This window comes from Emydura macquarii, unplaced genomic scaffold (assembly GCF_026122565.2).
Source record: "Emydura macquarii macquarii isolate MOO-44397 ecotype Brisbane River unplaced genomic scaffold, CSIRO-AGI_Emac_v2 contig_75, whole genome shotgun sequence".
NCBI classification, from domain to species: domain Eukaryota; kingdom Metazoa; phylum Chordata; order Testudines; family Chelidae; genus Emydura; species Emydura macquarii.
The window spans coordinates 4,218,493-4,326,527 of NW_027130212.1; the positions used below are offsets into that span (position 1 = coordinate 4,218,493).

Consider the following 108,035-nt stretch of genomic DNA (forward strand, 5'->3'; position numbering starts at 1 on the left):
AGGGAACTAATTAGGATCCTAGGTAGACTAGCTCATTCAAATTCTCTATCATTCTGGCCCATATTCCTAAATGAAAGAAGAGTGACTCCATATCAATTTTATACATTTTATTAAAGTTATAGACAAGCAAAATTAAAATCAAGAAACACAACCTTAACCTTCCATTAACAATAAAAAAACAAAATAAAATAAATAGACCAATAGAAATGAAATCAAGTTCATATCAATTAGTAGCAATATTGGATTGGGATCAAGTCAATTACATCCTCAGAATTAATAAAACAAATAATCAATGCTTAATTTATGAATCCTAAAAGGGAATCCAAGGAGGTAGCTGTATGTTTGGTCACGAACCCCAACTAACAAATTTCAACCCACACATATAAATATATTCATTGGAATTGATTTAATGGTTTGATATCTATTGTCTGAGTACAGTCTCAAGGCTAACTACAGAACTTCCTCCTTAGATTTCCTTTAATGTGCTGGTGGGTATTTTTCTTCCCTTCCTTAACATAGATCACACTGCAGACCTTGGTAATAATTTCCAAAACGAAAAAGTTCAACTGTTGTACTTAACAGCTTATCTATGGCAGTCTACAGCTGACAGTTTGACCTTAAGTTGACAGTTTTAAGTTTAACTTCTTGGGAGACACACACTATGGAACATTCTTCACTTTTATAAGGCACTGTTTTAGGACTATATATAAACCAGGGGAACATTCCTTCTTCCATCTTCCTCAGGTGGACTTCACTTGGTGCTCATATACTCAAGCCTGCACACATTCACACTTTCACATCTAAAAGATACCCCATCTTGGAGCAGAAAGTTAATGTAAAGTTTATTTTAGTACAAACTTTAATCAAAATAGATCTGCATTCTCATAAGCTCTATTTCTCTCACAGGGTCTTTTAGTCCTGGATTCTTCCCCTCCAACTCAATGATCCAAGTGACTCATTCTATCCAGTTACCTGAAGATAATTTGTTGTTCTCTACCTATTTTATTATTAAATACCAAAATTTGATTCAAATATTGATTATGATTAATGTTGTTGATTTATTATCAGTGTGGAAAACATCTTGATAAATTTTCTCTTCTGCAGGACTATTTGATACATATATTAAAGGGATTCAATCAACTTAAAAATCACAGTTCCCTAGGAAAACAAGTTAAAATGTAGTTATAAATTCACAATATTACCTGTATGGCTCAGGGGCAGGTGCAGTACCTGAAACTAATTTTAATTCTATAATTGATCAGATTCCAGGTAATGGTCTCCTGAAGTACAATACACTGTGTATTTTTCTCTCCACTTATTGTTGCTTATTGAGAATATCTATATTTGAATTCAAGTGGAATTTTCAAAACTGCTTAGTGTTGGCTTAGCTATTTTAATTAAAGTCAATGGTAAAACTCTCACTAACTTCAGCAGGAGCAGAATAAGGTCAATGGGGAAGCCTTTGAACACTCCCCTTGAAATATGTTTCTGTTTCCAAAACTATAATGTTTAGTCCTTTTTCTCATTCTCTTTCTGCTCCAGTTTTGATGGCTGCGTACACTAGACTTGTGATCACTGAAGGCAGTATGGGCTGGAGGAATGAGCCCTGGTTTAGCATTTCTGAGTTCTAATTTTGACTCTGCCACTAACTGTGGTTTCAGATAAGGTACTTCATCTTTCTATCTCAGTCTTCGGGGAAAAATAATTATTATTCAACCATAACACAGGAGCATAGTGAGGGTTAATTATTTTATAAATCAGTGCTTTGAACATATAAATCCTCAGAACAGTCCACTCCTTAGAAGATAGTGGTCTAATAAATACTCTAACAAAATAAAAAGCACTAAAGCAAAAAGTTGAACTAGTACACGTTTAATGAACGTTTAATGACTAGAGCACTGAACTGTATGTACTGTTCCTTTACTGTACTAGAAAAATTAGCTTGTCACATATTTATTATCTATTGTATTCATGTGTAAAATATTAAGCAAATGGCATAAAGAAGAATTAACTAGGAGCCATTTACCAGTAACTCTTTCATTTTACAATGAAATGTTCATTGGAAAGTGATATAGTGGTCACAGTAAAACTGTTCTCTTTTTACATTTAAATAAACTCTTCTTTTTGTTAAAATACATTTCTTTTTCAGTCAAATCAGAAATTGATTTTTCACTAACTACCATTTATATTTTAAATGCTGAAATATTTCTGTTCTTTCTTCTCATCATTAGTTCTTAGTTTAAATACCTTCCCATATGCTTTTCTAGTGAATAATGTAAGCAGTGACTGACTGTAAAATAAGTGTTGAAAAGAATAGAGGTTAGACCCCCTAAGGTTATAGAACACATTTACCCTGTCTAAGAGGTTGCCTATATCCTTTGTATGATATAAAATGTTTAACAGTGAAAGTTACTAAGGAATATAATTGAGATAAAATAATATCCTAATGAATAATGAATATAATTTCCTAATGCTGTATGACTGTTCCTATAATTTAGATCTGCACATTTTATGTTAGTAAGTGCCAGTTCTTTAATGGTTTTATAGAACACAGTAAAATACAATTTACATTAATACATTAACTTCCATCATCAGCATCTGAAGGCACTTAACAATTCATAAAACATTTCTGCTTGTGTGTCAATATAATTAAATCTTATATCTAATGGAATAGATAAGGGCCATAATTTTATGTAAGAGGAAATAAAATCTGCACAAAGTCCAAAAATGATCCTCTTAAAAGGCAAAAGTTCAAGTGACAGTAAACATTTAATCAATATAATTGCCTCAGTGACAGTTTACAATGTGTAGGCTTTGCCTGTAGTATACAGATATTCAAGTCAGCTTTCTGAAATTATACCATGCATATTGGAGATGAGGAAGACTATTATTGAATAGAATTGGCAGGGACATTTTTGATTAAATGTGTTTTTGTCAGAAAAAATTCTTATTTGTCTAAATTGAAAGTTTTTGCAGGAAAAGGCTGGTTTCAACGAAACTTAAATCAGAAAGGTTTCTCAAGTCCAAGATGGAATTTCTAGTCAAAAGCAGAGAGAAGGAGGAAAGAGAGCCCACCCCAATGGGACCTCATGTGAGCTGGTACTTGATCTTCAGTTTCCTATGTCCTAACTAAGTGACCTAACCACTAGGATATTGACCACTCTAGGATAGGTCTTTCTCAATCTCTCCTATTGGAGCTGTTCCATTTTATATAAATAATTAAATATTCAGTGGGTCAGGGAAAGACTGAATCTATAATCTGATTGTGTCATTCACTTAGGATATGGAAGATTAAAGTTACTGCCCCAGGCAAAACAGGGTGCTTGAAGCTCTATATCTTCCATCCAAGGTGAATGCCCTTACTACTAGGCTATTGGATATTTTGGTCTCTCATTTTCTCTCGGTCATTTTTTTTTTCATTAAATATTTTGTAAGGTCTGTGATTCATCCCGGAACAAAATGGGGACAATTTTGAAATTTTGAAAATGTTCAAAGGATAGGAAAACAGTTTCCTGGCCAGCTCTGTTATTGATCTTCTGATTTAAAAAAAGAAACATATCCACATTATGGACACAGTCCTGCAAATATTCGATAGTTTGACCACAAAGGGGTTTTAGGAAGGCACCTTTGTCAGGAACCTAGCTTTTTGGTTCTGAACTAATTATCCAAATGATAATGTGCCTAGAAGACAAGAAACTTCTGGTGAAAATACATAGTCTGGTACCCTTTCTTTATTTATAGAATGTCTTCTATTTTGTGCTAAATTTTTACTTATATAATCAAATTATTTTCTTTTAACTTTCACTGTCCCTCTATTCTCTTCTAATATTCTGGCTTACTTTCATTTAGTTCCATGTGGTGCACAAAGAGATTCTCCATTCTTTGTTCTGGCTGACATAAATTGAACATAGTAACTGGGTAATGAGGGATGCTTTGCTTATTCTGGAGTGGGCTAGAATCAGCCCAACCTCCCAACATAAAGCATCTTCAGGGTTGCAGTACATTGCGTTCAGTTTCCTATGGTTCAGTGGGATCATTCCAGAAGCCAGGAATAACTGGAGAACGGCAGTACTTCAGCCATGTCTCCTTTCCCCAGCCATGCCATACATGATCTAGGCAAACTCAATGCAAATGAAGTATGCTTTACAAACCAATCTTCTTGTATGGCCCAGTCATAGCAGCATGGCTGCCCCATATCACCCATTTCGGTCAAGCATGGCTCTCCTTGCTTCAGTTTTCCTTCCCAAGATTGGTCTCCTTAGCTCCGCAGACCCTGGTCTATGCTGGAGACATGGCTTAGTCCTCTGGTCAAATCACAACAAACATAACCTCTTCCAAGTACCAAGAGTCCAAATTAAAAAGTACCAAACAAACAAAAAGGTCCCTCTGTCCTTCAGGGCTTCTCTTCAGCCCAGCTTCTGAGCTGTGTTTCCAGCCCCTTTCTAAGCTTTGTGCCTCATGTCATTCCTAGCTCTTGTGTAGAGTCCTGGGTCCTCAGGGTCATTCCCCTAAATTACCCTTTTCCTTTCAGACCCTGGTTCAGGGTTTACCACAGCACCCGGCTCATTTTCAAAGAGACATGATATACATCAGGAATGTATGATTAAATCTGCTCCATAATTCTATAGTAAAATACCCCAATATTATTCTAATAGTTGGTTAAGTTAAAGGGTAACTTTGGAGATGCTTTTACATATTAACAAATACAATAAGGGCTGTCTTTATGCACTATTCACTTTTTACTTTGAAACATTTTAAAAGTGCAAATATATAATATGAATCCTATGAGACCTTTTCATTACCTCTCTGTCTAGCTCTTCTTATTGACTGGCTTCTTTCCTCCAGTCTCTGATATCAAAATCAATCTGAAATAACCACTTGTTCACAGTAGATTTTACTCATGGAACAACAACCTGTTTTCATGTTAAGATATTGAATCGGTTTTCTGTCTAACATTTCTGTTTTTTCTATAGGTAAGGAGAAATCTCTTTGCAAATCAAGTTCTGAACTAAGAAATTTTAACTTCAATAAAGGCCCCAGTCATTTTCCCCAGATTTTTTTTTATTCCCTGTTTTAACCACTTCATAGTGGTCCTGTGCTTCTTCTGGCAAATCTGTTACTGCTGAGAGTTTTCTAGCAAGATCAAAATGTTGTTATTTATTATTTGTATTTCAGAAATGTCTAGGAGCCCCAGTCATGGACCAATACCCTTTTGTGTTAGGTGTTGTACAAACATAACAAAAATATTGTCTGTACCCAAACAGCTTACAAATTTAAATCAAAAGCAGGAGGAAACACTCACTAACTGAAATGCTCACAAATATTCTTCTAAAGATTCCCTTTCATCTTTTTGTATCTTTTTTAATAAGTTGAAGCAAATTACACAATAACTATGAAGGTTTATTGCAGAGGTTTTTAGTTGTTTTGATTTCAGTAGTGGTCAGAGATCTGAGTCAAGATTGCAATTGTGCTACTGCTGTACAAAAGGAAACACAGCCCATTATGAGCTAAGTCCCTAGTTCAGTGAAGTATTTAAGCACATGCTTAACTTAGGAGTAAGGGACTTAGGAGATTCTAAAAGATAAGCAAGTGTTTATGTGCCTTCCTGACTTTGGCCTCCACTCTCAGGTTCTAGTCCTGACATCGGATCTGCTCAGGCAGACCCAGTGACATCAGTGGGACTCTGCCAGGCTCTGGGGTATCTCCCACCCAGATGTGACTGAATGCTCAAGGCCTAAATGACAATTCATCTAAAAATTAAATAATCCCATAAGGTATATACAGGTAAACACTGTACATCTAATTCATAATGACTTGTGTACACTCAGGAGTGGAGAAGGTTGCTTCTGTAGTCCTCACCCATAGGCTTCAATGGAACTTTTGCCTGGGTAAAGTCTGAGTAAGGACTACAGGATTGGGCTCAGGAAATATATCTGATTTACTAAGTAGCAAATAGCTTTAAACCCTTCATTTAAAATGTCTGGATGAAAACACACTCTCCTTTTCAATAGCTGAGACCTAATGTAGGAGGCAGGTTATCCCACATCAGTCTACAGCTGGGTTTTTACATCTTCCTCAGAAGCATCTGGTGCTGGCCACTGTCCAGGGAGAAGCTAGTGAGCTACATGGATGTTGGGTTTGATCCAGTCTGGTAAGGCCTATATTGCTATGCAATATCATCATAACAGGAAAAAACCTCTTCCTGTTTTAATGTTCGATTTGCTAACACCCTTTTTCTGTGTAGATAAATGTATTCATATAGGCTGCTTTAAATGTACAGTAGGTATCAATAGGTATTTAGTAATAAGGAGGGGGGAAAGCATCAATGGTGGGCTAAACCTTTGCAATTCTTTCCAATCCCATATATTTGGTAAAGGTGAAATAGATGCAAATTAGGCCAACCTTACTGCAAGCTGCTTAACACCCAAATGCACATCTGTTAAAATGCTATTCAGCGAACAAAAGTTGTTATAATTTCTCTTTGTTTTTCATGTTGTAGATCCATAATGCATCACTACTAGAATCTGACTTCCTATTCTGATGAGATATACCAGTATATAGTGCCCTAATTATTTCAATAGCCCTTGTGATGAATGCTGGGGCAGAGATCCTGTCTATGGGATTAAGATAAATTGACTTTTATCCAGTAGTCAGCAACATTTTCTCTCTCTATATATATATCATATATATGCACCCTCAACAACTTCTGAACAAAAATTCTTTTTCCACTTTTTGTATTTCTCTACTTTGTTGTTAGTGCTTGAAGTATTCATAATTTGAAATCAAAATGTTTAAGATTTCAGGTGTGATTTAGGATGAAAATTGTGATGGGAAATGGAAAAGGGAAATGGGATAAAATGAAAGACTATATATAAAGAGAGAGAAAATATAGGAAGTTTTATTAAAGCTGCAAAACCATCCAAAATATTCTTTACATTATGATTTGAATAGGTGGAAGTCCAGTGCATGGTTTTTATGCAGCATTTATTAATAGTCCACTCTGCCTGTTCCAAGCTGACATCTTGTACATGAGTGGAATTTATATTACATATCAAAGGTTGGTACCTTTTCAGAACCAAGGATTGTGGAAACACATTAACTTTTCCCTTACCTATCATTATTAATTGTAATTAAACTTTGGAAGAGGTTCAGTGTAGGTTTGGTTTGGGCTTTGGTGAAAAATTCCAATGGACTTTTGTTTTATCCCATCTCCCTTTTCTATTTCTCATCACAATGTTCATCCTAAGTCACACCTGAAATCTTAAACATTCTAATGTCAAATTATGATTACTTCAAGCACTAACAACAAAGTAGAGAAATACAAAGAGTGGAAAAAGTATTTTCATCCAGAAGTTGTTGGGGGTGCAACTAACACAAAAATAACCTCGACCTTGATTTATTTAAATCAACTTTGATAGATATTTTCATGGTTGACAGAAGTAGAACATTGCCACTGGGCACAAGAAAACAATCTGAGGCAGGTAGAAGAAGGATTGGGGATGGTTTAAAAGAAGGATGACTTATGGAACTGTGACCCTCACATGTGTTTTTTTGTTCACAGAAGTGGATAAGGATAGTGACCTGTTAAATCTCCTGTCTGATTTCAGCCACATCAAAGGGAAATGGAGGGTAAATCTGGTAGTTTCTGCATTGCAAAGAAACCGATCATCTCTCTTTTCTACTAAATAAACTGAAACGATCATTCCCATTCCCCAAAGGAAGTGCAGTAGAATAAAGTATATTCATTTGTATGCAATAAAGCTATAAAACCATTGAGGGGTTCTCATGAAACAGTAAACCACAAGAGTAAAGGCTTTCAAATAGCACAGTTGCAATTTCTTTCAACTTTCTTTTTATTAAATAAGCTAAGGGACATGATTCATCCCCTTGTGCCTGCACATAACTCTCATTAGCACTAATTGGAATTACACATTCCAAAGAGAATATAATCCTAAATAGGGAGTTTTCTTTTAAAATAGAAAATAAACTTTCAAAGTAGAACAGCCATAATGAAAGAATGTTGAAATCCACACAATTTAAAATGAAAAAAATATTTTAGTAGAACAATGTAGTGTCCTCTCTTGGGGCTACATCTGGCTGAGGGTGCATTTTTCTGCAATCTCTTTTACCATACCCTAACCTCTGTCACCCGCTGATCACATAAACTAAGATTTTTTCAAAATAAATATAATCTCCAACAGTCTTAATCAAGGTGACAATTAAGAAGAGTTGCTAATCCCAGGAAGATGCACAGGAAGGATAAACTTTAACTGTAGGATATGCTTTAAAAGACTGGCTTCCATTTGTGTACATGCACCAGGACTTAGCAAGCACCTGAATGCATGCTTCCAAAATGTCTGCACCTGTGGTCTACTTTCACTAGAAGAACACTTGCATACATGAAAGTTTTAATATATGGGTGAAATCTCCAATGGGAAGAAATTTCTAAATGAGATTTTTGCCAATGGCTTTAGTGGGGCCAGATTTCACAGTATGTCTTCAAAAACAATTGGTCCAAATCGGTTTTGATGATGCAGATTGCAACAGGTGTTAGACTACTGAAAATGCCCTAACAGGCATTTGAACCAGCTATGTATAGATGCATGAATGTGCATGTGTTATTTTGTGCAGTACATATTGAGAGACATTTTCAAAAGTGTATTTCTATAAAGTGTTTTCACTAGGACATTTCTTGATAAGTGTTTGACTGTATTATTACTACTATACAGCTAACGTCTCATTAAAGTGTTATCTTTCTTTTAAATCCATCCTGAAAACTATTTTCCTAAACTCCATGGCTAGTCTTATGTGATATTTTGCCTGAGTCAGTTTTTTTGGGGGAATGAAAATTGTCTTTCCCCATGTTATCAGCCTGATGTGAAAACCAGACTGTAATGCTTTGCCAGTCACTTAACAGTTTGCAATAACCCTATAAGTGAGTTAAATGGAAACCTACGACCAGACTGCTCTGAGGTAAGATGCTACATTAAATTGTAGAGAGATCAATTCCACTTGCTTTTCATTGCTATATGCTGAAAAGGACTGCTTTGCAATCAAGGTGTGAAGTGTATAATCCATTGTAAGATATTGCCTTTGTTTTTTACTCTCGTGACTTTTGTCTACATTAGACTCAGATGGTAATGTTAGCCCATTAAACATTGAATAAAATTGCTGGTTTTGGAATTTCCCTGCTATCAATATCTTTAAACACTTGGTGACAATATGAAATTCAATTCATGTACTCACAGCAGGTATGTTTGATTTAAATGCAAGAAAGCCATCATTTGTTTGTTTATTGCAACTGTTGGGTATTAATTATTATTGCTATTTATTTATTTATATTTCAAATAATAAAAAGACTCCTAAGGCAGTAGGCATCTCAATACATCATTAATAATACAATAAAATCCTAGCAGCATTAATAGGAACTCAGGCACCTATAAACTTTCTGTTCTACCCATTCATTGTTGTGGAAATGGGAAGCATACCTTTGGCCCTCTCCAAAAGCCCTATCCAACAGTTTTTGTTTTGTTTTGCAATGTGTCCAGAAGGTCAGCAAATTTAGGCTATTTAGGACCAAGTGGGGGATAAAGTTTGAGTCCTGAAGCCCTCAAATAGAATGCCACTGCATCTCTTTTGTAACAAGGGGGGATCCTGCTCACAAGGTCCTGCTGATGGCAGCTGTGGCAGTATGGCTCAGGGATAGAGGCAATCCTTAAGGTAAGCCAGTTCCAGGTCATCTTTGGCTTCATAGGTCACAACCAACACCTTAAACCCCACCTAGAGACCAATGGACAGCTAGAGCAGATCCAAGAGCACTGGTGTCATATGCTTCGAATGTCAGGCTTCATTCAGTAAGTGAACCATTGTATATAGCAATGGCTTCAGTTATCAAATGGTTTAAAGTGTAGCTCCATGCAGAACGCATTGCAGTAGTCTAATCATAAGGCAAAAAAAGCATGGATAACAGAGGTAAGGTCAACATTCAAAAGGCAGGATCACAATATCCTAGCCAGAGGCAGATAGAAAAGAGCTAACTGGATCACTGCTTTAATGTGGTCATCAAACAGCAGTGGGGATCTAAAAATCAGCCCTAAAGTCTGAACCCTAGTAACTAATGGCAAACACTCTGTCTCACTTACAAAACGATAATTCCTCCACCATTTCCACCTGCTTCCCCCAACCCACCATCACTATATCAGGCCTGCTTTACACTGCAGAGTTAGGTCAACATAAGGCAGCTCATGTCAACCTAACACTTTAAGTGTCTACACTCAAATGTAGCTCCCACCGAAGTAACTCACCCACTATACCGACTTCATAACTCCACCTCTGCAAGAGGCCTAATGCTTAGGTAGATGTACTTAGGTCAACACAGTGTCAGTGTAGACCTGTGTTGGCTTATGTTGACTGTTGCTGCCTTTCAGAAGTGGTCCCACAATGCCACACACACAGTTAAATCAGTGCAGGTACTCCTGGTGAGAATATGCATCGCTGATACAAGGAGCATAGTGTGGACATGCAAACCAATTTAATTACTGCAGCGGCTGTACATTGACGTAACTCAGGTCATCTTAATTTTGTAGTGTAGGCTTGCCCAAGACTTTTCTGGATTGAACTTTAGCCAGCTTGCTGTCATCCAAGTCATAGTCTCAGCAAAACCCTGGCAGAGGTGCTGACCTGTATTTTCTGAGTTGGACAACATAGGCTACTTCTACACTATGAGCTAGAGATGTGATTTCTCTGCTCACATATACGTAGTTACCTTATCTGCATTGAGCTAGTGTGAATATAAATATGTATAGGCGCAGTAGCACAAGTAGCAGCAATGGAGTCACAGCTAAGTTGTGCTGAGTTAAACCTGCCTGAAACAGGTTGGTATGTATTTGGCATGACTCAGCCGTGCCTCCACTGCCAATTCCCATGCTACTGGGGCTATACTGCTATTTATACTCTTGTTGGGTCAATGACAGATAGCATGAATGTGTGTATATGTGAGAGGAATCACACACCTGGCTTCTAGTGTAGACATAGCCATAGAGACATACCATCGGCTGTCATCAGCTTACTGAAATCCCATACCTCCTTACTAGCTCTCTGTCCCAGCTTCAGTACGCTGGGCATTGAAGTTGCTGCAGAACAGAGAAGTCAGTCAACGTGTTCCTAGTGGGGATTACTTGCACTTGGTGATAATTGCTAGGCTACTCAGACAACTGGCTTAGTAACTTAGTGGATATATATTTGGGAGCAACAGGAAGGCATGGGAATGAGCTGGGGGGAGGAGAGAAGGTTGTGTGCAAGTCTCTTCTTGCTGTATATCTGAGTCATGCTCTGTTTTACTTGGGAACTGAAGAATAAACGTACACATGGTGAAAGGAAAACAGCCTTCTTCTGTTTGTGACTGAAAGACCATGGAATCAAGCTAGGCTGTGCTACTCTTTTGGGTAGCTGAAGGAGTGACCCGTGATACCCTCCTAATGGCCCCATATACACATTGAACAAAGAGAGAATAGAATGACACCCTGTGGCGCTCTACATATGAGAGTCCTCCCCCCCCCCCCCCCCCCCGGAAGTGTGGACAGTTATACTGGTATAACTTATTTTCATATGGAAAAGGTAATGTTGTTTTAAGGCTTTATGGTCAATAATTTCTAAGGTAAAATTACCTTTTTTTAAATAGTTGTTAAGTGAAAGTGTGACATTGGACTTCCTATTTCATTTCAGGAAACAGAATATTGCTGTGGCAGTGCAGTGAAATCTCCTGGAGAAGAAATTTTATACACAGAGTTCTATAAATATTTTATTAACTAGTTAACTTCTATACTCTTGTGCACCTCTAAAATCTCAAATCAAGCAGTTCTTTACTACCTATGCAAAGTGTACTTCTGTTCCTTCTGAAAAAAAGAATTATTTGAGTTTTGCCAATTAAATGATTATTTACTATACTAATTTTATACTTAAAATGCATTTTGCATGGACTGGTACAATGTATTTACAATGCCACATCAGAATGTTACTTTATTTCATCCTCAATCCTGCAATGAGATCCACAGGGTAGATCCAGCTGCAGGATTGGGACCTTAGTCTGTTATTCAGCATCAGGTAATGGCCCTGGAGGAGGTAGGGGACAAAAAAAAAAAAGCACCTTTAATTCATCTAAGGTTTGTTCCAAAGCCCACTGAATTCAGCTATAGTCTTTCCGTTGAATTTTAAAAGCCTTTGGATCCAGGCCTTAGTCAAATTGTGCGCAACGCAGCACATGGAAAAAACTCCTTCTTGGCCCTTATTCAGCTTTTACCCTGAAACATTAGATTTCATTACCCTATCATTATTTTAGATTGCATAGCTACAAATATTGTTAATGTTCATAAGTGTATGTATAAATCTAGAGAATTCCATGTTGACTCTTCTTTGCATTAAAATTATACAGGATTTATATATATTGAATTTTAATTTACTGTAACTAATGGATTATGAGAGAGGAGGCTGAATGATGATTTTATTTCAAACTCTGGCCCAAATTCTTTCCTTCATGTCCAAAGAGAGTGTTTTCCAAAGCTGTAAGCCTGATAAGCAGACAATTTCAGATGACTGTGAGAAGCTTAAAAGTAAAGCTGGTTGAAATATTTTTAATGCAAAATTTTGTCAAGAATAGCTTTAAAAAAAGAAGTCTGGTTTTAAAGGAAACCAGAAAACAAAAAAGTGGAGGGTTTTTTTGGTTTGGTTGGGTTTTTTTTTTTTAACTTCCTTTTCAGTGAAGAAAGGGGTAAGGGAAGTAGAAAGACGGCAAAAACTGGAAAACCAAAAGTTGAAAATATCAAAATCAATTTTTTTTTTCCAAAAAATTCAAATACATAAAAAATAGTTTATTTTCAAAACCTACAGAATGACAATGATCTTAAAGTTTTAAACAGTTTTTTCTACCAATTATATTTAACAGCTCTACTTAGAAGGAATTATGAAAGTAACATGGACAGAGAAGCAATGGATTTTGCTGGCAATGGCTGTCTGTCTGCAGACCTGTTCAAAAAGACAATAGAAGATACTACTACTACTATCTAAACAAAGGTGAATTGAGTTGGATAAAATTAGAAGTACTTTTAAAACTTCATCTGTTCTTCAAAAGGAACCATTTTTGAGATTTGAAAACATTCAATTTCTTTTTCTATATTAAATTTTTACTCCTTCTAAATAGAACTAACCCAACTAGAAACTGGAAATATCATAAATTTATTTTAAAAGATTCTTCCTGTATGATTTTTACTTCATTTTTCAGGCCAAAGTAGTTCAGATAATGTGGAGAAGATAAAAAGCTCTACATCATTGCAGACCAGTGCATAGTCACAAGAGTCTTAGCCAGCACACCCATCTGCGGGACAGTAGGCATCCAAACTTCTGTGCACTTATTCAAGATATAAAACAATTTGATGTCCACACTATCAGTAAAGGTCAGTTTGTGGCAGATTGCCTTCCTTAAATGTTGATGGTCACACTGCTGTTTGCCTTCTGCCTGTATGACTGCTCCATTAGACGTCACAATAAAAAATTATTTTGAATGAAAACAAGTGTTATTGAAACTCTTGTCTAAAACATGATTATCAAAAACCAAGTAGAGTTGGACCTTGCAAAGGGAATTAATACCAATAGTAAAAGGTTCTATAGCCATATAAACAGGAAGAAAACAAAGAAAGAAGTGGGATTGTTAAGCACTGAGGATGGGGTGGAGGTTAAGCATAATCTAGGCATGGCCCAATATCTAAACAAATACTTAGACTCAGTTTTTAGTTAGGCTAATTAATAGTTTAGGGATAGTGGCAGGGGGGTTAATGGGACTCAGAATCATAGAATCATAGAATATTAGAGTTGGAAGGGACCTCAGGAGGTCATCTAGTCCAACCCCCTGCTCAAAGCAGGACTAACTTCAGCTATATCATCCCAGCCAGGGCTTTGTCAAGCCTCAGCTTAAAAACCTCTAAAGATGGAGATTCCACCACCTCTCTAGGTAACCCATTCCAGTGCTTCACCACCCTCCTAGTGAAAAACTTTTTCCTAATGTCCAACCTAGACCTTCCGCCCTGCAACTTGAGACCGTTGCTCCTTGTTCTGTCATCCGCCACCACCGAGAACAGCCTAGCCCCATCCTCCCTGGAACCCCCTTTCAGGTAGTTAAAGGCCGCTATCAAATCCCCCCTCAATCTTCTCTTTTGCAGACTAAACAAGCCCAGTTCCCTCAGCCTCTCCTCATAAGTCCTGTGCTCCAGCCCCCTAATCATTTTTGTTGCCCTCCGCTGTACTCTCTCCAACTTGTCCACATCTTTTTTGTAGTGGGGGGCCCAAAACTGGACACAATATTCTAAATGCGGCCTCACCAATGCCGAATGGAGGGGAATAATCACTTCCCGTGACCTGCTGGCAATGTCCCTCCTAATGCAGCCCAATATGCTATTAGGATTCTTGACAACCAGGTCACACCGCTGACTCATATCCAGCTTTTTATCCACTGTTACCCCCAGGTCCTTTTCTGCAGAGCTGCTGCCTAGCTCGTCGGTCCCCAGTCTATAGTCTATAGAATATGGAGGTAGAAATGACCACATCTGAGGTAGAAGCCAAACTCGAACTGCTTAATGGGACTAAACAGGGATCCTGAAGGGTATTAAAGGAACTGTCGTGTGAAATTGCAAGCCCATTAGCAAGGATTTTTAATGAATCTGTAAACTCAGGGGTTGTACTGTATGACTGGAGAATTGCAAACATAGTTCCTATTTTTAAGGAAGGGAAAAAAGTGATCCGGGTAATTACAGGCCTGTTAGTTTGACCTCAGTAGTATGCAAGGTGTTGGAAAAAATTTTGAAAGAGAAAGTAGTTCTGCACATCGAGGTTAACGGTAATTGGGACAAAATACAACATGGTTTTACAAAAGGTATATCGTGCCAGACCAACCTGATCTCCTTTTTTGAGAAAATAACAGATTTTTTAGACAAAGGGAATGCAGTGGATCTAATTTACCTGGATTTCAGTAAGGCATTTGACACGGTTCCACATGGGGAATTATTAGTTAAATTGGAAAAGGTGGGGATTAATATGAAAATTGGAAGGTGGATAAGGAACTCGATAAAGGGGAGACTACAATCGGTCATACTGAAAGGTGAACTGTCAGGCTGGAAGAAGGTTACAGTGGAGCCCCTCAGGGATCGGTCTTGGGACCAATCTTATTTAACCTTTTTATTATTGACCTTAACAAAAAAAGTGGGAATATGCTAATAAAATTTGCAGATGACACAAAGTTGGAAGGTATTACTAGTACAGAGAAAGACTGGGATATCATACAAGAAGATCTGGATGACTTTGCAAACTGGAGTAATAGAAATAGGATGAAACTTAATAGTGGAAAGTGCAAGGTCATGGACTTAGGGACTAAAAACAAGAACTTTTGCTATAAGCTGGGGATGCATCCGCTGGGAGTGACAGAGGAAGAGAAGGACCTGGGCATATTGGTTGATCACAGGATGACTATGAGCCACCAATCTGATGTGGCTGTGAAAAACTCTAATGCAGTCCTAGGATGCATCAGGCAAGGTATTTCCAGTAGAGATAGGGAGGTGTTAGTACCATTATACAAGGTGTTGGTCAGACCTCATCAGGAATATTATGTGCACTTCTGGTCTCTCATGTTTAGGAAAGATTAATTGAAACTGGAACAGAGAAGAGCTACTAGGATGATCTGTGGAATGGAAAACCTGCCTTATGAGTGGAGACTCAAAGAGCTTGGCTTGTTTAACCTAATCAAAAGAAGGCTGAGGAGACATATGATTGCTCTCTATAAATACATCAGAGAGATAAATACCAGGGAGGTAGAGGAATTATTTAAGTTCAGCACCAGTGTGGACACAAGAACTAATGGATATAAACTGGCCATCAGGAAGTTTAGACTTGAAATTAAACAAAGGTTTCTAACCATCGGGGAGTGAAGTTCTGGAACAGCTTTGCACGGGAAGCAGTGGGGATAAGAAACCTAGCTGGCTTCAAGACTGAGCTTGATAAGTTTATGGAGGGGATAGTATGATTGGACAGCCTGAGTTGGCAATTGGCTGATCTTTGACTACTAGCAGTAAATATGCCCAATGGTCTGTGATGGGACGTTAGATTGGGTGGGTTGTGAGTTACTATAGAGAATTCTTTCTGGGTCTCTGGCTGGTGAGTCTTGCCCACATGCTCAGGATTTAACTGATCACCATATTTGGGGTTGGGAAGGAATTTTCCCCCACAGCAGATTGGCATCTGCCCTGTGGGTTTTTTTTTTGCCTTCCTCTGCAGCATGGGGCACAGGTCACTTTCATGTGGATTCTCTGTACCTTGAAGTATTTAAATCATTATCTGAGGACTTCAATAACTCAGTCTTATGTTAGGGTCTATTACAGGAGTAGGTGGGTGAAGTTCTGTGGCCTGTGTTGTACAGGAGGTCAGACTAGATGATCATAATGGTCCCTTCTGACCCCATAGTCTATGAGTCTATGAACAGCACTGTTGGAACAAAACTTGGAGTAGACTCAGGAGTATATATAATTTACAGTGATGCTACTGCCATGAATTCATAGCAGCAGTGCATATAAAATAAGTAGTTGGACAGTGAGTGGTTGTATGAGTTGCTTCCTACATTGTTAAAATATATAGAGAGCAAAATGTCAAATAAGGACAAATGCTAATCTCATTTTCTCTGGCATGGATCTGAAGTAATTCCACAAAAGTCAATAGAGTTACTCTGGAATTGCACTTTGTGACTGAAAGCAGAATTTGGCCTATAAACACATAACTTAGTCTCTTGGTTCCAAAGCCTTCATAAAATGTTGGTAAAATGTCTCTGTTTGCTAAGATAATTTCCATTATAGCTAAAATAATATGATAGTGCCATGTTTCTTTAACTCTCAAACAATGGGAGATTCATCATTTATTTTAGGTAACGTGTATGGAGGAGACAGCTGTATGTTGTGAGTATTCAAATGTATTCTTTGGAAATATTTTTTTCTGTTGATAACAGCTGACCTTTCACACAGCGGTCCATGACATTAGGTACAAGTTCTTTAATATCTGCTGAATTGTATCATAATGGCCTCCACAAATTGAACTAATGGAAAGAATGTTTGCAGTATTAGCAATGAGGTAACACAGTTTGGGTAACTAATTACTATTATTAATAATAATTAATTAATAATTACTTATTAATTTGTTTGTATAATCATGGCACCTAGAAGTCTTCATCATAGGATAGAACACCATTGTGCTAGGCACTGTATGAACATAGAACAAAAAGACAGTCCCAGTTCCAGATAGTACATTTCATTATAGCCTACTGAGATATTGATTCATTATAGGCTGTACTGAAATGGAAAGGATAAGAACAATCTTTCAAATCAACAATGAAATTCACTCAGAACTGCAAGATTGAGTTTTCACTGTGAATATTTAAAAGGTTCCTTATATATCTTTATTTTCATTTACAGTAGGTGCACATGATTAATTTTTATCTTGTGTTTTATTTACTTTTTCTCAGAAAGATAGATGCACACGGTAATCTGTTCCTTAGAAACAGCACTGGGTATACAAATGAACATTCTCCAGGGGTCTTCTGGTATCTTAATTTTGGGATGGGTTCTTTTCAAATTGAAGTAAGAGAAGACTGCTATATGGATCATGGCCCAAAAGTTCTGGGATGTAGCTTTTTCTCTGCTGATAGGGTAGATCAGTGAAGAAAAAAGAAAAGATCACTAAAACCTGATGATATAAAAAATGGCCAATCAGAAGGTTAGGGAGGCTTCTTAACAATCAGAAATAGATACTGAGTGTGAATTCATCTGCTTATTTTCAGTTACATTTTACCCAGACTCAAGACATTGCCATCTCAAAAGCCCTAATTCAGGAAAGCATCCCTAGTCAGGAAAGGGGTTAAAGCACAAGATTAAATATAAGCATGTGCTTTCCTGAATAGGGATGGACTAGAGCAGTGTTTCTCAACAACGGGTCCATGGACCAGCACTGGTTCCTGAGATCTCCCTGACACAGTATAGGAAGCCGGTCCCTGGTACCAAAAAGCTTGAGAAACACTAGACTAGAGCGCTGCTTAAGTGTTTTCTTGAATTGGGGCCTGAGTGGGATAAGAAGATTTCAAATTCAGACACTTGTATAGATGTCACTGTGATCCCCCAGCCAAATTTTGCTCAGACACCCTCTGAAATCTTTACTGAGTTTGTGATGAGTATTTAAAAAAGAGCGAGTGACAAAAACACTCATTGAAAATAGATCTCACATATGTTCTCAAAGTACATGACATTATGTCTGCTACCCACAGCTTAAATTGTAGTAGTTATGCTATTATGCAGGAGTGAGGATCAAGTATTAAGCTAAGCAAATATTTTGTTCAACCAAAAATATATACTTCAATAGTCTTGCAAAATGTATGCTCTTAGGAACTTATTTGCGCTTAGTGTTCTACATTTAATGATTTAAAGTAGATTGATTTATTTGTATCCTCAAATGTGTCTGACAAGAAGATGAATGATTAATGGATCATTTTTGCACTTTTGACATCTGCTGAATTTTCTCTTAAACAGTTTGACAAATATTACTTGTAGAAAAGTAAGCATTACTATTAGGAGGAGAACCAAACTTGTTTCTTTTAAAAAAAAAAAAATAATGAAGGGCATTGTTCACTTCAGAAAGAACACTCCTCATTTTGATTATTTAATGCCTGCGTTCGTGTTGTTAGTTCATAGACCACATTTTTCTCATATTATATGTATTCTCCTTTAACTTTAATGCTTCTGAACAAAATTTTTAAAATCTATTATTTGTATTTCTTTGTTTCTTTTACAAAGTCTTTCATACTTCTCTAGTAATTCTCTCATTTCTTCATAAGAGTTACAAATTCATTACCCTGGCCTTTGAGGCTTTCATCACTAACCCTAAAATGTTCTCTTTCTTTAATTTCTTTACCAAACAACTTGACTATTGATCCTCAGTCTCCTTTTGATTAATTTCATTTTCATCTGGATTCTCTGCATTTTTATTCTTCAGATAATGGTCCGTTCCCAGGAGTATTGCTTGTTAGAACTGGGTGAAAATTCGTACAGAATATTTCATTGATTTTTTTTTAATCTATTTTTTTCTATTGGTGAATTGTCTATGAACAACTGGGTAAATCACATTGCTTTCCAGTTGACCAGAGTTCCTGAGTGCTTCTGAAGATCCCACACTTGTTGTTTATTTCAGATACTGAGTCTCTTGTTTTTATGCTTTATAGAATAGAAATAATTTTCAGAATAAAATTCTGGGAATAGTAAGTGGGCAAATACTTAGATTCATGTGTGTGTCTAATTGTCATAATTTGCTTCACATAATCCCCAACCCAAAAGCAAACACTTGAAATTATGCAACAGTTGTCATAAACCATCAATTCCATTTAATTCAGATACATTTCATACTATACATCTATTATTTCTATAATCTTTATGGTTGCAAAAATGGCAAATGTCTTACATTCTTTCATAGACATTTTAATTTGCCTATTTCACTCTGAAAAATTTGCCCATTGTGTTCATATTTGACTATTCATCTCCAATTAACTCAATATAAACCATTGTTCTTCTACATTATGCTACTTTCGGTAAGCACATATTCTTTGAGAACCTTGTAAACTGTATATAGAAAGTGATTTAAATTTATAATTTATGACTCCTTTTTTCTCATGTACAGACTTAAACTCAAAGGATAAGTGTAAAAAGTAACCAGCAAAATAATAATATTATAATATTGAAACAATTAAATTATACGTTGGCATGAAGAAAGGATAAATATCCTTGGTGAAATCTTAGCCCAATTGAAGTCAATGAGATTTTGGCCATTGATTCAGCAGGGCCAGGATTTCACACCTTGAATGCAAATTTAATAGCATCTGGTTTCTTGTACACAATTAAAAAGTTAAAAATAATACAATAATTTTAAAGTTAGCTAAATATTAGTATTCAGAATATTCCAATGTTGTTATGATGAACTATAATGTATGCATTAACCTGAAATGGTGTAACTAGTCAGTCTCATAATTCTTTACTAGTATTCTCATCTTCAGTCTCAAGAAACTACACATGTTCATCACACTAACTCAGTGGATCCTTCTGAGTAGGGACTGAGTATCTTGTGATGTTATCCTTCTGAAATAGGTTAAAACCAATGATTTTAACATTCCAATTATGTGAGGTTTCTGAAATGCCTCCTAATAAATGAGCAATTCCAGTTCCTCTTGTTTGCAACCAGGGCTCCTAGCATTAGTGAATAGACAATTCAGGAATTTCTTCTCTTCCTGTCCTTTGGTTCCTTGATTAGTTTTCTTCTCAACATCTCAATTTTCAGCTGAGTGCTCAGATCTCCCCTCTTTTTACCCTCTCTTTTTGCTATAAATTTAACGGCCTCCACTTTTGAAAATCACAACCTTGATGATGAGCAATCAATTTATTTTATAAATAAATAAAATATAATATATTTGTTGAATTTGATGTAAAGAACACTATGGTGAGCAGAGCTGGAGAGAAGTTTTGGAAAGAAAAATTTTAGTTGAAAATTAGCCCTTTTTTAAAATTGGAAAATGTATGAACAGATTTTTCAGAAACATTTTAGCCACCTTCTTTCTTTTTTTCAGGATTTGTTTTTGTTATCCTTCCCCTTTCTTCTTTCTGCACACCGTAATGAAAAAGTGGACAAAAGGAAAACAGGAGAGAGTAAAAGGTGAGGGGGCAAGGGAAAAATTGGGGGAAAAACAAAAAAACAAAAACAAAAAAAATTCAAAGCCCAAATTTGTGTGGTAAAAACTTTGCCAAAAAATATTTAATTACAAAAATTCTTTCCTTTTCAAATCTTCTGGAACAAAAATAATTTGATGTTTTTTCTTTTAATTTTCATGTTTTTCCCCATTTTTGACCAGCTGTAATAATGAGGCATTGAGATTTGAGACAGTACAGAGACACTTTTAACTAAAAAATTTGGAGTTATATGTTTCTGTCTTATTTCCCCACCTACTTCTCTTTCTGTGTGGTCAAATTCTCTTTGAAGGATTGATTCTTTTAAAGGAATCAAATTGTGTGGTATCAAACAAAATAAGACTGGCTAATTTCATATTGTTGTCAGACGGGATGGTGGTTGTTAAGCACTGCAAATGTAAAGAATGTTTTCAAAGTTTACTGAATATATGTACACTAACTTAATGATTGGGGGAGAGGCAGAAATTGTTATAATTTTCATTGAATTATTTGACCATTATAGAGATTATAATGAGATTCTTCTCAGGCAAGTTTTGCATGAGTAACTCCTTTGACCTCAGTTTGGTTACCCCTAGTTGAGGAGTATTTAAGAAGTAGCATAGCTACTAGACCACATACAAATCCCACTAGGAATCTTCTATGGAATATTTAATTTTTATTTTCTACTGTAACCTCAATGATAATAAAAATAAATATTTAAAAAAGAAACCTGATGCTTGTGGGTTTTTCGTATTCTCCCATTTTGCTTAAGCAATTGGTTGAGAGCAATGTTGCAAACAAGTCTCAGGACAAAGTATCTCATCCTTTATAGTACTCAGCACCTATAGCCTATTATCAAAGGCAGAAGATCCAGAGGGCAATGAAAGCTACTTAGTAACCATTTTCATCCAGCTTCTCCTATTAAATCATGTGCATTTTGTGTTTTTTCCAGATCTGTAAATGTAGAGCTCAGTTTTCAAACAGGGGTCTAGAATAGGCTTTCCAAAGAGCTGAGGCCTAGTAGATTGATCAAAGACTTGGAAGGTATACAGGACTCAGGAAACTGGTCCTATTTACTGGATCTTATACAAATGTAATCTGAGCACCACTGATGTTGTTAGCTCCTCTTGACCTTTCTCTTTTGCCTGCTTTTTTTGCCATTAACATTATCAATGGAGATAAGAGTCTGATTCCTTCTTATTTTTGTCTTATCTGACCTTTCCCTTTGCTATAATTTATCTCGAACAAAGAGAACTTTGGGCTCATATTTATTTTTTATCCACCAGTCCATGATTCATACCTTTTTCGCCTACTGTTTTTCATGCACCATGTGTCATTTTGTCATTCACCTTGGCTTTATCTTTTGATTTCTTCCATGACCCACATGTTCCCTCCCATTATTCATGTCAATAAATACAGCACACAGAAACAAATATATTTCTTTTTAAATACACAAACCCATGATTGGAAATATTTGGGGTTAAATTCTAATAGCCTTACTTACAATGAGAAGCATTTAGCTCCATAAGTAGTCCTATTGAAGTCAGTGGAATTCATCATAGAGTAAGGGGCTATTCCATTTGAGGAAGGGTCTCTGAATGTGGCCCTTTTTTGAGACGCATCTAACCAGTACTGTATGTGTTGGGACAGAGGTTTGGAATGAGTGCTGAAGAAAATGAATAATGAATAGAAACTGACCAGAGCTGGACAATGGGTGGGTAGGTGTAATGTAAGCTTTTATACACAGCTCTGGCAATCAGCCCAGAGTTGCAACATCCTGCTGTCTTCCATTGAGCATAGAGAGTTAAGGATGCTACTTTTTTATTGCTCTTCTTCATAACTGGTGGAAATGTAATATGCTTACAGTTTTTTTATGTGCATATTTTTTCACCTGAGTTGTCTAAGACTTAGAGCTGCTTATGACAGTAGTGTGTTTTTAATTATTTCACTGATATAGATCAATTCACATTGAGACAGATTAGTTCCCAGCAATCCATTTGGATCATTTCAGTTCCTATTTCAGAACCCTCTTCAGAAACTGTATTATGTCTTCAGAAGTTTTACACTATATTTTTTATCATAAGGTTATTGAAAGCCAGAATTCAATTAAATTGTGAATGCACAAAACATTGTACAGCACAGATAATGGCTTATTTGATAGAAATCTGAATATACTCTAACCCCATTCTTTACAGCTTCCACATTCTCTTCCTTATAAAGTAAAAGGTATTCATTACTTCATTGCCTTCAGTTACCCATTAAAGTATAATTTTGTGTATTACACACTCCATCTGTTCAACCATTGCCCCTAAAAAGCCCACTACTCTTTGACAACCTTGTATGTGAACATTTTAAGATACTATATTAAAGCATATTCCCCTTGGGTATCCCCATGAGTGGGTTTTTCCAGTGCCCGTTATGGCAAGGGAAGCCTATTCTGCCCCTCCACAGGTCCTGCACCCTTTTCGGCTATGCTGGTGGTTTGTCTGGGTGGGAGCGGGGGGCCCGGTCCCGCCCTCTACCCCAGGCTCCACCCAGGGACCCTGTGAGGAGTAGCCTCACACTGCTTATTCCATGAGAGCTACTATCTGCCCTGGGTTGCCTGTCCTTGGCCCCACTGCTCATGGTCTGCTTCTTGGAACTGGGGCAAGGGTTCCCCCTCACCATGGGTCTCTCTCTGTCCCTGTTATCCTCCCCTGTTTGGGTGAGGTCACCCCACTTCAACTCCATTACTCAGTTGTCTGGGCTGCCAAGTCCTCCTTCAGGCCTCTGTGCCTATGACCTTTGGCCCTGCCCAGACAGGCTTCTCCTTAACTCAGGTACCTTTTGTGTTGTGGTAGCAACTACAAACGCTTCAAGCACAGAGCTGCAGTAGCAGCTACTGCTCTTAATTCCCTTTCAGCTGCCCCTATCTGCCTGACAGGGAGGCTTTTAACTGCTGGGGCAAGCTCCTTAATTGGCCTCAGCTGGCCTAATTGCCCTGGAGTAACCCCAGCTGAAGAACAAAATTTGTTGATCCTGGGGCTAATATATATATCCTCCAACACTCTTCTATAGCCATCAAGTCTAGCCCTGTCACACCATGGATCTCCCAACATAAGCAGGCCCATGGATTTCATTTCTCACAGGTATTGTTCCTTTGAATGCTGTTAGTGCTGAGAAACTCACAAAATCAGATAAATTATCTGATGGATGTTTGTGTGTCCTAAAAGACTAGGAACACAACTGTTGCTCCACAACTGATTATTGATAAATGTTTTCCAAAAATATGAAATATTATATCACAGGCAGGCCAAAGATGATGTAACTCCTCTGTTGGCTCTCAGGTGAAGTTGTATAACCTGGGCATCAAGAAAAGAAATTTGTACAGGCAACAGAATTTTATAGTATGCTAGGGATGTGTGTTGCCATGCTGGCAATACCAAGCTCAAGCTACCTGAGCCAGGGTAAAGAGAACAGATTGAACAAGAAAGACACATGTAAGAGTATCATAGTCCTTCAAGTTACCAAAAACATGGCAGGTAACTCATGCTGTGGAGGGAATTAAGAATCATGTAAGGTTTTTTTTTCCCCCACACATGAGGTTTCACAATAAATATGCCACTGTCTTCATCTGGAACCTCACCAAGTTCTCAATTGCAGAGCTTGATGGTAAGTCATTTAAGTCTGTGTTTCTTAAAGTTGGAATTGTTAGAACAAACTTAGGAAGCAAAATATATATGTCTGAGTTCTGTTTTAAAATGTCAGTTCATATGCATCAGCAAAAATAAGTTAATGGTCTGTTTCTAGGTTTTCAGTGCAGATGTATTGATGCAGTTTTCCAGCTTCTTCCACAACAGCCTGCACAGCGAAATGCACTTACATATCTGAAAACACCTGCCACAAGAAAGCTGAGTCTCTCTTCATCTTGTTATGGAAGGGTATTCCTGTGAATGTAACCAAATCATTTTCCCACAGATGGATTAACAGAATGTCAGGCTTTCGGTCTGTTTGTCATAGACTGGTTATTAGAGGAATTATCTGAACACAACATTTCTCCTTCAATCATCAATCTCTTTGCCCTATGATTTAAAAGGAAAATAGAAACATCACAATCAAGACTGTAAATTTTACTTGATGAGCAGATGATGTTGACACAATATAAAGTGACTGTACTGTCAATCTGCTGGGATTGCACTCTAATATATTTCTTTGAAAATTACCTAAACTAGAACTTAGTTAGTGAGACTATGGAGTCGATAATGAAAAGCTATCAGTCAACCAATAGTTAGATGTAATAACAATGTCATTTTTGGGGGAAAAAGTAGTCCCATTCCTATCTTCTCTATTATTGAATACAGGGATTGGTACAATATTTGCTAGTATAACAGTTAAATATTGTACACTTTTAAATTATATATTTTTAAAAAATATTGTTTGTAGCTTGAACTGGCTGTAATTGTTCTGCTGAAGCTGATTTTTGCTGAAGAGTGCAGATTCAGGTCAACTGAAACATGTTGCCAATTTGTGTTGGTTACACTAAATTATTTCAATAAAAAAAAAAAGAGGGGGAAAAAGGATCAGAAATTATACATTTCAACATTTCCAAAAAAACCCAAAACATTTTGACTTTTGGTGTATCACTCAAAAACCTGGGAAGAAGAGGAAAATTCTGAAGAATTTTGTTTTTCTAATCGAGCCAACACGATTTTTTTCTGAAACTGCTAGTGAACAAAAAAACTCAATCACAACATCTCTATTCATTCACCAAACTACAGTTTATCAAATAATTTGCAACTAATAATTTAATTAATTCACCTTTTTTCTAATTGCAAATTGTTTGCCAATAGATCATAACATTCTCACTTATTATTCTAAATTACCCATTAATTTCTTCAGTAAATAATTAGGTTGCTGATGAATTATGAATGAATGAATGAATGTTTACTTGCAATTTGAAAAATGCACACTATTGGTCGTTACATGAGTCAGGTGATATTTCTTTTCCTTGATTGGATCACTGTTATACAAGTGACCACCTGAGTTAGATAACTAAACAAGCCAATGTAATTTTCAAGCAAAAGTGAATGAATGAATTCACATCTGTGAAGAGTCATGACAAAAGGACAAAGACTACAGGAGCAGAGTGAGTGGTAGGATATTAATAAATGAATATGGAATAAAAGATGAAGAATGGAGCAAGTCAATGGAAAGAGTAACTTTTGCAAGGATATGGCATAATTTCTAGTATGAAGTGTGCTGAAAATTAACTTTTCTATAAAGGTACCATATCAGAAACTGTAAACTAATGAAAAGAAATCATTGTTTAGTTTGCATCACCTAGCATATCCCTATGTACACAAACCTGTCTCTTTGGCTGTAATCTAAATAATGAGTATCATGCTCTCTAGAGTAGTTTATGACCATGAGTGCCAACCTCAGGGCAGACTGTGAAGAAGCAGGGCAGAAACCCCGAACTAGTTGTATGTTCTATAATTAGATTTCACCAACCCAGTAATAAGTGTGAACACCTAAAGTACTTTAACAGTCTTAACATGGAGTCACAGATAGATTGAAAAGCACAAGGGGACTATCTTGCAACCCAGGCAAGCTGGATTTAGTGATAGTTAGCTGCTTTACACCAAAGATCACAAAACATTCAGGTTGCTCCCAGCCTCAAGACACCAGTCACTTATTCCAGGTCAATTTGTATCTTAGATCTGTCACCAAAGACAATGCTTGTAGCCAGTCCTGTAATAAATTAACTAAAGATTTGTTAACTAGGAAAAAGAAATGAAAGGGTTCATACAGCGTTAAAGCAGGCAAACATATATACACAAATGAGTTACAGTCTGCGGCTCTAAGAGGTGATAGAGTTATAGTAATCTGTCAACTATGAGTGTCTTTTAGGACTAACCCAGGTTGATGCTGGGGATCTCTGCTTCTGTTTCATACCTCTGGCCCTGTGAGAGTCCAAACAGCAAAAAAAGATGAGAAATTTTCTTGTCATGGATTTTCATCTCCTTCCTCCAGGATTCAAGCTGACTGGATGAGCCCTTTTGCACATAGCCTCATCCTGGTGTGGGGGGCAACTAACAAAGACTTTATGTTGTGACATCCCACAGTGGCCCATTTAGTTTTGATAGCACTTCTTGATGGTCATGAGATGATCCCTCCTGATTAGGTTCACAGTTTTAGAGCAAACATTTTTTACAGTTACAAAGCAAAAATGTATATATTAAATAGCATGGTAGCATGTGCTAAAGATATTATAAGTGAGATTACTGCATGCAGCACTTTATAAGCATTTAATAAAGTCTAAATACTAAACACATTGTTATAAGTTCAATATCCATCTTAACCATACTAAAACGCCAGTGAAACAGATTGGTTTTCAACAATGAATTTATCAATGCTTGCCTGAGGCCTAAAGCCTTGACAAGTGCTGGCCCCTGGTTTACCAGCATCACAATAAGATTGTGTTGTTCCAACTTTAGTTAAAAGATTTTGACTAAGCTGTTCCCTGGCTTTCGAATTTGGCTCTTTATTTGATTACAATCATCCAAGAGATTTCATGGCGAAAAGAGCTGATGCAGTAATCCTCACTACTCATTTGGCAAGCAAAAGAGCTTCATTCGCTATTTTAATTGTGAATTATCATATTGTAAAATGTATGTTTGAAGGAATGTTTAAGTGTTTTCTCCATAGTAATGAACTGGATAAGTGCCTGTAAAAACATCTTAGCAGGGAAACATACTTGGACAATGTACGAAGGAAGGCATTTAACTGGTATGATACTACAACTAATCAAACATTAACATCGTCTGTCTCCAAAGTCTTGAAAGTTTTCAACTGAAATTGAGAAAAGAACAGTGGTTATTTTATTATTCTTGCTCAATAGGTCATTAATCCTACAGGGTATTTTATGTTACAAACAATGTAGTAATAATAATAATAATAAATTTTAAAAACTCACATTACATTCATTATTGACTTAGCCTTTGGAGACTGCTTATTAATTACTGCCACCATCACCTAGTTTTCCGAATAGAAAAGAACATATTTGTTTAGGAAATGAGTTCCTTTATAGTAATTACGACCAGAATTTGAGAAAACTCTTGCAAGTTTATGTCCTTGGACAAACTTGAGTAAATGCAAGCATATACACAGTTTGACTATGAATGCCATGCACCATAAAACAGCTGACTTGTAAATTACTGCAGCCTCTTTTGCTATTTCTCATATAATCAGTTCACCATGTAGGCATAAATCCAAAATTAAAGGTTCAAAAAAGTTCTCCAGATGAGATTCTTTATTCTTGTTCAGAGGTGTAAAATGATAGTGGTGCAAATATTTATATAGGTAGAAATCCAGAAGTTCTCACTCAATATTTACCTAAACTTTATACAGGCAGAACTCTTGATGACTTTGATTGAAGAGTTGCCAGATAAAGGACAGAGGACATGCTCTAGTATTTTGCCCATACGGAACATAGTATTACATAAGCATTTAACTTAGCTAGATTTGAGGTAAGCTAATAATTGTTTCTGATACAAGGTACTGAGTATTCAAAAATCCCTAGACCTTATACTGAAAATTTAAATGGATAAATATTGTAAAATGTTTTTTTAAGAAGAGTGTTAAACTTAAGTTCTTTTAAGTGAGCCATTTAATAGTGATTTCTGTAGAATCACTGGAATTGAACAGTTTATACTCTGCTTTTAAAAGTATGAAAGAATGGGTTGTTTTAAAGTGTGACTCTTGGCTGAGTTTCTACTTTATAATTATTAGTCCTTAAAAAAAGTGGGAAAGAATACAATTACATGAGAATACACTTTTGTACATACTTTCACAGTTTTATTGCTTTTTCTCCATTTCAAATATGGATAGTCTATGGATTACATGTGGTCTGTATGTTTTATTTTATTTTATTTTAGAATCATTTGGGCCTCATTTACAGGTTTAAAAAATAAAGACAATATCTGAGACAAATACAGATTTTTATAGCACAAAACACAAAACTTATTGTCAGCTTAGGATCACCTTTTCTCAGTGTACATAAAAAACACCTTCCTACCAATTGTATAGCAGATAACTATCGGGACAATCTAAATTATATGTATATCGGGAAATCCAAATAATTGAGCATGGATAAGATCCTTTTGCCTTCCCTTAGGCAGTAGCTTGCTTTTTGTACAATGTAGACAACTTCACAGCATGACATTGGTCCAGCTATGTTTACTTTCCACAACTGTTCTACATTTCAAAGGCCATGACTGTATGTAGGTAACAAGGACAAGTTTCCCAACAGAGCTCAGGAAATTGATTTAAAAAATAGTGGAATTTCCGCAAGAGGAAATTTAATGGTATTTTCAAAAGCAACTAGTAATTTAGGGAGTCTCAGTCTATTGGTGCCTAGCCTGACATACATTAAAAAGGCCTGATTTTCAGAATATGCTGACAACTCAATTTAAAAACCAACACCCTTTAACATGACTCCAGTGGGGCAGCCAAAATCAAGCATTTCTTCTGAAAATATTTTCCAAAATCTAATTTGTTCAATGTGTTCTACTTCTCTGGAATAATGTAGGAAAAAAACTCCATGTTTCACAATAATAAATAATTAATAATAATAAATAATATTTATTAAATAAATAAATATTTAATAAATAAATATTAATAATAAATATTGACCATATTTGAAATAAAAATTAATAGGTATTCCTTGATTGCACACTTCCTGACAGGGGTTGATTCAGCCTTGAAGAACTTCCACCAGCACAACACAGGACAACCCAGAGGAGGAAAGTCATCTTGGAGTTAGTAGGAGTGTTCTGAGCCTATATTCTGCATAGATTTACATTATAATGTGTTCTTTGAGTCATACTAATGGATGACATGGAGTAGGAACATCTCTTAAGATTTTGTTAAATATCAAGATCAGGCATTTCGTTGGATCACATGGCCCTGTTCTCTCCTCTGATATATTTATCTAAGCCAAACGGGGTATGTCTATGCTTCAAAGAAACCCCTGTCAACAAATCTCAGAGCACAAGTCAAATGACTGGTGCTCATGGGGCTTGAGCTGCAGGGCTAAAAATATTAGTGTAGATGTTTCCATTTGGGCTGGAGCCCAGGCTCTGAAACTCAGTGAGGGTCTCGGAACCCGGGCTCCAGCCTGAATGGGGACATCTGCATTGCTATTTTTACCCACACAGCCTGAGCCCCACAAGCCTGAGTGAATTGACCCAGGCTCTGAGACTCAGTGCCATAGGTTTCTCTTTGCAGTGTAAATATACCTGCAGATTCTTAATCTGGTCTTTTTTTGTCCAGGATAGGGTGGATGAATGAATAAAATCATTTAGGGCCTGATGTAAAGTCAATCGAACTCAATGGGAGCCAGTCTATCAATTTAATAAGCTTTGGATCAGGATGATATAGAACTATTAATTTTCTAGCACTTTCTATGGGCTCTACATTCCTTTTGATAAGTACTTTGGATCCCTTAAAACATCTCATGCAAAGTATTTCAAACATCAACACTTACGAGAAACAAACATCAGCTTCTCACACCATTTCTAGTAATTTAGTAATCCAATTTTAAACGATTGCTAATATCCATGCTATTCTAAATGACTTTCCTTAAATTAATTTACTAACAAAATGAGTATGGTTGTTAGATGCTTTTATACATCCTAGAAAGTTTTGGACATCCTCCAAAGTACTTTTCAGCACTATATATTACCCAAGACAAAGTTATCAGACATGTTTATAGGTGTGCACCAAATTAATAAAAGTGTCCAATAAAAAGATTAATCAGAGCAATGATTAAAATATTGAAATGATTAAAACTGGTGAGGTACTGAGTGTCTGCAGTGAGGTGCTGGACACCCTCAGTTTACACTGATTTCAGTAGGAGTTGAGGAGGACACTCAACCAGGGGCAGGATTGGGCCCTTAAGGTGATTGCCACTCCTTGGAGCAATCTGGTACTTTGATTTTTATTACTTACTGAGGGTAAATTGATGGTTTTCTTTCTGGGTGCTTACTCCCTAAAATAGTAATCCAAGCCGCAATAAATTGTTTTTGTAACATTTATTTTCAGTTTAAAATTGGCAAATGACAGGTAATTATACAAAGCTGATGATTAACGTTTACAACTTTGGGTAGCTGTTTGCATATGTATTTTTTTTATCTTAGCCATTATCATCTCCCTTAATGAGAGGTTTGTTTTCTGTTTATACCAGCATACACTGTGTATAACCTTTCGTGAATGATATAAAAACTACATCATACTGAGCGTAAATGAAGATTAATGATGCTATTAATTTACACACTTCTGCTATAAATATCTGTTCACATAGATCGCTGCTTTCTTTGTCATGCTTATATGATTCTTGTGACAATTCTTAATTGATATAAACTTCCTAGATGGGAATGAATCTGAAAAAGTCATTATCTAAGAGAAGTATTCCTCTCAGTAACTTTGAAATCTTGCTTGTTTTTCTGCTTGCCATTTTTGTGTGTGTTTGTGCTGGATTAATTACAATTTCATGGCTACTAGTCAAGGAGTCGCAACAAGGTAAGTAGTCAAGATTTAACCTTTAAAGGAGCTTGTTGGAGAGCATTCAAGACTTGGAAGCCAACTGCTGTTGGCATTGTAATTATTTTTCATGTCTCATGCTCTGCTGTTACCACTGTTGCTTTAAAAATATTCATTACCATTTTTTCCCACTGACAACTGATGCAAACAAGATAAGTAAAAAAAACTTCAGGCCTGATCCAAAGTTCATTGAAGTTGATGGGAAGACTCTTATTGTAATCTAAATCTAAAGATTATGACAATTGGTCATATCTGTCAGGAAAAAAAATTAAAGCTTTGGGGGTTTTGGGGTTTTTTTCAAAGTAGGCTGTATCATTTTGGTAAATGTCTTTTATTGGAACACTACTGAGGCACTGAGCACCCACTGACTTCAGTGTGTGTTGCATGTGCTCATTACCTCTAGGATCAGATTTTTTCAGAGACAAACAAATATTAGTCATTTATGTAGTATTTTGATTTGTGCTGCCATCTTGCAAGATGCCTTCATCTCCCAACCTCATGGATAGTGAGATGCGAGGGTACTCAGCCGGCAGTAAGAGGTAGTCAGCACATTGCACAGTTCAGCCATTGATAGTCAAAGTAGGTTATAGTCACCGTCAGAGCTAGGTGATTTTTTTAAAATAAGTTTTCCATAGGAAAATGCAGTTTCATTGAAATCAAAACATCTCACAGGAATGTGTTAAGTTCAATGACATTTCTAATGGGAAAGCGTAAAATTGAATAATTTTCACTTTCTTATTTCTTTTTAAAATGCTTTTTTACAAAATCATTTTATGGGCATAGGGCAGTGAACCTCATTTTTTGGTACTACCAGATTGGGCCCTGCAAGTCAGATAGGTGGGGAAACATCTAGTCTGAAGATCCTGCTGGGACTTAGATGTGAAATAGGGACCTGGGTGCCTAGACTGAGGCAGCTGTGAGTATGCTCACAAGAAGATTTTTAGGCACCATGGGGACTTTAACAGCAGAAATTTAGGTGCTCTAGAGACTTTAGATGCCTACAGTGTTGGGCAGCAGCAGGACAGGGGGGGTTGAGGGCCTTAGTGGTGCCTAAATGTTGGACTTTGGTGCCTAAATCGTCAGTAAAGTGTCTATGTCCTTTTCTGGATCTATCACTTACTACCTACTTTTACATAATTTTTTTTCATAAATTATAAGGCCAGAAGGAACCACTATGATCTTCTAATCTGACCTTCTGCATATAACAGGTCACAGGATTTTCCTTGAATTAATTCCTGTTTGAACATTTTTTTAAGCTCCTCCACACAACCACGTATATTCTGGTAGAAAAGGTCAGTCACACATATCGTATAATAATTTGTTCAGTGAAAGCAGTATTTTCAAAGCTGCCTCTCAAAGGGATGTGCATGTGTTTAGAAGTTCACAGAGCTTTTAATTGTAGCAAGCCAACGGCGTGAGATCTTGGAGCCTGTAGTCCAGGAACTGACAAACTTTTAATAGCTCATTGCCCACCGTGTTTCCCTTGTATCAGTCTGTTGCCCTGCCTGGAGGAAGTTGACCCGTCATTGCCTCTTTCGGCAGGTAGTATAGTGATTTTGAACTGAAGAAATAATTGAAAGTAATGGGATTAGAAAAAAATAGCATGATTTAAACGTTAGCATTGTGAAATAGTGTCCCTTAAACAGCTGAAAAGAATCTGACATTTTTTTTAAAATCAGTACAATGCAAAGAAAAGCTCTGAATAGAAAGTGAAAGGAGAATAGCAATATTTTATTATGATCTTTACTGGAAAAGTCAAAAGCAACTGTTTGCTTATATTTATAAATAATTCAACACTTCCACTTTTTGTTTTTCTTTAAATAATCTGACTGAAGTATATGGAAACAGTCATGCAGCCACAGGGACATTTAAAATACTGTCAGGAGTATCATTCAGCCATGGTTTACAAGACAACTCATCAGCTGACTTCAAGGTTTTGGCCTTTGATGTTCAACAATTGGTAAGAGACTATCAGTCTATGGTTAATTCAAGAGCATATAGCAGATAACATGCCTTTAACTGTATTAATGTCCTGAAGTCATCTAATATTGTTTATAACTGGTTGGGAATTTATGACAAAACATTTTTGGAATATGCAGAGTCATTGAACATGAAATGGTTCCATCAGAAACCAGCCTGGGGATTCAGCTGGCCCAGTAGACTGGGATCTCTGGGTCTTTTCCCCCAAATGCCATGGCCTGGCTGCCTAGATGCCCTGGCAGCTTGTGACTGAAACTGACACAGTTCTTGTCAGTTTAACCACAGTTATTTGAATAGCAGTGGTGAAGCTGAGAAAAAGGTCAATTTCAGTCACCTTTGGGAGCATATTTCATCTTGGAAAAAAACCTGTATGGGTGTTTCCATAATGAGTATGTTTTGGAATTTCCAGTGTGCAGGGAGGTTAGAAAAACTTGGTTTCATTCTCAATCAGAATGAAACCAAATTTCAAAATATCAAAATTTCCCATAAACTGGAAATCCCAAGTTTTGGCCAGCTCTGCTATTAATAACGTTATTCTTTCTCCTTGTGACAGAGATCACTGTTCCTGAGCTCAGTTAGAACTGTAAGATATTTACATGGATAAACTGGCCAAGCATTGAGGAACACTGTGTACCTCCCAAGTCGAGATTTGAGAGGGAAAACATGTGCAGTGTTAAAATGATAATGGCAATGAATAATTTTTCTATTTTTCTATAGATAAGTGAAATCTATCAAGCAAGTCAGCTGAAGAATGAGTATAAGAGCTCTGAAGTTTTGCAGTTCAAGTGGGTATATACTCTAGTTCCTAATTTTTCAGTTTAAAAATCTTCATTAGATTGTGATGTCAACAGTACTTTAAAAAGATTCTGTCTCTGAAGGGGTCCTTTGGAACCTTCCATCTCTCCCCTTCCTTTGATGAACACTATTGTGACGAGCATAGTGTAGTGATGTTCCTCAGGATACAGCTTCTTCTCAGAACCCATTGATGCTATGCCACGCCTGGGCCAAAGAATGTCAAGCAATATAATGTGCCTCTCGTCCAAGGCCAGAAAGTGTCAACATTTGAATGAAAAATAATTTTAAAATCTGCAACATTTTTCACAGAAAATTTGTTTGCCTTTTTTCAAGCTCTACTGAGTATTTTCAGTCACAGTGCACCCAGACCCTGGTGATACCTTCGAGAACAAGATACAAGTTCAAGAGTGAGGGACAGATCCTCAGCTGGTTTAAATTAATTTAGCATCAATGGAGCTACATCAGTGTACAACAGTTTAGGATCTGGCCCAAGAGATGCAGATCTTCTTGGTGGTCACAAATTAGGCTACTGTTGTAACCCAGACAGACCCACACCTAGTGTATTTTGCACAGTATAAAACACGTGGGGCATAGTCTGTTTTGTTAAAGGATGTTTAGCTTTATTTTTTAATATCCCTCGTGCCAATAGTGCCACAAACCTAATCAAACTTGAGTTCAGTCCTGTCTACTCATGTCTCAATGATTCAGCAAAGCATATGCTCAGGACCATCCCTATTCACTAAACTAGTTCAGGACATGCTTAAGTCCCAGTCACTTCAATGTAATTTCAAAGGTATATGGCAGTCCCCTTGAACACATGCTTAGGGATGCATTACTGAATCAGGGCCTGAGAGCTCAAATAAACTTCTAAATCAGGTCATCTATCTGCAGACAATGTTAACTTGTACAAAGGCAGGAGACATCAGTGCTATTGAAGCAGAAAGCAATGCTCTTGAACAATATTTGTGGGGTACCATATGTTCAGAGATTGTATGAGACAGACAGAGAAGCATGTAATTACCATGCTTTCCCCCCCACAAAAATCTTCCAAAATAAATGAATAAATAAATAAAATAAAGCATCTGGTTCTCCATTACTCCATTGTAAAGTAGGTGTAAAACACTGCTTTTCTGATCTGGTAGCATTATATACTCACTCTGCATTAATGTAAATGACTGCACAGAGAATCAGGTTTTCAGGAGAGAAAAGAGAAGAGACAGGAAAATCCAACACTGCATTTTCATTCCTTTTAATAGAACTCTAAGAGACTGAAATGAGAGAGAGAGAGAGAGAATCTGAATCCCAGAGCAGCACTATTAATATGTTTTTAAAAGAATAGGTTGTTCATATATTTGTTGAGTTTTTTTCTCCACTCATCAGCATACTGGAGGAGATGTTAGTGAGCATCAAATATTCTCCCACAACCATTTTCCTAATCATAGATGATTACATATTTAATATTATTTCTACTTAGGTGAGCTTCAAAATAACATGTAGAGGTTTTCATTTTCACTCCTCCCCTCCCCAGTTGATTTTAATTAATCTTTATGCACCTGGCAAGCATTCAGATTTTAGAAAAAAATGCCCCACTTTTGAGTTTACTGCAGGCAGGGAATAATTTCCAGCATAGGCAGACATACTCATGCTAGCTCTGATCGAGCTAGTGCACTAACAATAGTGATGTAACTGCAGAGACATGGCTGCTGCAATATGGGCAGTGGCTCGGGTTAGATGCTCATCCATATTTCCAGGGGGGTCAGGCAGGATTATCACTGAGGTCACTAACCATGGCAATGTTACTATTTTTAGCACGCGAGCTCAATCAAAGCTAGTTCAGGTACATTTACCTGAGCCAGAAATTACACCACGGCAGCAATGTAGATTTACCCTAAGTGGATTGATTTTCCTGAGGTTTCCCTCTCCCTGCCCTACCCCCCCCCCCCATACATTCCTGTTCATTTATGCACCTTAGCCATTTTATGGCAAAATATATTGTTTCCCTTTTCTCTTCCTTTTGTGCAGATAGAGCAGGAGCCAAATCCTTGTGAAGTCATAGGGAGATTTTTCATTGACTTCAAAGGACTTTGTCTAAGGTCCCTAATTCTTTGGAAGAATCTCTATTCCTGTCCACTGTGAAAATACTTAAATTATTACTTTGACTCAACAATCATTTTCTAGTTGACTCTTTTCATGAAAAAGTGTTTACCCTTTTGGGCAATCTGATTATTGTTTCACCCTTGGAACTCAACTCAGTGAGAAAAATAGCAATAAAAGCTTTGGTTTACTCAGCATGGCCTAGAGGTTATCAGAATCATTTAAGAAATTAAAAAGAGAGCCTTCTGATATATTGCAAACTGTGCACAGTGCAGCGATAGGATTAATCACCTTGTATCAAAGAGTGCTGTTGAATCAGTGGCAGTCTGCTAGCACAAATACTTTGCAATAAGAACGGTCACTGCTGTTTTTTTAGCAAGAAAAGAAAATGTCTTTTTCATCATTAAGCAAAATTATATATTCAACTCAACCAAGATCTTGCTACAAGTATAGACCTGAGTAGCAGGGGTTACCAATAGAGCGGGGTGAACACATTATTTTTCAGTTTGATGATCGTTCTGAAAAATCAGCAGAAAATGGTTTGGGGCTGATTAAAAACTGAATGTTGGGGGGAATTTTTGGTGAATCAAAACGTCAGAAAATAAATTGTTGCAGGTTAAACTACAGGTTTTCTTTCAATTGCAGGCAACTTTAACTGTTTCTTAGACCATGTCTACATTTACAAGCTTACAGCAGCACAGCTGTACCGATTCAACTGTGACACTGTAAGAACGCTCACATAGTTGCATTATGCCGACAGGAAAGAGTTCTTCCGTCGACATAATAAAACAAGCTCAACGAACAGTGGGAGCTATGTCGGTGGGAGCACTCATGCTGGTAAAGCTTTTGTCACTCGGAAGGGAAGGTCTCTTTCACACCCCAAGTGATAAAATGTTTGCCAACATAAGTGCTAGTGTACTCACTGGTTTATTAAAAGCATAGGAAATACAAAGGACTTAAGGCCATTCACAAAACAAAGGAGGAGGAAGAGGTGCTGCCTGACTTTATAGCCAGGGCACTTACCTGGAATGTGGGAAACCCAGTTCACATCCCCACTCTGGAGCAGGAACTTGAATCAAGATTTTCTATATCTGAGGTGAATGACCTAACCACCTGGCTATTTGGTATCTCTCAGGCTATCCTGTTGAGCTATTCCACTTCGTATTCAATAGTTAAATATTCATTGGGCCAAAAAGAGTGAGAGCAAGTCTATAGCTTGGTGATTGGAGCAACTCTGTAACTTGTTAATGGGAGGGCGACACTTTGGTTCCAGTCCCTGCTCCAATCAATATTTAATTATTTATAGAAACAGTTTCAATGTGAGAGACCCCCACCCTAGGTTAGATTTGTGGTTAGGGGACTGACCTGAGACATGAGAGACTTTGACTATTCTCCAGAGTCAGGATTTGAACCTGGGTCTCCCCCATTCCATTTGAATGTGATTGCTAGTGAGTTTAAGGCTGGGCATTACCACCTCTTCACTTATGTGAATGCTGCCTAAATCCCCTTCTGAATCGAGCCCCCCAAATCAAAATATTTCAGTTTGGAAATATCAAAATTAACCATTTTGAAATTTCTGAATGTTTTTTTGAGTGAGACAATTTGCCATAATCAATAAAAATTCTCCACGTGTTTTGGTTGTCACAAATCTGTATTTTTAAGTGGAAAAAAAAATTCTGCAGAAAATTTTTCCCTGCTCTAATTACCAAGACAGCACTTCAGATGAAAGCCTAGCCCTATAGAAATTAATGGAAGTTTTGCCATTGACTTCAGTGAAACCATGATTTCACTCTATATTGTTTCATGCGAGCAATCCCAGTGCTTATGTAATCCACCTGTGACACAAACACACTTAATGTTGGAGTTACAAAAAACATTTATATAATGCCTTTTCATGTGGACATTATAAAGCCTAAAATATGAGACCTAATCAAGACTGAGTGTCGGTTTAGCAAAACACAAGGATCAGAGTCTCCTTTCATTTACACCAGTGTAACTGCATTGATTCCTTTGACATAAATGGAGTTACTTTTGATTTACACCAATGTAAATGAAATGACAATTAAGCCCCAAGTTTCTAGGGTATTCAGCTCTTTTTAAAAGTTAGTCCCCTTTGATATATCTCTTAAGGCCCATCCATTATGCCCTGACAGTTTGAGTTTAGTAAATGGAACCCACTATTAGAATGAGGTCCTCTTTAGATTCGTATATTCTAAAGTCAGAAGAGATCACTGTAATCATGTTGTCTGATCTCCTATATAACACAGGCAACAGAACGTCACAAAAATAATTCTTGTTTGAACTAGAGTATATCTTTTAGAAAAAGATCCAATCTTGATTTAAGAAATATTTTACTCACTTGGTATTTTGTGTGATTAACTTTTTGTCTTCTGTGATGTTTTCTCTTTGGCAGAAATGGCAGCATTATCGTAATATTCAACCTATACTTTGCACAGTGGGTATCTGGTGAGAAAGCAAAGAATGAACTGGTTTTAGGTATTGAAGCAAATAAAAGTAGCCTTTTGCAGACTATTAACATTGAATTGAACAGCATAGAAATCACAGGTAACTATGAAAATCATTTGCTTTCTATGAAACCTTGACATGTAAGTCTATTGCAAACTTTGGCACTCAATCCAGAAATGGGATATGTGCAGGAAGACAGGTCCACCCATGAAAATTCCATTACAGAACATTCTGGCCAAGAGTGTTATGAGGTTTCAGTCTTCATTGAGAGTCAGATGTTCTGTCTTACTTGTGAGGAAAAAGCAGAATGATTTATCTTGCTCATTGCTGAAAGTGGAGAAATAACTTTAAGAACAGAATTTAAAAGGCTCCGATGTTCAGTTTCATTTAACCAAAAGGAGAAACTTTGAATGGTCAATAAGTGGATGAGGTGATTCTAAGCATCATAAATCTGGTTTAAAATGATGGTGGGACCCTTGATAACTAGGGGGAAGAGATGTATGATCAATGGGTAAATTATCAACACCCAGTGAAGCCAAGGGGAATCTTTCCATTGACTTCAATGAGTTTTAGAACAGGCTTTCAGTGACGAAGAGGATAAAAGAATAATTTGAATCCCTTGAAGTGGAAATGGATTAGTTTTCATTTTTAACCTCTGTTAAAGACACTATTAAGTAGCTACTGATTGCCTTCATAAGGGGAGAGGGACATCTGGTGTGTAAAGTCTCTTCTGTTCTATATTCTAAAGGCACATTTCATGCTAAGTACTTTAGGTATTCAATAACTAAATCCAGAGCCTTAACATCATTATTTATCTTGACTACTTGCATCATCTATAAGTTGTTCTTGTATATAACAGCACATCATTGTGGGAAATGATTGCCCATCATATCGCAGAAATTCTGTAGAAAAAATTATGAATAAAAAGGATGATATGTCTACTCATGAACTTTGGAGTAGCCAAACTTTTCTTGCTGTGGTACATTAACGAGTCTGACTCAAAAGAAGAAATCAACTGTGCATTCCTCCAGGACTACTGCAACTATGTGGTATTTGGAATTGAGCATCCAATTAATAATTAGAATAAGAATTGTTTATATCACTTTAATTTCCTAAATCTCAACATGCTGTACCAAGAAAAGTCTCATTATCTCCATTTTACAGATGAGGAAATTGAGGCACAGAAGTGAAGTGACTTGCCCATGGTCACACAGCTTCCATAGTGATAGAAAGTAACTTTCTTTGTGGCAAATTACTGCTACACCACATTTTAATTTCAACTTGTTTAACTGATCTAAATATTGTCTTATGAGACTCAGGTTCCTCAAGGAGTTAAGTGGTAGAAATGGTGATATCTGCCTCAAGTTGGCTGCTTGAAAAGATATGTCCCTTATGACAGTCACAGATGAGGTCCCCAGATAAAGACACACTTTCTCTATAAAATCCTTCTGGAAGACATAAGGATTGAGGATTCTGTTGCATGAGAGAGAAAGAGAGAGAGAAATGGGAGAAAGGGCATGATGTGGAGCTGGAATCCTTGGTGAGCTCACAGAGTGGGAGGAAAAGCTGCAAGTGGGGTAGGATAGTCATCAGGAGGGAATTGGAAAACTTCAAATGGATCAGAGGAACATTCAAGTCAAAAAGAGTCTCCGAAATATTTGAGGTGTTCCTATGCTAATGTAAAACTCCAAAGTACTTTATACAGAAAGTTTACACTTAACTTAATCTTGTTCCAGGAGCTCCTGAAATTCTGACTACAAGCCCACCTCTAACATCAGGTCCGTACTTCTCATAAAATGAAAACTAGCTTGTATGCACAAATAAGTCATGATAACAAATGTAGGACCAGATATTCAGCTTGTGTAAATTGGCATAGCTGCACTGACTTTATTGGAGATACACTGGAGTACAGCAATGTGGCAGGTAGCCCATAAAGCCATATTTTGCCTGAAGTAATACCCTAGATAGTTTGGGATGTTTGGATTTGAACTCATCTATAAAGAGAAGACAAGCTTTCCTATTTTGTATGGAAGTCCTCACAGTCTATTTAAACTAGTGATATAAACAAGTCTGGGAAAAAATAAATACAAGCATATATCTTTGTCCACCTATTGAATCAAAACAAAAACTTTTTGAAGGTTCTGATTGGTTTAGATAAGGCCAAAGATATCTATCATTATGTTGTGAGAGATGGTTAGCGCAATAGCTTTGATGAGCTTTGGTTCCACTCTCAAAGGAAATCTTATGGGGAAAGGTAGGGAAACAAGTTTTCCTTGACATAGGGATGCTGCCACAGCTGCTGGGCCTCAAAAATTCAGCATCAAAGATGAGCAATTAAAGCCAGCTGGAGGCGGGTCAGAGAGAGAGACTGAAATATGTAGTGATCCCTTTGTGTAATTGGGAGCTAATTGGACCCTGCCAGTGATTGCATAGTGACGAAATGGTATCATAATTGATAGATTAGTACATACATACAATCATCCTTGTTGTCAACTACACCTCATATATTGCACCTGATTTACAACTCAGGTCTGTTCTTCCTTCAAAAACCAAGCCTTTTGAGCTGAAAGATACTCTTCATTAGCTGTGATAACACATGTCTTTTGTGAGATAAAGGTGACATGATCACACTCAAGGAGGTCTTGGCAACAGCAGTAGTACATATGGACAACAACTAATACCTTAATAAGCAGCCAGTGGTCTATGGGAGTGCAGGAGGGTGATTCAGAAGGATCTTCTGAGACATCATGACTCAGAAGAAAGCAGGCTATTGTTAAGAAGAGTAGGAAGAAGGTGTTGGAGGGATAACCAACAGATAAGCAACCAAAGTTTTCAGAGTTTTTTGAGACCCATCAGTAAAATAAATTTACACACTAGAGTGTATACTGATCTAGATTAGAACTAACCTAAGGGTTATCTCAACTATGTTTTGTTCCAACAGATCCTATGAATCTCACTACAAACCCCCTTCCATCAGCTTCAGGTCAGAATCTTTGCATATCATAAGAATATAAGATAATGCATTGTTTGTTAGTGGAAGAATCATCTCTATTTGAAAGTTCTCTCTCTCTGTTTCTCTTTCTCTCGGAATGCATGCACACACACATACATAAAGTGATTGGCTTAATAGATCATGTGATTTAAAAATAATATATATTGGATTATTTATGTTTTTGGATTTATGTTATGGATTTTTGACTTCTTAAAGTTAACATTTTCAAGCTTTTCTACAAAGCCAGAAGCAACAAAAACTTACCTTTTTGCAAAAAGAAAACAGATTCTCTCATAATCACCTGACTCCAGAATCTGGGATTTTGAGACTCATGAGAGCTGGTAACTCTGCTTTGATCTAGCCAGTGCACAAAGTAGCAAACACGGACACCTTTAGAACTGACACTCTTCCAATAGAAGGAAGATCTTTATAAAGCCTTTGAGCATAGGGAATATGCTTCTGAAATGTTTTAATCTTGAGGTTTCATTGCACAGATTCAGAAGAACTCACTACAAGCAAGTCTTTAACAGCTTCAAATTCAGGTGGGTAACTGTATATAGTGAAAAGTTTCATGTTTTACCTAGAAGATATTGCTGACTATTCAGTTGTACAAATTATGGAACTGATCCTATAAATACTCTGTACACAGAGTTCCCATTGGCTGAAAAGGGAGAGCCATGCACAAAGCAGACCTTTAAAGATTGGGCCCTAAACACAAAGGATATTGTGTAGTATACTACGTTGGATTAATAGAGCCATTTTTGGAAATCATGGACTATAGGGGATATTTTGAAATGCACAAATGACAGTCAACTGCCTAATTCCCATTGGCATTCAGTGGAAGTTAAGCCCCTATCTGCCTTTTGTACCTTTGAAAATATTTCCCAGAGTCATTAATTAGTGAAAAATATGAGAAACACAAATGCATTTTCAGATGTGTCTAGGCATATGTAATTGTTACTCCTCTGTGGATTATGATTTAGAGGTAATTTGTTCTACAGTCTTAAAATTAAAAAAAAGAAAATGTCAGTTTCCTTGTGCCCAGGAGATGGCAGTACAGTTTGGTTTTCTGAATAGGAATAAAAATGGAATTGAAGCTATCCTTTGTAAACACAACACTGTTATTGCATATTAATTTCACTCAGAGCATCTCTCTGGTATTTGGAGTAGTTTTGTTGGTGTTTTTTTCATTGAGTCTAGAATGCACTAGGTTCAAGCAGCTCTCCAAGACTTGTGGTCATTCCCTTTGCGGACACTTCAGTGTAGAGTTAGAGGGATGCTGTGTTTTGGATTGAATGGTATGTTTAAGTTTCTGCTTATCCTTGGTAGTTGGGGAAAGCTGGAATACCCATAATGAACTTTCAGTGCCCTGGTCAACATTCCCACTCTGCATAAAACAGGCTTTGATGTAAAGGCTATGAAGTGTATGGCTTATTGCTTGAATGCAAAATGGCAGATTTTCTTTCTTACACTTTCACTTTTTATTGTGAATATCTTCACTGTTCTATAAATCACTTTGGAATGCTTCAGGAAACAATATTTTAAAACTAACTCCTATCTTTCTTTTGAGAGTTTTGTTGAATATCACACAAGAAACTAAATATTCCGTCTATGGTCAGTGACTTGCATTTAAAATAAATGCAAGAAAAGTGTTTGAAGGCCTACAGAACATTTTTGCAATACAGGGCAGTTCAGAGAATCTAAATCAGGGGTTCTCAAACTGGGGATTGGGACCCCTCAAGAAATCACGAGGTTATTATGGGGGGATCGCAAGCTGTCAGCCCCCGCACGTCATGGCTGTTGCTGTCAACCCCGTACATGTCTGATAGTCCTTCAGAGCTGGGTGGCCGGAGAGCAGCAGCTATTGGCTGGGTGCTCTGAAGGCAGCACCGCCCATCCAGCAGCAGCACAGAAATAATGGTGGCATGGCATGGGGGGGTGGAATGTTATGGAGGGGGGTCATCACCTTTTTGGGGAGTCATCATAGCCTGAAATATTTTCAAAGGGGGTCCTAGCAAAAAAAGTTTGAGAACCCCTGATCTAAATACATTATTTGCAATTGGTCTTCACTGCAGAGGATGTGAGGGTGATTCTCACGCAGGAGCCATTCTTTCAAAATGACAAATCTGAGGAACTGTCTCAGACTGAGGTGTCAGTGGAGGAGATTATGAGGCAAATTGATAATTTAAACAATATTAAGTCACCAGGGTAAGATGGTAGTCACCCAAGAGTTCTGAAGGAACTCCAGTCTGGAATTGCAGAACTACTAACTGCAGTATATAATCTATCACTTAAATCAACCATTTGTACCAGATGACTGGCGGATGGCTAATGTAACACCAATTTTTAAAAAAAGGCTCCAGTGGCAATCCTGGGAATTACAGGCTAATAAACCTAACTTCAGTATCAGGCAAAGTGGTTGAAACTATAATATAGAACAGAATTACCACACACATGGATGACAGCAATACGTTGGGGAAGAGTCAGCCTGGCTTTTGTAATCATGCCTCACTAATCTATAAGAATTCTTTGAGGGTGTGAATAGGCGTGTGGACAAGGGTGATCCTGTGTTCTAGCGTACTTGAACTTTCAGAAACCTTTTGACAAGATCCCTCACCAAAGGCTCTTAAGCAAAGCAAGCCGTCATGGATAGCAGGGAAGGTTCTCTTATGCATCAGTAACTAATTAAGATATACGAAACAAAGGGTAGGACTAAATGGGTAGTTCTGGAAAAGAGGATAATCTGTTAGGAGGCAAAGTTTGCAGACAATACAAAATTTCTTAAGATGGTTACGTCCCAAGTTGACTGCGAAGAATTACAAAGGGATCTCACAAAACTGAGTAACTGAGCAACAAAATGGCAGATGAAATTCATGTTGATAAATGCAAAGTAAAGCACGTTGGAAAAAATAATCCCAACTATAAATAAAAAATGATGGGGTCTAAATTTGTTGTTGCCACTCAAGAAAGAGATCTTGGCGTCATCATGACAATTTCTGTGAAAACATTTGCTCATTGTGCAGCAGCAGTCAAAAAAGGTAACAGAATGTGAAGAACCATTTGGAAAGGAATAGATAATAAAACAGGAAATATCATGATGTCACTATATAAATCCATATGTGCCCACACATTGAATAACACCTGCCGTTCTGGTTCCCCATCTCAAAAAATATATATCAGAATTGGAAATGTTGTAGAAAGGGGCAACAAAAATTATAAGGGGAATAGAAAAGCTTCCAAACAAGGAGAGATTAAAAAGACTGGGACTGTTCAGTTTAGAAAACAGACTGCTAAGGGGGGTATGACAGAGGTCTATAAAATCATGAACAGTGTGGGGAATGTGAATAATTAAGTGTTATTTACTCCTTCATATAAAATAAGAACTAGGGCTTACCCAAATAAATTAATAGGCAGTAGGTTTAAAACAAAGAAAAGGAAGTACTTCACACAACACACAGTCAACCTTTGGAACTCATTGCCAGGAAATGTTTTGAAGTCCAGAAGTATAACTGGGTTCTAAACAGAATTAGATAAGTTCATGGAGGATAGGTTCATCAATGACTATTAGCCAAGATGGTCAGGAATGCAACCCCATGCTCTAGACGTCCCTAACCTCTGATTTCTAAAAGCATGGAATGGATGCCAGGGGATGGATCACTCAATGATTGACCTGTTGTGTTCATTGCCTCTGAAGATCTGGCACCAGCCAGTGTCTGAAGACACGATACTGGCTATAGGGATCATAGGTCTCACCCAGAATGGCCATTCTTATATTCTTAAAGTATTTTGCTGCCTTTTTCTTAAGTCAGATTTTCCACCTTCACTCGTGCATTTACTAAAAAAAGCAAAGGCAAACATAGATAGAAATGAGTTATTTCCCTTCTCCATACCTCCAGGCCCCAACTTCTAATGAGGTAAGTACTTCCAAGAGTGCAGATGCTTATCCAAATGAGTAATGTCTTTAGGGTCCAATCCTGCTCCATTGAGAGAACTCTTATTAACTTAAATGGGGGCAGGACTACACTCTTTAGCCTTGATCCAACAATTAAATCCATGTGAGTGGATGTTTACACCCTTGGACAGTCATGTTACTGTGACTCCATACAGACTTAAGGGTTCGCCCATAGGGAGCTGATTGCAGGATCTGGGCCTCCATATGTAAAACTGGGCAGAAAATTGAACAAAAATAGATTTTTTTCCCCTCAGAGATTTATAATATTACTAAAACTTGTCCTAAAAAATGCCTTTTATTTGGGCTTGTCAAAATGCGGGAATTATTTTCCATGACAAATTTTAAATTTTTGATGAAATAATTGAAGGAGAAAAAAAAAATTTCCAATTGAGTCAAATAAAAATGTTTTTTTCTCATTTTGAAGAAAAAGGTGATGAAACAATTTCCACCAACCCTAGTTTTGAGCTTAGTTCTAACAAGATGGGAATGTTCAGTTCTTATATTTCTGAACTTGTTCACCTTTCTGTTGTTTGTTCATCTATTATTTATTGACTCAGAGCATGTAAAGGCACCATAGGCAAATTAGACATACAACTCGGATTATTGTTATGTAATCATGTTTGTTCTGGCGTTCCAAAGCCAAGTCAGTTCTCCTTTGTAATACAAGTTTCTTTCTTTTCCCCTTTTTTCAATTATTATTTCAGTGGAATGCATGCCTCCTGAGCAACGTTGTGCTGATGCCATAAACTGCATAAATAAAGACTTATTTTGTGATGGAGTACCAAACTGCCCAGATGGTTCAGATGAATCTGAAAAAATATGTGGTAAGAATGTAAAGCTCTGAATCAATCTTTAAATCTGATTGTACTTGTCAGTATATTAAGCAAGAATAGTAATTTCCAAAGCAAGTCCACTAGAAGGAAAATATATAAAATAAAAAGAATTTTAAAAAGAAATGTATGAAGCTATAGATTGGCTTGATATTTTTATGAATATTTGTACGATGAAATGCTGAAGCAGCATAAGCCAGCTATATTCATCTAATGGTCAAACCTTTGTCACATCATTTACCAATAATATCCAACATTGTTCTATCAAAAAAATACATGAAAACGATGTTGCTATGCAGCTGAATAATCACGTACCATGTCTCCAGGATGCAATAACCTTAATTTCATGGTGGAACCAGTATAAAGATGTCCTTTATTATGGCTGATAATTATAGCCTACTTCAATGTGATGTTCTTCTATTACTTACCATTTTCAATTATCTTTTAATGCTGCTGACCAGGGGGTTCTACTGCATTGAGGCAATTTATAGATCTCTCTTTATTATCTCAAACCTGGTTATTACAAGGTTTGCAATGGAACTGATCAAATAGTACAAAAATGACTCATGAATATCTCAAAGATAGGCCTGATCTCAAATGGTGCTGAGCTCCTTCTACAACTTGTTGAACGCTCTTGTTATGGAGCTAGCTGCATCTTTGTCCCCTTTCTGGTCTCTCTGGTCCCTTGCCTGCACCTGTCTCAAGGCGGAATCTCAAACTTCTCTCCACACTTACTTCAAAACCCAGGTATACTCCCCTCTGGGTACCACCACTTATCACCCTGCATGCCCATCAGAGTTTTGGGCACCTGCGTTTCTGCTTTTTGGAAATCTGTGACCAGTGTTAGTTACCTCCAGGCTGGGGGGGGGAGTTACAGCCTGCACTAGGGAGTTACTTGTGGTATCCTTTTCCTCTTAATCTGTGCCTGGTGGATCAAGTATCCAAACTATTCTTTTCCATTCACAATTTCACTGAAAGCTTCTCTTCCCATCCTTGGGGAATATAGAAGTCTGGCTTTAGGATAACATGTTATTCAGCCCATTACCCTTATTTTATATTTTGAATCTTAAATCTTATGTGCAAAAGTAAAGAACTTTTCCAGCCTTCTATATTTAGACTTCTTAGCAACATTTGCAGAGCCAGTGCAGAGAATGTCAATAAGCCATCTGCACATTTGGGAGACCTGCCAAGTTTTCCACCTCTTTGATTTTTCACTCCTATCCCATTTCCCAGAGTGACTTAATACAGCCGTATAATAGCTAAAGTTGTCTGGCTTTTCAGAAGTGCTGCAGAGTTTTACAATGAGATTTACAGCCAATTTATAATTTTTGTTACAAATGCTTTTGCACACAAAAAGTGCTATTTCCCTTTAAACTTGATTTTTCCCCCCTCCTACTTATTTCTCCCTGTAGTGTTACTGAGTTTAGCATATGCTACAGATGCATAGATACATTACAGGAAGGGTGAAATTCTAACAGTCTCTTCCTGCCTTTGACAGAGTACAGTGAAATCCGTAAGTTTTTAAGCAGAGATTCAGACAACAGATGATGAAACATACATTCATTTTCTAGTTTTATCAAAAAAAGTGCCATGAAATGTTTCTGGCTCTGCTATGGGCAGCAGCAACAATAGGCAATACTGAAGTGCAGTTAGAAATAGCAGTAAAGGGGTCTCTAGAGAAGTGTGGAAAGCCTAAACGGTTTTTATTAATGAACAGTTTTGTTGAAAAGCAGCAGTGTAGCACATCAGCCTAAGGAAAGGAGGTCTGGAAGCTCATCCCTAGGGACATTATTGTGCATAACAGGTGCTAACAGCCACGTTTTTGTCTACCATAATAAACCTAATTCACGTATCCCTATTTTGCAAAAAGAGATTAACCTATGTTAGTGTTGAAGAAATAAATCTTCATTGGCAGATGAAACATATGGGCTTGATCCTACTCTTTTGAAGTTAATGGGAGTTTTGTCATTGACTTCAATGAGAGCAGGATTAAATCCTAAATGCACTCAGTCCCCAAGAATAGTGGCTGGAGCTGTCCATATTATCCTGTGGTAGAGAAGCAATGAAAGCTTCAGGAAACCCCACCTTGAACCAAAAGGACTTTCTTCTGTCCTATCAGGGGAAGCAACTGGAGGGAAGCAACTGGAGCTGTCCAGAGACTCCAGCAATTGAGGTAGAAGAAGTCAAAATGACAACTTGGACTCTGCCTTTCTCTGACCAGAGGTTCCTCCTTTCTCCACAAGTAGTTGGAGCAGCCCAGTGTCACTGGTGGGGAAGCTAGGGAAATCAAAAAGGACCACTCCAGCTAGCCCTGTGCCAGTACCTTTAAATGCTAATTCTTTTTATGACTCTGAGGGAAATCTCCCAACTGGATAAGTGCATTTTTGCTTTAATGCCCTTGTGTTGTGTAGCCTTCTTCCAGTGAGTCCAAGGTGTATGATGCGGAAGGTTGGATGAGGGGCAGATGGCAAGAGAGAGCGGATAAAGGGATGGGAGAACAGCAAAAGGGATTTGCTGAACAAATGAAGCATGTGCTAAACTTTGCCTTAGTCAATATGGTTTTATGGGCTGATAACTCTACTAGGCTGGACCTATTTTGCTACACATCTACAAGAAAGTACCACACCTTTGTGCACTTGGTAGATTTAGCACATTATTATTATTATTATTATTATTATTATTATTAACAATGCTATATCCATATTAATAATGACATTAATCTCTTACTAACAATATATAACTTCTTATGGTCTATCTCAAATTGACCATCTTTCTCTTGCTTCCTGCATAATATGTGGCATTGCATTTAAAATATAGTAACTGTCTATTCTGCAAGTAAAATATCAAAACAGTAAATGGAAAACTTAGGGAAAAACACACATTATTTTAGATCTTTTTTTTTTTTTTAAATAAGCCTACCGTGATGATCAGTGTCAGTGAGGCTGCAGCAAAAGTATTTAATGTAAGATTTGGACAATGCCTCTGTGTCGCTTAGCAAAAAAAAAGTATGAAATTCAAAATATGAAACTTTGTCCATTTTCATGTATTCTTACTGGACTTTTTGCATTTGCGTTTTTGCTTAAATTCACTGATTTAAAAGGTGTGAACTGCATCCTTCGTGAGTTCATGGTAGAAATGAGCAGTGGGAAATATGAACTCTAAAGGCAAGATCCTATTTCTCTGTGAATGCACTTAATAATAAAACAGGGAAGGAGAATACAAAAATGGATGGCTAGATAAGCAGTGTTGTTTCTGACTACAGTGTTGTTCTATAAGATGTCATTGAGACAAAAAAGGCAAGCTTGTACTGTGGAATCATACAAGTATAGGAGTTAGAGATAAGAAAGATCTATTGGGTCATTTAGTTTATCCCCTGATCAATGCCAGATTGTTCCCCATTTTCAAAATTGGGGATGTAAGTCTGTTTCTGAGTCCAGTTTCATTCAGGCAATACTTTCAATTTTCATATTATACTATGGCAAATATTAACAATTATTTCTTTACAGCTACAACTTGTGATGGAAAATTTATGTTGACTGGCTCCTCTGGGTCTTTCCACTCTATTAATTATCCAAAGCCTTATAACTCAAACATTGTTTGCCGATGGATTATACGGTAAGTGGCTTCACAACATGCTCTTACTTAGCACCTATTTGATTGTAAAGTGTGCTCATTTTCTGTATATCAGAACTTATTCCTTGCATTTTGCAATCTCTGTTAAGATGTCCATGTAAAATATGCAATAGAAGTTTCCTCCATTTATATACACAACTTTCCTTGAAGTAAGGCACAAATTTCAAAAGGAAACTATACCATCACTTTTCTCACTTAAGATATTTGATACATCAGATGGTTGTGATGATATGAGAAACTTGGGTGCTAAATTTCTGTACATGAAAGTCCTTGTCTGCTCATAGATAATATGGGTGTTTTGCAACTCATTTGACTCTGCATACTGCAAAATGTTATCTCTTTTATAAAAATATTTCTGGAAATACCACATTCAAAGCAATTGTTTTGAAAGAGATAACATTGTTGTTGACAACAAATGGAATTTTCAGACAGGCCTAAGTGACTTAGGGGCACAAGTCTCTACTGTAAGTTAATGGGACTTATGCTTCTACATCACGTAGGCCAAGATCTTCAAAGGTTTTTAGGCACTTAACGCTCATCAATTTCAATAGGAGTTATGTGCCTAAATATCTTCAACTATCTGGGCCTTAGTTGCTTCTGAAAATCCCATCCCATGCCAAGTAGCACACTCAAAAGTACTTATTTGGGAATTAGACATCCAAGTCTCACTGAAATTCAGTGGCAGTTGGGATCCTAAATCACACAGGCTCCTTTGAAAATCCCAGTCTTTGAGGTTATTCTGGCAGGTCAGGTCCTTAACTTGTCCATTCATCTCAACTAGTCACCAATGTATTTAAGACTTGTGCTTTCCTTTTTATAGACACATTCATTCCTCTTCAGTTTCTGGTATCTGCAGTGCCATTCACTGGTAATTGCTGGCAAATGATAATTATCAGAGATAGTGGATATTATGTGTTAAGGGTCAGATTTTATCTTCGGATACATGACATGTTATGCTCCTTAGCTTGATGTTTCCCAAAATTTGAAGCATGGTGAATAATTGTCTGGATTATGCTACCTACAGATAGGCTGGTGAGGGACCATATACTACACTCTTTCAAATGTTGCTGCAGATGCTATGATTACTCCAAGAGGAATTGCACTTGTGCATATGTGTCCAAATATGAATGACTACTACCTGGATCCTAGAGATTTTGGACCAAGATTTTCAAAATTGGGTGGCTAAAAGAAGGCACCTAAATAAGTAGCCTGAGCTCCCAACAACTCTCAGTGAAAACTGGCAGATACTCAGCACTTGAAAATTGTGTGTCTAAAGAAAGGTTTAGGACCCAATCTGTAGCCACACAATTTGAAAAATATAGGCCTTGGTGTTTAATTTACCCTATTTAAATATACGGAATAAATTATGACCCACATGCTTACAAAAGATGGACTGAGGCATAAGGCTCCTATCAGAGTCAATGGGGCTCTGCATGAATGAAAGTACCCCTCTGTGATTGGTTTTCCACCCCAGATAAGGCTTGAAGGGGTTACAGTAGCTATCCGGGCCAATGTACTGCCCAGGCAGCATGTGGAGGAGGAGCCAGGGAGCAAGGATTAATTAGAAAAGGCTCCTCTAAAACAGGCAGGACCTGTATAAAGCTCAGGAGCTGAGAGCAGAAAGGGGCTGCAGAGAAGTAGTCTTCTGTCAATCCCTGGGAGAAAGAAGGTGTGTTTGAGGCAAATAGGCTACAGTTACTCCCTGGGAAGAGGGAGGTGCATGGCTGGCAAACCCAGAGAAGAGGTGAGAGCTCGTAAGGTATGGAATGGATCAGGGAAAAGGCAGTAAGATGCAGTGTGGAACAGAGCATGGCTGCAGTCACTGGGGAAGTGACACAGAGCAGGCATTGAAGAGCAGACTCCCTGAGATAGTTAGCCCTGAAAGTCTTTGTTGCCCTGGAAGGGGAGGGCTGAGTCACAAAGAGGAAGCTGCAGCTCCTGGAGTAAGAGGGACCACAAGGTGAGAGAAGACAATGGGTGGAGAAACCACCAGAGGTGGGCACAGCACCTGGATGGAGCTAATTCCCAGAGCAGCCAGGATGAGGCGCCCCTTAGTGGGGAATGGATCCCTTGACATCCTCCCACATAGCTCACTGTAGGTCTGGATGAGAATGCTTGCATGTTAAGATTCTTGTCGTGTCAGTAATCTGAATCAAAATAATCCAATCAATGATTACTAACAATAATAGCCAGTCCTTATGTAGCAGATTTTGTGTCATTAAATGTTGGGCTTGTGCTGCATAGTGAATGAATAGGTAAAGAAGTGTCACAGATAACATGCAAACATAAGAGATATTATCCCGTATCTTGGGGTTAACCTTTGGATGCCACACCCCCAGGCATAGTTAAGGCAAAGGCCTTTTAAAGGTTCATCTATTATTTCCAACCATACAGTAATGACACAGCAAATATGATTAGCTACATGTTTCCCAATCGGAAAAATAATCCTTTAGTTTTATTCTGCAGTTCTCTTCCTAAGAAAAGTCTGAACACTTACAGTGAAAGCCTGAAAAGATCAGCTGGGTATCTCCTTACTCAGACACTGTCTTCCTTCAGGGCAGAATTGTTTCTTTGGGGAGTCTTTTGAATTTTGTAGTCACCAATGGGATGCATTTTATGTTATTCTTGTTAGGAAACCTTTTTTTATAAGAATTAATCTGCAGCACAACCGAGTTTGTTCTTTCTCCATTCTTTCCTTCTGTACCAAGTAACCAGAAAGCTCAGCAGTGACCCCTGATAAAAGACATTTTCCATGTTCCCTTTTCTATTTCTTTCCTGAACAAAGACATAAATTCGTCTCTCCCTATTTTTTTTCTTTTTCCTTTTTTTTTTTTAACTAAAAGTATAAAAATAATGTGATGGCAACAGTGTTTTCCCTCTATCATATTTAATTACACTAGCTGTTCTCACCCCGGCCATTTACTTTTCACAGCATTCTTCGTCTTTTCATTTTCTCATATATATATTTTTATGTTTCTATCTGTGCACGGTCACAAAAGAAAAATGAAAAGGATTACAAGCTGCATGAAGCCTTGTTCCATGTGTATCTCCTAACTGATTCTGACAGGCATGTTGAGATTGTTGCTATCAAATCTGTATTTGGACTTCCACTGGGAATCACAACTTCAGAGAACAACAAATTAATGGATCTATTGGAAAAATTCACTGATTTTGGCAACGGACTTATGGATCTTGGACTAGCATATATTTCTAGTGGGGAAAGCATGGAGAGAATCATTTAGAAAAACATATGAAGAACGTGATGAGGAGAATAGGAGGCAGTACTTGTGTTATTGAACTGATACAACAGATTGCTGGGCAATGGTTAGAAGTGAAGGCATATAACCAACTGACAAATTGGACAGCCCCAGTTCTTCTGAATTTAAATTGTGGTTTTGGAACAAGGAGGAAGGTAGCATGAAGTTACTAAGTGACCGCTTCTGAAATCCTTACACTTGCTGATTATCGCAATACCCAACAAAAGTTCCACTGACTTAAACGGGGCTACTTGGGTTTTAAGGTGATAGTCATCATGAGCCAAGTACCATAAGTCAGCCATAAATTACCAATCAGCTTCAAAAAGAGTTACCCAGTTAAACTCCAAAGTACTGGAAGGTTCAAACCGGGGAGTACACATTTTACATATGTAATGAATCTGAAGGGTCTGGTAGTAACTAAGTTACCAAAGTTATGAGTTATTCGTATAAAAGAATTTGCCAAGACACCAAGGCATTTTAGAAATGATAGAACAAAGTGTCAAGAGAATAAAAATTCAAGGTCTAACATCTAGTTTTCTTCAATAGTTTGAAAATTCTCAGAGTTGCTGCAGCCTTTTGCAAGAATGTACTTCTGATACAGCTAAAGAGATTTCCCTTTTTTCCTGTCTATGAATTAATTAATTAATTAATTAAAAATTAAATTAATATCAAACAATGATATTATATGATGTGCCAGAAACAGTAGTAAAATAAGGAACTTGATTAAATCTAATACTATGATTAAAATATGTATAAAAAGGAAGTCAATTATCCGTGATACAGCTTTGGACAAAATATTGCAGACTTTAGTAACAAGATTTACTTCATGGGCAGTCTTGTTAGGGAAGAAAAGGGTTTTGTTTGATACTGATTTATTTTATTTAACTGATAAAGTAAGCCTAATGTTTCCAATTGAGCATGCTTATGCTGTCAAGTTAGGCTATGTTTACACTGGCGGCGATCTTTCATGATCGATTGAGCAGTCAGTGAGACCCGCTCAATCGATGAGGGAGTCGACTTAATAAGTCCACCTCCTCAACTAGCGTAGCGCTGAGCCAACAGGAACACTCTTCCTGTCGGCTCAGTGCCATTTGAACAGCACGCAGAAGCAGTCGATGGGAGTTACGCAAACAACTCTGTGTAGTTTGCGTAACTCCCGTCGACTGCCGCCGAATTTCCGGGTAAGTGTGAACAAGCCCTTACAGAAATACACCTGTTCTGAAAGAGGAAGTAAATAACAGAAATTGAAACCAAACAGTGAGTTTATTAGGATACTTGACCATAAAGGAGAATAATCAGAAATGTAATTGTCTGAATATATATAATGCATGGACTCAATTCAGTCATACATGCCAAGGTCTCACCATTGTTGTTAAAGCAAGGAGACCAGAAATGGAACATTTATACAGCAGTTCTGGCCTGTTGGAAAACAACAGTTCTTGAACTGATTTTGCATTGTATAAGGGACTGGTAAAACAAGTTTAAAGAGTATCAAAGAATATGGAGAGACTTTGTATAAACTATAGGAACTTTAAATTGGAGATTTCAGCAGCTAGCAGAGAGTTGCTGGAGAAGCTGCAACTTGAGCGAGCATAACTTGAAAGGTAGTCAAAGGATATGCTGCAAAGAGGCTCATAGAAAGAAACTTGCAGTGGTTAGTTGCTGACCAGAGCAAACCAGCTATGTTCAAGATACGTTGCAAGATGTCTGCGCCAACAGCTATGGCCTAACTTTCCTTACACAAGCTGATGTGACAAAGCGTGTTGCACAAAGAGACTGAAAAATTCCAATCCCAGTTGCAACAACACAAAAGCTGATGTCTCATTCCTGAGAGGATGATGAGAAAGAACAACTCTCATTTTGCTTGGACATTTCAAATCTTCAGAAGTACTATGAATCACCATCTGATTCGTCCATGTCAGCACCTTCAAGAAGAAGAATAAAGTTGAACCAGGCAGTAGAAATGGGACCTAAGGGCCTGTCTCCTTCAGTACGTCACTTCCTGAAAGCCAAGACACCCAGAAGGTCCTGGACCAGCAACCTGGGAGTCCTCCTGGTGTCATTAAGTATCTATATTGGATAGGAGTCTTTAATTGTCTGTTTCTATTTTCCAGCAATTCTGATTGCTAACTCGAACACTGGGGAAAACTATAGATGTGTCTGTCCTTTGCTTCACCTGTGTTCACAGTGTGAATGCCTACTGTGAATGATAACAAAGCTAAAAGTGGACAGCTAAGCAAAGATCAGGTGATACAGACTTCCTCTTAGGTGGTAATCCAAATAAGTCAATTGACCTGAAACTAAGTATCTTCTTAGTAAGGAAGTGTACCTGCCTGTGTATGTGCTTTAAAGACTCTCAGAGTTATAGTGTGTGTCCTTGTTTTGGAATAGGTACCAATCAAGATTATTGTAAAGTAACTTTGGAAATGAAAACCTTTCTGTTGTTAACTAAGATCATAAAACATTATGCATTTGGCTGCCATAGTTAATGGTTTCATACTGTCGTTCAAATTCGAGATGTATTCAGACATAGAGTGAGACCATGTATACAAGCTTTTTATACTGCACACAGTCTATACAGTTTGTCATAAAGGTAGGAGTGTTAGTTAGATTCTGAGGATAATATAATTAATTGGGAAATAGGTAACAAGGGTTGACTACTATAGATCCATTGCTAAGCAGACCTTGGTGAATTGATGTGAAAATAACTGACCAAACTGTGTTGTGATCTAGCTTTGGATTGTTTTTTTCCTTTGTGTTAGCAACAGCAGAGTTGATAACCAAATAACACAAGTGAGGCCCTGTTCTGAGGGACTCCTGGTCAAATAGCTAAATTGAGTCACTTTCCCAAGATAGTAATTGAGGATAAGTATTATTTTCTATTGTAGTTATTTAATTTGATTTTGAAAACCTAAATAATTATATCAATCAATTTTTTAGTTTGTGATATCTAAATCATTGTCCAATACTATTTTTGTCTTCCTATAACCTGTACTATTAGTTGTTGCTGGTCAGGATATCTAATAAATCTCCATAAAATTCAAATTCAAATCACGATTCCTTTTCTTAAGTTAAGCAATTGAAATTAAAAGACCCCTAAGAAAGGTGGTACAGGTAATCAAATAAACAGTTGCTTAACTAAAATTTGTTTTATACCCTATCATTCTTACAGTTTCCACTTTGGCAGAGGTTTCATATCTTTTCTCTTTTACTATGCTACAACTTGTAATGCTTTATCTAAAATTTCATCATGATTAGCACTGATTAGAAAGGCTGATAATGCAATTCCAGTATAATTTCTGAGCTGTCCATTAAACAGCCTTCAAACACACAGTTCATTTAATACAGACAAGGAAAATTACTGAAGAACATAATCTTCCTTTTTTCATTTGTTTTTTGTTATTTTAGTATGAGTCAAGGATTATCCATTAAATTAAACTTCACTTCCTTTGAAACCCAACAATATGTAGACACTTTAAATATTTATGAAGGTACAGGACCAAGCAAAATTTTAAGAGGTAAGGCAGGATTAGTTTTCAGACATTATTATATTTTGAGGTGAATCAAATGCGTGCATATAATTATCCAGATTACTTTTTCTCTGATGATTTCTGATCTAACCATATTTGCTTAATTATTTAAAGTGACTTGCTAAATGTTGTTCTAAGATATAAATGATAGTCAATTTTTAATGCTTTATTTGTCTTATGGTCTAGACTCTAAATAAATTCAAATATCACCGATGCATACTCTATACTATTGTATCCCATTTCAAAGCACTAGGATTCCACCAATATTTTACTTCAATACACCTATTTAAGCAACTTCGAAATTTTGATGAGGGGTTTTAATATATATTTAGAAAAAAAATTGGGAGGTTTCCTTATCATTACAGTGTTCTTTGCCTTTGTAAGCAAAGGGAAATCTACACTGCAAACAGTGTCCGGATGTAGAAGGAGCTATCAAGTGAAGAAAGGGGAAATTCTGCCTCTACAATCTTATCCGACTTTATCCCTGTATACACATGGTTCCTTCACGGGAGATGCTTTAGTAGTATTGCTTCTGCAGCAGCCATACTCACCAGGAGCTAAAGAAACTGTTGGGGGAAAGGGCTGGTGGTAGTACAAAGGCATAGGACACCTGTATGAATGCACTTTATCACCATTAGCTCTCTGCAAGATCTATAGATCCAGGAGATAGACCGTTGGCATCTTCCATGGGGAACTGCCTATTCCATAAAGGAAGAATTACAGGGGATTTCCACACAGAGTTTCCAATTTGGTAAGCAGGAATAATCTGTGGTGGGAAAGGGAGAATTTGGTACATACATATCTATATCACTCTGGTTTTTAATTAACATTTTGGCATATTTTAAAAGATTTATAGAAATAAAAGTGGGCAAAAAGTTCCTCTCCAGGAGAGCACACACTTGCTAACTGTATGAAATTGGATAAAGATTGAAGAAGCAAGAGAGCCCAGCCTAAACTCAAATTCATAATGGAAACTGGGAGTCCAGGATTTGCCTCCTTCTGGGTATATTATAATGCAGTGCTAGTAAAATAAGACTGATAGAATGCCAACTGAAGTTATTTTTACCTCAGTTGGTTATTGGCTCGTGCTCATAACCAGGAGGCTAACTACATAAGTTATTTACTGCATTATCCCTTTAGTTTCATATATAATTCATATAGCATTTACTATTATATCTGATTTTAAATACATTGTAATTGCTTTTATGTTATATTTTTTCATACTTTTATGATATAGACATTATTAAGAAAATAAAACTACAAAGTAATCACAATATATTTAAAGTTCTTTGATTCTAAAAATAAAAGTATCAATTACTAAACCATGAGGGTAAGTTCAAGTAATGAAATCATGTAGTCAACTTCTGGTCTTAGGGTTTTGGAGTATATACACATATGAAAAACTCCTGAATGTTTACAGGGAGATAAGTATGAAGTTCAAAAGCTAATCTGTGAATAGCTGGATATTACAAAATATAATTAAAGCACAACCACAGGTTAGTTACCATCATTATTTTAGAAAATATACTTTTTTCACTAGCTGGCATCTATAGATTGGATATGCAGATCTGAGGGCAAAACTTAACCTCACAAAAGTAATTATATTTTAGCTAATTAGAATAATGCTGGTTTGGTTTGGGGTTTTTTTTGTTTTGTTTTGTCAAAGCCATCACTTCTATAGGGAGGGATTAATTCAGAATTGAAAGAAACACACTTTCTTTTTATAATAGCACCAATCATTTTAATTGACATGGAATTACATTCTGTAACTGACAGTTGTTTTATTTATTTATTTATTCTTAGCTTCACTCTGGGGGACTAATCCTGGAACAGTTAAAATTTTTTCTGATGAGGCTACAGCAGAGTTTATTACAGATTATTCTGAAAATTATAATGGATTTAATGCAACATATACCACATTTCATACCAGTGAGCTAAGCAGTAAGTGTCCTTTGTCTTTTGTTATTTCTCATCAACAAAGGCTGATGAATCTGTACTTTTTATTTGATAAAGGGAAAAAATGGAGATGTAGAGAGCAATTAATTGATACATTTTATGGCCCACTCCTGCAACTGGTTCAATTTTGGTGGACCCTTATGCTTCTTCGAAGCTCCATTGACTTCAACACAAGTCCGTGTCTCCTTAAGATCTGCCTATGTGGATCTGATTGTAGGATCAAGGGTTTAGGATATTATTTAAATTATAGGTTTAGTAAAAACTAAAACTCGGGTTACATTTTCTAGGTATACATCATCAGATGTATTTAAGATCGACCAATGCAAAATCATTGACATTACCATTACTTCAGTATCTACTCACTTGAGGGTGAATTAAACTGTGGAGCTACTGCCGCTTTAACTCATTGCAATGAATGGTGGTCCCAGAACAGTGAAAGCAAATGCAGGAGCATATCTGCTTCAGTCAGTAGACATATTAGAAGAAAATCTGAATGTAGCCAATCTGTTTGTGACAAATGAAGGACAACAACATGAGTTAAGTTTAGGTGTTTCCCAATATTCAGGGAAAGATTTAGGCATAGGCTGGACAGGCGGTTGCTGCCTAGGATGCTACATTTTGAGTAATGGGGGTGAAGGAGACATGAAGCATGAGACATCTGGCTCGCCAAGATTCCTGTGCTCTGGGAACCCTTGCATGAAGTGTGAGCTGCAACAGAAAGCATGGTGGCCAGAAGACAAGATCACCTCCCTAGTGAGGAGGAAGACTGAGCAAGAAAAAGAGTTGTGGAAACCAGAGGCAACCGGGTGCAAAGCAGCCTGCGAAAGGGACAGTGCTGGAGTGAACACAGGGAAAGGGAAGAAAAGAGAAGCGGACATGGCTGAGCTTTGGAGCATCAAAGGAATCCTTAACCCAGGGTGCCAGAGCTCTTAGGGTCAATTCCATGGATACTGCAGCACATACAGTAACTTAGGATTGTTAGGCAAACATATGCACTGTTTCAACTTTATAATGTTGCTCCTCAGCGAAGTGAATCAAAAGTGGCCATAGTGTTCCAGTCCTCATAGGCACTCTTAAAATATTCAAATGCTGTTTTTTCATAGAAATAAACAGTTGGACATGCTGATGAAATAATCAATTTTACTTTCTTATGTGATATTCTTCACAGATAATGAGAAAATTAACTGCGATTTTGAAGATGGCTTTTGTTACTGGATTCAAGATTTAGAAGACGATAGTGAATGGGAGAGAATTAGTGGACCTACCTTTCCCTTTATGTCTGGCCCTGATTATGATCATACATATGGCAACATGTCAGGTAAGAGCAACTATAAATCACCCTTTGTGACTGTTATAGCAAAAGAGTTTAATAGAAGAAACATTCACAGAAAAAGTGAATTTTTAAACAAATAGAAAATATTCCTGGGCTGCAAACTTTGAATTAATAATTGTGAATATTTATCACAGAAAATTGACTGTAAAGTTTATGCTCATTCAATGAGAGAACAAAAATATCCCCATGTGGTCTGTCAACCCAATCAATACTAATCAACATAGTTTGAATTTCACTTTGAATAATCACAACAAACTGTTCATGAATACAGAAAATTGTAATCTGCTGAAACAATCACTTACTATAATAATGTAAACATTCCCTAAACTGTCTTGAGAACATTATCTTATTTTCACTCTCAAATTCTACAAGCCAAATCAGTAGAAAGAACATGAAATTCATTTAGTAAAACATTTGACAGTGGTTTCAACTCCAAAATTTTTAATTTATTGTAGATGTTCTCTCTCTTTCACCTCACTAGATCTAAATTGACAGTTCCTATAAGCAATTTTGACATTATTTCAACATTCAGATTTTTACTATCTCAGTTTGATGTAAACGTATGAGCTGGCATCATTATACACAGATATTAAACATGTTCTATTTTGTTTGCTTTTCTCCAAAAGAGCAAGAGCGATAATACACAGTCAACAAGCCCGAGAACCAAATCAGCATAATACTTCAAACCTACACTAGAAAGGATTTTACTTTCAACTTATGTTAGACTTAAACCTCACTTCACTTTCTTCACATCATATTGTATTATACGGTGTCATTCTTCGTGCCAAAATGATACACACTTCATAATAATACATACAAACAGCACAATTTCCAAAGAAAAACTAGATGTATTATTAGACAAGTTTTCCCAAACTTATTCAGACGGCTCAGAGAATTAATGAACCAAGGATCAGTAAGAAATACATTGCCTGAAATATTTGCAGACATTTTCAAAATAAGGATGACATGTTTCCATTTCCTCTCTCATTCACTTACTTCTAAAGAAATTTTTTTCAATAAAGTTCAGGATCATGGAGCAGCTGATGTAAGTCTTGATTGATAAATAATTTAAGGAGGGTACTGTAATTAATGCCATTCAACATGGTTTTATGGAAAATAGAGCATGTCAAACGAAATTGACATATTTTTTGATGAGATTAACAAGTATGGTTAATAAAGGTAACAGTGTAGTTGTAATATACTTAGACATCTGTAAGGCATTTCATTTTGTGCGACATGACATTCTGGTTTAAAAAACTAGAGCAAGATAAAATTAATGTGACCCAAATTAAATGGATTAAAAGCGGGCTAACTCTGATAGGTCTTGAAATGTAATCGTAAATAGGGAACTATCAACAAAAGAGTGTGTCTCTAGTGGGGTCCTGCAGAATTAATTCTTGACCCTATATTATTTAACATTTTTATCAGTGACCTGGAAGAAAATATAAAATCATCATTGATAAAGTTTGCAGATGACACACAAATTGGGGGCAGTAGTAAATAATAGAGAGGACAGGTCACTGACTCAGAGTGATTTGGATTGCTTTTTAAACTGAGTTCCAGCAATGATTTTTAATATAGCTACATGCAAACATATATATCTAGGAACAAAGGCACACCATACTTACAGGATCGGGGCTCTATCCTGGGAAGAAGTGACTCTGAAAAAGATTTGGTGATCATGGTAGATAATCATCTGAACATAAGCTCCCAGTGCAAATCTGTGGCTAAAAAGCCTTGTTTATGGATCAACAGAAGAATCTTGAGTAGGAGTAGAGAGGTTATTTTCTCTCTGTATTTGGCAATTGGTTCAATCACTGCTGGAATATTGTGTCCAGTTCTGGTGTCCACTTCAAGAAGGAAGTTGATAAATGGGAGAGAGGTCAGAGAAGAGCCACAAGAATTGTTAAAAGGATTGGAAAACATGTCTTATATTAATAGACTAAAGGAGCTCATTCTATGTATCTGAACAACAAGAAGGTTAAGAGGTGACTTGATTACAATCTATAAATATACATGGGAAACAAGTATTCGATAATGAGTTCTTCACCCAGCAGAGAAATGTATAACATGATCCAATGGTTGAAAGTTAAAGCTGGACAAATTCAGTCTGGAAATAAGGTGTAAATTTTTATCAGTGAGAATAATTAACAATTGGAACAATTTACCAAGTGTTATGGTGGATTCTCCATTGCTGGCAATTTTAAAAACAAAGATTGGATGTTCTAAAATATCTGCTCTAGGGGTTTTGGGGGGGACATTCTATGGCCTGTGTTTTATAGGAGGTCAGATTAGATGATCACAGTGATGATCTCTCCTGGCCTTGGATTCTATGAATCTAAGAATACAAGTGTCTCTACAACAACACAGGAAATGAGGGATCTGATTCGGATTCCATTGCACAAACCAATCTTTTATTTATTTTAATGAATCTTCCACACATGAAGCATCTATACAACAGAAGTGAAATCCTGGCATCTGTAAGTTTTGCTGTTGACTTCAATGGAACCAGAATGTCACCTTTAGGACTCTGTGCCTAACATTGTCTTTCTGATCTGAAAAGAGAGTACTTCTCCACTTAATTTTACCCCATTTAGCATTTTTCACATTGCAAAAGAAAGTTCAGGCTCCTACCCCCAAAGAATTAATTTAGACACTCAGAAAACGTATTACCAAAAATGTATATTTCATGTTGATGTTGCTTCTACCTGCTACAAATCATTGTCTCTGTCTTTCTTTCACCCTCCAAGCCGCATTATGCGGTATGGAAGGTACAGAATGGGAAATAATTTCCCTCAAAAAGCTTGTGCAGTTGTCATAAGGGCAGACTTCGATTCATTCACTATAAACCCCTTGAGTGAAATCCTGATTTCTGGTGAAATTCCCACTGACTTCAATGGGGCCTGGTTTTCATCCCTTGAGTAGTTGATCAGTCATTCTGCAGATTAAGGGCTCATTAAAATATATAAGAAGTTTAAAATTATTGTTTTCCAATGTTCATAACTTTACAGTTACATTTTCACCTCCTATTGTACCACTCCCCAGTCTTCCCATGTGTTTAGCTCTATCTGCAGCTGTTTTTGTTATTTTTTATTAGCCAGATTCTTTTTATAGACCATAATAATTTAGTGTCATCACCAAACTTCATCAAGTTGATATCCAATAAAAGGTATTTATTATTTTACAGGATTTTATATTTCAACACCCATAGGACTTACAGGAAGACAAGAAAGACTTCGGCTTTTTAGCTTGCCTTTACTTCCAACTTCAGATCCATTCTGTCTACATTTTTGGTATGTTAGAAAACATCTTCAAGTAACATAATTACTAAATATAACCTTTAATTAAGAATGAAATCATACGTAAATGTTTTTTTTCATAAATCATTTGGTCAATTGTTTTAAAGTCTACTACTTGGTTCAACCATGCATCAGGAGTGCAGCACACTTTGCAAAGAGTTTGGGTTTCCATGGCAGACTAGAAATTCCTGTGGTGAAATCCTTGCCTTACTGTATTCAGTGGGAGTCAGCAGTTAGGACTTCACTCCGGTTTCTAACTCTCCAATTCCATAAAAAATTACAATATAGGTCTGAGCTAAAGCCCACAGAAGTCAATGGGAGTCTTTCATTGATTCCAGGGAGCTTTGGATCAGGCCCTATAGTTTGGCTATAAAAGCAGTTTATAGGAAAGATAGTAGCCAGGTAATTAAGAAAAGTAATCTCTGGTGCAATTGCTTCTCTGGTTTCGTTTTCTGGCCCGTTTGAAGTAAAAAACAAAGTCTACCAAAGATTATTAAGGGTGATATTTGTTATATTAAAATTCTATGACAAATATTCAGTATTTAATTGCCTTCAAAAGAACAATGTCTTTTATCCTATTGTTTCTAATACATCCTAAGACCCAGTCCCAAAAGGCCTTGTTTGGGGTCATTGTTGATTTTAATGGAGAATTCAGATTATTAATCAATTGCAGGTACTGGTCACCAATCCTTACTCAAGTGCAAAGCTTCCACTGTAAATGTCAACAAACAACTGAATAAGAACTTCAGTATTAGACCTGGAAATAAGATGCACATTTTTAACAGTGATGATAATTAAATTGGAACATATTACTAGAGAAATGAAATGTGGGATCTTTAAATCAAGACTGGATATTTGTCTAAAAGATTCGGGGTGAAGTCCTGGCCTCCCTGAAAGCAGACAGGAGTTTTGCCATTCACTTCCATGGGGCCAAGATTCTACCCATACTAAAGTTCAACCACAAATTGCTGGTTGGTGGAGCAACCACTGAGTGAAATTCTATGTCCTGTGTTATACTGGAGCTGAAACTAGATGATCACAATGATCCTTTCTAGTTCTGAAATCTATGACCACTAGAAATATTGAAAAAAAAATATGGCCTATTTTTTCCACTTAGATAGAAAATCAAACTTTAGGTAAACTTTTACACTCATTTGTTTGGATTTTACTGCAGAGTTTCTCTTTGTCAAAATATCCACACACACACACACACACACACAAAAATCTCTAATCTATACTGTCTGTCTTTTTATTTTTCTGGAAGAAGCACAAATAAATTGTTCTCTAAACTATATATCTAGCTTGAATTGTTTAAGACTTTTTAATATATTAATTCTGATGCTGAATTTCTGTTCTGCGTTGATATTGGTGCAGATTCCACCTGAAAACATTTGGGGGATGGAGGGAAGACCTATAATGAAGTCATGAGGCTTAAAACCTCATATTAAAATATAATTTTACCTTGTTGAACTTTCAGATACTAGTCCTTCAAAATGACAGGCTGGAAGTCTGGTGGCACATATAGGAGAAATGCTGTCATAATCAAAATGTGTTTAGAATATCAGTTTTCAGAGTCTGAATACGATATTCTTTTGACACCTGTGTTGGGGAAACTTACAAATATCTGTGGGATATTAGAAACAAATTCCCAGAATTTATTGGGTGAAAATATATTAAAACCTTTTAGCTTTCTGACCTGTCTTGACTTCATAAAGCTATTTATGCAACGACAAGCTTGAATGAGTATTGTCAATGTGATATTTCTTTTTATTTTCTCCACTGGATGAATTTCAGTCTGATAGGATAATATACAATCTTGATATCACCCCTCTAGGTATCATATGTATGGTATTAATGTTTATCGTTTAAATATTAACATCATGAATCGTGATAATATGGAAAAGACAATTTTCCATAAAGAAGGAAATTACGGAAACAACTGGAATTATGGACAAGTAACATTAAATGAAACATCTGATTTTAAGGTTTGTTAAGCTATTAAACTTTTTGTATTACTTTTAGCCAAATCTGTTTCACTTTATTTTCCAAAAATATTTGGAACCCATATTCTGTATTCCACATCTCCAAAAGTAATATCCTTTGTTGTCTACTAACACTTACTGTCAAATAATTATTAGTATGCAGAAGACCAGGGCTTCAGAACTGGACTGTGTATTTTCTAGGATTTAAATTATTGTTGTTGTTATGGTGGGACAGGGAGACTTACTGCTGTCTGAGGACAGCCAGCTTTTTCTCCAAAGAGAGCTCTTTGTCACAGAAAGAGAAATCTGAGAACGTATCTAAATCTGATAGTAAGTAGAAATACCTTGACAATGAATAAAATATGAAGCATTTTCCCCGATGAGATTTAAACCAGAGTTTTAGATTCCCAAATAGTTCATCCAATTAATTACATAATTATATAGGAGAATTTAACTCCAAAAGGTAATGCTTTTATATACTGCTGTAAAAAATGACTCTACTTGTATCATAAATCAAAATAATTATTCTAAAGGAGAATTCTACTGGACAGTTTCCTCAGCTATTCTGGATTAGACAACAAGTATCGGGGATGGTCAGTCTTGTTATGGTGATGACCATGATCAGCCATTTGAGCCAAAGCACAGCTGGAAAGGAATGCTAAAGATTGCAGTTATCATCTGAGCAAGCAAATGCTTCTGTAGTATGGGTATAGTCAGTTTTTCAGGAAAGCTGGATTTCCTTATAACTCCATGAAGAATATTGCATTTAGTTGTTCACATCACCAGTATTTATAGTTGGTAATAGGCCTGCTATAGGTAATAGTAGGTTTGAGATACACTAACAACAGTAACTCTCTTCTGGTTAAATGAATGCAGCTCCTTAGAAATCAAAGGTGCTATATCTATTAAGGCCTGCAGTGAATTTGAACCATAGTGATTTCAGATTCTGTGTGTAGAAACTTTATTTTAATAGATAATGAAGTTATTGAGTTGTGTATTCAGTGTCCAGACTCATTTGATACATAGGGGATAGATGAGTGGATCTCTCCATTTCTAAGCATGAGTCACAATCTAGTCTTAGATAGCTACTGTTTCTCAAAGTTTTCTAGCAGGGAATTATCTCTTGCCATTAGTGACCCACTTGGAATGGAATCGCAGACCAGAGATTATGGTAGAAATTAAAAAATGCATGAAAGAGAAGGAATCTGTTCACAGGGCACAGGTAGTTGGACAATTCCCCATTATATTCTAAATTTGTGTTTTCCATGGATTTCAGGTCATTTTGGATGCCTTTAAAAATCCAGGTCTAAGTGATATTGCCTTGGATGACATTGGTCTGATAAGTGGAACATGTAAGGAAAGTAGTTATCCAGAACCAACTTTGGTTCCAACAAGCACTACTCCACCTTCGTTTCCTAGTAAGTCAATTTTAAAATAAAGTATATGTTTATTTTCTAAGAGCATATTTGTTTTTAAACATTTTAAACTCTTTAATTACTTAGACCCCTGTCCGTAGTTACAAATTATGGGTCAATTAGCTGGCATATATCATCGAAGCTCTATTGACATTCAGGGGCTACACCGATTTACACTAGTTGAGGATCTCAGCCTACATTTTGAAAGTATCAAAGAATAAATAATCTAAATTTTTAAGGCCCGCTGAAGAACTTAAATACTGCCTCTAAAATTTTAGAAAGGGAAGTTTCCTGGAATTTTATTTTAATGTGTATATTAAAGTTTACATATTGAAAGCAATGCAGGATGGACTAGATGTTATGCACTGATATCAATAAGGGATTTAAGGGATTACATGGCTAAAATTTCATGGAGCTCTGCGTATGTATACACATCTGTATTTTAACAGAGCTCAAAACTCTATGCTTGGTAGATAACTTTCTTGTTCAAATGGGCAAACCTCTAGTGGTCCAAGTCTGGTTATTTAGAGTGAAATATCAGCATGGCAGGACCACCCAGATTTGTGGACACTATCCAAACATTCCTCACAAACAACAGTTTAACTTAAAGTTCATGAGCTATTATAAACACTGGCTGTAAACCTCCCTTCTGGTTCACCAGACTCCTCTGTCAGTATCATTCCTGGAGAGTTCATAAGAGCCATTTTGGGGAGACCACAGAGATTTAAAATTCTGGAATTTCATATCATTTTGGGGTTTTTTAACTTTTTTTTAATGCAACCATAACTTTGAGTTTGGGACATGAATATAACACAAGCATACAATCAATATATCTAATATTAACTCAGTAGACTAGATCCACCCATCCTTCTAGGTTTGGCTGGTGCCTTAGTAAACCTATGAGTAGAACTGATCAAAATATAGTGAAAATGTTTTTTTGTTGTTGTTGTTGTTGTTGTTTTGTTTTTGTTTTTTGGCAATCTTTTGTGGGGAAAAAAAGTCAAGGGAAATTCAAATGTTTTTTAAAAAGCTATACGTGTTCACAGAAAGTCTGAAATCAACAATAAGAGAATGAGAATGCTGTTTCCAACTGGATTTACTGTGATTTACAAATCTTGTTCATTGCTAACTTGACAACATATAGTAAACAATGATGGTCTGAAATTAAAATACCGGAGTTAATTTATTGGCTTGGTTTCTTATTACTCAAAGTACTCTTTACTACTATTGACATTCCACTAAAAATCCCATCACCTCTAAACCTAAAGCATCAGTAAAGGCAAGCAAACTAAGACTTTCTGACAATATGATATAAGATTAATTTTAAAGCTCCCTTGCAATAAATACAAGAGGAAAGAAAAGCTCAACAAAAAAGTCAGGGTCCAAAGTTAAATTTGGACAACAAATAAATATTAGACACCAAAATAAATTAGTTTAGATCTTTGCTTTGTAGTCCTTGATGTAATAGTCTCAGTGAGTTTTCAGTAATCAAATTATCTAACAATGTGGCGTTCACTGGAAATCTGAGTGAGAACACGGTGAGAATCTTGGTTCATGGAGCAGCGTAAAGCTGTCATCATTAATTTCCAGATGGATACATCCTTTGCCACTGAAGCTGCATTAGAAGTTGAAAGTTTTAGAAATATTGAAGCACATGAGTAAACTTCTACCAGTTTGAAATAATGCAAAAGAATGGTGAAGGATGCTCTGATAGCAGATAAATGACCAACACGCTGCTCAGTTCCATCGAGGGGATGATGGAATCAGTATAGGATTTCTGCTTTACCACTGTCAGCCATGTACTAACCTGCTTTTAGATCTGTGACATGTTTCTGAAGCTGAGTTTTATCCATTTTCCTATGCCATCACACAAGATATGAACATTTCTGCACAGTTGAAATATTAAATTAAACCATGTGTCCAAAGTATCAAGAGCAACATGTAACGTATGATGAGCACCCTGATCAGATCATCTTGTCCTTCATGGTGAAATTATAGCATGCTTTCTGTGGACACAGGATGGTAGAAAACTATAAGCATATCTTGTTTGCTTTCTTGTAGTATTCCTGTATCTAAGGCATACCAAAAATTACCTTCTCTTTAAGCTGTCAAAATAGCTGAGTGCTTCAAAGCAATATTGCACTACAATATAGACTTTGTGCAAATTTAGTAATGCTACTTATTTTGTCACAAATGTCATGCCAGAAAACAAGAGATGAGAGGAATCTGAGTTGTCAATTTCTTCTGCTAGACATTATGCTTCAGTAAAATGTGGCATTATCTTTTGCAGTATCACAAAATGCTATTGAAATGTCATACATTTCTGTAACTTTTTTGCATAAGACTGTCAGTTCTACATTTTTATTTGCAACATTCATTGCTTTAATCTATGAATGCTCATTTCCAAATCACGTTTTGACACTGAGCATAGTACACAAATAGAGTGGAAATGACTAACAGTGTTTTTTGCAACTGAATTGGTTATACCCATCTAAATCATGATTATGGCAAATGCACAAGGGAGTTTTATGTGAGTAAGGTATTAGGGCTGGACCCATTTAGATTAATTAGCAGAGCTGTCTTCAATAGTGCTCATAGTGTCGTCAGCAGTCAGAAAGCCAAGGAAATGTGTGTTGATTGCAATTTGTTACTGGTAACTAGAATCAAGTCCAAAACAACTGATAATATTTGTTTTTTTAAAGACTGCTAATGATTTTCACAGCAATTTTTCAAACATGAGTAAAATCAACTATTTTTCTACAGTATTTCCTTGCCAGGGTAGCAATTAGAGGATTGTGAGTAATGTGCCTTATGCTCAGACTTCCCAAAATAAAATTTTGCCCCAGCCAATAACAAGTCCTACCATTTTAAGGTAGATGTTGCTGCTTTGCTCTAACTATCATATAATGACTCAGAAAGCCTGTTAACAACAGAAATACACGTGTGTGTGTGTGTGTGTGTGTGCGTGTGTGTTTTGTAACAGAATGCCAGTGTCGTAGTTGTTTGCTGTTGTTCATATCTATAGAAAGTGGCCTTCCCTTTGAACCATAACTCTAACTTGACATAATTTCTAACTCTACGTAATTTCTCCATAAAATGTATGTGTCTTGAGACTCCTGACATTATTTCTTTCTGTTTTAGAGCTTTTGACATTTCTTGCCAAGAATGATAGTCAAATAGGAACCCATTTAGTGGGGCTGTCACTGAAAAATATTAAGCCATTTCTTATGTCCTAGAGCTTCCTCTTGGGAGAATTTGGCAGACAATCTCGACAGGAACTTTTCTGTTGTGCAGGCTGTATCTAAATGGCTGTGGAAGAATTCACTGTTTAATTCTGCTAAACTTTCAAGGAAAAAATATTGCTCTGTATGTTAGGGAATTAAGATTATGTTCTTTCACCATTTGCCCTTCTATAACGTTCATTCGTCTCTCACCACGATAGCCCAAATGTGGGATGCAACAAGTGGCAAAGGCCAAAAATAGTACACAAAATAATTCTTCATGAAGGAAAATTACAGTATAGTGGGAGTGCTCCCTTTAGGGTAAATGACTCTTCCTTTAACTTCAGTTTCATTATTCCTTTTTTTTCTGTTGCAAATAATTTTCAACAATAAAAGTGAGGAGACCCCAAATTTGTGGTTCATCAGCGGTAACTCTGGGACAAAAATAAGTCAGATCCCTTGAAATGAGATATACTTAAAAGATATGGCAATGATGTATTTCAGGCATAACCATCTTCTATCACTGTGTTTAAAAAAATAGAGTATCAAATGCTTAAGGATTTTTTTTCTAACAATAACATTTCACCTCTTGATTTCATGTGACTCCTGTCAGCTAGCTGAGTCATCATAATGTCTTTTGAGATTGTCTCATTTGTGCATTTACAAAATCTGGTTTGGTTTGGTTTTTAAAAAACCCTACAATTTTTGCTTCTGAATAATATAATGAAAAAGACATTTCCCAAAAGAAAAATCCAGAGAATCAAATCTTAGAATGAAATAGCCAAAAGTTCCTGAGAAATCCCAAAAGGTGATATCATAAAAACATGGTCACATCCAGTGCATGATGAATGAGAAAGATTCACAGACGAGAATCACACTGGTTCAGATTAAAAAAATAATAATGATAAATAAATAACTTTCATCAAAAGACCAAATAAAATTGCCCCCACATTCAAATCTAGAAATGTTTTTTTACCTTTCCCTTGTTATCATACTCTTTTTTTTTATTTCTTCAGATGAAGTTTGCCAAATGGAAAAATTCCAATAAAGGCCATTTTCTTCTTGGCTTTTTCTTCACTTAATAGAGTCTCTTGTCTCAAGATTTTGAGCTCAGTTTTGCAGACTGAAGAGGTAAAGGTATTTTGATGCCAAAAGTTTGGATGCTTCTCTGAAATGAACCTAATAACCTTTGGAAGGCCACCAGTCACTAATGGAGAATGTCCTCCAAATATTTCTGATGGTCTCCTCATAGTTTTGACAATATAAGTTTCTCAGAGACAGCAACTCAATTTCTGCCCATAATTAAAAGAAACCCCACTGACTTTAGTTGGGTTGCATGGGCTGTAACTAAGGGCAAAAGTTTGGTTCAATAATGTAAGCAGAAATAAAATATTGAAAATCAGAGATCAGATATTGCTCAACAAACAGAACATTGCAATATTTATTGTTTTTTCCAAATCCTTCATCTCCATAAGAAATTAAGGTGTGAAAGTTTTAGTCAATTGGCATAAATAAAAAATCACAATAATCTAGAATTGGTGACTGCTTCACAAATATACTTTTATATTTTAGCCCAAATCTTTTGTCAGATGTCTTTTTTTGGAGTGTAGAATGGTGTATTCTGTTCAAGTTGCTGGATCTAAGAATTTTATCCTGTGCAGATAAAATAGTATTATTAGCAAAACAGAGAGCCATCAGTTTCAACCAAGAGGATTATCACTTCAAATTATGCTAATTCTTTACACACATACAAAGAGTTAGTATGTCTTGTCAATAGTGAAGATTTTTTGTCAGAGCATAACTCATGAGAAAAATTGTTCCAAGGAAAAGACTCATGACAAGTTTTAGCATTCAGAAAGATCATGTGAATGAGCTAATAGGTATCCAATGAAGTGAAAGTAACTGACATAAGCGTTTGAGAAATTTAGCTATCACCCATTGAACGTTTCTTCTGCATTTGTGACCCTTTTATCTAATAACACTGTATAACAGGGTTACTCAAGATCCATTATAATATGAGTCTTCTGTTGCTTTATTACAGAATATGTACCATCTTTTCCAAACAGCTGGACCACCATTAGCGTAAATGGTATCATAATTAGAATGGCAGATACTGTAAATGCTTCTGCCAATTTCTTACCGTCATTTGTCTCTAGGCAGCTCATAATATATCTTGTTAGGCTACGTATAAAAGATATTTTACTAGCCAGCTGTTTAATGTGAAATTATACTTGAAATTCATTTAAAATAGTAGCTCTTAAATATTTAAAAGCAGTGACCCTTTTAAAACTCTTCCACTTAGTGTATAAATACAAGGAGTGCTATCAGTTTTGGCAGACTCACTAATGCCACTAAAGTCTGGATGTATTTGCACAGGGTCCTAACTACTCACCTTCACATATTTTATTAAAATATGTTTTGAAAGGCCAATATACATGTGAAGAGCTCTCAAAACTCTCTCTATATTTAAAAAAAAGTATAAGTAAATCCTGCATTTGTTTAATCTAATCACACTATAATAAGCCCCTGTATGCACATAGTACTTTTTATCCAAAAAGTTCAAAGTGTTTTAAAAAGGCAGGTAAGTATTAACTTCACTTTCTTACATACGGGGAAACCAAGGCACAGAGAGGTGAAGTGATTTGCTCAAGATCACACAGCAAGGCAGTAGCTGAGTTGGGACTACAACCGAAGTCTCCTCACCTGAGTTCTCTGTTCCAGCTATATGTCCGGGAATGAAGGGAGAGTGCAGAGTCATAAAACAAATAAATGCTCACAGCAGCCAATGGTGCCATGTCCTATTCATGGTGGCATGCACACTTATGGCTCTATAGAAATAATAATGGCATATCTTCAGTGCTCTCTCTTTGAAAGCACAATTGTTGAGTGTTAAATTATTCATCTTAAAAACAGGGCTAGTTTTTTACACTGCCATGCAAGACAGCCAGGTTCAAGCTCATGCCCTGCTGCATAAAAAACAGAAGAGAGAGAAAATCTCCTGGCTTGGGGAAATGTTCTTTGTGGAAGGGAGGCACACACAGAAATAGGTGCAGAAGGTCTATTTGAGAGCATTCCTAGAGTCTTTTCTGTAGGGTTAGCTTAGATATTTTGTAACATTATGTGCTCTGGACTAAATTCTTCCTTGTGTTTCATGGGATCATTTTGGAGGAACTCTTCCTTTCACACACCAGTGCATCTGCACAGGAATAAAGATACCCTCCTTATGCTCTGTTGAACACAATAATAACAATTCCTAATTGTAATACTAAGCTCTTCATAGGGCTTGATTAGTGAATCTGCTGCCACATATGTTTCACAGGGCAAGATCCACCAGTTTGAAGATGTGATCAGGTCCCTGATTTCTTGGGTGCATGCTCCAGTTAGTAGTTTGCAACAGAAGGGATTGCATGCTGATCCTTTTGGATGAGTACTAATGTGAGTTCCAGAGCACATTTTTCTTCTCCCTCCCATCATCTCCTGGAGCCATTTTACCCTCTGCTGGCAGTAAATATCTGGAGCTCCCTGCACAGCCTACATTGCTGTTCCCATCACTGACATGACTTTCACCAAGGATTGGCAGGATTTTCCTTTTTACTGGTAATACTAGTGATTAGCAATACAGGATGGTAAGGGATGCTCTGAAATAGCTCACTGTAATTTTAGATTGCTTGTACTCAGAATTTATCACTCAAGAATTTAATACAATAAAGCACTATTGGCCAAGTCCAGACCTAGTGTAAGCAGCTGTACCTCCTTCGAAGACAATGGGAGTTGTGACCACTTTCATCAGGCTTAAACTGGTTCGGTATTTTCAAATGCAAACATTTGAACTGAGATATTCAAAGCTGCCTAGGGAATTGAGATACTCAGTTCCCTTTAGGAATTGGGCATCCACATATCTTAGGGATCATTGAAAATCTCAGCCCAAGAATATTACTGTGGTAGTTAAAAAAGTGTGCAACAGAGAAGTGTAGGGCATCATGCAAGCTATTGTGACAGGTTGATACTTTAATTGCAGCCAAAGCTGGTTGAAAAAGCATGACATTTTTTCCCCCAACATTTTCCTTGCAACTTTTTTTTTTTTTTTTTTTTTAATAAATGACAAATTAGCTGGCCAGATATGCCAGTTTAGTTCCACACAGTCTCCATCAATAATTTATTCAGCAGATAAAGAAAGGAAAGTACCTTTGATGTGTCTAAGAGTATCAAGTACTTTCCCAAGCTAGCAAATGAAATACAAAGAAATTAAGAAAGAAAGTAAATGACAGAGATGTTGCTAACTAAAATACCAAGGTTTGTATTAATTTTCTTTCTTGTTGTAACTCTGGAATGACAAGCATTTAAAAGATTGTACTGCCAAGCAATGCAGTGTATGTTTAAAACTGTCTTTTCCTGTATAAAGCCTTCAAGCTTTGCTCTCATGTACTGTCCCTAGGAATCCTTGATCAGCAAATAAGTGACAGATTGTGACCACTTCCTCTGCCAAAATTCAAGGGAGGACTTCACCAAGCGTGGTCACACTTGCAGCACTTATGTTCCCCAGAACTCAAGAACCACATAAACAATATCATCTACAAAAAGGCTTTTTATGGGACCATGGTGCTGCCTACCTTTTGGCTGACCACATACAGTAGTGTGTATTATATTTTCCTAAGGAGTGGAGTAGCTGCTGTATTCCCTAGGAGCTCTGCTAGATACTCTGCTTCCTTGAGACTCATTGCTCCTACTGAGGTAGATTGCCCATTGTTCAGGAATGTGTATTAATAGCACCAGCTGGCTCTGAATCTTCATGCTGTTCCTGTAAAGTTGAATATAGTTCATTCTCTTTATAAAAATGTTGCCGTTCTTCCTAGGTCTATAAAGCAGAAGGAAATACCATTAAGTGACCATTAAATGTATGACCTGTAATTTTATTGACTGGAACATGGTCTTATTGACTGGAACATGGCAATTGGCTGCACAAACAGGCAGTAGGTGACATATTTCTGAAATGCTTTCTCTTTCAGCTGACTGCGGGGGACCATTTGAACTCTGGGAACCAAACACTACATTCAGCTCTAATAATTTCCCAAACAACTACCCTAACCAAGCCTCCTGTAAGTCACCCCTCCCCCAAACCCTCAGGGAGGATTAGTACAATAAAAATGGAAATAAATTATAGGAACGATGTGCTGTGAGGAAGGAAAAGAAACCTTGCTGTATAATCAGATGACTTAATTGAGGGCCATGTTGGCAACTTGCCAGGAGGTGGAGGTACCATGTGGTAGCTAGCTGATAAATAAGGAGAAGATTGCATCCACTCTTAGGTTTGGTGCAGACACCACAGCTCTATGGGAGTTCTAGTTTTTGAAGCCTGTATTTTTGTCTAATAGCAGTGAGGGTAGCAATGGGCCACACTGGAGAATTCCATGTCAGCTTGACACATCTGATCTGCAGGCAGTGTTTTAATCACATCTTCTATAAAGTAATTCATTTAAAAATATTTTTATGTGGAAGAAAATTTGTGTGCATTTTGTGAAGGATTTGCTGTTATTGATTAAAGGTTCTCCTCTCTCACTGGTGTAAATCAGGAGTTGATCTACCAAAGTTAATGGAGTTACTCTAAGATAAAACTGGTGTAAGTGAGAGGAAAATCAGGCCCACAATGTTTGATACTGTACACTATTTGCTACTGATGCTTTAAGTGAAGAAGAAAGCACTGCCATTGCTTTTCCATTAAATTTAAATTTTGTTCAGTTGTCGCAGGAATGCTGTGTAAATTCTCTGGTGCACGAATCACATGAAATAAAATCCTATCTTTTTTGTCACACTGAGGTAGAGTATCCTACTTTTAAGCACTAATTTTGCAAGCTACTTAAGCACATGCCTTACTTTAAGCATGTGAATATTCACACAGACGTCACTGGTAGTGAGGCCATGGTTACAGTTAGGCAGGTACTTAATTACCTTGTTGAATCGGGGTCTTAGTATGGGACCCAAGTCATTCTGAGTATTGCATGGTGTTTAGAAAAAGATTGCCAATTACATCCTCCTTATGCTGCTTTATGTATGTTCTTGGGCAATTCTAGGTCAAAGGAGTCCTCACTTCGTGGAGAAAGGAGTACATGTAATCTTTTTTTCTGTCAAAGAAATCTTTCCCTTGTAGATTCAATACACCACAAGTTGCAAACATCTTCTTCTGTAGAAGGAGCATAATTTGAATAGCAGACCTATGTGATATGATTCTCTTAATTAAATAATGCTGATATCAAATTGCACAGGATTTAAGTGACAAGAGAGAGATCATTTGCAGTTAGGCTCCTAAATATCTTTAAAAATATGATCTGTAGTAACAGATGAAAATAGGATTTAGGCTCCTTAATTACTTAGATGCTTTTGAAAATTTTACTCAAGATCTTTTTTCCGCATGACCTATCAATATGCAAATACTATACTAAATATAAAGCATGTGGGTTCTTTTGTTTGTTTTGTTTTATTTTTTAATAGCTGTTGTTTTATAGGTATATGGTATTTAAATGCTGAAAAAGGGAAAAACATTCAGCTTCATTTTCAGTATTTTGACCTGGAAAATATCTATGATGTAGTTGAAATCAGAGATGGAAGAGGAGCAGATTCCTTGTTTTTAGGCAAGTACCACATATCGAATTTTAAGATAAATGAAATCAGGGACGATTCAAGCAATCTGATCAACATGATGGAAAAGGAGGTAGTTGTCTGATTTTATTTGTGTTTTGGAGTGATCTATGATACTTGGGAATTAGTGAGATGACATGAGGGTATATTTACCTTACATGATCCCTCCAAGACTTATGCACATGCTTGACTTTACACACAGGAGTACTCCCATTGAAGTCAACGGGACCACTCACATGCATGTCGTTCAGCACACATGTCAGTGTCAACAGGCTCAAGGCTTATTTGCTTTACTAATGTAAATGTAATGTGTCAGGTTTGGAATATATACCTTGCTTTTTATAAACAGCTGGGAGGATGCGGGGTGTGAGAGGGGTTGGGAAATAGCTACTACCCATATATTGCTGTTGCTCTTTCTTAATATGAATATCTAATACCTTTCATCCTATGGTATCCCAAAACATCTGACAATCCATCTAAATAAAAATCATCTAATCCACCACTGAAATGTACCCATCTTTTCTTTGAGAGTAGCTGTCTATACAGGAAAAGGCCCTGTTCCAGATGTCTTCTCTACCACTAACCAGATGACAGTGCTCTTCATTACTGACAAATCTGGAACTCAGAAAGGATTTCTTGCAAACTTCACTACTGGTTATTATATTGGCATGCCTGGTGAGTAAAGCATGCAGTCTGCTGAATTTAAAGAGACATAATTATGCACTAATAAAGTTAAGATAGTAGAAAAAATTATATGAAATTGGGAACGGTAAAAGCAACAAACAGCACTTCGGTCTAAGCTTTGGGTTATCTGATCATGTACAGCTTGTGTCACTGTATTTAAACACAGTATTAAATTAGGCCAAATTCTGCACTGTCTAGAATTCTGTGCAGTGCCACTGAATTTAGGGCAGAATTTGACTCAGTATATTCATGTTTACCATATTTTTTTCGTATCTTTTGGGATTTTTTTAGAAAAATAAGCATATGAAATATTACAGACACTTATTAACTATGTTCATGCCCAATAATTAGAATAGCTCCTGGTAAGTCACTTTGGTCCATCATTGGTCTATATTTAGGCGGTTTTCATAAAATATTTATTAGGGACCTGATAAACTTTAACAGATTAATGTATACAGTATCTATGGGTCAGATTCTGAAAGGCTTTCATTTAAGTGCTTAATGGTGCAAATAGGAGATTTTCAGAAGTGCCTAGTCACCTAACTCCCACTTCAAAAGTGTCTAAGTTCCTAGCTTCCATTGAAATCAATGGGAGTTAGATGCCTAGGCACTTTTGAAAATCCTATGTGGGGCCTGTCTATATCTTGAGGTGCCTAAATACCTTTAAAAATCCAGTCCTTTTTGTTTCCATGCAATAGGCAAATAACTGCTCTTCACAAAAGTGGTTCAAAAGATTTTGACAGTTAGCAGCTGAGCTCTTGAAAATTAGGTCCTAATTGTGGGTGTTGAACACTTGAAAATCTGATCCAAAGAACTTTTGGAAATCTAGCACATTATGTGTATAACTTCTATAATATTTTTAACCAAAATTGTGTCAAAGTCCAGTTATGTGTTTGTATGACTCTAATTATATCCCTTATTTTACCAAAAGACAAAACAACTTAATTCACCTGAAACAATCCATTGGTTGGTATAAAATTTCAGGCACTGTAGCCAGAAAGGCAAAGTAAAATGAAACAAACAAGCTTGTCAATAGATTAGGCAATTCTTTTTGTCTATTTCCTTGCTCCTTAATTCAATCTGAAATCAGTGTAATTCAAAAACATCATATTAATTAGAAAACATTAACTAATGTAGCTGAATGTTCTGAAGGAATGTAACCTTCTGTTACACAGTAGACTTTTGAGCTAGATTACACCTAGTATGATGCATACTCCCTTTCTTCCTATTTTTCTCCCAATGCCTCTCCCCAGACAAGATTTTTTTTTATAGTGACTCATGATTTTGTGTGCCTCTAGATTTGGGTGCCCAATTTTTGAGATGCCATAGAGAGGCCTGATTTTTGGAAAGTGCAAAACACCCAGTAATGAAAATCACTAGTCACTTTTGAAAACCCTTGGAGTGAAATCTTAAATCCATTGAAGTCAATGGAACATTTGGCCTTGACTTTAATGGGACCAGAATGTCACCCATGGTCTTTGTTCCTTGGAAGTTGCTCATTTCTCATCCCTCAGATGGGTACCATATTTAACAGTAGAACACCAGCAACTAAACAGTATTAACTATGAGTCAACAAGTCTCTGATCTAACAATAGCAACAAACTCCCAGTGATGCTACCAGATAGTTGTTTCCATTTAACTTATTTTTATAAATTAATTTAATTAAAAAAAAATGCACGTGTTTTCATAACAATCAGATATCAGTGAAGAGCCCCTGTTCATTTCATCTCTGGGTCCACTGTTTTGTTTCTTCAAGTGAGTTGGATGATCTGTGTGATTAGTCCTACATTATAATTATGGTTTTGTTTCCTTCTTTGACCAAACCTTCTTTCTGCAGAACCCTGTGGACCCAATGATTATCAATGTGAGAGTGGGGAATGTATACCTCTTGTTAACCTTTGCGACAAACAATGGCAATGTAAAGATGGCTCGGATGAAGCAGAGTGTGGTAAGCGTTTGCTTTCCTCATACCCGACAAGCAATACATATTTTCAATAATGATTCATTTTATTTCTTTTTATTTGTTTTATTACTTTTTTATTAAAGGAAATAACCATCAAAAAAAGAACAAACGTAAAGAGACAGATCATCAGCAGGTGTAAATTGATATATGTTCCATTTACTTCAATGGATCTATGCTGAATTACACAAACTGAAGGTTTGGTTCAAAGTCTCAGAAAGAGAGAGAGGGTGAACAAAGTGACTCATTCTGTGACATTGCATCTAAGCTGGCAAATATTCCTGCAAACGCAGGGAGCGTCCTCAATGCTTAAAGGTGTAGACTACTTAAAATGCCCGGAGAATAACCTTTTTCAGTTGTGTAGCTAATTATACCACAGTAAGCAGGAAGATTCCTCTTCTAAAAAAACAGTCTGTCTGCAGGATACTGCAAAATGATTACTGCTTGTAAACCATTGCTCCCATGCCTGACACCACACAACTTACTGAGACTCTGTCTCATACAGGTGTGGGGGCAGCACTAAGACTGCTTTACGCAGCTGCTCACATGTTCACATTACCATGACAACAAGAGCAACAGCTACTGTCATGCTACCATCTATGAAAATAATAAAACAATAAATGCACACTACATAGTTTTGCTTCATATAAAATGGAAATAACGGCCCCAAAGTGACAATTTGTATGCAAAAATTATGTTCAAAACATTTTGGGTCTGGAAAAAATGAAATTGCTATTTTGACAAAGTGCTCAAGACCACAAATGGGAACATTTAAAGGTAGGCTTTTAGGTTCAGATACAAATGTGTTGCCTTTGATTGCTTTAAGGAAGACTTTTAGGGCCAAGATATGACTTTGGACGTGTGCGGGCAGCTCCTATTAACTTCAGCTGGAATTGCGTGCATGCATCCAAAAGCAGAATTTGGCTCTTTCCATTATTTCAACCTGTTATTTTTGCCTGTAAGAATGTCATTGTCGTCTTTTTTTTCTAATTTCATAAAAGAAACTGAACTGCAGCTTCCACTTGCAGGAAAAGCTGTGAACGTAATCATGTAGCTAAGAACAGCTGGAAAAGATTTCCAACCATTTATATTGCAGGTTTAAAATATGGATAAAGCAGTCACTTCCTCCACTGTTATGTACTTGATCCCAAAGAGATGTTTTTGGCACTGATTGCTTTAACACCTTTTATTGAGTTAGACATAGAGTGCTCAGTGAGCTGTTTCCAAAAAAAGCAAACTAAAACAAAAACTGGCCTTAATCTCAGTCTAAACCTCAAAAGGAAGTGAAAATTCAACTAACCCTCTTTTGGTCCCCAAAATTTCTCCTAATTTTGCTGAAACAGATTTCAAGGTCTCATCAGATGTGGCTAGCTGCCATCTTCAAATACTTTAGTTCCAAGGGCTTCTCAAAGGCACAGAAAAAGCAACATATTCTAAGGCATCTCTCACCTGGAGAAGCTTGTTAATATACAAGTTCAAAAGAAGCAATTGTTTGGGGTCCAGTGTGAGAATTCCCCACATCCCTTACCAACATTACCAAAGTAAGAGAATCTATTAAGAGTCATGCATGAACCAGGGGCTACAGAGTCTTGTTGGAGACGCGGGAAAGGGAATTGTAGTTCATGGGAAAATAAATTGAAGAACCTGAAGAGGAAGAGAGGAATGGAGTCCAAAGAAAGGCAGAAAGATCTGATTGAGACAGAAGAAGGGGATATACCCTAGTGCAGATAACTCTAATGTTTTCTGGGCTTATCCAGACTTTTGAGGATTGACTGTCACTAGTTACTATACATCATCTCAGCCTTGTAATGACGCATTTCACCAATACGAATACCAGAAGGATCATAATTATAGTAACTGCGTGCTGAAGAGGACATTCTAAAAGTTCTGCTGTGTGATGTTTTAACTGGAGCCAGTTGGGAATATATAGTAGAAATGGTTTTTCTGATGGAAAATGAGGTTTCTGCACCATCAGAAGTTTTCAAGGAAAATATTGATTTTGCAGAAAAAAATGTTGATTTTTCTATTGGGAAAATTGAAATGTAATGTTTCATTTCAGATCAGGCTGACAATAATTTTCATCTGCCTGAGCTGCAGCAGTGCCTGATCAGAGTTATTGGCGTCTTCATGCTGTCCTTCTCCACTAGGGACAGGCCTGCTTAGTTGGATTACAGCTTCTGTGAGCCTCCACAGCAGCTCATGCAGCTGCAGTTTAATGTTGAACTAACCCCAAGTGAAGCATTTCGACATTTCCAGATTGAATTTTTTTTTTTTTAATTTTTGATCTGTGAAAAAATTTGACATTTCAACTTTTAGTCCCAGAGAATAATGAAAACAAATGTTGAAATATCAGAATTTCTCACAGGATGAAAATTCCTATTTTCAGTCAGCGCTGATTTTAACTTAATCTCCAGTTGGTTTCAGTGAAATCTGGGTAGCAAAATCCTTGCACAATAATTTGAAAAACTGAATGATGTTGGCCGGGAAGGGGCTTTGGCTAGGCTGGCAACTCACTAGCTCCCAATGACAAGATTCCTGAGATCCCCTGGCTGTAAACTGAAACTCTCTCCCATGTCAGAAATGTCAGAGGAAGTGGCAGTAGCATGCTTGTCTCCTGTTGGGTTGTGTCATCTCTGGGGCACAGGGTTTTTCATTGCTGCTAGGCTGTGTAATTTACACTTCCCTCTGCCAACAGTAGTGAATCTGGCTTGCTGTCTGTTTTATTTCTGATATTATAAGCCTAGCTGCCAATCTGTATGTCTGTTTTTGTCCACAGTGCGTCTGCTTAATGGTTCTCTAAGCATCAATGGATTGGTACAGTTCAGGATTGAGAATAAATGGTATATAGCGTGTGCAGATTACTGGAGTGAGCAGATTTCAAACGAAGTTTGTCAACTGTTGGGACTAGGGTAAGCAATGTTATTTATTGTCTTTGTCAGCACCTCATTTACACATCTATTGAGTTTGAAACACATTTATGCTTCTCCAGTTGGTTTGAACAATTTCCATATTGTCCAGAAAAAGAAGTATGCACATATCTGTGGTACATAAACTTCTTTTGAGGTTTGGAAAATATATATTTAAAAGACCATCCTCTGGACTTCCTGGTTTTAGCTGGATACAAAGAACTGGAAAAACTAAAATAGTGCAAGAGAAGCTGTCTCCATGTTGTTAGTTTCTCATCTGACTAAAACCAGGAAGTCCAGAAATCTTATGAGAGAACTTTTTTTTCATGAGATTTCTAGCCTGATACCAGCATCTCTGTGGTGTGGGAAAGTCTCTATATATATCACTTTCTTGAAATGAACCTCTTGAGGCTTCATCATTCCAATATTCTTTATTGCATCTGTCACAAAAGTAGCATTTTTATATCCACCTCCAACTGGGAAAAAGGAACCAAATCTTATATACTTTATCAAAGAAACTTAAAATATGTTATAGATATTGGTAAATTTTCATATTATCCCACAAGAGTTCATATAGTATGTTGCCAGACATTAGAAAGAGTTCTCTGCAAAAATGTAGGTTACATTTATTTTCAGCAGTTTCAAGTGTAAGAACTGCAGGGAAGAAATTGAGTCATCTTCCTAAAATCTTTCTGGAAAGCCAGAGATGAAAAAAAATAAAAAATCCTATTTCTATTTTGTTTGCTTTTCAAGTCACTTTCAACTTATTTCACTTGATAAATTGAAAAATAAAGTTTTAAGTTGGTCCTTCAAGTCGCCACCGTCTCCAGCCACTAAAATCTCTTTTGAAACTGTATTTTAATTGTTTGACGCTTTCTCCAAGGTTCTTGCAGCATTAGTCTTTCTTCAAATGGCAAGGATCAGTCCTACTGATATTATTTGGCATTTGCATAGCACCTTTTAGTTCAGGTGTAATCTTTCCACAGTGCTTACTCAGGAGAAAATCCCACAGAGTTCAGTAAGTTTTGCTTGAGTAAATGTTGCATGCTTCTAAAGCGTGTTGCATATCCCTACCTAGTGATTTGTCCACCTACAGCATAACAACCTGCTTCTGCTGTCAGCTAATGAAGTTATTTAGCTCAAGTAGTAGTGGTCTGTGTTTTATGCTGAGGGTCGTAGGCACAATTCCGAATCCTGCTTTCAGCTCACAGGGAGTCGTTTAATAAGCACTATATAAAAATCAATGTGTGGTCCTGATTTATTGCTTTGGAAATATTAGCTAAGCCTAACAAAAGACCTCTGAATGGTAAATACATATTATCCTCATTTTGCTGATGAAGAAATATAGGTTCTGTGACTTGCTTAAACTTGCATACTAAGTCAATGATATAACTGGGAACCCAAGAGTCCACCTGATTCTCAGTCATCCTGCTTAACCATTAGGCATACTTCTTCCTCTGACAGCTCTGTCTGCTTTATAAATGAGAGAAAGACCATTTCAATCTTTTATTCCCCAGTATGGTATTACTGGTGGCATAATAAGAAATAATACGTCTTGTTGGGATACTTCTTTTTAATCAGTTTTAGTTCTGTGGAATCTTTCAAATAAAATAACAATAAATCTTAATAAACTGGTGAGGAGGAATGGTGAAGATATGGCAAGAAACAGTTACCTGTGTTCTTCTCTGTATAACCTTTAATCAATGCTACCTGCCTGGGTAAGGTGAAATTTGAGCTACCACTGAGTGGGGGCACTCCTCCTGGCCTACAAGTGGTGGAAGGTCCTGCCTATCCCCTACTTCTGTAGGTTCCTCTCTTCACTTCTCCAACTAAGGGATGGGCAAATTATTAGGTCCTATTATCAAAATATTGACTCTTCATCCTCCTTAGTTTCCAAAAGCTACCAAAGAACCCGCATGACTCTAGTCTCCATTTCTAATATACCAGTGTTCTGTGGAATAACAGCCCGTCTTACTATGCTCCTTTATGGTCATTTGGATATGTAATGGTGTAGCTCATCATAACATTTTAAAATAGATCATAGTTGATTGAGGTTCGAGGCCAAATTCTTTGCCAGTGTAAATCCATTGACCTCCCTGTGCCAGCAGAAAATGTGGCCTCTATTCTTCTGGGGACTAGCTTTTAAATTCTCAATATAAAGAGATCTTTGAAATTTTATGAATTGTGGGGGGAAATGTGGAAATTCATCCCATTTCAGCTATAGAATTGTTTTTAAAAGACAAAATTAGAAATTTTAATGAAATAAGTGAAGAATTTTTCATGAAAACTTGTACTGTGACCTAACAAGCTCTAGAAATATCTAATTTTGTACATATTTATTTTTAAATGCAGCCTCTTGGCTAGAGAGGTTTTAAAAAAGCCACTGATTTTGCGGAGGGGAAGGACCCACAGAAACAGCAATAATGTAGTTTATGTGATCTGGCTCTGGCTTGGCAGAAGTGAACAATAAAAGCAGTGCTAATTTAAGATATGTTAGAAAAACTGGGTAAGAAGGGACAAAGGGTGGGAATAATTTCCTAAGTGGAAGAAGGTAGTTGGTAGGGAAATAAAATACTTATTTTTAAATGAGGAACAGGATATTGCAAAGAAGGGAACATATAAAAATGTAAACTCAGTAGTGCAGCAGGGAGGAAAGAGAGAAGTCAGCAGCGGCTTCCCTTCTAAAGCAAGAACAATTTTTAAAAGAGTAAGCTTCAGCAATCAAGGCCCATGGAGAAACCTGGTTTCTGCCCACATCAACTTATTGCCTGAAGGAAAAAGACCAACCACCGATGAAAATAGAAAAGCCTGGCCTTCCCACAGTGGCAAAGAGGAGTAAGTCAGAGGACTGAGTGTTCTTACATCCAACTCCCTAGATAGTGACCTGAGAACAGTTTTTGTCTGGCATCAAACTGACAAGAGAAAAGAAGTTGAGCACTTTCTTATCGCTGTATGTGTGATTTAATTAACTTCCTCCGTCATCCTTGTTGCTCAAGAAGTTGGAATATGGTCTACTGAACTCTATTCTTACTCTTTAAAGAGACCTACTGTAGTGTAGTAAACTGAAGTCGGGTAAGCTCTGACCTCCCTGTCAAAGCTGTGTGTGGGTCCTGCTGCTGGGCATATACTTCAGTAAAGTGGCATGGGTAGGTTTAATAATACAAATCAAAGAAACTGGAGATGGAAAAGACCTATTAGGTCATTTTGTCCATCCTCCTGCCAGTGCCAGATTGTTCCCTTCTGTATATTTTCTGTTACTTTATTCTGTCTAATTTTATAACAAAAGGGTATTTCCCCAGTTCCCTAGTGAAACTACTCTGCAGTCTATCATAATTCATTGGCCTATGTTTTTCCTTTCTTAATTTCACCAAATGGGGAGGATCTGTTGAGTGCTGCTGCCATAAAGTGATGGCACAGACAAAATTTGTACTCTTACCTATAGTCCAGTGACTCTACAATTAAATTTTGCTTAAATCAGTAATGTGTAGGATTCTCTGTGTGATAAGATCCTGCGGGGGTTGCTTTTTTTTAATTTTCAACATTTACAGTACAGTTTAGGAGCTATATTTTGGTCTGTCTTACACTCAGAGCAATTCTATTGACATCATTGGCACTCACTGAATAACAAGCACTATTTTCTTGCGGCAGGTTGGTTTTCAATGGATCTCACTCAACCAACTACTAACCAAGTGAAATCTGGGTTTGTGAGATCTGACGAGTGTAGCCTAAAGTGGGACTAGCTGCAAGCTCCTTTGTGATAAATAAGCAATCTACAGAAATCAACCTAACCAGGAGGCCTTCAAGAAAATATCCAAAACCTTATTTTGAATCATTAGCTAAGGAAATGTGTGTTATTTTTGTCATTGCATTTGGGCCCACATCAGGTAACTGCATGTGCAAAACATGATGGCAATTTGCATGTACAATTACCTGATTTATGTATGCAAATATAAGAACTGTATATACAAATTAGGCATGCAGTTTCTCAGCAAATTTATCTTAAAATAAAGCCCATCTGTTAAGATTTGTATTTGTTAGTTCTTCTTTGAGTAGTGCCCCTGCGAGTGCTCCACTTCAGTGTGCCTGCATCCTGTCCCTTTGATCAGAGATTTTTGGTAGCAGTGCCTGTTTATTCTGTTCATTCACTGCACACGTCCTCATGCTCCATATAGGCAAACAGCCCTCAGTTCCCTCTAGAGAAAAGGAGAAAGATAGGGCTTTCAAGGAGCAGGGACAGAGGGGAAAGGGAGCAGAAAGAACATGAGGGAGTGTCACTGTGATCCATCCACTGGCATAAATTCATGCTGCTCCTCTGAAGCCCTGACTTGCACCGGGGCTGGGCAGCTGTGAATCAGGAAGCCACAACCAGCTCCCTGCAATCTCCATGCCATCCAAGTGCTGCTCAGTTGTGGTGAAGAATGAAGCTCTCAGAGTCGAGGTTATATTTGCAACCCTGGCAATTAGAATTCATGTAGCTTTAAGAAATTTGGTGGCAGATTTAGAGCTATATCAATTTCCATCAGCTGAGGATCCATCCTTTGATCTGGAAGTCACCGATAGAGTTTCAGTAAATGTTATGGAGTTGTATGCGCTCAGCTCAACTCAGGATATGGTCTTGTTAGTAGGGATGGCTGAATAAACAAAACCAGGGTTTGAAAAGCTTAATTCCAAATCCCAAAAAGCCATTCAGGTCCCATTTTTATTTGCCCTTTGCAAACCTTCATGTAAATAGAGTTGTGCTCACATGAACATTCAGAGAATGGCTGCTCTTCTTCATATACATTCACATGTGAACAAGGATATGTGTGTGCCAGCCATAGTACTTGCTATCCATTATTTGATGTTTTTTAGTATTTATCCACAGCCCCTTCCCCAATTAAAAAGTTTGTCCATCAAATCAGAGAGCAGAAACTATGCCATGTGACTCCTGTATCACAAATAGGGAATAGTCAAATTGAACTGATTACAAGAACCCAAGACTGAAAACTATCCAGAATATTAAGTGAACACCTATGAATACAAATTGTTTCCATAAAGGAAAAGGATTTATGTTCTTATTCATCAGATAATTTGCTATGCAGCTAGTCCTGGTATTCTGTCCTATCTTGTCCTGGGTACTCTCATGGCCCCCATTACACTGTATTTGAGTGTCTCATGACATTAAGTGTATTTTCCCTTATGGCACTCCTGTGAGATAGGGAAGTGCTATTATCCCCATTTTAAAGGTGGGGAACTGGGGCAACTTGCCCAAGGTTACACAGGAAGTCTGTGCCAAAGCAGGAAAGTGTATCAGGTTCTTCCAAGTCCCAGGCTAGCATCCTGGACCTTCCTTCCTTTAACCATGAGCATTTAATCACAGTCTGGGAAACTTTCAAAGGACTTCTTTCATCAGCTGAGGTTCCAGTGTCAAATCCCAAATCAGGAGTTTAAGATTTGGCCGATTATGTTAATAAATTAAATTATCCAAGAAAGGAGTATGGATTAGCAAAGGTAAGAGCAGACATATTTCTACATGCTTATGGCTTTTTCCTTCATTTTTTATTATATTCTTTCTCTGTTGTTTCCAACTGCTGATCACTACTTGACAGAACAATAGAAGAATCTCATCAGAACGGTTCCCTGAAACCTTTCAGGGCATGCATGACCTACATCACCATGTGTATGTCCAACTTGCATCAATGGAAGTAATGATCCTGTATAATTGAAGTCCTGAATCTACTGAACAAAACATGTTATTACAATAATAGCTTTCCAGAAAAGGCACTTGATTTCTTCTTATCTTTATTGAAAAGGAAGGAAAAAAACAGAAGACATTAATTACTTTTTAATGATGTGGTTGTTTGTTCAACCGATTACAGTCCAGTACGTCTGATGTGTCACTCATAAATTCTTGGAATTTGCAGTATTATGTGTTCCAACAAGCTAATCTAAGAAACCTTTAGGCAGATAACTTGCTGTAATTTGATAAATCAAGAGAAATTATTGAGGGTTAACTCAGAGAAACGCTTTAAACTTGCTTTCAGGAAGTATTGCTTGAGGAGTATTAGCTTGAGGAGGTGTCGAAGATTACAGAAAAGTTGAGAGAAATCCGAAACTGTAATTCAGACAATATGGCATGAGTCATATAGAGGCACAAGAGGGAAAAATACTCAGTTCCAATTTGACTGAAAAAAGAGCAAGCAATGTAGAAGAAAAGCATCCAGCAGATAGTCAGAGGTCAGTGGGAGCTTTGACTTGCATTAAAATGGACCAAAGATTTTTGCCCTATTACAGAATCTCTTACAAACAATCTAATTGAAAATGTATATTCAATTAAAGGGTCATGGTATGAGGCACCAAATAAGATGTAAATCAATAATGTTAATGAATGTGCATATTCATAGCTTCCACTGGCAATATGTTCATATTTTATATTAGCATGAGGGCACAAATTCGCTAATATAAGAAAGCAACAGCTTAGTGGAGTTGCACTTGCTTAGTTCAGTGGTAGATTGGCCCATATGACTGATGTCAGGGAAGTTGCACAGAGTGTAAATCAGGGCAGAATTTGACTCAGTATATTTTGGTGTGATTCATTATCACATTTCTGCGAATGCCTATGAGGCCAAGTAACTGTTAGAATGCAATTTTTGAAGTACATAAATGTGTCATCACAGTAAAACAATCTGAAACAATGCTACTGTACAGTGAAAATAGTGCATAATATGCATGTATTCCCTTCCCAGATTGCTTTTTAAGCAAGTTGTTTGAATGAACTTGTAACTAGGGACGGACCCAGGTTACTAAGATTGCATCTTGAATTGAATCCAGAGCCAACATTCTCCCAAATACAGGAGGTTTAGCACTTAGATCCCAATGCCCAATTATACCATTTTATTATCAGCCTGTCTCTGTTAAATTCAGTAAAGTGACACTGGCATGGAACTAGTGTGACAAAGTGGAGAATCACACCGTCTGGTTCAGCTCATTAAAGAAACTGGCTCAGGCCACAGAAGTTTGAGTCTGAATTAAGATCAGAATTTACCATCAGTTTTGGGGGAGATGAGTTTCCTATTCAGGATTACAGTTATTTCCCACCTGCAAACGTAGGAACCATAGACTTGCTTCACCACTACTTTTCGTGTTGCATAGTCAGTTAACCCCATGAAAAGTGCATGTAAGATGCTTCCAGATTAGAATGGCAGCATGTTATCCCCACTTGACACAAATGTAATAATTACACCAAGTGTGAGTACATGGAGAATAAATGCTTTGCTTCCCTGCTCAGCTGGAATTCTCTAGCTGGCTCAGTTTTTGAATGCTAATCTGTAGTCAGGTTTAAAAACATTAGATTATTTTAGAAAAAAATTCTAACCCCCAAGACATAAACATTAGCCTCTCAGTAACTGGCCACTCATATTATACTTGTTCTTGTTCCTCCCTGTCTCTCTGAGTTATCATCTCTTCCATTCTTAATTTAGAGCTAGGCTCTGCCACTTTCACATTAAGTGACATCTGACTTCACAAATAGCTCCATCAGGTCCTTTGATTTTAAACTCTTCTCAATAGGGAATGAACCTCTTTTTGTTCTGGAAAACCGAGTGTACATAATACTAATGTTTTCCCCCAAAGCACAGAACTGTGCTGCACAAGTTTCAACGGACTATTCTTGAACTTTGTGTAATAAAATGTAACTCTCTGTCTTTTAAAAATGGCAGTGCAGAACCTTCAAGTGGTGGCATTGAAAAACAGAAATCTGCCATTAAAATAATTCATCTGGCTTTTTCAATGTTATTCAGACATCTTAAAGGAAAAATCTCAGGAAGTGTGCATGGGAGTGAAGGGTGCACCTGTTTTGTTTTGTTATTTGCTTGTTTTACTTATTTCTTTGTGTTGTTTTTCCTTTAGATTTCAAAAATCAAAAATCTTGGAATAAATACCCACTATTCCAGGAAACAGTACTACAATAGATGCCATGAACATAATCCTTTTTAAAATGTTATTCAGTTAGTGGAACAGAATGAGTATCTTAAAAATATCCTGTTATTTTTTCCCTTGTAGAAATATTAATACATCATCAACCATGTTATCCAGTGGAAATGGGCCATTTGTAAAAATCACCAAAGCATATAACCAGAGCCTAATACTAACACCAAGGTAGGCATCAATGCATCTTTCTCATATTAAAGATCACATTATTGATGGTGGTAAGTAAAAATAAATAATAGGAAATGCTTTGCTCTACTTTACTTGAGAGGCAGTGTGGCCTAGAATAAAAGGCTGGGAACTAGGAGACCCGGATTTTATTCCATCTCTGCCACTGATTTTCTCTCTGGCCTTGGGAAAATCATTTCACCTTTCGGTTCACCTGCTACGTGTTGTCTATTGTAAGCTGTTGAGGCAGGGGCTGTCTCTAACTATGTGTCTGTATTGCATAATCTTGGTTACGGCCTCTAGGTGCTACTGTGATCATAATAAATAATTCCATTCTTGCATAGCATTTTTAATCCATAGATCTCAAGGTGTTTTATAAAGGAGGTAAGTATCATCATCCACATTTTACAGATGGAGAATAAGGGGCCCAGAGAAGTGAAGGGACTTGGCCAAGGTCACCCCTCAGATTGATGACAAGAATAAAAGAACCCAGATCGCCTGAGTCCCTATCCTGTAGCCCACACTGCTTCTCATATTAAATTTAAATTGTTAGAAAATTGCTGAAAACTGGTTGTTTGGGACCAGTCCATAACAAGAACACAGAGCAAAACAAATGTCATAGCCAGCTAGAAAAAAAAAACATGCCCTTCTCTTCTTCCTGGTTGGATATGGTTTAAATCAAGTGGTAGTAACAAAAATAAAATGAGGCCAGTATATGTCTTCTGGCTTTGTCTCTATATCTTTCTCACAGAAATAAGCTCATTAAGTGAGGAACTTGTTCAGAATTATATTTTAGCCACTAATCTCTTTTACCCTATATTATATGTGATGTGACTTTGAAGGATTCCTATGGGTTTGGAATAATTGGTAGCTTTTCTTGAATATATACCCTGAATTTAATAGTTGCAAAGAATTACGTTCACATGAGGTGCCAGTGCTTTAGGCACACCTATAAAAGGAGAGCTGCTTGCCATTGAAGTTTACCCTTCAGTTAAAGCAGTGCCTTAAAGGAGCTAAGAGACCTTAATAGTCCTATCACATTAACAGTTACATTTTCCTGGAACCCCGATAGATGCACTGACACAGAAAATCACCATATAATTGCTCAGTTGCTTAGACTAGACTGAGGATGGGCTGCATCAATACCCTTGCAAGCTTCACTTCTGAGCCATATTGCACAGTAGTAAAGCTACAGGGAATATTTAATTTGCTGCAGTTTTCTTTTTCTTTTCTGGAAGCTGATTGATACATTTTCTGTTCTAATTCTGCTCTGTTAATACCAAATATTTATCAGTCTCACTGGTGGTGAAAGAAAACATCTTAGAGTAATGGAGGATCACTACAGGCTATTTTTCTTTTTTTAATCAAATGTATGTCTAAACAAGCATTGTCACGAGAGATCTTAAAGAGGAGCCTATGATTTAAAGATGTCTTCTATTACTATCAGTTAAACATTAAGGAATGAGGATAGCAAGAGGAAAAGGAAGACCATTCATCTTAACTGTATTCCTACTCCAGAAAGATTTATTTTCTGTTTATCATCTGGACCCGTAATAAGGGTCACTTTATGCAGATATCCTCATGTACTTTCACATAAGTTATATTACAGAATGAGAGGAGGATTAGACAGTGCTTTTCTTTTAATAAAATAAACTAATAATAAAAGTCAACAAACTTGTAATCAGTACATGAGGGCCAGATCCCACACTGCATTCAGTCCTTACTCAGGCAAAACTCTGACTGAAGGAGGATGGGACTTTTGACTGAGTAAGGACAGTAAGATGTGACCTAGAAATAGAACCACTATTTATGTCTGACACACACAGGGAACTTATTTCCTGAAGAAGGATAATATGTATTGGGCCAAATCCTAACCCTAGAAGCATTGGTAGCCCTAAGAAGATCTGTGGTGTGACAAGTTCCACAGCAACAAATATTTCTGCTGAAACCAACTGGGAAGGAAAATACTCATGCAGCCATTAAAGTCATCCACCTCCACCATAGGAGTCTCTGCCCAGCCCAACTCCTGTATACAGTGTTACAAGTGGGTCTTTTAGAGATAATGCAGGGGCAGCAGTCAGCATGCACAGGGCATCTCTGACATTTCAGTGGAAAAGGAGGGGGATTAGAGCTGGACAAATAATTGATTTTCTGGGTCATTGGAGTGCCAAAAAATTGAAAAACAATTTTGATTCGACTCAAACCAAAATAAAAAATTCTGAAAAATTTTGGTGACTTGAAAAAGTCAAGGAAAGTTTTGTGTTGAACAGAACATTTCATTTGGCCCAAAATAAAATGTTTTGTTTAATTTCCAGATGCTTTTTCAAATAATAGCAAAGGGAAGGGCGAGATTCACCACATGTGGGGGTGCAGGGAAGGGAAAACAGTGGTGCTGCTTACATAGGTGTGCGCAGCACATTTCATTAGGGTGTGCACCCAGGGAATTTACATTAGGGGGTGTCAAAGTCAATTTGAATTACCTGCCGGCATACTCATCTCCTCCGAGAAATCTCACGAAGAACGGGATCCTTATTTTTTGGCGGCAGCTCGCTTTCTCTTACAGTCTGCCGAAAAATCGCACGCGCCCTCTGCTCTTTCACCGGCAGTTCTACCGGCCTACATCAACAAGGTTTGCAGGTTGGATTAAAAAGGTTAGACTCCCCTGCATTAGGGTGTGCCTGGGCATACCTGGCCCACCCCATGTGCACACCCTATGGAGCCTGCTTACCTTATAGCCCAGTGATTAGGGTACTCATGCTGGATGTGGGAGACCCAGGTTCAATTCCCCTTTGCTAGCTATGTTGAAAAAGGCTTTGAAGACAAGTCTCCCACATTTCAGGAGAATACCTTAGCCACTGGACTCTAGGCTACACTGGTGGGGGTTTGTTTCAGTGTCTCCTATTGAATCTGTTCTAGTGGTTAGGGCACTTTTTGGCAATGTGGGAGGCCCAAGTTCAAATCTCTTCTCCATAGCAGGTATTGGGTGCGACTGAACTCAGCTGAGTGCCATAAACACTGGCTAAAGTTTAAAAGAGAGGTGGCACCACCTTGTCTTCTGCCATTTTGAAAATTGCGCCCAATCCCAAATTATTGTTTTAGCCAAAAGCATTTGGTGAATTTGTGCCAAATTCAGAAATACTTTCAGGCTGGTCCAAACTGCATTTTCTAGCTAACAAAATATTCAACCAAAAATTTTGCCGAGCTCTAAAGGGAATGGATTCTCCTGAGCTACCCAGCTGGTAGCCATGGGAATGACAAATGGGGATGCACAGCCCAAAACCAATCTCCAGGCTGACAGCTCCAACATGAACCAAAGGTAGAGGCCCACCGGTTTGAAGTGCCTCATAACATGGCAATCAGAGGGTGTCAGCAGTGAAAGGAACACCTCAGTGAGTCTCCACCCCTACATAGCTTCCTGCAGCAGATTGAAAGAGTGGGAGACGCTTGATGTTGTGTCAACATAAAAGAAGGTATAGATGTCAAGATAAACTCACATGTTCTATCCCACCTGCTGCTGGACCTGCATAAGGAGTGAGTGCCTTAGATCCTGCACCCTCTGCAGCTCCATAGAATCCATGTAAGGCAGGTTGGTAGAGATGGAGCTCAGCTGCAAAAGTTCCCAGTTACTGTGCAAACCTGTGCCGGAGCAGGTGCGTTCCCTTCCCTACTCCTTTCTGTGCCAGCCTGTTCATTCTCATTTTGCTATTCATTCATTCTGCTAGAGGGCTCAATGCACATCTGGTTTACATGGGCTTATACGGTCAATGGGAGCTTGAGTAAAGATTGAAGAATTTGGCTTCAACTGTGTAAATGACATCCTTGGGGTTATATGTAAGTCTGGAAACAGGAGATGCTTGTAATGTGAAAACTATACAGTGATTCTGGATTACAGTACTAGAGCATATGTTATTGTTTATTAGGAAAAGGTTGATAACTACATTTATATAATCATGCTATATTACTCTGTATATATTTAAAAAAACAAACTGTGTTGTAAACTAGTCCACCCTTGACTTTTTTCCTGGTATATATTTCTATATATCATATTTAATTGGTGGCCCAGGCACTGTCCCCCATGCTCAGATTCATTACAAGCTATGAAGATAATCTTAAAACCTCCGGATGTCAGAAATGCTTGAGTAGTTTTGATCTGTGGCTTCGTGCTTTTCAGGCTTCTGGCTTTATATCTCTTCTAAATAATTCCTTTATATGTGTCTATATATATATATATATATATATATATATATCCTACAGTGCAGTGTTATCTCCGTGAAAGCTACACTGATATCAGGCTCATATTTTTTTTAATTCTTTGGTTAACACTGATCTCTAGTGGCAAGTTCCTGAAAACACATAAGAAGGCAGCAAAAAATCCATTGTGAATTCAGTTCATATTGGTTTCTGAATTTTAGGAAATGACTGTTTCCCCCTAAAGATTAGGCTACTTTTATTTCTATAATATACTTAGTTTTTAATCAAATGTCCAACAGAGGAGAATTTATATGTGCAATGTCCATTTCGTGTATTAAGACTGAAACTTATATTCAAGCATTGGGTAGTACAGCTAAATTATTGCACATTGACACCGTGATTTTCCATTAGAAGAAGGAAACTTGATGTGAAGAAGGAGTTTTGTAGTGATGCTAAAGTGTACTTAAATTAACATACTCATATAATGTTACCCGACCTCCAGATACCTGTGTTTTTTAACAAATGTGCTTTATATTCTAGCAAACAGTGTCTCAATAATCTGGTGATTCATCTGCAATGCAACAATAAACGTAAGTAAATATTTCATGAATATTTCAATTCCACTTTCAAAAGCAAATTATTAAGTCCATAAAGTCCATGTATATTGTTTGAAAGCTTTTGGCAGTGCAATATATACTGTACTTTCATATTAACAAAGAAGCAGGAATATTCATAGTCTTCAGTTGTTTTTAGACTTAAACTTACAATGGATGCAGACAAAAAGCAGATATCTGACCACCCTAGAATTCTAGGAAAGATCAGATCCTGTTCCAGACTGGAACTTTGTATTTTGGGCACATCTTGAAAAATGGCATAAATTAATTTCAGACTTCCCCCCACCCTTCCGTTTCTAATTCTAGCGTGTGGAAAACGACTGATAACTCAGCAGATCAGTGCAAAGATTGTTGGTGGAAGTGATGCCAAAGAAGGGGCTTGGCCTTGGGTAGTCTCACTGTTTTATAAAGCAAGACCTACATGCGGTGCTTCCCTCATCAGTGATGAATGGCTGGTCTCAGCAGCACACTGTGTATATGGGTAATGTTTACTTTCTCCTTAAGTTAATACATAAACCATGTTGTCCCTCCCAAAATGTACATGTATCCTGATGGAAGATGGCTGTTCATAAAACTGGATTACAGTATGGCCCTGGCCCGTCAATCAGAGATGCATGGGGCAACACTTGTTCCTACATAGGGTATGTCTACACTATGATAAACGGCCCACGGCTGGCCCTGGTCAGCTGACAGGCTCACAGGGCTCAGGCTGCAGGACTATAAAATTGCAGTGTAAGCATTCAGCCTTGGACTGGAGCCCAGACTCTGAGACCCCACAAGGAGAGAAGTCTAAACTACAATTTTTAGACCCTCAGCCTGGGTCCTGCAAGCTTAAGTCAGTTGATCTGGGCTCTGAGACTCGGGCAGGTTTTTTATCATAAAGTAGACATGCTCATAGAGTCCCGTTGAAGTCAATGGGGAACCACATATTCACAGGGATCTCACGGTATGGATCCTATGGAAGGGAATATATGATGTGGTTGCCTTTGACGGCAGGGGACTGGACTTACTGACCCAGGATGTCCCTTTCAGTCCTATATTCTTTTGTTGTGACGGATCTGACTGCAGAATCAGGGCTTATGTTAATGCTTCTAATAATATTCTATTATTTTTTCCTCAGGAAAATGACTTTTTCATGCTTTTTGCCAAATGTTTTGCCAAATTAATTGTTTATTTTTATATTTGAAAAATGAATTATTTAGAGGTCCAAAAGGGCTATCAGATAAAAAATTCAGATTAGGTACTTGAACATCATACCCAATACCAAAACTGCATTCAAACGGAGAATAGCCAGAGTAAATAGAAAGTATAAGGAAAATTAATCAGTGAAACTGTAGAGGACTTGCGGTAGTTCTGTAGGATTTTTCAAACACCTAATCTCTCTTTCTCTCTCTCACCCCCATCTCGCAGTAAGATTGTGGTTAAACCTCATGTACAATAGTTTTATAATAATTATATTACCACTGAAGTCTGCACCAGGCTAGGGAGAACCTGAAATTCATGATAGGTACCAAACTGGCCTATCATTTAATTATTATGTTCTGAATTATTCATTCACCTAATAAGAGATGGAGTCCAGTTCACAGCTCTTGGAGTTCTTAATAGCCCCACATTTCAATGACTCCAGTAAGGAATCTATATAAATCAAGAGACACCTTTTTGAAAATAGAAGGTTGTATACTTTAAATATATGATACCTAACCAAGCATTTGCACTTTATTTGTAATTAATTGGGTGTCTTCATTACTCACTCAGAGCTTTGCCAATAGTGTGAGAGTAAGGAATGACATATCTCATAAAGGTAAATTTAGTGTTGCCTATGTAATTATGACTCTCTGCTATACACTATGAGAGACTGATAAAGATTTACACTACTGTACATAATTGGAATAAATCTCAATTTGTCTGAATAGATGTGTAAATCACCTCAAATAGTCTCTATGGTGCATTATCCAGAATGTCAAGAGATGACATATATTTTAAAATATTTTCTACAATATGTTACCATTGTGTCTACAATTAAATTAAAGTGCTCTCAAGGGGACCAAGAATAGGAAAACATGGCATTTAAAAAATCATGGAAGAGTTATCACTCTGGTAAGTAAGTTAGTAAAATCCATTTATTCGTGCCTGAATATTGATGACATCATGGCAGAATTTACTGAAGCCCTCTCTATCCATTGCTAGCTTTGAATGCTTAGCAGTTGACTTTCCGTGATCTGCTACACAGTCTAGTTTTGCATCTTCTCAATGATTATACCCTATTACAATGACCTGTCACCATTCCTCCCGTGATAATTGTCTCGAAGTTATTTCCATCTCTGTGCTTGATGTGACCAAAGTACATAAGTTTGTGCTTGTTGATTTCTGACAACAGTCTGCTGCCCTCCATCAATGCTTCTAATGTAAGCATTCCTCATCTTTTGAATCCAGGAGACAAGCAAAAGTCTTTGCCGGCACTGTATTTCAAAGGCTTCAGTGTTTTCGTCAGCAACATTAATTTCCCATGACTCACATCCTTCGGTTGCTGTTGATAAAATTAAGTTTTTCACCAGTTGAATCCTTGTACATTTTGAGATTCTATGTTTTTTTCCAAACTTTTGTTAGGGAGTCATTGCGGAGTGAGCCATTTCTAAACTTCTTCCAATTTCTTTAGAACAGCCTCCTTGGTTAGATATGTATGATCCCAGATAACTAAAATCATCTACTACCTCTATACAGCTCAGCAATCAATATGGATTATAGAGGAATGAACTTGCCACATTTTCATCACTTAAATGCTGTGTTTCTATTATATTCAAATAGTTTTAACTTCTGCTTTTCTAGATTGTTTTTTTCACATGTAGGTCAAACATTTTTAAAGAAATCAAATTTCTAATGGTCTGTCTGCACTGCAATCAGAAGGTGCGATTACAGCATGTGTTGACATACCTGAGCTAGCTTTGATCTAGCTAAATTTGATCTAGTGGTTTCACTGCTGTTGTAACTTGAGCCAGTTTTGATCTAGCTAAATTAAAGCTAGTTTGGGTCTGTCTACATATGCTGCTGTCACATCTCCCAGTTGCAGTGTAGATATATCCTCAGTCTACCATTTCCCAGGTATATCATACTCATAATTTTCTATCTGTGGGATGATTGTTAATTGCATGGGAATTGCCACTTAGAGTCATAATAATTAATGGTGGTTCCATAATTGCACTATTGTCCAAGCAACCCTGTATAAATAATGTATTATTGACTTAATATCAAAAATCACTTGATAATTCTGTGATATGAAACTTTAGGCCAGTAGTGCTATCAGAAAACCGTAAGCACTTTCAAATGACAATATGCTATTCCACTTAATCTGAAAAAAAAATAGGAATTATATATATATTCTTGAGGGGGAAAGATTAATACAAATTATACATGGCAAATTGTTCAAGTGCTTCATTTGATCATAAATTGTGAATATTCATTGCAAACTCTAGGAGGAATTTAATACCATCTCAGTGGAAAGCAGTGCTCGGCTTGCATACCACTTGGAATCTGACATATCCTCAGACAGTAATTCAGGAGATCGATCAAATTGTCATACATCCCCACTATAACAAACGCACAAAAAATAGTGACATAGCTATGATGCATCTTCAATTCAAAGTGAATTATACAGGTAGGACTATCAATCTTCTCTTACACACTTATTTACTCTGTATGAATTAATTTGAGCTCATTCCAAGTGTACTAATCAACTTTACTTTACTCAGTAATGAAGGGGTTTGTGGGATTCTTGGACTTGTCCTTATAAATTAGATGGAATCTTGAGAAAACCAATTATTGTGGACTCAGTCCCGCGCTTCTTCGGAATTTTGCCTGAGCAAGGAATGGAGGGTTTGGATCAGTGTGCATTTTAACAACAACCAGAATACTGGAAACAAGTTGAAAATAATTATTTCTCTTTCACAGATTACATACAGCCTATTTGCTTACCAGAAGCAAATCAACAGTTTTTGACAGGAATTAATTACTCTATTGCCGGCTGGGGTAGTACTATAAATGATGGTGAGTCGCCACACTTTTTAAAAATACCACACAAAATAATGAGGAAAATGCTTTGTTTGATGTCATAGATGTATTTATCTATCTATTTTAAGTTTTAAAGATTTCAAGTGATGGGAAATCTCACATCCCTTGGGAAGTTGTCATATCACCGCCCTGTGACTCAGTTTCATTTTTGTTACTGTGTTTCTGATTGTGTGCACACAACAGAAATCAAAGTGACCTGCCTGTCCATATTAGTGGGCTGAATTTTTATGTAATAATAATGCCTCCATCTTAAATAGCATTTTTCATCAGTATTTCTCAAAGCACTTTACAAAGGAACTGTTGTTATCATCATTTTACAAGTGGGAAAACTGGGTCACAGAATGGTGACAGCTGTGACTTGCCCGTATCACCCAGCAGGTGTGTGCAAAGCCTCAAATAGAACAAGGTATCCTGGTCCAGTTCTCTATTCATTCAGCCACCTGCTGTAACATTAAAGATCTAACTGAAATCTAAAAGGGTCATATACTGTCACTGATTTTTCAGCAAAACTCCCATTGCCTATATATAATGGGGAGTTCTGCATATGAAAAAAAAAAAAAAGTCCATCATTTCCTTGTTTCCATACATTTAAGGCTGAAATTCTGCCTTTCACTTCATTTCATCTTCCCTAAATATCAGGGAATGCAGAAAGAGAAAAAATTCAGAGCCAGATTTTTAAAATTCAAAAGCATTGGGGTGCAAGGAGTTGGTTCCAGCCCATCTCTGGAAATGAAGGACATTTTCATAAAATCTGATTATTTAGTTTGGATGAGCACCAGGCAGTTCATATGCCACACCATGAGCTCGTCAGACGTGGAGAAAAGAAGAGGTACATCAGCTGCTGAAAGACTTCAGCAAGGAAGGACTGTTTAGATAAACTTTTAAAAATTAAAATATGTTTAGGCTCAATTTAGACAGAAGACTGAAATTCAGACTTGGTCTTAACATTTCTGTGGTTGTTTGTCTGTTCTTAACAAAGATCCCAAACCGTCATGGTCAGGTCATGAGCGGCTAGACCTAGGAATCAGAGCCAGATTCTGCAGTCACAAGACAGGAGTCAGGCTGGGTCAGAAGCAGTAGAGAAACTGAATGTTAGAGTCACAAATCAGGAGTCACGCTGGGTCAGGATGCCAGGAAATCAGTCCAGAGGAGCAGGAGTAGGAGGGCACACAGTTCAAAGCAGGGTGTAAGCCATTTGTTTGGATAAATTGCTGGGCTAGCAGGCCAATCAGCTGCTCCAGGATTCCGCCAATAGGACTGCAGGGGCGGAGCCTCAAACTGGAGCTGGTCCGAGGTAAGCAAGCCTTAGCAGGCTACCAGATGGAGGGTTGGAGTTTGGTTGCTGATGGACACCCAGGTTTGAGACACAGATGCTGCCATGCCCCCATGTACCCATTCAAATTAGTGACAAAAACTTCTAACATACGTTTTCTGTGCTGAACATTTTAAAATGTCCCAACTGATTATTTTAAAATGTAGTGAACAATTGCTCCTGCCTGAGATTTTTTGCCAAAATTTCAGTCTGCAACCAACGGTCTGTCGATAAACCCACCTAAAATAAAATTTGCCATTTAAAAATGAACACACCTAGAAATGTATTTATATCGTACTTCATAACAAAGCAGATTTCCACTTTTCGGAGATTGTTATCGCAAACAGAGCCAAATTTTGTCCTGGGACAAAAGAGATTGCACAGGGGAATCTGACAGAATGTAGCTTTCAGGATATTTATTACTGGTAATGATGCATATACGGCAAAGAATGCAGTTTGACAATTGGATCCTAGGCTGAATTTCCAGGGCTGAGAATTTAACATAAATTACTGGAAGGGGTTAAATTGAACAACTGAAAACCATACAGTGTACTCAAAGAATCTGGATAGTACAAGCCACATTTTTAATTAGCCCTTGGATCCACGCATAATAATATTAATTTATTTTAATGGTCTTCATTAAGTTATTTGAAAAATAAAATTTAGTAGTGATCCCTATTACAAGAGCACAGGGTGTAATTCACTACTGTTTACACCAGAATAACTCCAGTGACTAAGGAGGAAGGGTGGCCTAGTAGGCAGCACACTGGTCTGGGATTCAGGAGACCTGAATTCAACTCTTAACTCAGCCACGTCTCTGGGCAAGGCACATAATAAAGCTGCTGCCTCAATTCCCCCGTCTGAAAATGGAAATAATATTTCTCTACTTCACAGAGAACAAAATCCATTTATAATCGTGAGGCAGTCTGATACTCCAGTAATGATTATATAGGCCATATAAGTTCTTCGATACATTTTAGTGGGGGTCATGCTGGTGTAAACTGAAGTAATGAGGTAGTATCCCAGGCCCTTGATAGTGCTCTGTAATGAGAGTGAAATTTCTGAATACCTAAGAATGATGGCTGTTGTTTATGCAATGCATTTTGATCAGAATGGTTGTGTATACTATATTTTCTCATAAGGTGCACCTGCAAACATACTGCAAGAAGCAGAGGTCCCTCTTATAACAAATGAGAAATGCCAACAACAGCTGCCAGAATATAATATTACTGAGAATATGATGTGTGCAGGCTATGCTGAAGGAGGAATAGATTCCTGTCAGGTAAGTAAAAACAACCCATTTCCATTGCTAATATTATACTACTTCTAATTACTAAACAGCTCACTGATTGGTCCTCTGATCATTAAAAGCTAGCCACTAACTGTCAGAATATAATTTCTACTCAGCGCCTTACATATTTCATACTGTAGCAAGATACATGTTTTAAAGATTACAATCTATTTTGTACCTCATAGACTTTAAGGTCAGATGGGACCTTCCTGCCATTTAAAAAAAAAAAATCACTAGAGGGAGATACAGGGAGTTGGAAGTTCCACGTATTGAATTTCACACAGTTTCTGGTGAGCAATCTTCTCAGGAGGAGGAGATGTCTGTGGGTGGAAATGTGAGGTGCTGAGGCTTAAATACTAAGCTGATAGAAACCTAAGAAATACCTTAGATAGATGGATGGAGAGCAGTCAAGGGGCATTACCTTCAAACATTTAGAGTCCATAGATACCCAAGAAATGGAAACTCAATATTTTGGAGTGGCTGCCCTTCTCTGTGACAAGCTAATGCTGATGCTCTTTTATCATCTTACTGCCCTCTAGCAGCGTAGATTCCTAAGGAGCCATTGTCCACCGTAGCTAGGCCTGCAATGTACTCCCTCTCTATGGGGAGGCAGGCAACACTGAATGCTACTGAGGTCTGTTTCTAGCAGCATGAACTCTCTGGTTTTGCTGACTATTTTCATCATGTTCTAATGGGAGCATGCTATGTAATGTGCTTCTCACTGGATCTACCCTTGATGCTTCTGGCTTGTGCCCCATAACTGCAAAACTAGACCAAGTGAAGTTGCCTTCAGGGAGCTTCAGCAGACTCCCAGAAAAAAAAAAGGGGGGACCTACTGGATTGGCTCCACTTCCCACTTCTTAAGCTTCTGGGGCTTTCCCTGCCTGTTTTGCTTTTATTTGCTTTCCTGTATGCCCCACTGAAGAAGGCAGAGCAAGACTTTAATATTATATAGAGTGCAACTGATCCGTGTTGTAATAATGACTAAAGAACAATGAATTAGGAAGGATATAGCAAGCACAGACACTGCTACAGCCAGTAGGTTGCTGTCACAGTGAGAGCGCTTCTGCAACTGCTCTGCAGCCTTTGGGAGAAATATTTTATTCCCTCAGACCCAGCAGAAGTCCCCTGTGCAAAGCCCATTTACTCAAACTTTGTGCAGGATAAGAGGATACAGCCCAAAGTGATAAGTAAAATCATTAATGCAAAGAGTTCTACTATGCTTTGTGATTGATACAATTCATGACTGACAAGTGTCTGACTCAGGAGCTTAAGATCACGTTATGATAAATAAAATCAGTAAATAGTGTTCTCCTTTGAGTATTTCTCCATGTGGATCCCCTTCTGTGCATATCGGGAACATGTGCACCAGAAGTGGGATACACATGGACAAAGTATCTTGAAGATCCAAAGTTACTTTAAGATAGATAGCAGTTTTTTAACTCTTGAATTTTAATATTGCAGGGAGATTCGGGAGGGCCCCTGATGTGTCAAGACAATAACAGGTGGCTTTTGGCAGGAGTGACATCCTTTGGCTATCAGTGTGCACTGCCCCAACGCCCTGGAGTGTATGTTCGAGTCACACAATTTGTGGACTGGATAAAACAGTTCATTCGTTAGCTTGATTTAAAAAAAGAACTAACAAAAATTGAATTTAAAGACAAATATTAAGCAAGATTATAATATACCGCATAGCATTCAAAGCTACAGGTGAGAGAAACTGAAAAAACCTCTCATTCAAAAGGAGGTTACAACATAAACAAACGTTTGGGAGGAAAATGTTAAATATTCAGAAACTCTATCGTGTCAGAAAACAACATTTCAAAACAGCAGCTGTATCTCTTTTGCCAGTGATTCTTGCCATTTTACATTGATTGTTATATGAGATATGATTTTACTATTTGTCCACCTTAAAAACATATTATTTAAAATATAGCAATGCCCAGTACATTATGGAAGCCTGCATAAAGATTTAGAAGGAGTAAAATATGTGATTTGCGAAGGACACACTCTTTGTTGAGTAACAACCATATAAATTATTAATCTTAGGCCAAACCTTTACACTGTTTTTCAGGGGGTTTTATGGTCTCCTTCCCAATGTGCATTTCCATTTCAATTCATAGCGAATTTTGATTAATAATCTCTAAACATCAAAATAAGGCTGTACCCTAACTGTTTAATCTGGGATCGTGGGAGCTCTTTATTTCACCTGTGACAAAGAGTTCTGGAATAGGTTTTATACATGGAGATGGTGTGCCAATCAATCTGGCTGTTTTGTAATGAATAAACTGATTTGTGGGCAAATTTTTTCCCTGGTGTCACTGTTTTGGAATTAAAGGAGTTACACGAGGGATGAATATAGTGCCTTTTTAAAAATTATTATTCTTATTTCTGGCAAACGTCCTGGAAATTGCTGCTAAACTATCTAATTATAGATACACACTTGTGCACACACAAAAACAAATCCTTCTGTCATAAACTGTAATGGTCTTAAAAGCATCTAACAATAATCATCCTCAGCCATTTTTGCAAGGAAAATAAACATGCACTCAAGTTGCTGCTTGGTGTATTACGTGTTTACTTTCAGTCATCACTACAAGGGACTTTTAAGAATGTTCTGGATTGTTTTGTTTTAATAATTATGGTGAATGACACACTAAATGACTCACTAGATGACTTCAAGTGAGGCAAATATTATCTAGTCTGATTGCTTTAATTTCTTGGGTTCTTGTCCAAATAAGACTTTCTCTAAACATAAATCACTGTGTGTTCACAATGTATCTAAAGATGTAATCATTCTAGTACAATATGGTTTGTTCCATTTGTTTCTGCTTAGTGCCTGATATAGAACAATTAAAATCTAATTAATTCCACGGTGTTACATAAAAGTCCAAAATGAATTATAATTATTTAGATAGAAACATGTAATGATGCTTATTGCCTAAGTGCCTTCCATCACTGCATACAGCTATTAACAAGGACAATAAAGTTTTCAGATTAAGAGGTTTATTTATAGACCTCATCCCTCCCTCTCTACTCCTTGCTATTAACATGGTGTACCAGCAAGAGTCAAAGGTCTGACCAAACAGGCCTTACACTGTACACTGAATCTTGCCAGAGAGTGGATCTGATTCACTGTTGTCCCCACCTAACGCCATCATTTATGCCAGTGTAAAGTGCTGCCATTCTGATTTGACTCTAGCAGACCATCAAAGGAAGGGGGTGCAAGAGGTGTAGGCTTTCCAGTGAAACGGGCCTGTGGCCTGCTACATAATGACCCAACAAGAGTGACCTAGTGGATCATACCCGCCCCCTCTGCTGATGAGGACAAAGTTGTATAATGATTTAAAAGTCAGAACCAGTACTATGAATTGCCCCAAGAAGCAAATAGATAATCAGTGCATAGCATTAGAATTATAGCAGCTCACCTCACCCAACAGCTGAGCCACTGCATTCCACACTGGTTGAAGTTTCACAATCCTTTTCAAAGTCAATCTCAAACCGAGTGCATGGCAGTAATCTAGCTTTGGGATTGCAAAACCATGGATTGCTGTCACTATGATATGAAAGAATGAGACACCAAGGAATCTCTTCTCCCATCAATAGAGGAGGTATTGTCTTTCATAACTTTAGTACCAACAGACATTACCAGCATAAATCCTTGCACATCTGTGGGTGAATAGCTGCCACAGTGGGCTTAAACATATATGCAGATGAACAATTTCTTTCTATCAGTGTTAAAGTACAAGACATTGCTATTCCTTTGACTGTGAATCAATCATTAAGATTATCTGGAAAAAAATTGTTAATATCAAAGTCAAAAATTCCAGCTTTTCCAACTAATAGTGGAACTTTTTTCCCCATTTTCTGATTCTACCTTTCTTCTTTCCAAGAAACACAGAGCTGAGATGTACAGTGCATTCTGTACCAAGTTCAAAGCTTGATGTGAGTGAAGCAATTAAGTAAAAATTTTTTTGAAATGTTTATTCCCTATTTAAAATCATGTGAAATAGGTTTGCAATTAGTGAAAAAATTAAGGTGTTGATTATTACTGTAGATTTGTTTAATGCCCCTATATTTGGTGGAAGATGCACTTTCAGAAAGTTAATCACTGCTGTGATTTACAACGAATAATACTATGTGACATGTTACCATCAGAGCGGTAAGTTTTAGTCCATCAATGATTTACAAAAGACAAAATCATTAGATGCTTTGGCACTGGAAAACTTACTTGGCAGAAACATTGCAACATGCTTCTATTTTTTCATCACATAGTTTTGAATCCCAAATGTAAACACCAGGCCCTCTGATGCACAACACATGAACTACGGATTTGCTGGGTTCAGCATTAATGCAGACATTAATAACAAGAGTTCTGTGGCACTTTAAAGACTAACAAATTTAATATTTGCAGGCATAAGCTTTCGAGAGACTTCAGCTCTGTTCTTCAGATGCAGTAATACAGAAAATAGGCCATCTATAGGCTTGTAAAACTTCTCTTTATAAAATATGGTTTGTGCATAAAACCTATGCCCCTGCATGAGATATGTATAGGACTAGGATTAGAAACATAAACTTTACTCCAGTTCACTTCCATCTAGATAGAACACAAGTGTGTCTTCCTAAGCTAAGTACTCTCCTATTGGGAGATCTCTCAAAAAAAGAGACTCCATACCAAACCCCTTAAAATAACAGATAAAGCCTTTAAATCACATGATGTCTTTACTATCTTAAAATATGCAAGCAAGATGGACTATTTGATACAAAATTTCAGGTCAGTTTGCGTGCTCTTGGAAGCTGTGAAAAATGCAGGAAGGGAAGTTGTGGGCTTGAGCAAACTTACAATGCTGAGATGCTAAGTGATTCAAGGAACTGGTTGTGGCGGTCTATACCATGATGGTCATCACTTTCACATGACTATGATAAATTTTATACAAAGTATGCCTTATAATCTGCTGAACATTATTGTCCTGCTAAAATATGTGTATCAACATTGTATGTAAAGTTATAAGTTTCTATTGTATCATGTTCCAGAGTTAGAAAGGCAGGTCCAAACCAGTTTTTCAGAGACAAAGACAAACTAGCACCCCAGCCAGGTGTTAGAGTGATCACCATCTTAAGCAGTCATTCTTCAGCAACAAGAAGGTGTAAACAGGAAATTTGCATTTCATCAGAGAGATGGTTCAGCCCTCATATACACAAGAGACTACTTGTTGTTTGCATCCCAGTTGGGGGTAATCCTCAAAAAAGGGAGGGTGTTATAAGAAAGAGAGAGACAATGGCCTACATTTTATCTTTCCTTCTCCCATCTCTGGGTTTACGACATCAACAACTCTAAAAGAACTGAACTAAGGGGGAGGAGTCCAAGGCTGAAAGGAGACAAGGCCTGTGAAATTTACAACAGCATATGGTGAGACTAAACCTTTGCTTTTAAATTCACATAGCTTATTAAGTGGGTGCTCTAGTTGTCAGGCCCTCACACTGCCCCATTTAAGTCGGTGCAGGTGATCCTGATGAGGACACACACCACAGGCAGAAGGAGAGTAGTATGGATATGAAAAACCTACAGTAATTACTGAGATGGCTGTACACTGACCTAACTTAGTTGACTTAATTTTGTAACATAGATAAGGATTAATGTCTTCACACATGTGCTAGCAATGATATTGGGAAGTTATGGTGAGATTTTCATTTTTCTTTATCATTAGAGCAGTCAATGGAAAACTTGCTGCTGAAATGTAAGAAACAAAATTTAACAGATGACCCAATTGTTTGTCTACATTTTGGTTCTGTTTAACAGACAACACCATATTTATGAGGATCATACATAAGTGGTGTGAAACCGAAGACAAAATAAAAAAGAATTGACATTAATGTCATTAACAATGCTTAAAAGTACAAAAGTTAAAGATACTGACACTATCAGAGTTATTTCTAAACTCCTATTTATGTATCAACCTGGCATAGTAGGAAAAAGCATTTTTTTGGTAATATCGATAATATATCAATGTTACTTAAAAATGTGTGTTTTTGTGTTTGATCATAAATGCATTATTACTAACAAACGCTATTAGCTACTGTTTTAATAATATTTTGACTTACATTTTAAGCATAGTTTTTATATAAAAGTTTCAGTGACATCTCAGA

The 108,035-nt window shown here is 37.1% G+C and overlaps 1 protein-coding gene and 2 long non-coding RNA genes across 3 annotated transcripts; all 3 read left to right on the plus strand.

Annotated features, from left to right (window-relative positions):
* Positions 1-23,845: 23,845 nt before the first annotated feature.
* LOC137149383 (uncharacterized) lies at positions 23,846-26,198 on the plus strand. The gene is made up of 2 exons (XR_010918767.1): positions 23,846-23,911; positions 24,573-26,198. It is a non-coding gene; the product is annotated as an uncharacterized lncRNA (long non-coding RNA).
* A 1,990-nt stretch (positions 26,199-28,188) lies between these two features.
* On the plus strand, positions 28,189-29,738 carry LOC137149390 (uncharacterized). Its single transcript, XR_010918768.1, has 2 exons — positions 28,189-28,291; positions 29,510-29,738. It is a non-coding gene; the product is annotated as an uncharacterized lncRNA (long non-coding RNA).
* A 1,460-nt stretch (positions 29,739-31,198) lies between these two features.
* Positions 31,199-104,445, plus strand: TMPRSS15 (transmembrane serine protease 15). Its single transcript, XM_067542902.1, has 26 exons — positions 31,199-31,343; positions 32,275-32,280; positions 33,200-33,324; positions 34,062-34,129; positions 38,647-38,798; positions 42,192-42,233; positions 46,348-46,467; positions 49,980-50,088; positions 56,772-56,881; positions 58,697-58,834; positions 60,018-60,167; positions 63,370-63,475; positions 65,316-65,466; positions 66,740-66,881; positions 75,106-75,195; positions 76,600-76,725; positions 77,267-77,407; positions 79,254-79,364; positions 82,153-82,285; positions 90,323-90,418; positions 95,147-95,196; positions 95,527-95,701; positions 98,691-98,872; positions 99,166-99,261; positions 101,740-101,879; positions 103,353-104,445. Exons 1-26 carry the CDS (start codon positions 31,199-31,201, stop codon positions 103,506-103,508), a joined length of 3,060 nt encoding a protein of 1,019 aa, XP_067399003.1. The 3' UTR covers positions 103,509-104,445.
* Positions 104,446-108,035: the final 3,590 nt, after the last annotated feature.

What these genes read in the sequence shown, in the direction of transcription:
- TMPRSS15 (XM_067542902.1), top strand. Translation starts at nt 31,199, where the DNA reads ATGAATCTGAAAAAGTCATTATCTAAGAGAAGTATTCCTCTCAGTAAC. An exon ending in CCTTTGATGTTCAACAATTG is followed by an intron (nt 33,325 to 34,061) that starts GTAAGAGACTAT and finishes ATTTTTCTATAG; the next exon opens with ATAAGTGAAATCTATCAAGC. An exon ending in TGTCAACTGTTGGGACTAGG is followed by an intron (nt 82,286 to 90,322) that starts GTAAGCAATGTT and finishes TTTCCCTTGTAG; the next exon opens with AAATATTAATACATCATCAA.